This window comes from Stigmatopora argus, chromosome 2 (genome assembly GCF_051989625.1).
Source record: "Stigmatopora argus isolate UIUO_Sarg chromosome 2, RoL_Sarg_1.0, whole genome shotgun sequence".
In the NCBI taxonomy this organism is placed as follows: domain Eukaryota; kingdom Metazoa; phylum Chordata; class Actinopteri; order Syngnathiformes; family Syngnathidae; genus Stigmatopora; species Stigmatopora argus.
This window is the reverse complement of record NC_135388.1, coordinates 9,775,591-9,896,686: the sequence shown is the minus strand read 5'-3', so window position 1 is coordinate 9,896,686 and position 121,096 is coordinate 9,775,591. Positions and strand designations below refer to the sequence as shown.

The window sequence follows — 121,096 nt, the reverse complement described above, 5'->3', positions numbered from 1 at the left end:
CAAAAAAAATAGTGCTTTTTTTGTTGAGTTACGGGTCTGACTCAGTTGTTTGACCGAGATGTAAATACACTTTTAACAGGCAGGACGATACAATATTGGTTTATTAAAAAACATCATTTCAGATATGAGCTTTCCTTAGGTTCATATTTATTCTGCTTCTGTGCTCGCCGGCCATTAAACCATTATTTCTCAGTTCTTTATCGACAGGAGACTTCCTCTCTGTGTGCATACGGCTGGGTTTGTCTTTTTCATTTTCTCCTTTCGGCACAATCATAGCGGCGCGGCCCATAGCATTTGGATGCAAGATGAACTTTGATAAGACTTAATGAGAACACGCCATTGTGTGGGCAAAAAAATGGCCCGGGCTACACTCAAGAGTCTCCTCACCAGGAAATGGAGCGTAAAGAGACGTAGTGACCCACTGGACGAGGACGAAAAGGAGAGTAGGAGGAGGACAGGTGCGAAAAGGGGCAGACAATTTCATGTGAAATGAAAAGAGATAAGCAGAAGACATGGAAAAGAAGTAACAGTTTCTTCGGCAGCCGTACAATGCTGCATATATTTGAATAGAAAAATACATTCCCAAATTGGCAGCTTTATTTAGAACAGAATTTTGACAGACTGTTTGTCTTTGGAGTTCCTGTGTACACATCCAACTGAATTTGAAATTAAAAAAACAAATTACAGTGTCTCCCTGTTTCGAAAAAAAAGGGTCTGCAAGTGAGCGGTGGTAGAGCTGTGTCTAAAACAGTACAATCTAAAATGTAAGTGATATCATGAATTAGCTAATGCAACAGCTTTTGATCATCTGCACATGTAAAGTTGTCAAAGGGGCTTGCAGTGTCATGCCACACTGCCCGCGGCTACGCTAAAATTGGCAACAGTACTTTGATCCATTGGGGATGAAATGGCAGCTTCTCGAGTGAGAATGTGACAGAATGTCTAATCTCGCTGTGCACTTTTGTGTACAGCGCAGCTCTATAACCTTTGATCATGAACTGCCATCGACACCGCGACACGTCCAAACCGTCAGGTCTCGTTAGCAAGTAAGGCAATGTTTTTTCACACACACACCGCTCTAAAACTGCATTTTTATGCAATGTCTATGCAGATGATGAATTCCTCATTTACAGACTATTAAAAATGTTCCGTGATAGTAAAATAAATTATATTCTCCAAGACTCCAGATATATTCTATAGTTTAATATCAGTAAGAGGTGATGATTCTCCACTAAATGTTCTCCAGTTCCACCCTTTTACTTAGAAGTTTGCAACCAGCCTCTCAAAGGAGCTAAATACAGATGCAAAATCAGCCAATGAAACTCATCTCAGATTTGATTAATCACATTATGCTAAATTAATCAATTTGCATTTAATCTTCCCACAACTAAGTGACAATTTAACTCGCTCTGCAGTCACTATTTGAGTTTTGCACCTGTTTTACATGTGCAAATTTGTATTAAATCAGGCCCTTAGTGTATGGAAAAATGATGTAATGTCAGGAAGCATGAAAAGAATTAGAAATAAACATGGAGTTAAACATTAAAGTAGTGTACACAAGACAAATGGAATGTTTTCAAATGACAAGAGGGATAGAAGATATATGATAGATATAAGAGTGACGAAGGAGGGGGGCTGATGAGTAAATAAATAAAGAGAAACGTGTGTGCGTGTTTTTGTGGGGTGGAGAGGTGGTTTTCTCCAGGAAGTCACATATTAATTGAAAACGACAGTTTCAATTAAAAATGTAATCATTCTGTCCGCTTTCTAATTAAAAGCGAAGTGGTTGATGGTTTTGACTCATTAACTTCAAAGAGTGATGCAGCCTGACAGAGGTGGAAAGTAGGAGAGTGGCTAGTGGGGGGAGGCGTGTCATTCCAATGAAAGGAGAGGGACCTGGAGAGTGATGGCGAGTGAGTCAAGTGATTCTCGCCTGTCACAATTGCTTCCTGTAAAAGACATGAAGCTCTTCAAGATGATGAGTGCTCCAATGATAATTAAATAGCAATGTAGAAATAGGCTGTAACCTTGCACACAGCCAACACGTTGGTGACTCACTGCAACCTTCAAATATTGGGTCATGCCTCTTCAAGGGATAACGTATGACTAATACTGTATTAAGTCATTCAGTCGTATCATTTTTTTCTTCTCGCTGAATTCTGTATTTTTTGAGGACCGACCTGGGTTCAAACCCTCGACCCTAAAACTGTGAGGCAGACTTGCTAACCATTCTTCCACTAGGTTGCCGGTGTGTGTGTGTGTGTGTGTGTGTGTGTATGTATATATATATATATATATATATATATATATATATATATATATATATATATATATATATATATATATATATATATATATATATATATATGTATATATACATATATATATATATATACATATATATACACATATATAGGTATATATATACACACATATATACACCTATATAGGTATATATATATATATATATATATGTATATATATATATATATATATATGTATATATACGCAGAGTTGAATTCCTTTTATATTTTCAAGAGTATATTTTACATGCTTGTGAGGTGTAAGATTTGATGTGATACTAGCAGTGCTCAGCACTACCACCTTTTGAGATAAATCAGATTGCTCGTTCATTCAAAATGGTTCTTTTCAGTGCGCCAACACAGCTGAGTAACCCTGAGAAAGGTTGATGGCAAAAGATGAATGACTCTGCTTCTGAGTTTGCTCTCACTTTCTAATATGTCTAATTGGACCACATGCAAGAAAGGAAGTATTATGTCAAAACGTTACTTTCAATATGACTTGAATATGAGATTTAATCCTTCTAATTACTTTGTCAGAGGGTGTCAGCATGTTTTCCCCCCCAGAGAAAACGGCTATGCTCTCAGCCAAATCATTATTCCTTTGAACACAACATCACAAGTCTGAAAACAGTGTGTGGCTTCTGCATTTTTGGAATTGATCAAACCCAAGAGGACATTGGACTTAACATCAAGCCAATCATTTGAATAGCTAATCAGTACCACAGAGATGTAAAGTAAATGTCAGCATTTTCCACTATCAAGCTTCATTTTTCACCCTGTATTCAATCAGATTCTCAATATTTTTTGCCTCAACTTTAAGATTTGCAAAGGTTTCCAGCCAGCCTGTATCATGCAAAGTGCCCACAAGCTCGGTTTCACAGCATTTATTGTTGCTAGGTTACCAAAAAAGTGTTCCAACGCACCATAATCATGCTAAATCCTTCCATGGCTAGAATTAAATAAATGGGATGTCAGTCAGGGCTTCTACTATCAGTTTCTCAATCACCGCTCTTTTTAACAGCGCTGATATTGTAAATTTTGATTGGTCGCGTCAGAGGAATGACATTTTTCAGCCAGGCTGGATGTTAAAAAAATGGTTATTTATGAGAGTACTACTGCAGGAAAAAAGACCAGATGCACACTATGGATGTGTGTGGTGTGTGTGTGTGTGTGTGTGTTTTACTTTGTACAGAGCAGGTTGAATGCTGTCAAAGCCGAACTTCATAAGAATTGTGAAGAAGATAGATGCAGCCGGTGAAAACAAGTTTAGCAGAATCTGGGCAGCGACATAGTAGAGTGAATGGTAATTAAAGTCTGGTACGTGCATGTGTGCCAGTGTGAAGCTGTGTGCATCTTATCATTAGGCCAAAATGCACATCTGCTACCTAATGCTTGAAAAATGCCGGGGCATAAATTTCACCACCTGGGTTCCAGCACACTGATGAAGCACTTAACAATCACAAATGAGGCACCTTCAAACAAACTCCCATGTATGGATCAAGGGTAGTGAAACACACTTGCATTCTTAATTAATTAAGTAAACCAAAATTGATCTGGACCCACTGGTTGCTCCTGAAATATATTAATTCTTCATCACTTCATGACATGTTTATGCCACCCTAGAATCGATATAGTGGGGTTCTGGAAAATACTTAGTTGTGGTCGTGAAGTCTCCGGTATATTAATGCAATAAGTTCAATAAGTATTCAAACACCTCAACTGCTATTGCAAGTTCTCCCACTTGGCAGGGTGGCGCTATGATTGTGAGTGAGGAGGGAATGTGAATAAATGAATGAATATCTTTGAAAATTGTATTAGTCTTTTGTGGACACAATAATGTTAATATTATATAATTCATTGAGGTTTGGGGCAAAGTGTTCATTCTTGAGTATTAGCAAAAACAAAAATATGGATGCGACTTCAGCAGGCTAGTTTGAAGTTGGCTTGTTTGGTTGAAGGAATTGAGAACCAAAAAATTCCAAACTGTTGCTGTTGACTATGTCAGGTATGAATTTGACTAGTTCCAATACTTTTACATGTGCAAATAGGTACAATGGTAAACCATAAAGGTGCAGATCAGGACACCTCATCGAGCTCTCTGTCCAGTTCATTTTGCAACTCTTGTGAAAGAACATAATGAGGTTTTCACATAGAGCGGCTCTAGCAAGAGGAGCTCGGGTGGAAGCCGATTTGAAGCAGAGCGTGTGTGTCTGTGTTGGAGGGGGGTGAGTTCTGGTGGTAGACACAGACAGAGCAGGGGACGCAAAAGAGAAAAGGCACTCAATGATAATGTATGAGCTGTCTGCGATGCTCTGTGGAAAAGGAAGAAAGTGCAGTGGTCCATTTAAAAAGAAGATTATCATGTCAAGATACAGTAATACCTCAGTGAACACACAATTTCAATGGATGCAGGAACCGGTCTGCATGTCTGTCTGTATTGTGGGGGGCATTCGTGACTGAGTAGAAGAGAGGGATCCTTTACAGGAAGTTATGAAAGTCCCAATGTATTTAGTGTTACAGATTTTTGGTCATTATTTTGAACAATTATCTTTGCTAATTGGATGGGATGAAGTGAATGGATCTTTTTTCAATCACAAAATATGATCTCGTACAACCCGGGGGCTACTTTACATGTATTCCTCTGAACCCTGCTTTTTTTTCATAAACAGAAACATTTTTTTTCCAGGTTGTTTTGTTCAATACATGAATTCCACTTTCTGAAATGACTTAAACAAAATATGCAACTTTTTCCCCGATACACTAAGAACAGTATGCACACTTTATATGAAATGAATATGAACTAGTTCATCCAAATGAATGTTTCATTGTTTTCCAAGGTGTGTTTACTGAAAACCTTTTGCGTTGGGCTGAGTGCAAAAACTCATTGCAGCTTTCCTCCCTGTGTGAGTTCATCAGAAGAACATTGCCCATAGCCCTCATCCATTGCCGCGGTCAATTTGTCAGCTGGCTAAGCACAGCATGAGTTTCACTGGGCCTGGAGCCTAGTTTCAACATAAGTGTATACATAAATTAAGACCATTTTTCATGATTAAGGAAACACTTTCGCGTTAATTCAAGGGGGTTGCAGGATACTTGTGAAAAATTGAAGCAAATCGCAGAGAAGGGATTTTATTCGGGAGCTTGTTCTGATCCACATTTTATAATCTGATTGATTTATACGAAATGTACCTCTGCATTGCAGGGTTTATATTTTTCTTGGGACTATTATAAAAGGTGCTTGTTTGGACAAAACTTTCATTTCCTGAGTTGTCTCCGTCTTTAGACTCTCATTTGTGTGGGGATGCGTCAGACCACAAGGCAACATCAGGCTCGTTCTGCATCACTAACCTCTTTTCCTGCATTCTGTTGTCATTTCCCTGCACTTTTCACTTTGCTGTTTCACCTATAATGGATGTAATACCTGAGAGCAAAAGGTCCAGACGGAATTCAAAGCTTTAAACCTGTCTTAAAATAGCCAAATTGTGATTCCCGTTCAGGTGGGCGTGTGCCCTTACATTTAACCAGTAACGGCTCCCTCTGCATTGTTCAGGCCTGTGTGGCTATTCTAGCGTAGAGAAAACAATTCAACCTCAAGGTCGAGCGGTACACACATGCTAGAAGTATTTTTGTCACATGCAAGCTGTAAAAACAGAAACCTTTTTGGAATAACGTCAATTTAAATCCCTACTGTGTAGAGACTGTGAAGGTACGTCTACATGAGTGCCATTTTATTTTGGCATGTGAGCATCACTAAGCATAAACAGCAGGTAAAGCTGGTGAGATTAGTGACATTTTGTCCCAATGATGGCACCAGAGGAAAAGCCAGGGGATTTCTAAATGTCAGGACGATTTATTTCACAGATAACATTGTCATGCCATATCACTACAATGTATGACGTGTATTAAAAAATAAAGAGTTTACCTCTCACCACTGTCCACTGAGTAATGGAAATTAAAACAAGTCTCCTATACAGACTGTGCAATAGTGATTTCGTATGCAAATCGACTGATGACAAGGATGATTTATTTAACTTCATCTTTGTATTTTTGTGGTCTGCATGGGTATTCATCAAAATTGGACAAAAGAAATTGTAATACTAGAGCGCCTACCCACAGAGTTGCAGTAGTAAAGAAAGCAATCTGCACTGCGAGGGTTCCTTATACTATGCAAAATGGATACCGCATAAATGCTCTGTTGCTTTTCCTTGGCAAGCTGTGATATTTTATGGATTTGGATTCATTCAGGTCTACCTCTTAATTCCATTTTCGAATATTAAGTACTTATTTCAGTTAACGGGGACCAATTGGTTCCCATTGCATTTGTGACCTCTGGTGGTTGCGATAAAAGTAATTGTATCTATTGATATCAGATGTAATTTCTTCGACAATGGTTAAAATATATAAGTTGTTCCTCTGCCCAATATACAACATCACAAGGACTTTAATGAATTTGAAATGTATAGCATCTAAATAAAGCCAATCAGGCAGATTCTGGTAAATGATGGTACGATTGTAACAACCTAACCTTATACTAAATGCTCATTGCCTTGGTGGTTTGTTTATTCACCAATTCACAAGTTTGCGAGGACCCTTTATTTGAACAAATGCTTGTGTGGAGTTAGACATGCTTATGTCTGTTGCATGGTCCATGAAGAATTGTCAGGTATGTGTTATAACAAGAGTGGAATGTGCAAGCTCTTCCACCTCCTCATTTTATGTTTTTTTAATTTTTATTCTTTGTTTGTAACAGTAATCCCCTGCTACTGGAGGAAGATATACGTGGAGGTAGTTATGGCTATAGAAAGCTTTAAGCTTGCATTGCTGTTTTCTGGAGAGGCAGGTTCAAATGTTATTCTTAAACCATTTGACTTTTTTGCTCACACAGTTCATGGCCAAGTGATGAGCTACTACTCATTTCTGCTTGGAAACTACTGAGCCTTTCGAAAATGCTACTTTATATGCAATTATGACACTCATCAGTCTGCAATTAACATATTTAGCTGTGGATTTTTTTAAGCTTTCCAAGTTTTTTGGGGGGGCAGCTTTGTGGAAATTGTTACAGACACTGGATTAGTTAAAATGTGTCGTATTGTTTGGTTGGCCTAAAGACCTGCACCCGCTTTCTGGACTAATTGCCCACAGCTGGCATAAACAGTTTGGACAAACATCATGTTATATTAAGGTGGTAAGATAATTCTGTTTCCAAACATACAATATGAGGAGCATTCATTATTAATTCTTTCCTTATCCGAGCCACTTATCCTTACAAGGGTCGCGTGGGGTCTGGAGCCTATTTTTTAAAGTAAAGCAATTGTTGCATTTTAAACTCTATACTTGTGTCATGGCTTTTGTCAAAGCAGAACCAGGGAATGGATGGCAACAGAATGGCATAAAAACCCGGCGTCTAAAAGTGCTGCCGGCTGCAACAGAGACGGGATTTAAAGACATTTGTGTGTGTCTCGCGCTCTTCTCCGTTGACATCACAGGCGAGTTACACGCTGTCCCGCTGCTTTGATGTCACACTATTTACTGAGCTCATGCAGCTATCTGCCATGCTGCATAAGCTACAGTACACACCAGAGGTGGAACTGCTAACCAAATCAGTGTGGAGAGTACCAAACTGTGCTATGTGAACTGATCATAGAAATACGTATAGGGGCTATCTAAGTAAAATGTACCGTATTTATATTTCATCACACACAGTATATATGAGGGTATATGGCCATATCATATATAATGTTGAATTGAATTTTATCAATAGGAGATAAACTTTTCTTTTATTGTATCTTTTCAGCTTACTCAAGTATAGCAACATTTTGGCCACAATTTGACAATTGAGATTTCTATAGATGATGACAAAGAGAAAAATAATTCCGCTATTGATAATACAATAGAATTAGCTGCAAACTGTAACCTAGAATATGTCTCTGCCGTAAACCTAAGCTCTACAGTCAATAAGCGTGTCGCGATAATAATAAGTCAATAAATTGCACGGTAAATTAAAAAAAAGGTCGCTAATTTTCCTGGCTGCAATTTATCGCTGCTCGTGTAACGTGCACTTCACCCCTTGATTGGATATGGGACTCTTTAAAAAGTAAAATAAGTTGTCATGTGTAAAAAATGTATTTGCTTGTTTTCTCTAATCTAATTTTTAACTGTACAGGTTATTGCTGACATTTTGTTTTGAATAAGTTTTCACAAAATGTACACTGATCTGAGTTTTGGACAGCTATTTTAATAAAAGTGTGCTCACCTTCTATGATTGGTAAGTTGATCTTGTTTCGCATTTTGGAATTTTGATAGAGTGGGCCTGCCTACAAATTAAGTGAACGCAAATTAGCATTCCGAGGGGAAGTTTGCTAGAGAGGGGCTAACGACCTTCTGGTTGTGTTGTGGTGATTGACACCAAACTGTGCATGCAGTGCAAAATGGACTTTATAATTTACGCATGCCATCAGAGGCCAGCTGTAATGGACTCTGGCTCCCTAGTAGCCTGCACTGGATCAGCATTATTAAAAAATGGATGCATGGACTGTGTTGGAAGTTATAATATTGACAATAAAGTTTCTTTTTTTACCTTAACACAATCTGGTACTATGTAAATGTGCAATACAAGTAATAAAATATGGTTAAAAAACCTCTATCTATGCTGTCTTTCTATGCAATGTATTCGTTTCTCTACAGTTTGTGCTATATAGTTTTATATTGGGTGTCTGTGTGTGTGTCTGTGTGTGTGTGTCTGCGTATGTATGTGCGTGTGTGCATGTGTGGGGGTGTATAAGTAATTTGAATCTGCTAATGTATATTACAGGCCTAGGGCCAAGTGGACAGCATGTGTGTAAGTGGCTCAAGACCCATCAGTTCAATAAGGCAATACTAGTGACAGGGCTAAGTGCAGTGTGGAACAAGGTAATAATCATTTTGGAGTAGTCTCAGATTAAAGTTGGTATTAGCCTGTTCTAGGAAGTTAAATAAGCTAATTAAACATGAAAGCTCCACATGAGTGATTCAAGGCCTCTGGTGTCCTCTAGGCCAACTAAACAGAGCCAGTACATGTAGCAGTTATTCCACTGGTTTGGATTACAGATTGAATTTGTTCTATGACAATACTCTGCATGCAGATGCGTTAGATCAAATTGCTTGGAAATGATCAAAATACAAGATGTCTTTATAGAGGTCCAATTGATTTTGACTGGGAGGGATGGCAGCAGTTATTCAGATTGAATATCGATCACCACCAATGGCAGTCAATGAGGCAGACAGTGACCTAGGCTATACGCTTTCCCCGCTTCAATGGATTTAAAATGTATCTTCGTAAATGGCAGTAATTTGTTAATTCCTTTTATCTTAGTTTGACCGTTTCTTCTACTAGTCATTGTGTGAAAGCTGAATAACAAGCAATGTTCATTCATTTATGCATTTTCCTCGCTCCTTCCTTGTTCTTCTTTTTGGTTAGGACACTACTAAAATTGCTATTCCTCTGTTATTCATGGACAAATTGGAATTCAATTTGTTCGCTTATCCTTACAAGGGTCCCGGGTGCTGGAGCCTATCCCAAGATTAATTAATTGCAAATTTGTCCCCATCATTGCTTTTCTTAACCTGAATATTTCGTAAGTAGAAGCATTTGTAAGTAGAGGTAGCACTGTATGTAAAAGATTAATGATGGCAACAGCTGAACCATGAAATGAATGGACCCCATTTGCATTTTTGCTTATTTGAAAAATTGATTTGACCTTCCAAGTACTTTAAATGAAACATCAAACGCCCTCCACCAACAGACCACATCTGAACTTTTAGTTTATATAAATATATATATATATATATATATATATATATATATATATATATATATATATATATATATGTATATAAGATCCAAGCTACAAAATCCCCAAAACGTCCTTATACTTATGTACTTGCACAAATAGAACATGTTTTTTCACGTTTGTTATTCATTTTAATACATTAAATCATTTTCTTATCATGTTCTCTCTTTGTGTGTGTTCTCATCGGTTTTGTCCAAAATTGGGACGCAAAATACTGCTCTAATTACGAAAAAACAAGTTACAAAACAAGTTCTGCAACCAATTAAGTAGAGGTTCTACTGTCCATGTATGTATATGACTTCAGCAGAAGTTAATAGTGTTCTCATCCATGCTCCTGTTGCTTAAAAACAAGCCGTACAACCTCAGCACTCCAGCCAGTACTCCCTAATGGAGAAACCTAGTTTACCCCTGTCCACCCCTGCCAGAGTCAAACATTTGGTACATCCCAGTGGTGCCTCTGTGGCTGGCTTGATACTGACTCAGTAGTATCTCAGCAGTCAGTCAGCATCACAAGCAAGCGGTCCTCAGTGAGCATCCTTTACCTTAGTTTCCCGCTTGTTTCGCATCTCTGTTATGACCCTGTTCAGCCCGAGATGTGAGTATATCTTTATCCTTTTTGTGTCTTGCATGTCCTTTCCTGTGTTCCTGAATGTTTGCATGTATTGCTGTATCAGAGAGGAGGGGGGAGTGAGGGGGGTAGAGTAGATAGCTCTTATCTGAATCTCATTTTTTGTTTTCTGCCCCTAGTTTCATGCTCTAAAACCATTATACCTTTTTTTTTTTTTTTTTTTTAATCTCTCTTTGAATTGCTCATACTATACCTGGAGATTTAATTTGACTGGGATTTGACACTTCATCAGTTAAGATTTGGAGTTTGATGGTAAATATGAGGTGGTTCTGCAAGCCAACCTGTGTCTAACATTGGCAAGGTCAGCAGGCTTTCGGTGCTTAAAGGCTCATTGCAATGTTAATTACGTAGATTATGTACCAGAACTGCTCAAGGGAGGAATCAAAGCTTTTTGTTCGAAAAATCATCACAATAAAGAGTGAGTGAGTGGCAATTGCGAGCACATTTTTAGAGCACGACTACAACTTTTGCTTTGATTGAAAAACAGCGCTCTCCTCACAAAGCGAGTAACAAATAACGCAGGACGTCAGGTTAAGTCTTGAATCTTTAGGATGCATTCTTTTGTGTTTACAGTGCTTTTCTGACTAGGGTCTTTTTATTTGAAAGAATTATTTACAATAAACCCTAAAATCAAATTGAATTGATGTTATTACATTTCTAGTAAGGCAATTAGGATTTTTTTTATAAAAAGGTTTTTAACAGGTTAAAGGGAACATGTCTAGATAGTTTTTTAATAATTATATCTAATTGAATGCTTGGACACTCTAAATTGCCCCTAGGCATGAGTTTGAGAGTGAATGGTTGTTCGTCTTCTCGTGCCATGCGATTCGTGCCGTGCGTTTGATTGGCTGGCCACTGATTCAGGGTGTCCCCCACCTCTGGCCCGAAGTCAGCTGGAATAGGCTCCAGCACCCCCCGTGACCCTAGTGAGGATAAAGCGATTCAAAAAAAATAAATGAATGAATGAATGTATTTGAATGCATTAAAGTAGTAGTATAGTAGTGATAGTATCCATAGTGATTTGGAGTTTTAGCAAATTTACGGTAATTGTGATGCGGAGCTAAAGGTAAAAGTGATTTTTTTCATCTTTATTAAGTCGATTCCAAAGCTAATTTATGAGGCTGTTTATTTTGCTTTTTTGAGGGGGTACAAGCTGTAATGAATAGTAGAACTTTGTATACACAATGAATGTGTAAGTGGGACTACTAAACAATATTTGGGTCAGTCAGAACAAATGCTATTTCTATCCTCCTTTTATAAAAGAAGATAATTGGGAATTATGTAAATGATTAAATAAAAGCATTCTAACCAATGCATGAAACATGAAGCAAGGAAGATAATTATGATGGTAACATAAGTCTAATTTTTTTCATCTGATCATATTATTATTTAATCTCCCAAACATCAGTGACTTCAAAGTGCAAAAATTAATAAGCATGCAGCAGCATTTTTAGCTTTTCATGGATTAGTGCATATGTGATTGAGTGTGTAAGTTTTTTTTTACCATAAATTAAAAAAAAAGAAAAAACATTTAAATGTAAAGGGAAATCAAATGAAGGCTACTATTGAAAAAATTCCCTGACTAGATTTTTTGCTCAAGAATCAGTCCCAGTCACTCATAAATATAAGATATATATACAAAGTAGGGAACTAAATTAAGGGTTAGTTAACCAACCAGGACAGTGAAGGTATCTAAGGTAAAACAAATAAAAATAAAACTGCTTCTAAACTTGGTATCTAATGGTATTATTAAGAAATTGCTGTTTTAAAACCTTCATATGTACATTGCAGAAATAGACAATGTACTGATAGAAAACTAATGTTATGGCACAATTTCCACCCATTCATATTGACATATAATGAGCCATTATGAGAACATTTGTTATTTAAAGACAAGAGTAGAAAACACACATAATTGTGAATTGATACTACCATCGTAAACTGACTTAATTTTAGTGCGGTTCTAACAGCAAAAGCAACACTGCATTATCACCATGATTGATTAAAAAAAATGTTTATAGGCCTTGCAGAACAAGCAGTCTGGAGTTTATGGGTCTCAATTAAGTATGGAGAGAGACATGGAGTGTTGTTTTATCTAGAAAGACATAACTCAGGCAAAAACTAACATCTCAGCATGTTAACTCATAAACCAAATCTAATTACTAGATCTAATCTAATATTACCTAATTACCAAAGTGTCAACATTGCTCCAAATTGCTTGTGTGTCCTTATCAGAATAACGCCAACAAATCGTTCCAAAATAATGAAACTGACATCTTTTTATAAGTGGTTTAACATTGGAGTAAAAAATGTTTTACTTGTTCTCCCCATTGGCATATGTGATTTTGGGCTGTCCCACATACTGCTCTGTTAATGACTGTGTGCGTGTGTGTGATAATTTGTTTAAAGATAATAAATCATTGCCTACTTGATTTTATTGTTGGGTTATGTATATTCTAATTTCATCATCATATTTAGCAACATTTTATGTATATAAGTCCCTTAGACTGCTGTCTACCCACTCAATATGGGATAACCTATGACCAATTTTATACAAGTCTTTTTGTCAAAGGATGTTGAAACTGTGGGCTTGATGCGAAGTAAATATTTCCACTTATGATTAATAATTTAAATTATATCACTTGAGAAATGTAATGTTGCAGAGTCTAACGTTTCCACTCCATCTTCGTGAACAAGCAAGTGATATCACTTTTTTTTCATTCATTCATTTTATGTACCGCTTATCCTCACAAGGGTCGCCTATCCCAGCTGACTTCGTAGACCAGTCGGGGGGCACCTTAAATTGGTGGCCAGCCAATTGCAGGGCAGAAGGAGACGGACTACCATTCACACTCACACTCATAACTAGGGGCAATTTAGAGTGACTGATATAACAACTTTCAGAAATCGGAAATATAATTTTTTAAGCAGTGCTTACTCAGTCACCATGCTAAGAGGAATATGAGGTTTCTGTAACGAAAGCTTTGAACACAACATCATAAAAAGCTAGGAACAAGGTCTATCCTGCAGCAACCTCATAAATGCACTGTTCGCACATATTGTAATTGTCTCTTTGGATTAATTCGACACGCCGGCCCCGAGTTTACAGAGAGGGCAGCTCAGACGCGTGATTACCAATAAAGGGCACCAAAATGAAGCTGTTCAACATCAAAGGGAAGCCTTAACAAGTAGATGTGACAGTTCGTTTCTATTAGCTGAGGCTGTCTGCACCACACTTAGATCCTGACGAGACCTTAACGATTGTTAATTGAGTCAGATATAAATGTTCAAACAAAGTCGGAGTGTTGCGGTGGACACATTGCGATGTTGCGGTACAAACAAGACATTGTTCATGCCCAAAGTACACTAACAGACTGGATCAAACCCTAGTCTGAGGTGAGTTGTTGTTTTTATAAATACATACATCATGTTTGGTTTCTTGGGTTTCACTTTTTTACTTACTACTTTGACCTTGGTAGGTAGATTGGTGTTTTGCATTAGCAATGCCATACTTGTTGTTTATTTGCTGTTGACCTCTTTAAAGCAAGAGTCATCTCCATACACCTCTGACTCAGATGTCAGCAAAGCTTATTCTCCATAAAAGAAAAATCGAAGCCGCCCAGCAAGTCACCTGCTTAAAGCCTCATGTGGTACTAAATGTAAATGCTGCTGTGCTGGGTAAAGGCACAGACATGTGTTTTTGTACACACTTTTGCAAACCACACTTAATTAATTGTAGCTCGCAGCCATTTGAGTGTTGCACACTATGAGCGTATGTGCAGTTGGCCTAGTCACACTCCATTCAGCACCCATCGGTCCATGTCTTCCTCTCCTCTCATCATCCCGTTTTCTAAAGTCTTTTAGAAAATCCAGACAAAGCTAGAAACAGCAGAGAGCATCATGTGCCATGTGATGTCAACACTGGCTTTGTTGGCATGCTATCAACTGAAAAAGGCTCTTTGTTACTTAGATTATGTTATCGTTCTCAAAAGTGTATTTGTTAATGAAAAGGCAGACAATGATCAAAGATGGATTGCAATGATGTGAATGGCAGGAGGCGAAAACAAAAGATGAACAGCTGGCTCACGATTGCAGGCCTAATCAATGGTAAGTGGTATGAGGTGAATGTGAAGGACAACCCTTGACAGACTTAACAACCGCTTTTATCATTACCCTGTTAAATGATGGCTAAGAGTGTTGTTATTTACATCATTTAAAAAAAAACACCTATAATATTGATGGACATACTAGGAGACCCCTGATATTGTGACACACATCAGACAGTAATGTCTCTTTGGGTGTATGATATATATACACTGATTCCTATCTATCTTTACCAAATTTTAGGGTGCCTCACATTCATCGGAAAAAAACTCAGAAAACAATATTTCTTTGAAGAGAGAAAATCTTAGCACAAACCAAATAGTGGAATTTTGGCTTATTCCCTGAAGAGTCGCCATGGCAAAATCGCCCAATATTTTGACATTTGTATTCTGTACAATTTCCAACTACAATGTGCTATGTGATGTCTTTTTTAAGTGTGTCAGTATGAAGTTAATGGATTGTTCATGTTTGCAGACACGAACATGAGTGGAGACCTCAAGTCAAGTCGCTCCAGGGCAGCAAGTAAACGGGCTAGCAACACCACTTACGGGTGAGTGTCAACCATGCACGCATATACACTTGTACACTTACCGGTACAGATCTTTATCAGCAATTCAATGGCTGCACCACCTGCATTCCAATCAATGCAGTATTATTTCTTAATGTTTTATATCAGCTGAGTATGTAGTATCCTATTGATTTTAGCCAAAGGTGCTGTCCACACCATTGAGGGTTTTAATTTAGCTGCTGATGCTGTGAACCGTATGATAAAGCCTGATTACACATTATTGTTGCTCGTTGAATACAGTGAGAAAGAAGACAGGATAACTGTGCACACTGGCCAGTAAATAGAACAGCTTAGGCCGGTTTTGTGTACTGGTGAATGTGAGTCCGCATGCGTGTGTGTACAAGTCTGGCATCTCCAGTGGAAAGTCAATTTTGTTTTTCTGGAAATCCAAAGACTTGCAGGTAAAAACTCAAAGGAGGGTAAAAAACATGTCTACTTCTACTAAATAAATAAATAAATAAGATTGCAGCCCTATCAAGCTCATTTAGTTCAGCAGTATGGGAGTGTTCTGGTTACCTTGTGTATAACCCAGTTGAAAACCATGACCGTTGACAAAACTGACTTTTTGCTGTAAGTGCTTTAAAAAACTTACCCAAGTCATGTTTAACAAGCTAATGCACCTTCAAAGACCACATCCCCAAATTAATTTAAGTGGGGCACAAAAGAAAATACAGATATGGTCTGCCTTGACAAATGTAATAATCATAATAACAAATGTACTTTATGTAATAAAATAGGATGAACTTTTTTTCCTTTTCTTTTACATAGCCGCGCCTTGAAATACAAAAGACCCGTCCAAGTTTTTGAAGTATGAGCTGAAAGTGGGCTATTTTTTTGCGCTGACTTGGGAGTGCTGTATGCTGGAGGTGAACTCAATTAAACACAATTCAGTTAATAAGAAAATTCTGGCAAATTTTCAACCTATTTATAATTGCACTCAGTTCAAGTTTACTGTCATGTAAAACTAAATGAATGCAATTAATTAATGTAATTAATGAGCCCCAAGAGATTAAGAAGAAAAATGGTTCTGAACATCTATGCATTGAAATCCTTATTACCAAATTTCATCACTGTCCATCCAAAAGGTTTAGTAATTTTTAACTAATAATTAAGCCCCGAGACAAAATATCAAAAATCCATCTCCAAACATCAATGTGTATCCATCCCTCACACTTACAAAATGCAAAATACAATGCAAATGTTAGATTGTTTCAGATTTTGGAAGCTACACATTGAAACAGATGAATATGTACAGGCATATATTCTTCATCCTCTTCAAAAATATCTAATTTTTACCTTTTTAAAATTTGCTTTTCACCGAGTCAATCAGTTGCAGTAGAAGTCTATTCTTGTTTATATTCACAATTGTAGCATATTATACTGGTGATAACCATTGGAATACACTGCATTTACCATTTGTCTGTAGTAATATTCTCACATACCTCTTAACTTTATTCTTGACCTCCAGTGTTCACGAGCCAGGCACATATTCAAAATACATTGTAGGACATTCACCCCTGAGTCAAAGAAGATCAGAAAAAACAAACATTAAAGGGGAAATAATATTAGCCTATGTAAGAAATTGTTTGCCCGAAGCCTAATGAACAGATTTCATTAGCATTTCTGTGCTTCCACTGGACTGGGACTCAGCATATGTTTGCTATTTGGTACTCCCCACCCCCAAAAAAAACTAAAGACAGTTCGGCATCCCCGTCAGCACAATTCCATGCTGCTTTGATAGGCTGGCATCACCTATCAGCTCATCCACTGTAAATAATGCAGGGGGGACATGCTACACTATATCCCAAACATGTAATTTTGAGCCGTTAATCCAGCCAGGCTGCTACCTCATCTGTCACCCAGTCTCAGCCCATCCTTAACACCCCCAACCAACTCAATTTGCCCATTCCTGCATGTAGTTATTCAACGGTGCGCGGCCATGCATTAATGGGGTTAGTCACACGACACACACACAATGAACAGTCACAACCGAAACACACCTGAGGTCTAAGCCGTGATATAGCCCGAGTCTGATAATTTACTGAAATGCCACAGAGTTAAACCAAAACAGGTCAGCTTTCTGGATGTTTTAGCTTAACCGCAGTGCTTAGCAACCATTCCAATTGCATTCTTGTAGGCCCCTATATCACATTTTATGGGATATAAATATTTTAAGCAGTTCCAGAACTTAGAAGTCATCCAATTTCCAAGTCTTTTGAAATTCAAACTTTGATTTGTAAGCAAAGTTTTGAAGTATCTTAAAATATAATATAAACAAACTATACATGCTACCTTGAAAATGATCAAATTTAATTTCCAGATATATAGCCTGTGTTAATGGTGGCATCCACTTGGCCTCACTGAATGATGAAAATATTTTTAGTTTTTAGAAGAAAAAAAATCTGCTAAAAATTATTCCCAACATGAAAATTCTGTTGGGAAAGTGAAGAAGAGCTTTTCTATTTCAGTTAGGAAATTGCATCAAAAGTCACATAGAATTCTTTGGGACATCAAGAACTACAAAGTGTGCCGTCTTTCTGTTTCTGAACACATAGACATACAGGTAGATACCACAGCATGTGGCCTAGATTATCCTGTCAACAAACAGCACCTCACACTCTAGTACTGCAGCATCCTGTTGTGACTCCAAACTGCAAGCTAGTTAAAGATCACAATGATCACTTAACCTTTATTTTAATCATATCTTTTTATTTTCCCCAATTTTCCCCTCATTGCCACTTTTCCAAATGTCTCCCCACTGGCCATTTTCACTAGCCTAAGTGACAATATAAAATTTTTGTCTTTGTTTATTGTCCATGTGTCCTCACTGTCAGTCACTCAAACAGTGCACACACTCTCCATGGCACCCTCGGGTCACCAGGACCCAGCTGTGGAAGTAGTGATGAGCAGAGCCAATGTTTCACAGGCCAGATGCTGTTGCAGCCTCAGTGAGCTCCATTGCACCACTACAAAAAGCTAAGTCTAGTATTGTATAGGTAGGCTCAGCTGCCAGAAGTGTGTGTGTGCGTGTGTGCGTGTGTGTGTGTGTGTGTGTGTGTGTGTGTGTGTGTACGTCAAAGGCATCTCGCTGTACCTAAAGTATGTGAAGTACCTGAAAGTTAAAAGGAGAAAATGTACAACGTCTATTGTTTTCTCAGGTTTTGACCCCTGAGCTATTCGAAAGGCACTGTTAAAAACTAGCTTCATGTAGTGGAAACTGAGAAGTGCAACAAATTGTGAGCTGAATTTAAGCTTCTTGTGTGGGCCTTCATTCAGTCATTTTCCGTACTGCTTATCCTCACAAGGGTTGCTGGGAGTTGGAGCCTATCCCAGCCAACTATGGGCACCAGTTGGGGGGACAACCTGAATTGGTGGCCAGCCAATCGCAGGTCATAAGGAGACACAACCATTCACACACACACACACTGATGCCTAGGGACAATTTAGAGTGTTCCACCAGCTTAGGGAGAGAACATACAAACTCCACACAGGAAGGTCCGAACCTGGCATTGAGCCTTCGTTCTCTGAACTGTGAGGCTGTGAGGGCCATATTAAATAATACTATCACCATTTGTTGCAAACCAATAAAAACTGGGCAGTGGGCTGCAGTTGGCCAGCAGGCCGTAGTTTGCAGACCCCGGAGTTAAATATCTGTGTGCTGGGTATGCCTGGCTATAGGACCTAGGTGATATTTGTTTTGCATCCACACTTTAAGGATAATGAATGCCATTCCTCCTTTTACAATGAGGAAACACGTGGACCAGCATTCCACTGTATTTTTATTTAAATGATGGACAAGAACAGGAGAGGATTCTGCTGTTCAGAATTTGGCTTAGCTTATTGTTTTCTGGGTTATTTGAGACGTTTATGAAGGGCTGTAAATTAGGATGGAAAACATGCCGCAGGCCCATCTGCTGTAAAGTTTAGAGAGGTTAAGGAGGGGGCCCGGCGGCTGAGTGGTTAGCGCGTCGGCCTCACAGTGGGGGTCCTGGGTTCAAATCCAGGTCGGTCCACCTTTGTGGAGTTTGCATGTTCTCCCCGGGCCTGCGTGGGTTTTCTCCGGGTACTCCGGTTTCCTCCCACATTCCAAAGACATGCATGGTAAGCTGATTGGACACTCTAAATTGCCCCTAGGTATGAGTGTGAGCGTGAATGGCTGTTTGTCTCCTTGTACCCTGCGATTGGCTGGCCACCAATTCATGAGGATAAAGCGGTTCAGAAAATTAGATGAAATGAGAGTTTAAGGAGAGTAGGATGGGTGAATCATCGTGCATGTTCCCTATGAGAGGGTCACAAATCCCAGGCTAATATAATGGCAGACATTACGTACTGTTACTGTATAAAAAAGACATAAGATCATACAGCTTTAAAAGTAATAATTCTCCTCCTGCCTGATACAAAACAGGGAGTGAATGTGCAATGACACTTCATTCTAGTCTGGCAAAAAGTCTGTTTTTTAAGTCACAAGCTCCCAGCTATCACTTTGCGTCGCCATACTATATGAGAAGCCCTGTTTTAAGAGTTTATGTTAGCTTAACCCCATGTAGCTATATGGGCACCACTACTAAGAGAAAAAAAGGTGGCTCATAATAAAAATAAATGACAGTCATAGTTAAGTATGCGCACCAATTGTTTGAAGTGTAATATGTATCTCTTTGCAGCTCAAGAGTCACATTTCTTCTTTATTCCGCGTGTTCCGTGTAATGCTTGCCACTTATTTTGAATTTTGACAAATTACTTGTATTCAACACATCAAGTCGATGACTGGGCTGACTGACATCTATAAAATCGACAGAGATGGCAAACAGTACAAAGAGCGGCAATTGGGAAAATCAAAGAGGAAAGACTGATGTTAATCCGTTGGTCTGGACAACAATCAATCAATCTGCCGCCGCATATTTTGGTGACATTACTTTGATTGTCACACAACAGCTGAGACTGCCATGTGTTCTGACAGAACTAAAAAAGAATTCATATGAAAGGAGAGAGCTGAGCTTGAGTTTTCTGTTTTATGTTTTTAAATAGGAAAATGAAATGTGCTGTTGCTTGCAACAACAACAAAAACAATTTATATGCAAAATGATGTGATTGATTCTTTGAGCAAAAAGCACATTTGCATGATTACTAAGTGAAAAATGAACAAATAGGAGAAAAATATCATAAGCGTCCATCAACATCAATCACGCATTAGGTTGGATGTCCTGCTGTTTTGAACCGTTTGTTTGCATTTTAGTTAACAAGACAACTCGCTCCTCATTTCATATCCCTACAGAAGCAGCTACGCTTTTAGTTGTTTTCTGCATCTTGATCAAATTATGTTAAATGATGTGGATCAGACGTATTCCCAAAAGATATCAGCAAGAAATGAGGGAAACAATGAGAAGCACTGGTTATATTCTTAAAGATGATTCTAAAGATGATTTTTGTTCCGCAACATAAACGCCACGCATATTTCTCAAAATTTTAAAGGCATTAATGCATATTGCTTTCCAGAGATAATTAAATAAACACTTTAATCTGTTTTAAATATTTTTGTAATCTGTTCATTGGAAGTTAGATACATATACCGCAACTTGTAATAAGCTATCTCAATATAAATAGACTATTTAAGTAGCATAGAGTAAAATGCTTTTGTTGTTACTCGACAGTTTAGGGCAAAAATATAGAAATTGCTGAAACAATTCTGAATCCGAATGTAAAATATATGCATTATTTTAAAACCCTTTTTGCCTATTTATGACATATATATAACCTGAAAAACTCAACCAATGAGCAGATGCCAGAAGGATTTAAGCAATTACCTAGTTTAAAGAATGAGTGAAAGGAAAAGAAATGAGCTAGAATAAATTACCATTTTGTAAAAGATGGTTGTTCAAAAAATCCAAGTCTGTAAATCACTAAATCCTTTGAACTATGATGACGGAGAAAAAAAATAGTGTTTAAACAGTTTTTAAAATGTCACTCCTTGTAAGGACTATCATTGAATATCACATCCGTGCTCATTCTCAAAACAGGTAAAATGTAGCTAAGAAAATAGGCCCACCTCACACTCTTGAGATACTCGCATTTGATTGGTCGTAATATAACTGGAACTTCAAATTTCTTACAATGGCTGTTCTGCCTAATCCCAGGACATACTGGCTATTAGTAGCTAAAATGTTCACTACTATTGCATGTTGTACAATCATGACCCAAAACAGACTTTTTTTTAGACACATCGCACAAAGCAAAGCCCAGGAGAAACAATTTGTAGCAGACACATAAAAAATGGCAAAGGCCACCCCTGCGAATTAAAGTGAAATGTATTGCCCATTGTCCTTACTGTACAAAGAGTCTTGGGAGGTTTGTGTCATTGTGAGGGTGGAGGGATTTGGCTGAATAGTGCAGTACAAAATTGCTCTCCTTGGATAGGGTTTTGTCCCAGTTTTTATGGCCTTACCTATAGTACCAAGGCCAGTATATTTGTGCTTTCATTTTGAACATGCTGAATTCCATTTACCTAACTATGCAGTAGCTCATGTCCTGAATCAGGTTTGAAGCCCATCACATTTTCGACATCAGTGACAAAGTAAAAAAAAACAACAACAAATGACTCTTGGCTTTAAGTTTGCGCAGAATAAAATGTCTTCATATATAACTGCAAGTGCATATTGCGCTCAATCTGTTGGGGAAAATAGTGTGCTGCTGCGCTCACATGCAGTCAATCACAAGCTCGTTTGTCTGAAAAAAAGTTTCCATTAAGATAACAAGCACGATTCTGAGAGAAAACATCGACCAAGTGAAGACCAACTTGATGAGGTAAGACATTATTATGCGTCAAAATGCCAAAGAGGCACTGCAAGCCTCACAAATAACACCAATTATAATTAGCCAATGCAACAGTAGTCAAACCTTTTACACAAGTAACACCGAAAAGAATCCTTTGCTCTCCAATTGCCACCATCAGAACCAAGATTTTTTCTTTATATACTGATGCACAGGAGAATCAAGTGTTCAATTATATTAACAGTCAAGGTACATGCATTTACATCGCCCTTGTTCATGTCTCAACGGGCTTTACCGATTTATTTATTTTTTGCCTCAAGGAATTTAGATAAAGTTCCCAAGAAAGGGCTAAGAAAACCAAAAACGTGTTATTAAAAATCATATCCAAATTAAATGTTCTACAACAAACAGTTCTTCAAAGGAAACAAATTATTCAATAATGTTGTTGCATGAGTTACGGAAGACGAATGAATGAACGAACGAAAGATCCTTAGGTGGTGATTTCCTTTTCTTTTTTTCTGCATAACACACCAAGAAAATCATATCACTGGCATCAATGGTGTAATGAATCCACATTATACAAACCTTACTTTTGCACTTTAAAAGTACAATATATTTGCTCAGGATTTAATGCATCTCTCACTCCTACATACTTGTTTTGAAGTAGCTTTGAACAACCATGGCAATTCAGGTCTCTACAGCGAACAGATGCCTGTGGGCTTCTCAGGCACCCTCTTTAAGAGGATGACAAGAAGCATTTCATATTTTCTTTGCTTGCGAAGAGGGAAAAAATAACAACAAATGAGCTGTCAAACCAAAGCCAACTCTACACTTTCTTTAAATTTCAGCATTCAACTCCTCCCCGTCTTTTTAGTTGCCATCCCTCTCCGCACAAACACTATGACATTCTGCCCGTGGTCCTTTCCCGGCTAGAGACAACGTGTGGGCTGTAGTGAAGGTAAAGGTCAGCTCAGTCACAGGTGGATGTTCTGCTGCAGAAAAGGTCAACGGGGCAGAGGGAAATATAGGTAGAGGTGTGCATCTGCTGTTTATACTGAGCCGCAAAGATGGCAACAGTGAGGGAGCTCATAGAAGATGAAGAAGCCATTGATATGACGTAGAAGTGATGTGCGGCAGAAATAAGGTCAAAACTCAGTTTGGAGCTTAGCGAAGGTGATATGGAGGGGAAGCTATTCCACCTGGAGAAACGTAACATTTTCTGATTTGTCATAGCCTTATTGTTGCCAATGCATTCATTTTATGAAGTAACAAAGTGTGTCATACGATGCCACAACATGCAAACAACCTTTAAATCCAGACATGATTTTTATGCTAATTAAACAAGTGTTACAGTAAGAAGGTCACATACCCAGTTGCGCCTTGAGACACGAGTGACTGAATTTAAGTTTATTGCGGATTCGGGTCACTACCCAGCCATTTATTTTACTTTGATGAGTGAACATAAATTTGAGATACAAGAGTTGTGCATTGCAAATTACTTAATCACCACTACTTTAAAAAAAAGAGGCTTCATTGCCATTCAGCTTACATTTTGTCAAATTGAATATTAAAAATATGGAAATTTACAGTTTTATATATATATATATATATATATATATATATATATATATATATATATATATATATAATGAACTAGTATAAAACAGTGTTGTCATTTGTAAATGTCTTCAAGCAAATAATAGGCAATGCAAAACTTTATAAATAGGCTAATTAATAGCATGATGTCATGTCACATTATGGTGATATAACCCTGTAAGCAACATGGTATTTGAACGTAAACAGGCACACAAACAACATACAGTAATCCCTCGAGTATCGCGGTTAATGTAAACCAGACATGGCCAGGGTCACCCCTATTATAACTACCTTTTTTCTCCTTCAGTGCTGAGTCCTAGTAGCATGAGTGGCTTTCGCTTACGAGTTTCAGCGTGGCTTTTCACATTTTTATGAACAAAAAAATAATAATTTTTAAATAATTAATAACAGAAAAAAAACCAAAGAAGTGAATTCACCATAAGTGAGGTAACGATAATCGAGAGAAGTCTGTAAATATATTCTTTGTGGAAAAATGATTCATATTAACACCATTTAGTGCAAAAGACATTTTTGATTGTGTATCTTCATCTGTATTTATAGCCCACAGGTGAATTCATTACATTCTATTCTTTCTTTAGATTCCATTTAAATGTCATTACAGCATTCTTTTATAAAGCCCAACATCATGTGCCATTGTTCTTATTAAACTCTAATGCTTCCAAAGTTAAAGCTGTCAAAGTTTTAACTCTGCAGATGTTTTAAAATTTTTTTAAATATTAATTGCTTCTTTGTTAGCCTACTATAATTTAAATGCATCTCTATCTAGTTTGATGATGACGGATGATTTTGAAATATGAGTGTTTTGGAATTATGAGCACCACTGTAAATTCATAATCCCACCTATTTTTCGTTTGAAAAAAACTATACCGTCAATAAACTTGAATTACCGTAATTACTCGAATATAACACGCATATTTTTGCTATATAATTAATTCCAATAGTTGGGGGTGCGTGTTATAATCAATAACTAATTTTTTTTTTTTTTTTTTTTTTTTTGTCTTGTTACATGGCCCTTAGCCTGGTGCTTTTTCTTGCCAAATACATTGAATTGAAATTGAATTGAATAAAATAAATTACAAATTTTCGATCGAAAAAAGCATTGTCAAACTCACTTTGACGCACGGATTTTACGTCATCACGGAGAGCCGACGCACGGATTTTACGTCATCTCGTGAAGCCGACGCACGGATTTTACGTCATCTCGTAAAGCCGAGACCACCACTGCCCCCCTCTAGCCTCGTACCCGTCTCAGTTCACCCTCTCTCAGTTCAGTGTTATAATCAATAACTAAAATAAATCACAAATTTTCGATCGAAAAAAGCATTGTCAAACTCACTTTGACGCACGGATTTTACGTCATCTCGTAAAGCCAATCGGATGATGTGTTGTGGGAGGAAGAGGAAGTGGATGAAGGAAGCGTGGACGTTGATAGGATTCTCAACGAAGAGATGTATGAGAGGACAGACAAAGAGAGAGAGGAACTCTTCATTTGAAGGATTCTAATGAATAAATTTGTTTGAACAAAACAATCGTGAAACGAAGAAAAAAAGGTAAGATTTCTGATTTTCGTCAGCGGGAAATTTTAGGTGCGCACTATATTCGAGTACTGCGTTTTTCCAGATTTTTTTGGCCCAAAATTACCTGCGTGTTATTTTCGAGTGCGCGTTATATTCGAGTAATTACGGTAACCTTATATTATAAGGTATTTCTGCATCCATTCAGATGAGCTAGCAACACTATCCTACCGGCTTATCACTAGACTCCTTTTCCTTCTAATGAAGTCATCTCTTTCCCAACTGATTAGCCCACAAGGGAGGCAAAAAAGACAAGAGAATCAGGTGTTAGAAAGTGTAAGGGCGGCAGCATAAATAAAAGAGCGGTGTCAGGCGTAAAAGATAGATGGAGTGCAGTGCAGAGGGCAAGTGTGAAACAATTGAAAGGAGTAGATATGGGAGGAAAAAATGAAGTGAGCAATACAAATAACAGTCATGGAAATTGAGGGGTGAGAAAAGCAAAAGGGGGGGGGCAAGTGAGCAGTACACAGCGTGTCATCAGCACCCCTGGCGGGAACAATCCATCTCAAATTGATCTTCCAGCTTGGCCCAGCAGGGCATTCCGAATCAATCTTAAATTGATCTCTGTGCCAGAGGTCGGGAAAACTAGCAGTGGAGCTTATCAGAAATATAGTGGTGCTGGGAGGATCTGACAGGGAAACTTATCACACCGCACAACAGGAAATGGGCTCAGAGCCCCCGGGGTAGCAAGAGGGTGAGCCTGCACCCTATACGCACATGCACCCGCAAACACATGCACAAAGATTGATTGTACCCAACGAAAATGTACATGAACCCCCGTGTTCAGTACCACAGAGATGCAGCGCTGTGCACACATTCATCAACACTCATTACGCCGACGCTCATTTAAAAAAAAGAGTGAGAGTGAGAGAGAGACGTTTACCAGACCTAAAGACATGTCCATTTCCCCTATATTGCCATTAGAGCCCTCAGGCGTTTAATGACTTCTAACACATCCAATGTGTCCTCGCTAAGTCTGTGTGTGGGACTTAAGAAAAGACAATCAATACTTTGCATTTAAATGGTGAGTCAGCTTTGGGGAACGCTGTTTCTTCAGGCTTAATAAAAAGTAAACGACATAAGCCACAGTTCAAAAGTGCTTTCAAACAAAACAATATCAGAAAGAATACCCGTTAAGAACTCAACGCATACACATTACATTTCAGGCTTGCATCAACAGTGATATAATTCTTTTCGTTCTCAAATTATTCAAGTTACATTCTTCAGGTTCTTTAGAAATGTTTAGGATTTGATCTTTCTAAATTGAAGTCAAAATGCCAGCTTTCCTATTTACTTTGCCACTTTTCAGTTATTGCAGCCAGCAGCATGTGTGAATAGAGGACAGCTGAATCAGGGCATGCAGAAAAATAATTTATTTTGATGGCAGAATGCAGAAGTGAATGTTTGAAGGTGTCTAGAATGCTAAGGGAGGCTTTTTCATGGCCCAGAATGGCAAAAGCGCTGTCATCATTGAAGGAGGTTAACAAAAGGGAGTGTGTGACTATCGAAGTGAGTTTCGGGTTTTGGTGAATTAATATTCATGTCACACTAAAAAGGCAATCTTTTCACAAAAGCGGTAAATATCACAATAACAAACATGTTGTATGCATATCCCTTGTGACAAATCCAAGCACAATTGCATTATTCTCGTGATTAGTCCAAACCAGTTTTAATTTTGGGTTTGCTATGTTTGTTAGTTTTGTTTTGTTTACTGTACTGCTTTTCCCATCGCATTTGCCTCCCTCTTTATGACGAATCTCTTAAACCTTCCTTTTACACTATTTACATTTGTCTATATTTCAAGTCTCAGTCTGTCAATATTTCTTCTCATTATCTACCTTCCAGTATGGAGTCCCTTAGGGTTCTAGCAGGTGCAGAAGCAAATAATTTTATCATATCACATATTTGCCCTTCTAGATTCTGCCAGATTCTGGATGGTTGTTGAGTGAGGAAGCTAATATTAGCTGAGATTAATGAATGTTTTTCGGTTGTTTCAAAAAGGCAGCTCATCAGTTGCCCAATCATATCTCAAATGGTGCCTAATGGTCTCATTTTATACTGTTGGATATAGTTTCGTTATCAGCGAAGAAAATGCCTGGTTAGGAAACCTGTCGCATAGTTCTGAGGTTTAAGGTGGCTTCTTATGTGTCCTGTTAGAGTTTCTGACCTTTTCAGGATGTATTCCGTGATATTAATAAGGATAAGCACTATGGAAAATGTAAGGGGATGCAGGATCCTCACATTTCCTACGTTGCTGACAGTGTTCCATGATGTTTTAGCAAAACATTTTAGCCTGGTGTCATAACGTTGTTTGGTACTTCACACTGCCAAATATAAATTTACACTTTATCATTCTCCAATAATGTTACGACACCAGCGGATTTGATCAAAGCTGCAACATCAGCTAAAATAGCGCAACAGATTAATTACTCAGGTCAGCTGCCAGTAACCTTCTAACTTTGTGCTACCAGTTGGTTTTGACAGGAAGCCATCGCCTGATGATAGCAACATCACCTTAGCCGTCCGCTATTTGCTTGCAGTTAATGTGTGACAGGCGGGAAAGGGGTTGCTGGGAGCCCTGTGGATGTCACATGTCACATCCCTGCTGTCTAATCCAGCTAATTAGCCCTAAATATCCCCAAACCTAAAATTTTCCAATTACTGCTCCCTGTGAGACCTTCAGTATCTTTTCTTTGATGAATGACAGAGAACTGCATCAAAAACATGCATATGTTAAGCATCCTCCATTTTACAGATTTACCATATGGCAAAAAGAATATAAATTTATGTCTCGATCAGATTATAAAATTAGTTTTAGTTACAAATGAATCAACCAATTTGGAGAGGGCTCCTATATCAATGATCTCTTACCTAACAACCGGGGATGTTTTTGTGGCATAAAGGGCAAAGAATCCCACAGACACATGCCAAAATCTCAAAGTCTTCACAGTGGAGTGAAAGGTGTTTTGTTGCAAAGGAGGCCACACTTCCATTCTGTATGCTTTTTCTTCTTGCATGTGTCTTGGCAATTTGCCTCAACACTTTAGTGTATATAGTGAGGAAATAGTTGTGCGCAATGGAGCGAATGTAGCAGGTATGTGATAGACAGACAATCTGGCCCTGCAGACACCATAAAGCCATTTTTATTGATTTGTTAAGTTTCCCTGAGAATTCAAGAGATCTCTCATCTCATCTCATCTCATTTTCTGAACCGCTTTATCCGCATTAAGGTCAGAGAGGGGGGGGGGGGGGGGGTGCTGTAGCCTATCCCAGCTGACTCCGGGCCAGAGGCGGGGACACCCTGAATCGGTGGCCAGCCAATCGTAAGGCACAAGGAGACTGACTACCATGCACACTCACATCCATACTTAGGGGCAATTTAGAGTGTCCAATCAGCCTACTATGTATTTTTTGGAATGTGGGAGGAAACCAGAGTACCCAGAGGAAACCCACACAGGCCGGGGGAGAACATGCAAACTCCACACAGGTGGACCGACCTGGATTTAAACCAAGGACCCTCAGAGCTGCGAGGCGGATTTGCCAACCACTCGCTCCACCAGGCCGCCCTTCGAGAGATCGTAATACTATACAAATCTCGCTTTCAAAACTGTCTGTCTGAATTAAAAGGGATCACATTCAGTAATTATTTGGTAATGAGTGACTGTGACAAATCTCAGCTTTTGAAAAACCTTTTACTCAGACAATGGTAGACGTCCAATATTTTTTTACTGGAAGTGGCCCAGAACCTGAAGCCCTAACATTGTACATAGATGCTAGCTCTTTGTTGTATTTATTTATTTATTGGAAACAACTGATCATGTCAAGTATATTGACATTATGAGCCCAACACACAGATTTATTCAAAATAACTTAAGTTCCTGATCTAACCCTGACGTTAAATGACATCGTCACATTCATGCAGCCTGAATCCCCTGATGAAGTTACTACCTCCTTTCTTAACAATGAGCATTTCTGACAGGACTGAGTCAAGAAGGCCTTGATTCACTCCTGTCATTTAGTAGCTCTTTATTGATGCCCTTGTACTTGACTTTGTTGTGCTTTTACATTAAGTGTCCTGGAAGATCTTTGCATAGAGATAGACAGCCAGATACGACCTTTGAGCCTTGTAAATTCCAAAACCAGGCCTCTTCCCACATGCTCCACATTTTAAAAATGCCGTTTCAAATAGCCTTTAAGTCGCTCGCTTGGTAGTCTCAACAGGGCTGACTGTCAAATGTCCAATTACTGTAGTATGTTTGTTTTTTCATCAGCATGGTTCATCATTAGCATCTAAATGAAGTAACGTCTCTGGCATTGTTGCCAATTCAGCTGCCTGGCCTACTGTGTGAGGTTTAACGTTATACAAGATTGGTAGCGTAAAATGACTCCAATGTCTTTTCCAATTATCTTAACATAATATTTGAACTCCTGAAGCGCAGTGTAGCGTCTTCTTGCCTTTTAATTTAATACTTGTGTGTGTTTTTATGATGCAAGGCTTCTCCTATACTCAGACCAGACTGGATCTAGTCACACTCAATATTCGCTTGGCAGTGGTCTTTTCCACATGTGCAGAAGGAGCAGTTTATATAAAGGATTTTTGCTTTGTAATCACTGCAAACACCTGTCAGATTTGAAAGGTGGATTATGTTAATCTTTTGTTTGGACAATCCATAGCCATTAACAGTCTCCTCTCTCAATGCCATTTGTTATCTTCCATTTTGCAACAATACTTTGTTTCCTGTCAATGAACTAGTAAGTAGCTCTAGAATTTTGGAAACTTGGTGCCTTAAAGCTGCAAATTAGGAACTAGTGCATGTCCTTATGTTATATCTTTTTGGGGAAGTGGAATATACACTCGTACGATTAATTTGTGCCAAGGATTTGAGTGTTCCGGATTTTGATAAAAACACAGGTACACTCATGTTTTCCAGCACAGACATTCTCTAACTATAAGACCAGTGATGCAGGAATTATACCAGGCTGTGCCACGCCTAAGCTTCACCATACTGATGCTGGATGTATCAGTGGAGAATGGCAACGCCCCAACAGCTGTGGGAGAATCTGACTCACCCAGCCCATTGTGCTCATCATCCTTATGTTCCTATGGAAGCCCTTTTCCATCCACCAGTAATTTCTCATTTGAGCGTGTCAATGTGTGAATAGGCTCAATTAAAAATCACCACATCAAAAGATAAAAGACAAATAAGAGCCCCTAACGTTTTGAAAGAATATGTAGCAAGTGCCAGCACTAGTCAAAACACAGAATTTTCATTAATGCTATGTGGAATACACGTTATACAGAATAAATAATCAATCTGAAATGGCAGCCAGGTTAAATGACCCTCAGAAAATGACAGAAATTATAACATTACTTCAACACTGTCAAGTGGTACTTGAGGACATTTGGCACTGGTTGCTAAACTACCAAGCACATAATAGCCTGGTAACATTTCTGTCGGTTTGATTTAGCGCTGGGAAATTCTTAGTTGAATCCCAAAGTACCCGTAGCAAAACTCTGAAATAAAACATCATACATTAAAGTAATTCTTAGGCTGGATGATTTTGTGGACTTTGCCAAACTTTTCTAAATCTGAGCTTCTTTGGTGCTTCACTGGTGATGGGTGATTTCAATCAATCAAGCAAACTAATCAAACCCCTTTTGGGTTCACGCCATCATCATAATATCGGGTCGATGCGCAGCTCCTGCACAAATTTAGATTTAAGAAAGAAAAACATGATGTGGCCTTTACTGCCCTTTACATGAATACAAAGGTAGGTAACAGTGAGCTATAGACTTCTTGCTTAAATGGCACATTCATCCTTTCTCACTCTGTCAACTCTACTATTATCCACCTGCCAATGGAGTGTGGCTTTACCATCAAGTGAACACACCCACTGGCATCAAAGGAGACAAGCCAGATACAGTGTGTTGTGTGGTGGGCAACGAGAGGAGCAATCACTCTCAAGCCCGCCACTTTTTATTGAGTCTCCCCGCACTCTGATGTATCGTGTGTTGTCTGACGCGTTCGTTCTGTCGCTCCATCTTTCCTCGCTCAACCTTTCAATGCCTTTTTGACACACTCCATCAGAGTAAAGTTCCCCGGCTCCTCTTTTACGATAACACGGGGGTCGCAATCAAACCTAATGTGCTGTCCGACATTGAATGCAACATAAACTAAAAACAGGAGAAATGATTACAATCGGAAGTGCAGTGCTTATCTCAAGATGGATGAATGGCTTGCAGCCCGTAATCCAAGTTTGATGCATTTATGAGCTCCTCTCGTTGACTTCAATGGCCTTGCAGTGGTAAATCACCACATGGACCTCTTACAGCACAACCACACGACGCATTGTGGTGAGCTGAACAAAAATTGAACATTGAGGAGAAGATTACATGCTGCTGTTATACAGTATTGATTACAGTCAATGATTAAAGGAGCAGCAAAGGTGATTGCCGTCTTTAAAAATAGACCCTTGGGAAATAATAAGCATGTATCTTGGAAAAAAAATTGATTTGAAATAAAAGTGTTTAGTTTTACCACCATTTCCACAGAAAGAATTGGACTCTTAACGCTCGGCAGCACTGTATTTACAAGTCTATAATACATTTTCTGGGTAACTGAAAATGGAGTGCGATACATTATGATTTTTTTAACATGGTCATCACTGCAAATGTAAACGGGAGTGAGTAAACAAATTTTAAAATGTATTTAGACCATTTTAAATTGTGATCTGATTTTAAAGTTATGTTTGAATTAAAAGCACTGGGACTTCAATAAAAAGTCAGATGTGGGATTGCTTATCATTTGATTAAAGCTACTGGTTCACTAATTTAAGCCAGCTTGCTTGGACTGAGAAATAAACTAGTTTTCCGTGTGTAAAATGTCATATTTTCAAAAATGGTTATTCACAGCAAACTAGCAACGTCTAGAACATTTGTGCTCTCTACGGTCGAGTAGTTTCCCCATTTGGCTTTTGGTCATGCTTTAGTGCCCAACACATTTACCAAGGCAATGAAACAATTGTTTTTGACTTCTTTTTTTTTAAAGGAAACTGTTGGAATTCAGTTAAAGCAAGCATAAACTCCTTGGGTGATTGTGACAGTTCACAATTGCCAGTTGCATCTTGGATTGACTAAAATTGGTCTCAACATTGACCCAACAACTGCTGCCGATTAAAGTTGCTTTCAAATTGACCATATTGTTAAAAAGTAGGATGTTTAATGTGGATATACAGTTGTCTATTTTGTGTGCATTGATAGCTATTATATATGCAGAGTCCACAATCATGATAATTTTCGTCTAATTGTAAGTCACTTTGATTCATTTTGGTAATTGTTGATCACATATGGAAATGCAGTGCATCAACAGTTTAAACTATTTTCACAGATTTACTTGCTGTGTTTTAGTTGTAAAGACACACATGTACCACACACAAGTCTGTGTGCACATGCACACACTGGAGCAGATGATTTATAGCCAGCCTTGTCTAATGGATTGCTTTGGCACTTGAGAAATTATGAAAAGAAATTAATTAGCCTTTAGTGACCCTGCCTCCATCTCTTTTTGTCTGTTCCTCTCTCTCTCACACCACACACACACCCACTCAAACAAACACCCGTTAACCCAAACACCAAAGTGCTCACTTCAGAGGTAATTACACTCTAAATAGGCTAACTGCAAAGAATTTGTCTTCATTGAATTCCACCAAAATACTTGTTAGTTGTCATGTCGTTATTTTAACCCAATGACATGTCTTATCGACCTCAAATTAATGATGAATCCTCTTTTTTTTAATATTCAGGCTTTCACAACTAATTATGTCATATACTGTAAGTAAGCCAATCATTTGTGTCATCAGTCGAATTTGCTTAATTTTACACAATTATTCAGGGCGACATTGCAGAGTACTAATTGTTCATATTTCTACATTATTTGGTATTAATCTTAGTGCAAGACACTAGATTTCTACATGCTTAAATAAGCAGTGGACTTCATAAACCATTCAATAACTTTAATTTAGCTTTCTAGTTAAAGTATTATTGTGAGGGCTAAATAAATATTTAAATTGCTATACTTAATACCCAATGAAAGAAATTAATTATTGCTGCAAATATGAATGTAAACAAGCATATGGAAAAATATGATATAAATGTCAAGCTGGAGAAGTAGCTTCCTCCGACTCAGAGAGTGTGAATACTTGTTATTTTCTATTTTACCTGTCTGGATTTATTTATTCTGCAAAGTGGTAATGACTTTAGTTTGTTTGTACATTGTGTGTGATTAGCCAAAACACATCTAAAGATTTTAACAAAACGCTGTACAAGTCTAGGATGGGCTAAACGCTCGCTCTGTTTATTATTGATTCAGACATTACTATTTTATTTTTCCCCCTTCTGAGGGTGTGTTACAGTCCTAACATTTTCTAGATATTACATCTCAAATATTATCCATCTGTATCTTAGAACCAAACTCTTTTTTTTTCTTTTATCCTCACAGTTAGGCTGGAAGGCGACTAATCAAGAGCTGCTAATGTTCTATGTTCTATGGCGAGCCAAATTTAGTTGGAAGAAAACTGGTGTGTAGACTGCCATCTCAGACAACGTGCTCTCAAACAGCATGACATGGTCTTTATGTTGGCAAGTGCACAGCTTCGCCACAAGCACTCATTCTGAATTATTTTGTGGCTGCCTCTCTCCAGAGCATAGGAAGCCATCTGCTGTGAGACAGACAAATGCCACTGTGAGTGGAGAACATAATTAAAGTGCAATTTCCAAATGCACATGAGCGCAACTAGGATGTTACTACTAACGTAAAAGCTCAAGTGTAATTGTGATGGCATGCCCTTCTTATTCTAACATTAAAATTGACATCTTGCTTGTCTTCCACCGAGAGTCCGTTCTCCCTAAGCCTCCCACAAGCAGATGGCAAAAACTGGGAGTGTATTACTTTCCCAAAATATGTTGAGGCATTCTAGAAAAATAACACAATTTTACCAATTTACTTTTGTAGCATGTGTTGCCATTTTGATGAGTGGCAATGGGATCCTCCGGAATGTGTCAGATGTCGAGACTATTAAAATGTTATTTACATCCATTCAATATGTACTGTTTCTCCCTGTCATAGTCAAGGGAAAATAATAACCCATCTGAGAGCATTCACCAAATGTTTCTTATTTTATGAGTGCAAATCTGTTTTCTCTCATGAATATTTCTAACATGTATGGCATATTTATTTAAATGAATTAAATAAAGTTAAGACTGGCGGGGTACTATTCTTACATCAGCTCATCCTGTCAGCTATATTTCCTAACAAAATCAGACAGATTTGGTTAATATTTAGTAATGACAACATGATCAATATTTGTATGACTAGCTGGCTAATCCATGTAACTCAGTTGACTCACAAAAACTGTCCCCGCCTCGGTCAAATTGGAGGCTGATCTTCTATTTCCATCATATATGTAGTGTTACATTGCATACTGTTGCTATCATGTTCAATTGCGTATTTAAAGGGACAGAAAATACCAATTATGAATGAACTTCATCTCAAATATGGGTTCTCTAAGTAAAAAAAAACATAACTACAAATATGAAAACATTTTTAGTACTGTAATATACACTACTATATACTGTACTACACTTCTGCTGTTCTATTATGAAGTCGTTTTTCAACACATACTTAAGGAAACACATTTTGGGCCATGCAAAGGTAACAAACAAATGTAGGCATATGCAATAAACAATTTGGAGCTCATTCAATTTAGGGTTGTGGAAGATGATCTGAATTTCAATTTCGTGTTGGAATAAATCCGAAAAAAGCATTGAGAATGGATTAAGGAATGGAACCGATGAGTAATAGAGAATGATGGTGGGTATGTACAAGAAGAAAGCACCTTGGTTGAATGAAAGGACAAAGAGTCAGCGAGGTAGCGACATGAGGGATTATTAGCAGCGATGTGCAGGCATTAGGGACGAATGCTGAGGTCTGACACGTCACAATGTAATCTCACTCAGGCTTAGTGTCACTTTTCTCTCTGCCTCGTAGCTTCCCTCATCACGCATGGAGGTGATGCGTGCGTTCAGAGCGACAGTATATATGGATTTTTCACCTTGGATGCTGCAGCAGAACAAATCCACTGCATTTTTTTTCTCTCGGCTGGAGATCATGAACACTATAATCTTTCCAGATGAAGTGATTGTAACTGCAGCAAGTTGACATACTGGAACCATAGTGTGCAGTTTTGACAAATATTTTACTAACCCTTCCCTCTCTTCTCCTATTTTTTTCATCTTGCAGCAATGAGCTGGACTTGGAAGACAGCTATGAGGATTACTATGACAGGTACTGCCAAAAAAAACAAAAAAAACAGGACACACTCCTGACTATTTATGGAAAACAAGTGTGTGTTGAAGTGGGTTAAGAATATGCTTTCCTTATTTATGCAACTTTTGTTGACACTGCTTTAATGAACACCCTACAATTCAGGTAAAAACAAAAACTCAACCTGTATATGCAGAGTAAGTAAGCTCATTAGCCATGATTGAAAGATGCCATATCTGTAAGCAATGTATGTCGTTTTAGGGGAATAGTTTCTAAATGATTCCGAAGACTCAAAAACGGTCACCGAAAGATTTGCATTTTCTAGTTGTGGCTTAGCAGAAGAAAAATAAATAAAGTTGCCCATTTTTGTACCTCATTGAACATGTGCACAATATTCTCGTTGTGACTTTGACTACCTACTTATATTAAACCCTATAACCTGATTGAACTTCTGTTTACTGCCTATTGGTAGAGTTTGTTCATTTTTACCACATTACAGCGTAACATTTTGTAGTGTCGCATTCAGTTTGAAAGACTGCAGCTCAGAGTGACTTTGTATTATTGGTCCAGGACTGAAATTGCTCAGAGACCTTCACATATCCCCTAGGCTTACACGCACAAACACACACATTGATGCTCTGTTGCTTTGTGTATTAACTGTCATACTTTCTCGATGCTGTTTTCCTTGCTCTGCATTTTTCTGCCTTTGCTCAGGGGGGCAACACTTGCCACTGATTTTCAATTTGTTTTAACACAGTGCATGATTACCCCATACTGCTAGCTGGCATAAGTGACAGCTGTGTGTGTGTGTGTGTGTTTTGTTTTGAGCATCTACTGTGTATGCACATTTTACATGCAAGCGCTGCAGGAACTGCACTGCCTTTGTGTTTGTGCACTTGCCTTTCCCATTAGGTCACATCAGAGTGTATGCTACAGATTGAGGTAATTTATTGCACACTATCACCTTGTATCAACATAAAGGAAAAGTTCCGACAAAAAAGATAAATGCTCAAATTGACAAAGCAGCTTTCCATGGCGTCTAATCCATGCAGACAAAAACACATACACAAACACACACTTTTCTGTAATCCTCTTTCATCTTCTGCGCTTCCATTTTCTGGGATGACACTTCAGAGCCAGCATAACAACACATTGTCTGTGTGCCCCCTGCAAACTGCTCAGAGGGACTTTAAACTCCCATGAGCCATTCGGTCCCTATGTCTCCCCACACGGACAATACTCTAAAGCTTCTAATCTCACACATTTTTGTCAGCCTAATACACTTCATCCTGATGTGACACAGTGAAGTGTGTCCGTGTGCGCGCCCCGTTGATGAGCACAGTTTGTTAGAGCTCTCGGCTCAGCAGAGAGGCTTCAGAGGACATCAGAGTGGAAAACCTAAGAAAACACTTCTCCAAGCTGTGACTGACTGACTGGCTAACAGCTCAATCAGCAAACCTGCATTAAGTGCTCAGTATCGACAGCTTGCGTCGCTCTTGTTGTTGGCTTTGCTCAAACTGCTGGCATCACGCAATTCCATTCTTATCACATAATTTACTTGGAAACGTCTTGGGAAACAGTCTTGATCATGAATTTATGAAACGGCTATTTTAAAAATTTTGAGAAGGACCTTTTTTATGTTTCCAGTGCATGGTCCAAAAAAAAAATCCATGTGAAGTGCCCCAAAGAGATTCCTCTCAAAATCTTTATAAGGAATTACAGAGAACATTGTGACTCGTCATCAGACGGCTGACCTCACAAATGCGGTTTAATGAAAAAAAAAGTTCTATTGCGTGTAAATACCAGAAATAAAGAACGTTTTCAGGCTTATTAACATGATTCAAAAGCAGTGACTGTGAATATAACGTACTATCTCGGTATTCACTGCATTGCAACAGCAAGCAGCTGTAAAATTCAAAAGCATTCTGAACTTATTTTTCTGTATGAATGGACAAATATTGTAACACATACTCAAACATATTGACAAAAGTATTATCAGATGACCAGGCAATGTAAGATCAAGCATCGTCATGTTACAATTTTCATTATTTTTTTCCTGTAAGTGTAACGGTGATCTTATCTTACTAAGATTTGTTGAGTTCGTACAATTGTTTTTTTTTTCATTAGCTTTTATTTTGCAGTCAGTTCTTACCGTTTCACATCTTTTGGAATATTTTGCAGCCAAAGTTCATGATTCAATGCTGAAAACAAAGTTCAAACATTAAATGGCATGTATTTGTAGTGAATTTAATTATATATAGGTTGAACCTTATTTGCAAATTATTATATTCTGCTTCTACTTATGTTAAACTGAACTCCTCAACTTCATGGGAAACAGATTTTAGTTTTCTTTTTTTATGTTCATTTAATTTTGTGTCTTTTTCCCTCCCAGGGTATACGACTACCAGCGTGTTCCAGCCTCCCTATCTCCCCTGCCATTAATTGGACCGAGTCTGCCTAAAAGATCCCGCTCTTCTTCCTACTCTTCCAAACACAGATGCAGTCGAGACAGAAGCCGCTCTAAAGGCTCCAGAACCCACTCCACTAGTTCCGCCACTGCTAAGTGTGAGTAGCATCAATGTGTTCCAGATCAGAGAGGACAAACAAAACAATATCGAGTACTATAGCTATACCATTTTACATATACGCACATAATCATTTAGGGTGTTTCAAAAGTCACAGAACCTTCATTTCAATTTCATTTCGGGAATCATTTGGACAGACAAAAGGAATTTAGCTAAAGTTTTGTCATTATCTTCACATAATACTAGAGCAAAATGAATTAACTTTTAAAAAGGACATGTTTGAGTGGTTCAGGTGTTTATGTATAGAGGTGATTCACAAATTGGTACTCCCTCTAACCCTGCAGTGGACATGGAGGAGTTGCAGGTGATTAAAAAGGAGCTGACTATGATAAAGACACAGATCGATGGGCTTCTTGACAGTCTTGACAGGATGGACACACACACGAGCAACCACAAAGGTGAGGTGCTCACCCGGAAAGACTGAGATGGCAAAAGGGCGCATGAGGTGTCAAACAATGCATCGTCTATTTTCTCGTCGCCAAACATTGTATATGGCTGACGCCAGTGAAACGCTGGATTCGTGATTCCTGCTCAATTTGTCCAAGAGTCAAACGTGTGATCAAAATCATTCAAGGCTCTGTATTGTTGAGTGACTAGGAGATGGGAGTGGTGTTTTTCCCTGACCAATCCATTATTTTTTCCTTTACTAAGGAATTTTGAAATGTTGAACAAGGTCGATATCAATCGGAGTGGGGAGTTGGGGACTAATGGCAGTTTAATAACATGCCGAACAAACAGTATTGTTGGAAGTAGTGTGACAGATGATGCCTACAAAATTGAATAATGCAAAATTGGAGCTACACGATAGGTAAGAGCGATTGCTGCCTCCTTGTGGTCATCTGAATACATTCAAGTCACAAGTACAACCCGCGATCAAAAGTTGTGAGACTCTCATCCTACTGAGTATGAAGGTGTCTCAAAAATGTTTGGCCAGGTGTGTGGGAATTTTGTCTCGTAGTGGACGCGAACGGGAGTCTGAGATGGTGTGGGGACAACTGCAATAATATGTTTCACAGTATTCCCCCGTTTTTCGCGGTGTACCGCAAAAAACGCGAAAAACAGGGGAATGCAGTAATGAACGAATGTTTATCACGCACCTCATCTACTGCATGTAATAAGCTTAGATAGGCTCCAGCACCCCTGTGACTCTTGTGAGGATAAGGGATGAATGAATGAATCAATGTTCTCCAAGGTTGTGGACTCATGATGTATTTGGATGAGGGTCTTTGCTTCAGTAAAAAAAAAAAAAAAGAAGGAACGCTTGGAGTTTATTTTATTCATACGTTCATAATTATGGTGTAAACAAATGATAAGCTGATAAACTACAATTTACAATCAAAAGTGTGAGCTTACTAATTGGCAAATTTAAGCTATTACTGCAACTTTGACTTTAAAACTACAAGCTGTTACTAGTGATAGCAAGACAGGCATTTTTATTATATTAGCAATTCTCCCTGTTCTTAGATATTGAATTACAGCTATCTATACAAACGTTATAAAATCTGAATCTTGATCTTGATTAGGTAATGTTTATTTTAAAATGTAAGCAGCCTAGATATATAATATCGCATTTGACATTTCCTTTTACTGCTGTGAATTTATATCTCGAAAACATAGTTTAAAAGCAGACTACACTGCAAATTGTTTGGGTCGGCGCGAGAGAACAACAGCAATCAACTTTAATTTACAATCTGTCATTCTTCCTGTCTCCTGGTGCAACTACAATAAACAAACAAGACAGAAAGCCGAACACAAAAAAGCAGTAACTCGTTCAGACTACTACATCCGATCCATCTAAATTTCTGTTTTAACTGTTCTTTTGCAGGCTCCCCTTTGAGGGAGGGTAGTCCAGCTTGCTCGCTGTACAGCAGCAGTCCAGACCACTCCCTCTCTTCCCTCTCACCACCCTGCTCCCGCCATCGAATCTACAGGGAGACCTCTGTGCCGAGAGGGCCTAACGATGACTATCACATGGTAAATGAAAACAATTCCAATGAGACACACTGTCTTTTTTTGTTTATTGATATCATTCAACACCTTCAATTTAATAGGTTCATAAGCCATTTTGTTTTCACTAAACTAATGGATATTAAGTTATGCTATGCCACCTATTCAGTACATCAGTTTTTCTAATATTCAGGTTTTTAGGCTTATTAAGTTAATGACTGATATTTAATAACAACAATTTACTTCTCTCAGTGTGACTGTGATTAGATGTATGTCTCATTATTTGCCTCGTGATCAAAGAGTAAATATAGAAAATAGATGAATGGATGAAAACCTGTCAAATTCTATTATGTACTGACTAGAAGAGAATTCAGGAAAAAAATGCAGAATTTTGGTACCACTGCGGAATCAATTTGCAGAGAAATACTGAGTCGTTCTGAGCTTTGCTTTCATTACGTCTGCTCTTGTTTTATGTGACAGATGAACAATCACAGCTCAGACCTTGAAGAGGAGATATGAGGCCTGAACAAGACAGCAGAGAAGACAAGGATGAAGTGACAAATGTCGTGGAAGAGAACTTCAAACGATCAAGCCAATTTCTCTATTTCAAACTCCACCGGGAGTACACATATCAAACAATATTTGACAGGTAGCTGCAGCTGTATCTGAATTATAGTGCAAAAAAAGAAAAGCAACACAAAGTAAAATATAAACCAAGTACTCATCTGTGCAAAAAAGAAAATGTTCAGGGGATGGAATGGGCAGGAAGGAGTTCAATCTTATTAATTCCAGAGCAGTTGAGAAGAGCAGCTGGAGTCAGAATTCTGCATCTGTATGCATTCCTATTGTGTTGTACCAGTGTATTTGCATGAACACAATGGCTCCAGCAATAATCCAAATACAGTTTTGCAGTGTTAATCCAAATGAAGAATTGGAATCCCAGGTGCGATCATAATAGAATCTGGTACTTATTTCTGATTATTACAATCATTGAATCCTTCTTCTGGAGTTGCAAATGTCAGACGAGATGGTACATGGTCATTTACGTATGTATTTCCAAAAGGACAAGAATGTTTCAGCGGCCACGTGGATTTTACTTGAGCACGGACAAGAGAAAACGGTTTAAAATGATCCCTAGTTTAGACTTTCATAGTCCATTAAAACAGAATGAAAAATCTTAAATAAGCACATGCTATTAAAACAATGTGTGTACCTCACATAAAGTAAACCTTAGTATTTTCAGATTGCAGTCTGAATGTACTGTTTACATCGAAACTACTTTGTTGTCACTGAACTCACGCTCCATACATTTACGGTGTCAGAGCTTACTGAATGAGTACATTATAGAAAATAGACAGGCATCTACTTAATGAAGAGGGAAATTATCTTATGCTATATGTATTGGTATGCCATTTTGGAGTTATTTTGGTACTTTTAAAGAATTAGAATGATACAAATCTGACGCAAATCTCTTCCACTCTGACTTTGGCACAGAGCTGTGTCAAAGTGTTGTGAGCCAGGTCAATGTGTAATATTGTGCATTAATGTAAACTTAATTGTAAGTGTTCATATGTGTAGCTTTACTTTTGCTTTATTTTGTACAAAAAAATCTGGGTAAAAAAACAATGATGTTATTATGGATCATATCGTGGTATATGTTTTTGTTGCCATTCTTGAGCCAAGTGGAAAATACTCATTCTCATTAGTAAAGGTATTTTCATATTGACTACACATGTCCTGGGAGAGTGTTTTTAATTTATTAAAGTGAAAAGTTTATGGAATGAATTGCAATGGTGTCTTGAGATATGAGTTTAATTTGATTCGTATGCATGCTCATAACTCCTCTTATCCAAATGAATGGAAATGCAAAAAACATTTTTGTAAGTAGATTTAAAAAAGAACTCAATTACTGTTAATATAGTTGAGAAAAAGTTCCGAGCAATCATGTAGACAGAAAATAACATTTTACAGACATCTATCATCTGAGAAAAAAAATGTCTATAAATCTATTCAAAGAGGACACAATCAATAATTAAATATTACACGAGGGTTTCAGTTAACCCCATCACTAACTAAAGAAAATAATGCGGCAATAAAACCAAGAATCTTGAAGATATTTGTATGATAACCGTTTGTCCTCCGTGATGACAAAATAATGATGTGAAAACGGTGAGAAGAAAGAAATGTTCCTGACTTGTACTCTTGTTGTTGACTTGTATCCTGGAAGCGATGCACACTAGTGTACTCCTAGTAGTTTTAGACATTACTCTGGGTAAAAGTAAATAAATAAATAAATAAGACAGAGAGACACAGAGATTAGAAGATTTTCTTCTGTAAAGCATTTTTTCACATTAAATAGAGGATAGTCAATGCATATTAAACTACATAATGGCAGCACATCTGCAAACAAGTACACAAGTCAATCATTTCAGTAGGAATATGGTTAACAATCACCATTGTGTAATCTTTATAATGAAACTAAAGGCAATTCCTCTCTTTCGGAAGAATATGTTGTATGTGGTACCCTGCTCTGGGCTGGCCACTAATTCAGGGTGTCCCTCGATTGTATAAAGAATTAAGAGTCTAGGACAGTGGTTGTTAACCTGGGTTCGATCGAACCCTAGGGGTTCGGTGAGTTGGTCTCAGGGGTTCGGTCGGTGAAGCCTCTGCCACGGAGGTCAAGACACATCGACTCATCATGTCTATTCACATTAACATGCCCCACTTGACCATTATTGGCTGCAGATGATCATGTGACATTGCTTGGCCAAACAGTGACGCGAGGAATTTACTATATGTATCTTGAATTTGAAAAAATCATATTTTCTTTCACACTAAAGTAGGGTTCAGTGAATGCGCATATGAAACTGGTGGGGTTTGGTGAATGCACATATGAAACTGGGGGGTTTCAGTAGCTCCAACAAGGTTAAGAACCACTGGTCTAGGATAACATCATTGTCCTCATCTCTGCATAGTATAAGACACAGGACCGCCCACTGTGACAGCTTCCCTCAAAGTATAAAGTGCTCCAAGCAAAGATGGGGAGGAGCTTAGTTCTTGCACAACCAGTTTGCTCCTGACAAAAAGAATTTAGTGTTGTTTTCAACAATCCACGAGTACAAGAAGGCTGTATGAGCAATACTTGGCCTGAAAATAAGGTAAGCATTGTCTGTCATTTTTAACACTTTTCAAAGTTCTTACAGTACTTATTTCAAAAATGTGCTGCCTAACATTCTCTATGAAAAGCCTAAACTACTACAGCAGTAGATCAGAGCAATGACGAGCCCTCTGACTACACATGTGCTGAACACTGCCAAGGGTATCCCTGGTGCCAATATAGCCATCAGCCTACATCGACTGGATCGTGCATCTGAGACTTGGCTGTTGATTAATGCTGGGTAATATATCCATCCATTTGTTAAATGTCTAATGCTCTGTAGTGTTGCAGATGGGCTGGTGCTTGCATGTAAAATTGAAAAAAAATAAAGTCTAATGATATCGAGTAAAAAAGAAATTAAAATTCGGGACTTCAAATTTTTTTCGCCCAATAGAAAAGTCAAAGGGTCATCTTAACCATGTGTAAAATACATAATTTTGAAATATTGTCTCCACAGGCACACAAATGCTGATGGCCGTTTCCCAGCACTTATCACACAACAGGAGTTTCTGCGTGGGGTGTATAAATTGCGATTTGAAACTGCTCAGTACTGGGAAAAGACTGGGGAGACTTCCTTTTATCCATATGCAGAGGTGAGACTTTGTTCCAAATATTTCTCTCTTTACTTTTCCATTCTGACACTTTTTATTGATGATAGAGATTCTATTCACTTGTTGTCGTAGTTTTGCCACATTTCCGCTGCAGTTGACTTGTATTGTTTAACACATTTGCTGATCTGTGTTTTGTTTCAGATTGTCTTCACTGTAAGCGACCCAGAGCAAAAGTACCACATACCTCTGCTTATTAGTCCTTTCTCATATAGTACATACAGAGGTAATTAAAGATCAACTGTGTAGTGGCATTTAGGGACTGGCACTCTTTCTTGGAAAACATCCTTGTCCAGGATAATGGGTCAAAATAGTCTTTTAGAGATTTCTACAATAAAGCTGTTTTTGACTTAAGTGTTATTTATTATTACTTGTGTTTAACAGCAGTTTTTAAACTGTGATAATAATGTGTGCTTTGATTTACAATTGAATTGTTAGTGATTGAAAACGTAAATTAAAATAGGATCAACAAAAGACCTTACATTGTCACTTCATTTTATTTAATCCTGCTGTCTTGAATTTTTTTTATCGATTTCTTGCATTTTTAAAAATATTCTTCTATTGTATTTATTGTCTCTTTGAATAGCTCCTACATTTTATACAGGCTGAAGGAATGTCAAGGTGCCACTCAGGTTGTTGCTGTTGTTGTTTTTCTTGTGGACACAAACTATATATTGGTCTGCAATAAATAATTGAGGCCAATAAATAAACAGCTGCTTGAGTGGGGCTGTTAAAAAATATTTTAAATATCAGTTCTGCATGACTACGGTCAAGTGTTGTACTCATGAACATTTTGTCAGATACCAAGACTGGGCTGAGATCAGAACTTACCTGGACCAAGACAAGTCCAAGATTAAGGCAAGCCGAGAGAGTGATCCAACCAGGACCAGGACCATGAAAATCTGTTTAAGTTTACATTTTTAACATTGCAGACATTTGCACGCGTAATGGAAGATTAGAAACACAAGAATTGAAAGGTATTTGTTGTTTTACCTGCTGTTTCTCTTTATCACACTTGATGAAGGTGAAGATTAGCAGATTGGTGCTGCTCTTGACAAGAAATCTTTAGTCTAGTACAGTCCAAGAATAAGACAAGGCTTTATAGAGGAGACCAAAAAGTTGAACATTTGTACCCTAAACTATACCTTAATGTTGCTCTTTGGGTAATAGATTTACTTACTTAAAAAGTTGTATCTGACTGCTCTACCCATTATCATGCTCTTCGATGGAGTTCATCTGGAAAAAAAAAGAGGGATTTGTTGAGTTCTCTTTGCTCCTCTTTTAAAAATGTGTTATTCACAATTACTTCTTTGTTGTTCTTTCTATTTTGTGGTTCGTACGAATGAATGAGTTCCCCACGATGATGAGTGAGTGTCGCTCTGTGTTCGATAGCTTTAGCCTGCCTGCCTGTGTTTGCTAGCTTCTGGGTTTAGTTTGAATACACTCCCCTGAGCTACAAAGGGCCTTAGCTGCCATGCAATTTTAGCCTTCTTAAATACAATTTCTCATCACCTTAATCCATAATCGCAATAGCAATGGCGGACGACGAGTTAGAAGCAATCAGACAGCAACGAATGGCTGAACTCCGGGCAAAGCACGGGGTAAGGACAAATAGTGAATGTTTTGGAAGCATGTTTGCTAGCACTCAGCGACCCAAAAAAGGAGATGCTAACCAGCATGTGTGAGTAAGACTGTTGTTGATAGTGTATACTTGTTTTTAATCGGTCACGTTGTCAATGTGTTTCGCTAAAACGTGTCACGTCTAATGTGCGTGAACGTTAATATGCTAAGGTTTAGCAGTAATTACGGAATCATTGGAAAGTTACTGTCTAGGTTTCTGCTTTCATGACAGTCACACCCACACATCACGTAGTCATATGATATACTGACAGAGGATATTACTATTGTGCATTTTACCAGATAAATTCATTGTGCCTCAACTTGACGCAAAGTAAAACATATAATACATGAATTGAACATACCTATACTGTGTGGAGTTTGCATGTTTTCCACGGGCTTGCGTGGGTTTTCTCCGGGTACTCCGGTTTCCTCCCACTTCCCAAAAACATGCAGAGTAGGCTGGTTGAACAATCTAAATTGCCCCTAGGTATAAGTGTGAGCGTGAATGGTTGTTCGTCTCCTTGTGCCCTGCAATTGGTGCCCGTAGTTATCTGGGATAGGCTCCAGCACCCTCCGTGACCCTTGTGAGGATAAGCAGTTCAGAAAATGAATGAATGTTTGACTGCATTTCTGCGTTCTAATCTGAACCTAATTAATAACTATGTTGCTCTAGGATTCCTCCAAGAGTCAGCAAGGAGAGGAGGCCAAACAAAGGTAAAATCCTCAAGATGCATATTCTATCCATTTAATAACACCTGCAAATGATGAAAAACTAACATGACGTACTGAAGAGGAAAAAAATCAAGTGTAATGTTATTTTTAAACAATTGTTTTGATTTGGGTAGCTGCTTGAACAAACCTGACAAAAGTGGGGAATTAAATAAAATTGTGTCATTCATGTAATTCTCATATTTTTGTGTATGCTAGTTTATCACTGCTAAATTATCCTCAGAGTTAAGATGTTATTTTTTGTTATTAGGAAATAGTAATTTCTGGAAAGGTAATATTCTTTTTAACATTTTAAAATGGAATTATTGTTTCAATAGTTAACTAATTGAGTGTTGTTTTTCCCACACAGAGAGGCTGATATGAGGAATTCCATTCTGTCCCAAATTCTAGACCAGTCGGCTCGAGCCAGATGTAAGTCATACTATCAATCAATTAATAGCTCTTTAAAAATCGCACTCTGTGGCATCAATTAAGAGACAGACACCTTAGGGAAATGTTCAATATCAGCAAAGAGGCTATACAAAATGACCTTAAAATAAAATCTAAGATCCCTCATTTTAACACATGAAGCATGTAATTATTTCAAACTGTATGATCACAGTAGCTTTTAAACATATTTTGCCAGGACTGTTTTTGCTATTGTCTGATTGTGCAAACATCCACCAATTACAAATTAATGGCTTTAATGTGTGCATGTGTGTGTATTTTTTGCCTAGCCCTGAAATATCAAAGATATTGAGTATGTATACAGTTTAGACAATACACACTCATAAAAAAAAATAATAGAACAATTTAAGAGAGTTGAGATGTTTGTATTATTCCTTCTACAGTGAACAGTCTTGCTTTAGTGAAGCCGGAGAAGGCTGGTCTGGTTGAGAATTATCTCATTCAAATGGCTCAGTGTGGATCCTTAGCAGGAAAGGTACACAAATTATCTTTTATCTGTTATTACTATATTTATTGCAATTGTTTTGTTAATGTCAGGCATAAACCTTTTTTTTAAATTAAACTCACATAAATATTTTTGGGTGAATTATTTAACAATCCTTGGTATTTCAAATATTTTGAAAAATGCAATGATACAATGTTTGATATTTATGAAACCCAAAAATAAAATATTTATTAATATTATTTCTTTTGATCAGGCTTTTTTCCCCTTTTTTGTTATTTTTAATTTCATTTAAACCTGTTTTATTTATTTATTTTTGGAGAGTTATTTTTACACTGAACAGAATATACTGTATGTTTTTGGGTGGGGACCTTTTTTCAGAATGGGTCAACCTAGTGCTATAACCACTGTGTTGCCCCACACCCCTTTTGCTAGATTTCCGATTCAGGTTTGGTCGAGATCCTAGAAAAAGTGAGAAAGCAAACAGAGAAAACAACAACAGTCAAAGTCTGTTCCTCATATCCTTCATAGATTACTCTCAATAACTAGGTCGTTACTTATCTAAACGCTTTTCTTTTCTTCAGTTCAACAGGCGGATGGTGATGGACTCAGATGAAGAAGAGGATTAGCACCTGAGCAAGAAAAACTAAATACAGGAAATGTAGGGGATATATTTCACTGGCAACATTTGACCAGTGTGCTGTTGCCAGCGTTCCGGAATGCCACACTTGTTTCTGCGTGCCTCTGGAGAAGAAACACCTGAAGGGAAGCATGATGAGATGGAATTCATAAATTGGTTAAAGTGACAGTGTCCAATATGTATACCTGCAGTTTCATTTGAAATGTATCCTACCATCATTGAATTACTGACAACACAAGGTTTTTTTTTCATATTCACTCAAGAAGCTGGGCAAGGGAAAGATGGGGTGGAGTAGTTGATACATTATGTTACTCATTGTTCTCCATTCTGTGCCAGCACCATTTGGATGTTGCACTTGAACATCTTTTTGCATAAATACTACACTGTAAATGTTTACAAATAATAAATTAAAAAAATGGCCTTGAGTTTGGATGTCTTTCTGCTAAAAAATGTCTTATTCCTACATCATTATATAACAATTCAGTTCACTGGTTATATTTAAATTTCGGTGAATATAGCTACCATTGGTTACAATTTCCATCTGAAAATATATAAAGGTCAGTGCAGACGTTCAAATTTCTGGAGTAGAATGCTCAAAGCTAAGTTAAAATTGGATCTGGTCACTGATAAAATAACTTGTAATCTACATTTAAAAAACATTCTGATATATGAGGATAATAGAGTAAATATAAATTGATATTTTTGCATTTCTATTTGGGGTGGTCTGATGGTCCTACGCACCAGTGTGGTCAGATAACCTCTCATTGGCTACTATAAATGTTGCACAAAAAGTCACCAATCTGATTGGTTAATGCTTTCACCATGTGTTCAACACTAGCCAATCATGAACCTGACAGTCCTGACAGTAATGCTAACAAACATAGCTGCCTGATCGCAAGATCTTATTCTGCGAATTTCGAACGAATATTTCAAGCATTGATTCCCAAAAATAGTAAAATGCCAGAGGACAGCATGGAGAAGACATACACCTGCACCGCTCCTGTGAATATAGCGGTCATTAAATACTGTAAGTATTATTTTGCCTCAGTAGTTGCATTTCTATGAAACCTTCACAACAGGTTAAGTGCTTATATTGAATTGAATACCTTTTGTTGTCATTATATCGCAGTATAATGAATCAAAAATAAAATCTAAGTTTTTTGCATTTTTTTTCAATTGTATTTACAGGGGGAAAGAGAGACGAAGACTTAATACTACCTATTAACTCATCATTGAGTGTCACACTTCATCAAGATCAGGTATTAGGGATAGGGTATTATAACATACAATGTATGTTATAATACTATTATAACATACAATGTATGTTATAATACTATTATAACATACATTGTGACATATGTCTTTTATCCCTCCCTATATTTAAATGACCGAAGATGTCCTTACAGTTCTTAATAAATTTATTAAAAAGACCATCCACAATAAAATGTATATAGACAATTTCAATTTTATTTAGATTCTGTGTTTCACTATTTGGACATAAAAAAGACAGATTTTACTTACTAGCTCGCTGAACTAGTCTGAGATGTTACAAATCAATAGACCTTTGATCACAGGATAATTGGCATTGCTGTTACTTCTGAGCAGTTGTGAGATTAACCTTAATTAAATGGTGGTCAAATGTTTTTTATTTCTCTGTTCAGCTAAAAACAACCACAACAGTGGCCACCAGTAAATATTTCCAAGAAGATCGGCTTTGGCTCAACGGGAAGGAGGAGGATATCAACCATCCAAGACTGCAGTCCTGTCTGAAAGAAAGTAAGACTTTTAAATGGTTTAACCTTGTAATAAAAAGGCAGCAAAGCAAATGAAGCATTCTCATTTCTCCATCTCTCATGTCCATAGTTCGACGTCTTGCTAGGAAAAGGCGGAATGATGAAGACCCTGGTTTGAATTCAACTTGTTTGACACACAAAGTTCACATCTGTTCTATCAACAATTTCCCCACTGCTGCTGGACTTGCATCCTCTGCAGCAGGATTTGCTTGTTTGGGTGAGCTCTTGTGTTGCATTAAATGTAAATATTATTTGAAATCTCTTACACGCTGCTTCTTCATAGTATACACACTTGCCCAGGCGTTCGGTGTGGAGGGGGAATTGTCTGCAGTGGCTCGCCAAGGCTCTGGTAGTGCATGCAGAAGTATGTATGGAGGATTTGTCCAGTGGCTTATTGGGCATCAGTGTGACGGCAAGGATAGTCTTGCTCAGCAGGTGGAGCCAGAGACCCATTGGCCTGAGATGAGAATACTTGTGCTCGTGGTATGTTTGGCATCTTGAATTTTTGTGTATGAAGTTGAACCAGGAAGTTGCTTTAAACAATACAAGTTATGAAAGTTGATTTTATTTGACTAATTTCTTTTTCCCAGGCAAGCGCCGAGCGGAAACACGTGGGCAGCACCTCTGGAATGCAAACTAGTGTACAAACAAGCAGTCTCCTAAAGGTCTGGTTAACATCACACCCTTTTTCCTATACTGAAACTTGTTTCTTAACCGAGCAGGAAATGATCTAGTTAGATACAGTACTCATAGTTAACAATGTAAACAACCATCTCATGAATTTCACCAATCTTGACAAACTGTGTTCCAATTTAAAAGATTAGTAAATTTGCCATATATTTTACAGATACAACACTGTGTTTTCATGCAAAATTGAACGACTCCAACAAAAAACAAATTTGTGTTTTGTAGCATCGGGCTGAGTCGGTTGTCCCAGGTCGCATGGTTGAAATGATTAAAGCAGTGCGCCGGAAAGATTTTCCGGCATTTGCTGAACTCACCATGAAGGACAGTAACCAGTTTCATGCCACCTGCCTGGACACATACCCTCCCATTTTCTACTTAAACAGTGTATCTCATCAAGTCATCAAGCTGGTTCACCGATACAACCATCACTATGGCGAAACAAGGGTGAGGAACACTATGGTCATATTTGCTCCAGAAAAATGTTCTATTTCAAACAAAAAAACGAATTAGGCTTAAACACAGTGCAGTATTATATCCTTTATTAGAGCATTTGGTAAAACTGAAATAGGATCCAATAAAAATAACATAAATCAAATGTGATTTGAATAGTCTACTTGTCTTCCTTAACGCTGCTGGACATGATGTAACAGGGATGGAAAATTGTGACGTGCTTTTCAAATTATTTGGGGAAGATGAACATATTTACATGTTATCTAATAGAGTGTGTTTTCTTGCAGGTAGCCTACACGTTTGATGCAGGACCCAATGCTGTCATATTCACTTTAGAGCAGCACATTCCTGATTTTGTTCAAGCAGTCCGACATTTCTTCCCTCCAGAAACTAATGGTGGCGAGTGAGTGAAAAATGTAACATTTTTATCGCCTAATTCAATTATTTTGCTTTTATAGCCCTATGTGACTTGCTTTGAACCCCATTCATTTGTGTCCTCAAATGTAACTTCCTTTTGTTTAGGTTTATCAAAGGTCTTCCAGTTCCTCATGCAGATCTTTCTGAGGGGTTGAGATCGGCTATTGGTTTGGAGCCCATGCCTAAAGGAATTAGCTACATTATCAGCACTAAGGTACCTATATATATGCATTTACACAAACACGTTGTCTCATCCATGTCAAGAGTTCCATAGTTATTCTGGGTAATAATTTCTAACCAAACATGAAACCAGAAACAACCAAGTCTTTTAAGAAGACATGAACATTTATATTTTAGACTCTATCTTTCAAAGTATCATTTATTTTCTTGTTTCAAAGGCTGGCCCAGGTCCTAGAGTTGTCAAGGATCCCACGCATCATCTGCTTGGCCCTGATGGACTACCGAAGAACACTGTTATCATTCACCAGAAACGGACACTGGAGTAAAACATAATAGTAGTTACGAAATATCTCCATTTATAGGATTGATGTCAGCTGACCATTTTTAGTCGTGCCTTCCTTTAGCAGTCAGATTATTTAACATTTTAAAAATTATGTGAAATTCTCCGTTTACATAAATTTGCATCTTTATTTTGAGTACATAATGATAATGAAGATCATATTACGATATCCTAACTAAAGATTATTTTACACTGAAAATGAATGCTGGACAAATGTGATCCTCACACTTTGTTTTCTTTTGCACAGACACTGTTGTATAGCTTAACAGGTTTAGTTGCCCCAAAGTCATACACACTATTTTATTAGTATTTTAAAGTCGAAGATAGTTCGAAATTGGACTATGCCCTGGTTGAAATGTGTCATCTGTAGATTTTTTTTTTCATTGCAATAATGTTTAGAAGCTAAATCATCATGCGAACGATATATCTTGGAAAGTGTCATAATGTGACGTTACAACGTGCCTTATTATGCAAATACCTGCTCTCTTCAGTCTTCTTTCAGACCCTTCTATCTTTAGGAGTACTGCACACTGAAAAAAGCCATCTGGAATTTGCCAGTTGGTGGTTCCAAAATGTGCAGCATACAGCATATAAATAAAACATTTTTTTAAATCAATAGATTTACATTTGCTGAGCTTGGTGCTTGCTACCTGTAAAAAAAAGCCATTATCTATGTATTTTGAAGAAGCCTATCAATTAATTATTAGTTATTTGTGGTTTTGGTTGATTTAATTATCACTTGGTAGAAATTTATCAGTAGAATATGCAGGTTATGATCTTAAGTTATCATTCTGGGACTGGAAGTGGTGTAAAGGGGCGGGGCCCAGGTATTTGGCTTTTTGTCACACTGCCTTGCACGAGAGATATCACTTCTTCCTGGAGAGCGCACCGAGGAAGGACATCATGGGGAAGATTGAGTGGGCTATGTGGGCCAATGAGCAGGCTCTGGCTGCTGGACTCAGTAAGAGAAAATACTTTTACATCAAATTTGATGTTTTTAATTTGTATTGTTTTTTAAGGATAATATATGAGCTGCCACATTTTCTAAGTCAATATCATTCTGTTTCTCATGCAAGTGTTAGATACAAAGTGCTGAATGTTTTTATTTTGAGTCTATGATAGTCCAGTATTTGTTAGGTTTTTGAAGTTACTGAATGGCCTCGAATTTAATAAGCATCTTGTTTCCTTGTTACAGTTCTTCTTACTGGAGGCATTGTGGGGGTGGCAGGGCTCTTCAGAGGGTGGCAGTTTGCTGCCTATGCCATGTATCCTTTACAATTTCAAAAAGACATTTACCTTGAAGCAATTTAACCTGTGTTTTCTCTTTTGGTAAAATTTCAACTTAAGACACAGGAATGTTGCCATCACCATCATCTGTGATGCTCTTGCTGTTTGTGTAACCTTTGCATAGCTTTTTTTGTTCCCATAATATAATTAAACTATTCTTTTTTAAAGGCTGACAATTTAAAATAAGACAAAAACTAAATTCTACGCTATTGATGAAATGTGATATGGGAAAAAAAATGATGACAACCACTTTCTTCCCAAATTCTCATTATCAGGTGAATACAGTATCATTTGAGTCAGTCTTGGTAGGGTGCTTAAGTCTTGTTATTGTACATCTCGGCAAAATTGTCTGAAAGTAAGCCTTGACAGTATGGTGCAGTGCCGCCGGTGTGTTTGTGTGCCTCCTGGAGTACCCGAGAAGCAGAAGAGCAAAAGGCACCGGTGTGGAACGCAAGTATGTAATGCCGTCATTTGAGTCTAGCTTCAAATTTTCAATGTCAAAGTGATTAGTCAGTGCTCATTCTCTCCTAATTATCTATTCTAAGGGGACAGTACTGTTTCACCGTGTGTGTGAGAGCTTTTGGGCCTCTGACAAGGAACTACTACGTCAGAGCCTTTTTACATGCTGCGTGAGTTCAAAATGGGAGCTGCTGTCATATGCTCAACAACATTCCTTCCAATCAAATACTTCTCTATTGTGTTCTTGCACTGACTAAATGATGATGTATGTATGTTTCCCAGGCTCTGTGTTCCTGCTGGATTTATGCTCGCTACTGTCTTAGGATGTGTCTGCCTTGCTATCGCCAGCCTCATCTATCTTTCGGTAAGTTAGAAATCGCCTTCTTCTTGTTACTTTTTATTCAGCCAGTGCAGGAAATTGCTGAAAACAGTTACAAGGAAGTGATTGTTTCATGACTGGTACTCTTGAGCCATAGCTCGACAGTGGATTTCAGCATACCTGAAATCTGAGAAAGAGGTGTGGCTAAATCATTTGGTACTTGTGTCGTGTGCCAGCAAATTTCTCAACATTTCCTGGTGCCGTTGCGTTTTAAAAATAACCCAATGGAAGTGTTCTATAACATTCATAAATATGGAATGTATCTATGTGATGTGATGATTGACTGTAGACACGGTGGACTTTTTTTTTCGTTTACCTATTTTTACATTCTTAAGGCGGCCATCCATGGAGAACATTGGGAACCCATTGTTCCAAGGGTGCAAGTCAGGAGGCCAGCTCCAAGCATAAAGAATCCCCCACAGAATCCCCCGCCAAGACCTCCACCAGAGATGCGGCGGAAAAATATTGACGATTTGGAAGGTGCCTCTTATGATAACCCGATGGCTGTTTTTGATGAGAAGTAACCCAACTGGTTTCCCATTCTCAATGATGTGGTTGTGCTTAAATGCCAACAGTGATGCAAGGATCTGTGTGACTTTTGGAAAACCATTTTTAAAACGGCTACGCGAATGTCATTTTATTTGTGTATGTGAGGGGGCGTGGAGGGTGGTCTTAGTCACATTGCATACTTTGAGGCTGCTAAATTGAATCACATACAACAACTGCCAGCGACTTTGATATATTTTCTTGTTATTTTTACTTTTCTCTTCCTACTGTCTTATCGACCAGGTCATCCATTGTAATGCCACTGCACAAATGCAGTGTAATGCCCAAATGTTAGTTTGGCAATTCCTCCTGTATAACAGTTAAACACAGAAAAAAATACTTTAAGCTTCTTCACTTGATGTAAATAAATCGTTTTTTGTCACTGTTGCAGTTTAACGCCTTACTTCCCATATGAAAGAGGAATTTATTTGCAGTTTCCTCTTTTGCAAACCCCCTGAATTTCATCAAAATAGAAATCCCTCTTTCATGTGTTCTTTTCACACATCTGTGACATTACAAGGGACATTGATGGTGAATAAAATGTAAAATGAAAACTCTATTCTGTCAGCATAGGTTGCTGGACAAGTTAATTTCCCTAATGTTGCATCATCCCATTAGGTTGCTTTTTTGTTGTTGTCACATTTAGTGTCTGTGGAAATAAGAGAGAGCTGCCAAGCCTATTCTTGCACTTCCTCATTTCAGGTCTGCTCACCTTTTGTTCAAATGCCAGGCCTTTTCATTAAAAAAAGTGTTCAGAAAAAAAAGAAAAAACATTACCCCATACTATCATGACACACATTCTGAACAATTGACTAGATTTTTAATCTTTTCATCAGAGCAAAGTGCAAATAGGTTAAAGACAACAGTTCCAAAAGCATGAACACCCTTTTATCATTTGGATGCAGCTGAGATTAAATTTAAAACTCATTTTTAATGGAATGCAACCCGGCGGCTTGAGTGGTTAGCACATCGGCCTCACAGCTCTTGGGTCCTGGGTTCAAATCCAGGTTGGTCCACCTGTGTGCAGTTTGCATGTTTCCCCCTGGGCCTGCGTAGGTTTTCTCTGGGTACTCGGGTTTCCTCACACATTCCAAAGACATGCATGGTAGGCTGATTGGACACTAAATTTCCCCTAGGTGTGAGTGTGAGCGTGAATGGCTGTTTTTCTCCTTGTACCCTGCGATGGGCTGGCCACCAATTCAGGGTGTCCCCCGCCTCTGGCCCAAAGTCAGCTGGGATAGGCTCCAGCACCCCCCGCAACCCTAGTGAGAATAAAGCGGTTCAGAAAATGAATGAATGAATACATTTTTAATTGTAGTTGGGATGACTTTCCTCTATTTTAGATGCCAAATACATTCCAGATTTTCCAGTTTGATTTTCCTGTCATTTTGATCATGATGCTACCATCGTGTATCTAACAAAATGAATGACATGAAGATGAAGGGGTGCTGGAGCCTATCCCAGCCAACTACGGGCACTCTGAATTTGTGGCCAGCCAATTGCAAGGCACAGGAAAACGAACACACTTATATCTAAGTTATATCTTTGGGCTGTGGGAGAGAACCAGAGTACCCGGAGAAACCCCATGCAAGCCCAGGGAGAACACGCAAACTCCACATATCGGGGACCCACCTGGGATCGAAAACTCGAAATTTGAAACTGATATTTTCGGCATTTTTGTGCTGACAGCGAATTTCCCCCTTTCCTCCTGTTGGAAGCAGTAGAGAACGAATAAGCGCCTGGCGCTACCAAATAAGGAACCCCGAAGGAGAAAGTCCAAAGATATGGCTGACGGTTTGGTTTATTTTGCTTGCGTGCACACGTATACCAGACTTTAGTCGCCAGTATTTTTGTATCCGTGCGCAGGGGAACCGTGTAAAATGTCCACCCGGGCTTTACGGAGGTTAAAGGGCAAACAGCGGGGTCAAGAAGCGGTTGTCGTCGAGGAGCTAACTTGGCCAGATAACCCCGTTGAGCTTGCTGAAAGCGGGGAAGAGCAGCTGGACGCGGCCCCTGTCGACCCAGCGTCACGTCCGAATGGCAGTCACCGAAAGTCAAAGAAAAACAACGACCGTAAAGACATATGTGCCATTTTGGACATGGTATAAATACATTGTTGCTCATCTACCAGTTTTTCTGTGATTGTATAGTAATCTGTTAGCAGTGGGTAGCTAGTGGTTGTAAGCCATAACACATTAATTTTGAGGTTATGAAACGCCTTCTGTGAACATGTCACCAAATCATTTTTTATTATCTTCAATGACTAGACTGGCTGTGACTACTGGAATCATTTTTAACCTGTGTTTATAATAGACTCGGCCACTAACGACACCAGCACCAGCAAGACCAGTACTAAAACTTTTGCTAATGGACATGCAGGTTAAAAAAAACAGTATATATGCTGCATTTTGTAAAAGGGGGAATATGAGGTGTGCCAGAAAAGCTCCTGCTTAGAAAAACATTGTCGTGTTGGCGCAACCTGTGGCTGTGGCTGCCATAAAGATGGTCAAAATGTCAGAGTAGATCTGAATCCAGGAAGAATACTTTCAGAAGTGAAAAGGTTTGTGGAAAATCAGTGACATTTTTTTAGTCCGCGAACTGTCAAACACTACTTTAAGGACATCTTATGATGTAAAAGTTGTAGTTAGTATTTGTCAAATTTACAGATAAACACATTTAAATATGATTATGATTGGTTAAATAGTTTCTGATAGTCATGTCATATTGTGTGCTAATATTCTTTTTTTGTGAAATGCGCTTACTCTATTTTTTTATTAGATAAGTGATGCAGAAAAAGTCTCTGCCGATGAAGACTCAGAACAACCCGATGAAAACAAACAAAGTGACAAGGTAAACATTGACAATACGAATGAAGTAATTAGTGAAATGGTAAATTGGAATTTAAACATAGATTATACTCATGTACATTGTTTGTTATTTTCAGCCTTTGGATATCGGTAAGAAAAAGAAAAGGAAAAAGAAGACAAAGGTTAAATCCCAAAACACACAGGTAAAAATCACTGAAAAGGTTTTTCCTCAAACCTCACATAAAAAAACACTTGGTTTTCTCTCCAATCCCAGGAAACAAAAGCATCCGATGACAATATTGATTTATTGCTGGAAAATATAGAGCAGTCCAATGGTTTGACTTTGCAAAACGACTGTAGTGGCTGTGACAGAAGATCCGTCCTACATGTGGAACACAGGTGAGGAAAAAAGCATTACAAAGATAGACTATGCTTATTTACAAATTAGAGCACAGTGAGTCCTCAAGTTACAACCTTGATCCGTTCCTGAGGTGCAGTGTAACCTGAATTTCGTTTTAGGTCGACACTTCAAAATAAAATGTAAAATACACTTAGTACGCTGTGTGTATAGTGCTATACAGAAAGCACCCTGCATTATTATTTTACCTTGTAATTCATTATCCATGACTCAAATGTATATAATTGACAAGAAATATCAGTTAACCTAAGCCAGGGGTGCTCCAACATAACGTGATATACATTTTATTTCCAGGGCCTTGAAAAAGCAGTAATCGTGCTTAGCCTAACGATGGCGCTGTTTGACTGCGCAAGTGCCATATGCTGGCCTAAGTCTTTATATTTATTTATGTGGCCCACTAAGTGAAGTCCACAGCAAAATATAATTTCTCCATCAAGAAGTCAAGCAGCATGGTTTGTGACTGTGCACTGCATGTCGCTTTTCAAACAATGCCACAGAAGACGAGAAAGAGCAGCATTCAAAGTGTTGATAACTTTGCAACTGTGATATTCTTCATTACAAATGCTTGAAAATTATATACGTATTTTGCTATTTCCTCTGTTAATTGTTTTTTAATGCATTTTTTCTTGTGTGTGTGCTATCATCAGGAATTTGAACCCTGAGACGGAGCTAAAGAAATACTTTGGCACTCGAGCAGTTTTGGGGGATCAAAGGTAAAGGAATTGGTGTGAATTTTGTGAACAGAAAGATTGTAGCATTTTTGTCAATCATGTAATAACTTGGCATCCCTAACCAGACCGCGACAACGCAATAGACAGTATCATCGCACCACCTGGATGACCACCCCTAAGGAAAGCTGGCCTCGCTTCAGCCGCCCAGGTCAGACTTGCTTTTCACTCACTTAAAAATAAAGTTGCTAATACAATGGCTTCAAAAATAAAACTGTGTATTTGACACTGCTTAACTTGCGTTGTGTTATTTTGACTGTAACTAATAAAGAATGAGAATGGCGCAAATAAGCTTCCAATACCCTTGTCTGTAATAAGGTATAAAACATTTCATACATCTTTCGTTTTTTGCTCTCGACAGGAATCTCAATGACTTTACTTGAGTCAAAAGATGGCATTCAGTACTTCACCTTTGAGCATAGCCGTGACTACCAGCAAGTCCAATTCAAGTTCCTGGATGCTGTCGAGTCTTTGGACCCAAACAACATTGTGGTAAACGTGCAATCACACTGCTGTGAATAATAGTGAAGTGAAGTGAATGACCATGCCAGCTCTCTTAATGCAAATGGATTGAACATCTATACCTGTCAATGTCAGCCAATGAGTACTAAATATCATTTGTCCATTTCTCCTCTCAGGCTCTTATGCAACTGAATCCCTACCACATTGATTCTTTGCTACAGCTTTCCGATGTCTGCCGGGTACAAGAGGATCAGGAGATGGCCAGGGACCTTATCGGTTAGGGTGTTTAACTCAAAAACAAAAAAATGGTGTCTTTCGATGCATTCTTATCTTAATATAGTCCCCTAATATTCTGCCGTTTCCCCCCCAGAAAGAGCGCTATACAGCTTTGAGTGTGCGTTTCACCCCGTATTTAGTCTGACCTCTGGCACCTGCAGACTGGATTATCTCAGACCAGAAAATAGGTTGGTCGGACATCTACATTATTTTACCGTTCATCACTTTCACGTTGTCTTTGTCTTTATTTTAAATTCTTTTTGAAAAATTGTTGACTTGATACTATTTCAAAGTAGACATGTTTAGTTATATGCAAATTTGCTTTCAGGGCATTTTATTTGACTGTTTTCAAGCACATGATGTTCTTGGAAAAGAGAGGATGCCCCCGGACAGCTTTGGAGTACTGCAAATTGATCCTGAGGTGGGAGAAGACCACCACAAATATTTAAACAAAAACACAAAAATATTGGGTCATTTCAAATCCTTATTAAATGGTACTGTTTGTGTAGCGTGTCAAAGTGGCGGCCCAGGGGCCAAATCTGGCCCGCCGCATCATTTTGTGTGGCCCGGGAAAGTAAATCATGAGTGCCGACTTTCTGTTTTAGGATCAAATTAAAATGAAGAGTATAGATGTATATTCAATTTCCTAATTTTCCCCCTTTTAAATCAATAATTGTATTTTTTTAATCAATTATTTCTGTGTTTTTAGTTCAAAATCATTTTGTAAAATCTAAAAATATATTAACAAAAAGCTAAAATAAACATTGTTTTAGATCTATAAAAAAACCGAATATTCAGGGCTTTTAATCCAGTTCTTTTAATCCATTTATTAAAAAAAATCTAACTATATCTAAAATGGTCCGGCCCGCATGAAATCAAGTTGACGTTAATGTGGGCCGCGAACCAACCCGAGTTTGACACCCTTGGTCTCGAGTCAAGACTAACTTCTTGAAATGAAAATACAAACAACTTATTGAATGTCTGAAATGGGTTTGTCTATTTAATTTTGTGCCGTGAATTGTCGCGCATTCCGTTCAAAATGTTTTATAACGCTAAAGACAGTTGGCGGTGTGTTTTGTGAAATAACTGCTATTTTATGCCAGCATTAGTTATTTGCATGAAGTTAAACACAACTAAATCCATGATTGACAGTCACTTGAAATACTGCAAATTGCGCAGTCTGTGTTCAGCAAGGGCAAAGCACCAAATTAACACAAATAATTTGTAAACTTACTTGACTACATCGATAGACATGGAAACACACCACTATGACATCAATTTTTTCTTGTTGCTATGCAGTGTAACTTCATTGAAATAAGTTTGATTTCTGATTTCTTCCCACCCCCACTTATACACAGCTTGGACCCAGACTCTGACCCGCTTTGCATGTTGCTGCTGATGGACTTCCTGATGCTTCGTTCCAGACAGTACGACTCTCTTCTTCAGCTTTATGAGGACTGGGAGGTAGAGAATATCTTACATTTCACGTAGTCCTTTGGTATATACTAGTCTCACTCATTCATTGCAAGAAATGAATTATTTGTGTCTCAGGAGCACAGAAACCTGTCCCAGCTGCCCAACTTTGCATTCTCCACTGCGCTCTGCCATTTCCATCTCAGTCAGCAGGAAGAGCTCAGTCCTGAAGAAACTGATCAGGCAAAAGACAAAGCTGACCGAATGCTACAGGACGCTCTCATCATGTTTCCTGGAGGTCAGAATTAGTCACACTAACATTAGTGTGTGGGAAATATATATTTCTGTTTGCCTGCAGGTCTTTATTTTTAACTTGCCTATTACTAAACCACAAATCTCAGAATGTTCAGTATATATCATTTTCTAAAGCCCAAATTGGATCATTCAAATCAATACACGGTCCATGTTTCTGCCTGTAATAGTTATAAGATATTAAAACATGATGAGATAGTAGCGCATAATTAAATACCAATAATAAGAGTCATGAGATACTAGGTCATATTCACAAAATACTATCTCTTCTTTATAGATGTTATCTTTTATTTAGCACGTAGGTCAACCACTAATAAAGTGTGTGGTAGTTACGCTCCACGGTAATCTGAAAGGGACTTTTTTGAAAGTTCTATGAGCCACAATGGGGTTTGCAAATATGAATTTCTTCTCATTTTGCAAAAGAAGCTCCAATATTTTTTTCCATGCTACAAAAACAAATGGGCAATGAAGTCGTGATGTTATGAGAGAGGATAGAAATTCACCCTTAAAAGATGTAATAAGCGTTGTGAACGGGAATGTGTTTCCACAGTCTTGATGCCTTTATTGGATCTATGCTCTGTGCAGCCAGATGCCACAGTAACCTCACATGCATTCTTTGGCCCAAGCAGTCAGATTGGGTAAAATTCACTTGTCTGTCCAATCTTCTCACCTTTACCAACACTTATTCCCAGCCCTCGACCCTTTTTGAAACGAACATTTGGTCTCTTTAGACAGCTGCCAGCTTTGGCTGAATTGACTGCTCTGTATATTGGGAGGATGCACAGCCTTTGGAGAGAAGCAGCAGTAATGTTATGGTTGGAAGAGAGTGTGAAGGAGGTGCTGTGTCGAATTGATGCAAATGACCCACTGGTGGAGGAGTGCCGGAACAAGTAAGGTCAAAGCAGGGTTGCTCAAGTGACGGAAGCCTATCTTCATGACAAGCGGAAGTAATGTGTAACGCTTTTAGGAATTACACATTGAATCGTTGGAATTTCTGCTTTGTGATCCATGCATAAGTGACACAGTGACACAACAAATACGGATAATTAACAATAAGAGAGTAGAAATTTGAGGTCATACAATTATATCGTCCCATTTTAACAATTACCCAACTCATCATTTAATAATGTGCATGTATCTTCTGCTAATCAGATTCAACGTTGTATTTAATGCATTAACATAACAACATGCTACTCATTGGCTACCATTGATGGCGATGGACATCCAAGCCTTTTTGACTACAAGTGCCTGCAGCGAATCGTAGTCAATAGTAGTGAATGACTCACTGTTGATTTTACACTCTACAGTGCTAATCTAAGTAATTTAAGGAAATGCACCTCACTATTTTAGGCCCTACATTTTCCTGTCCAACTCTATTGTAGGAGAAAGCAGAGATATCAGAGTGCTCCATTAAACATCCATCGCCACGTTCTGCTTTCTGAAATCAAAGAAGCCACATCCAGTCTGCCTCTGGTAAGCTTTAAAGCCTTTTATTGAACTCAAATCTGCAACAATCACATTGAGAAGGCTAGCATTGAGTGTTCATGTTTTCCTGCCATTGACGTCGGTGGACGATAAAATCCAACATTACGGAGGGGCTGACAGTGTTTGGACGATTGGTCCCCTATCATCCAAAATGGATCAGATGTCTATTGCCGTCAATGGCAGCCAATGAGTTAAAACTTAAAATTTCAAAATTTTGTGGATCAAAATAATTTACATGTCTGACTTTAATTGTCTTAATGTTTTTTTTTCTTTTAAATTTTATTATTTTTAGATTTGTATGTCTCTAAGCAATAATTTGAATATTGTAAGGTAATTTATTTATTATTTATCCCACACTCTCAGGAGGTGACCACTCAGCCTGTGATGGGATTTGACCCTCTCCCGCCAGTGGAATCTGTGATCTCCTACACTAGACCAGCAAGGTAGAATTTTCTTTGTTTCTTTTTATTTTGTTTGAGAAGTTGTCGGGTTTTTTTCTTCAAATGTCAATTTTTAAGGCTATATATATAATATATAATTATGATTTGTTTAATGTATACCTATTGTGAAATAAATGGCTGAGTAGTGACTTTCGGTTTTTTTTTAGCTGTGTTTTGTAAATAAAAAATGTGTTTACAATTAATTTGGTTTGCAGAACAGCAAGTTGTTCAGTTTATGGTTATATTTTGTTTCTCTGTAGGCAGCCTGTTGGAGCTTCTAATGAGAGCACATTGTCGCTGTTTTTCCGCTCCTTGTTGCCGAACTTCAACTTGCAGGTAAATTGATGATAGGAATGTGTCAGTTTTTGCAAGGTGAAACCTAGCTACTTGAGTACATGTTCAATAAGGAAGGCAAGATCACCCAAAAAGAAAAAAAATCAGCATTTTAGTAGTCCGTTAAATTAATTTTGGATGCTGCATGATACTTCTTGGAAACCCTTGTCATTTAATTATGGTTCTTGTTTAGTTGTTTTTTTTCCCCATTCTTAATGGAATTTCTTTTACTTGTGAAATAAACTTAGCCAAATTAATGCACTAATGTAGTAAGTTAGTGGCACCATTTTTTTCTGTGTATATTAAGAATAACACATCCTCACTACACTCATAAGTCTCATGAGAAATGGATAAAAAAAACAATGAATGCAGGCATCTGACAAATAATTTCATACTGAAGGCTCAAACATTAAGAACTATGTTTTAATTTTAATACACAAGTGCCTGAGGTTTTTCATCTAAACAGTCATCTCAAATGGATTGATATGTGTAATGCATTTATGGGAAGGAAGAGAACATTGAATCGAGAAAATCTCATTACAACTGTAAGCTTTTGTCCTGTGCACAACATACTATAAAAAAACGACATGCTCTGTTATGAGAACAAAAAGACAATTGCAGTTGCTTTCCGCCCTATATAAAACTCATTAAGGTCACTGTTATAGCAGTCACAGACAGAAATGTCACATTGTTGGTGATTCTGTTTTAATGTCTTTCTTTCGATATAAAGGGTGGCCCAAGACTGGACGAGGGCGATTTGGAGGTGGCTCGTGCTGGACAAGAGCTGAACCAGGAAGTGAATCGACTTATGGTTGCAATGAGGGACATGCTGGCAAACATCAGGTTTCAAGAGCCACCACGAGAGGACCATCCTTTCAGAGATGAAGAAGAATGGGACTGAGCGGGACATACAGTATTTGAGACTTATTGACAAATACATGAGTAACAAAATGGCTACATTAAATTGCTATCAATAGAGCGCCAACAAATTGAGGTTTCTGTCAGTTATTTTAGTTTGAAACTTTAATTATCATTTTAGAATCAACCTCGCTCTCGCTTTTGCTTCAATTTTCTTTTCATGGTTATTCTATTAAATAAGAATTTGGGTCACAATCTAGTCTGGAAAGACATTTTTAACATGCATAACTTAAGTGGACGAGAGACTGTGCACAGTTAAAAGAATAAGACTGAAGAATACGGCCCAATTGACCACTGTGCTTTAGATTTGTTTTATCACCATTCAACATCAATTCTTTCTGCTTCAACCACTGTCATACAACAGAAGACTTATCTGACAGTTTCCAGTCATATGATCCATTATGCCAGTAAATCTTGTACAATGGCGGGAAAAATCTAATCACTTCTTTACTCTGCATTGGTTTTGTTATCCCTGGCAAATATACGACTGAAGGAAAGCAGGAGAATACTCACCTCTTATTCTTTAAGTGAAGTTTTTAGGCCTGTTCTCTTCCTTTCTGCCCACCACCCCCAATTATTTACATATTTAGAAAACAAAATCAGACTGGGGAAAAATGGCCACTAAAAAGCTGCCTAAAATGACCAATTGAATAGCAAATGTGTGCAATTATGATGCAGAAATTCTTGTCTTGCGCATAGTAACACTATTTTTTGCCACATTTTGTAGACCGCAAAATAGGCAATTCTATATAGTCCAGGAATTCCCTCTGTCTCCTCTGATGCTAAACTAGCCTGATGCAAATCACGAATCTGCTCCCGTGGTTTATATCTTGTCAAATGGAGACTGACATGGCCCTACTGTTCTGTAAAACATCTTGAGCCAACTTTATAATAACTACCTACATGATTCGACTTAAGGGCAATTCACTCGAATTCTGGCCTCTTCATAAACTTGATTAAAAGATCAGCTTCCAATGTATTATCTGTCTCAAGGCAAAGTTCGTATGGTAAAGAAGAGATACAGGATGCAAGACTATAAATGACATCAATGTTCTCCGCTCATCTGGAGCTATGGCTGGAGGCTTTGAGGACTGTTAATGTGATCTATATGCACTTTAGAAAGCTCTTGATAAGCAGTCATCAAAAGCAGCTGAGTGGGAAGGTTTTAGCACTAACGTCGCCAATGCTACCGTACAGCTTTATTGCAATCAATCCCTACTAATATCACAATTGCTATTGAATTAATCGCAACTGGACTATTCTGGTGGTCATGGAAGACTTCAACTCTCAATCAAGGAGATATCATTACTCCATCCTGCAAGGCATGTAGTAGTTAGTACAGCATTAGTCTTGGTTATTGGAACATTCGTTCTCTGCCACCCTCCCACTACAAATGGATTGGACGCCCACTTATGATAAACTAATTTCAATTCGCAACAAAACGATGTTATCGGGAAATTATGAAAAGTAATGGTGCGCAATGTGTACTCGTCAAAATCTATTTTCCAAGTATGCCGCCAGCTACCCCCTTCAAATGGAATTGACGTCCACTAGTGATAAACTCATTTAAATTCCCAGAAGAAAGATGCTTACACACAACTTAGATGTCTATCATCATGTGGAGACGTGTAGCAGACGATCCATGTTTAATGGCAGCATTCTTGTATTGAACAACGGGTTGTTGGAAACTAAATCTCGAAGATGTTCTGTGGCGTTAGTTTTCGTAGTACTCTGCGATACCAATGACATCCTTTTGGTTTTGTATGGGTACTGATATCAGTATTGTCTGTATCGGTGCAACACTAGTATATGTCAATATATACAAGACCATTTCTAAACATGTCATTGTGCTTATGACACAATTTAGAGTGCTCAACCAGCCTACAAGCATGTTTTGGGGATGTGGAAGGAAACCAGAGAACCCGAAGAAAAGCTCAGGGAAAACACGCAAACTCCACACAGTGAGGACCCACCTGCGATCGAACCCTCAACCCCAGAACTGTGAGGCCGACACTAAACACTCACCCACCGGGTTGCGCGTCAATGATTGTTGCTTACAATTTATATAGGCTGCAAAAACTTTCAAAACAAGCTATGAGCAAGTAGGTAATTTGTTATGAGCATGCTCTCGGAACCAATTAAAGGTGTATCTCATGGCACTGCTACTAGAGTTTTATTCTCAGCTAGGAGTCCAAAATGTAATTATTGCTTATCTACTACCCTTAAGTGTGTTCTGACACCGTCAATATTTTCCTTCTTCATCACCACTGCGGGGCCTGCTACTTACGTTGTTATACAAGGAGGAGCCAGTCGAGCCTGACATTTCTTCTCTCTCCAAGTACAGTACTCTTATCACAACACTCACATAACATCCATCCTGTAAAGAAGCTCTCTTGTTAGACGGGACAGGGGCCTTCAGCATGCCCAAGGCAAAAAACATGATTTGGGAAAAGAACATGTTCTGGATGTTGCTGTTTGTCTGCTTGCAACCATAAACAAGCCGAGGAGACGCAGTTTTCACCCAGATTGTGGTACGTTTATCTGCCTTTTATTTTCATACAATAGTGTAATGACTGTACATTCCTGTCTTAGGTAGATTTCAACATTTTTGCTTCCATGTTTGAAGAAAAAAAAAACCTTTTTTGTTCAATATTATTGCATTAACAAATTTATTATTTTGGTACTAACCCCTTATTGTTGTTTCACCATCCATCAAATTTGACTTTATAGGTGCTACTTTTGTAATTTAAACAGCCAACTCTTCCAAACATTTTAATTCTTGTTGTAGGCTAAATATTACACATTTTGTGCTGTAATTTGGGAGTCAAAGTTTCATTCAAAATATGCCAATATTTGTGACCATTTAAAACAAGGCAACACCCTATTTTAGTGTTATTTACGATAGATAGTCTGTCATGTGATTTTTTTTTCACCATCAAGTTTGCCTTTTTAGCTATCGCTTCATCTAGAAGATTTTCTCTTGCACCCAATTAGTTTGTACCTTGCAGGTGAGAGGGTTTTATTGTAGTTCTGAAACATGTTAACGTTATGTTTACACATGGTTAATTAGCCTATTGTGGTCCATTTTAGTATTGTTAGTTTGACATATGTTTGTTCTTGGTTTCTGATCAAATATTAAAAAAAACGCCCTCCCAAAAATGCGACTTATATTTCAGTGCGATATTTAGTCCAAAGAATGCGGTAATTATTAACGTTTCTAGCATTACTACAGTCATGGTAATGTTACGGCCCTATAGGATTTTATAGTGATAACATCACTGTCATCCGAAAAAAAAACACCAGAGACAATATGTGTAAATATTGATATTTATCTGGAGTGTTTGAAGGCTTGCACATCAGTTAATAACTTATAATGTGACTCCATTTATAATTATAAATTACATACAAACTCCTGTTAAATGGGAGTCACACCTGCCAACCTTTACGTACTCTTCATTTAATTCACACCTGTAGTCTAGTTTGGTGTATTTGCAATTGTTCTTTATTTCCGCTGTAAAAAGATGAAGAAAAACAACCAACCTAAGCAAGGATTTTGCGGTTCTACTTGGGCCTCATCAGACAATAACAGCTTTTTAAGTCAAATCTTTACCTTCCCAGAATATTTTGAGCAATTTGACTCTTAATATGTTTTTTTCCACTGTTACAATATTGACTTTAAGGGCTCTATATTCAGTGATTTACACAACACGTGCATGCACATTTGAAAGCGGGCGGTTTACATTGAGCACAGGAATTTAATTTGCTGCAAATCAAAGTGACTTCTCTCATTCCCTACAAATTTGCCACATTCACATGTCACATCACCATTGTTACTGCGCTTGGTTTGGCTTAGATGATGTTATCTGTTGGTCATGTCCGTGGCCATCCTTTGTACTTACTATCCATCCCTACCTCCCTTCATTCGTACTGCGTGTTGGCCCGTGGAATGTTTGGGATTAAAAAGCGCTATCATCTAATGAAAATGGGTTCAACACATTGACTCGTGATGATTAATGGCTGTTGTCATTATTTAGGAATTTAAAATCTTGAGACATCCACGCACTATCGATTAATCCTGACAGTCACTGTGTAATTAGATAAAGATTTCAATGATTATATTTATAATGGCTTTGCCAGCCAAAAGTAGACGGTCGCCAATTTCATGTTAATTCAATTTAACACAAAATATCATCAGTCTGATTTCATGAAGGATAAATAGCCATGGAATTATTATTGTTGACAGACAAATTCTAAGGACTTGGATTTTTTTTTCTGACCTCCATAAAACAAATCGCAAGCAATAATATTTTTTTTCCTGTTGTATCTTTTCCTTTCTTTGACGACGACTGTTTCCAACTTCAGGACCGATGGAGTTTTCCAACAGTTCCCAGTTCTTCATGCACCACGACTACTCGAGCGACTACCTGCAAGACAATGAGACCAACTCTAGCTTCAGCGAACCCAACTCGGTGGGTTGCTTCCAGCTGCGCATCCCGCAGGAGCTCTTCCTGTCACTGGGCCTCATCAGCCTGGTGGAGAACATCCTGGTCATCGTGGCCATCATCAAGAACCGCAACCTTCACTCGCCCATGTACTACTTCATCTGCTGCCTGGCCGCATCCGACATGCTGGTGAGCGTCAGCAACGTGGTGGAGACCATCGTCATGCTCCTGCACGACCACGGCCTGATGGACGTGCAACCGGGCATGCTGCGCCACCTGGACAACATCATCGACGTGATGATCTGCAGCTCGGTGGTGTCGTCGCTGTCCTTCCTCAGCACCATCGCGGCCGACCGCTACGTCACCATCTTCTACGCCTTGCGCTACCACAGCATCATGACCACGCAGCGCGCCGTGGGCATCATCGTGGCCGTGTGGCTGGCCAGCATCACATCCAGCATCTTCTTCATCGTCTATCACACGGACAACGCCGTCATCGTCTGCCTGGTCACCTTCTTCTGCTCCAGCCTGCTCTTCAACGCCGTCCTCTACCTGCACATGTTCCTGCTGGCGCACATCCACTCGCGCAGCATCGCCGTCAACTTTCGCAACAAGCGGCGCCCGTCCACCAGCAGGAAGGGCGCCATCACACTCACCATTCTGCTGGGCGTCTTCATCGTGTGCTGGGGACCCTTCTTCCTGCACCTGATTCTCATCCTCACCTGCCCCACCAGCCCCTTCTGCAACTGCTTTTTCCGGAACTTTAACCTCTTCCTCATCCTCATCATCTGCAACTCGCTCATAGACCCTCTCATCTACGCCTACAGGAGCCAGGAGCTGCGCAAAACTCTACAAGAGCTCCTCTTGTGCAGCTTCTTCTTCGGTGCGTGATGCCGAATTTGAAAGACGGGAAGACCTACCACCTCCCAGCCAACTGGTTGGATTCTGTTCGGAACAGGAAATCCTGATCTGGCTTGAGTAGCGGGGTCTACTATGCACTTATGCTCCCCAAATAAAATGCTGACTGGATATGTTTTAACACAACAATGCAGCACAAAATCTGTACTTAGATTGTATTTTGATCTTTAACTCACAAAACACAGGTTTCTGGACAACAAGTTGACAATATTTTCTGTATTTTATTTTTTTATTCTTATCAGGATGGCCGACTTGAACTCGCTGTGAATTCATCAAAGAATTCCTCAATTTATACAGTAAGGAATTCAAGTGATAGCCATTCTCATACTACTCTGTAATTTTTTACTACTTGACTGTTTGTTTATAGACCTACTATTTTTAAGCCAGAGTTAACAATTCTGGCAACCACTTAGCCCCACTTCCCATTGCCATACCTTTAATATGAAATACTGGCTTTTATTTACATTTTTCTACAGTTTCACACTTAAAAAAATATTAAATTTTGTTTTCTTTCAATTCATTAAACAAAATTGTTTCCCCAGGGATGCTTTTTATAAAGGTGTTTTCCAATCCCCTAAATTATGCTCCAATTCCCATTATTATACCCTAATTTGATACTACTATGACAAATAAATGGTTAAAGTAAAAAAAAAAAAACTTAAATTTAATCATACAAGCACTTATTGGGGAAATAAATAAGGTACTTCATTAGAAGCTCTTTTCACACTGTGCTATTTGTCCGCCACAAAAATAGCATTTGCTCAATTAGGGCTTCTTTTTGTCTCAACCAAATGCAATTTTGTGGAAAACTACCGGCATCAACTATTTTTAAACTCAACATTTCTTATAGTTATTGGCCTTTCAATTTGTGTTTGTTTCAGCAGAAGCTCAACTGTGTTTATTTAGTGATGCCCATGAAAAGCAATCTGATACACCCGTTTAGCCAAATGCACGTCTTTGTGACAAGTCACTTGGACGCACATGTTCAGGCAATGAGACTGATGGCACATGACTCGCAACTTTCATCTTTTATTGAATGGAAACTCCTCCATTCCACGTTGGTCACACAATGATTCCTACTACCCTAAAACAACAAAACATTGAACTGGGTTGAATTGAATTTGTTTGAGGAACATCATTATCAACAGTCATGTGCACATTTTTGACATTGATCACATTCATTCCTTTATCAATGGTCGAGGGGGTGCTGGAGCCTATCCCAGCAAACTCTGGGCAGTGGGCAAGGGTTGCCAGCCAATCGTAGGGCACATACAGATAATTCATTCGCACTTGGGGACAATTTGGAGTGTTCAACCAGCCTAGCATGCACGTTTTGGGGATGTAGGAGGAAACCAGAGTACCTGAAGAAAAACCATGCAAGCACGGGCAGAAGTTCAGAGCCCATCAGGGATTGAAACTTTGAAAAAAAACGGATTTATTTTGTTTGGTAATGAGAAAGCAAAGCATGGAGAGTCTCTGTTTCTGTAATGTAAGTTGAGTCAACCACTGGAACTTAATATCCGCGCAAATCTTCACAATCTCAACTTTATTTTGGTGCATGACGCATCCCTTAACTTTGTGTTGTTATGATGATTTACTTATACCTACCTCCAGATGATGCTTATTTGCTAGTCTGAAAGGCTTCACTTTCACGTATAGTAATTAATGTTTGGATTTAAAGATTTTATTTTAAGTTGACAAGTATTGTTCTAAATGTGCTATATGTTTTTCAATTCTTGAGTTCATTTGAGTTGAATTTAATGCAAGGAGGCTCGGAAAACGATATACATTTTTAAAAAATGTATAAATTGTCTGCATGATCAAATACAAGTACAATATTGATTTTTTTTCATTAATACTTAAATTTACACATGCAAATGATACATATCGTCAACCTTATTTTCTAGTTTCATTTTTTTTACACAGACACTTCTCTGAAAAAAGGCATGAAGAACTTAGCATACATTGGTCAAGAGATCAATTTATATTCAACATCTGTGTGCATGAACTCTGCTGAAATATGTCTTTATCGACTGTTTCATTGCTTCCATGTTAATACATACACTTCTCTGTCATGTGCCGAATTTAAGAGACTTTCATTTCTGCTTTACAGGGTCTTTAATGCACTCCTACGACTACTGGAAAGAAAGACGCAAGTGTATTTGCTGCTGAATACTTAGTTGCGTGCTGTTCAGCCACTATTTGTCTGTAGTGTTTTGTGAATATGTGTCAAGTACATAATTGTATTTATTTAAGATTACTATAATGTAGAGCCAACGCTATGTGAAAGCTGTGGTTATAATTAAGGACTTCAGTCAGTGTGTACATCTCATATGCCAAGCCAAACGTTTACATTGACTTTGTATGGATCAAATGTAATCCTGTTCTGAATGTAATCATTTGTATATTGTCACTTGGTCTCAAATAAAGAGACCACGTCATAAATTTCCTGTGTGTAAATTTCAGTCATTTGTCTAAAAAAAGGGTCCAACACAAGAGCAATTAGCTAATTAGTACATTTTTTGGAGGATCTTTAATTTAATATGAATTAAACCATCAAGCTATGCCTGGCAGCTGACCAGTTTAGGCTGTGGTCTGCCTTTCGCTCGAAATCAGCTAGGCTCCAGCACCCTTGAAAACTAATGAATGCATACATAAACAATTAAGAAGATGAGTGTGATGATAAGCTAAATTGAAAATTAATACATGAATGAAATCTTGTGTATAACTTTTTTTTATGCAATCTCTTATGATGACTTTTCATTGCACAACTTCAAATATTTCATTTGATTCGATACAAATCTGATCTACCGGTACATCTAAAATGACAAAGAAACCTATCCATTTTCATTTTTCAATATAAATTTACTATATTGTTCATTGTAATAGAACTCCAATCTCTTGAACTAACTGTTACTAAATCAACTTTGGACAAAACAGTTAATGTTGTTGCTATCTTCAAGAGCTTGTCGTAAACTAACTTCTTGGCTGCCACTGGTGGCGACAGACGTCCAAAACATTTGAATTTGTCACCACCAAGGGCTCTGAAACACGATATTTCCCTGCCAGGGCCCCCAGTTCAAAAATCACAGTCAGTAGATAGATGGGGGCACTTCTTGGCAAGGACAGCTTACGATCACACATTGACGTCTGGATCAAGAGGCTCTTGTTCCATCCATTTTGCCAGCAGCATTTCCTTAGAAAGGTTTGATTTTCTTCAAACCACGACCACCCTTTCACCCGAAGCAACGTGCCTCTTTTAACTCAAAGTACAATCGTGCTTTCAAGAAGCACTTCCACTTCGATCATGTGCTATGTGCCTTAAGCTTTTGTCTTGTTCTATTTTCATAGCAACTAACACAGCACTGTATATAGTCTTCATTTGCAGCCAGTGGTGATGCCCCAGGTGGAACTCAATGACTCCCAGACGTCAGTGGGCATCTCAGGATAAATTGAGCTGGAAACAGACCACGCTTAAAGACTTGCATACACTTTTCCTAACTGGCTGTCAGTATCGGCGACAGATGTCCATTTCAAAGCAAGCATTTTATTAGAAACGTGAAAAGAAAAATCCCCAAAACATAATAAGTGTCATCTGAGTATTTTTCAGGGCAGCCAAACCATGAAATAAACTGTGACTGTAAAAACAGTATTTGGGTGATGTTAATGCTGTAGGGCACGATGGCCAATTTATTATTATTATTTTTTGGTCCGCCTTTTGCCTGATGAGATTAAGCTCCAACAACCCTTTCGAGGATGGGCGGTATGGAAGATGAATGAATGAAAAAACGTCTGATCTTTTCGTGTTGTAGTTCACATTACACACAAAATAAAATGCATCTGCGGAGTGACGCGAAAAACAATGACGACCAAAGTGCGTAGGCAAAAAAAAATACAAGATACTATTTATAGGTATGGTTATGAAAATCTGAATTTACCTGTATTGTGAACTTTGCCTTATAAAGTCATTTGTCGACACATACTTGTTTTTCCATGTACAGGATAGATACACTGATCTAGTACATTATGTAGTATATTTGATTCATGAATTGTTGTCATTCATGACAGTAAAAGGCTTTTACTACTTATATGCTTGGAGCATTGACCTTTTCTCAAAAATATTACATACAGTTTGTACCTTAGATAATGGAACACACCCTCTTTTCTCATCAGATAGAGGCACCATTGATGTATGACACAAGTGAAGCGTTTCAAATTCTTTTTTTTTACAGAACCCATGATCAAATGCCGTGCCAGTTTTCAATACATGCTTTGAAAGGAAGGGAATTTCCATCGGATTAAATAAAAAAAATTGAAGCATTACTCCAATAAAATATTTGTTATAAATTATAATCTGACTAATACATTCAAATTTAAACCAGAGATGAACAATCAATGACATTATTGCAGTTTTATACAGTTCGACTAATAGCTCAGCCACTGATTTAAAGCTAACTTTATTTGTAAGTAACAAAAGAAAAAGCACATAGATTTGAAATTGAATCTTTTTGTAGTAATTTGACCTAGAGGAGCAGTACTGTGTTGTTCTTTTAGTCGCACAGAGCAGCTCTGTTGACTGCCAAGAAAATTATTCACAGTTTAACTATACAAATAATAACCTCACACAAGATCATGGTGATCCGTGACACAAAACAAAACAGTTATTTGTGTCCATCATCTTGGGTTAAAACTCCCCGGGGGGTTACGCAAATACCATGTAAAACAAAAGGCTATTTTAAAGCTAAGGAATAAAAAACGTGTGAGGAACAAATTAAAAAAACAGGTCCCCAGGCATGCCCTTGCCTTTTACCCAGCTGACATTAAGAAAGCCTGCACCCTGGATTGGTCATCAGTTGGACAAACTGACTGACTTGACAGTTCATCAAGAACATGCAAATGGGGCTAAAATTCCAAGGTTGAATCTCAGAACTGTGTCACAGACACACCAATACTTCATATCTAAAATATGCATTTCCCCGCGAGATACAATCATGCAAATCGATATAACAGCAGTGCAGAAGTCAAGCACAAGTGTATAAATTCAACTGTCAGGCTAATGCAACAGTTAAGAGGCACATATATTTTCTTTAATAGCCCATAACAACTGTGAGATCCTCTTAAGCAAGGGTATGCTATTGCATTATTTCCCATATTAAAACATGGTTTAGTCGATTAAGCCGTGGCACAGTGTGGTCGATGCTTGATTAAACTAGGTTTCTTTGCCTGGGGGACATTTGATGAAGAGAAGGGCCATGCTCTATCTACTGTCAGCAGTTGAACGCATGCTTTGGACCCAAAAACAGCATTTTGAAAGTCTCAGGCAACTTGAGACAGAGACTCTTTTCACTATGCGCCGTCATTGATGGGGGACAAAATGTCCTTTCATACAAACCAAGTGAAAAATCAAATACAAAGTTTTAACATTACTAATATAATCACACCGTCAACAGCTGGGAATCAAACCCATGCTGCCCTCACACAAGTCAGCCGAAAGAACAACTGCACCATTGGGTACCCAGTGATAGAGATCAAATGAAATCAAATTGAATTAGGAAGATTGCATTGAATAATCATGTTTTGGTGGCTAAACGTCCAATCCATTTCGATTGGGAGGGATGGCAGAGATCATTGATCAGACACAATGTCAATGCAATTTTGAAAATATTATCATCCCATTAACTCCATGTTCTACAATGTGGTAATGTCGCTCAATGTCCCCACTGTTCCCAGTTTCTATAAATTATAATTCGATTATTTTATCTATTGAGAGCTACTGTCGCGGAAGAAAAATGTATCAGTGGTCCAAATAAAGGAAACTGGCTGTTGGAAGGCAAAGTTTTTTTTCAAACTAAAACACCAACTACTACACTGAAGTGAAAAATGGTGCAAGAGATAGACATATTATCATATTGATTCAAAATTTAAATGTTGAATGTGTATTATAAGTATTTTCTTCCTCTCTTCTGTCTGTGATCACAAAGTAATTTTGTAATTAGTTAAGCTCTGAAAATATCCACCGGAAGTGTAGCTTGTTTTGCATGTCAATTTCATGAACTTCGTCGGGTTGTTGGTGATGAAGCCACAATAGACACAAGAAGAACTACTCATTAATTATCTCATGCGTTAACATATAACATAATTAGGAAGCGCCGACTCAATGACAAGTAAGACAAAAGCTATCTTAACTAACGATAGGCCACTGCGATCTTTTTACTGACCTAATAATGAAGCACCCAAACATGACTGTTAGCTATGTAGCCTTTCGTTTTTCTTGTTGACATGCGCCGCAAATTTCAATTCATTTCAACCAGTATTTCACCATGCATGCTAAAATTCAAATTCTTTGATTATGCAGCTGTACATTCTTTCTGTATATATAATTAGATTCAAAGCAAGAGCATTAGCAACTTAGTTAAGATAACGCAGAGTTTTGAGTGATATTGTCTTTTTTTGGTCATTTGTTGACCCAAACTGCAATGCCTTGTACTGCCATTGCTTTTGAACATTAAATTTTTAGGCTCCTTCTTCCCTTTCACATTCCAGAGGGTTAGCCAAATTTATATATAAATATATATATATTTTTTTCCATCATCACATTTCTAATGCACAACATGACACTCATGCTGTCCATGGTCTTCTGTTCTGTCTTTCTCAGATGTAGCCGATGAAATGGAGTATGATGAGAGAATGGCACAATTTCGCCAAACCCGCCTCAATCCCTTCGATCGTGGAGAGGAAGAGGAAGAGGATGGTCCTCAAAGGGGAAGGACACCCCTACAGCAGGGTAATATCTATCACCACTTGCTGTTCTCAGTTTGGGACCGCAATGTCATAGGCCTGGGCGATGTTACCCGATTATCGAATCTCACACATCACACACAAAAAAAAATTACGCCACCATCTCCTACTTTTTCTCTGGACACAGTAATAACAAAAGACAGGCAGCTCAAAGCAAGGTTAAACTTTCATAGACACATTCGCTGGCTCTGACGATGGTATCCTTTTTGACTTGCAGGGCTGGCATTATACATCAATGGCAAAATATGAGCATTTCGGGGGTAAAAAATTAAGGGTGGGATATAATAAAATTCAATTTGTGATCTCTGCGTTGTCTGCACGTAATAGATCGAGTTAATTGTTCACATCCTCCAAAGTTCCAGCAAAAAAAAACTTCAGGTGGAAACTTTAGGGGATCCTTGGTTCACTAACAATTCAATTTCACTTCAAATATTTTCATATTGCAAGTCATATTATACTTCCTATTTACAAAAAAACTGAAGCCAATGGTGGACATTATATGATGAGTGATTTCGTAACAGTTTTCAACCAAGCAAGTGTGAAAGGCACAAAGAGATGACAGTTTAAAGTCCAGAGACAGTTTGATGAGCGGTGTTTTTAATGACACGCCGCTAGAGTTTGTCACGCATTGTGCTTTTTTTGTTTAAGAATAGTAGCGAGGTGAGGCAGTGCGTGACGAATTTAATTGTGGGAAGTATGAAAGTAACATTTTCTATTTTGTTCTCCTTTGCAGAAACCAAGAAGGAGCTGTTTTCTGGGTGTCTAATCCAAAATTCAGACAGAACTATGGATCTTGGACTAGCTGAGGACCACTTTTCAAGACCAGTGGTAAGTAGTGGGTCTAGTTCAGGTTATTAGTTGGAGACAGTTGGAGAGGAATAATTCCTCTCCAGAAGTCTACTCCCAATTATTTAAGCAGACGTTTTTTTTGCAGAATCTACAGTTTTTTATGGTCAGCTCAGATAGCCCATCACATGACAAGCAGTTGACGTAGACTTACCTTTTAAAACGGCTTACATTTTTTAAAGGGTTATTATATGAGGTTTTCTAGCTCTGTGAGCTCATATGACTCTATTTGGATCGGAGGCAAAAATTCTGGAATTTATACAAAGGGCACGTTGTGGTTTTGCCATTTCAAACAGGACGCTAGTTTACGTCTTTTGGGTTTGTATTGTTCCCAGCGTATTAGTGACTCATCTTCAATCTGTTCTTTGGATACAGGGCTCATTTGTTGCCTCCGACATAGAGCAATTGAAATTGGCCATTGAGGAGTGCAAGAAGCTGATCCTGGAGCTGCCTGAACACTCTGAAAGACAGAAGGACACAGTTGTGAAACTAATCCACCTTAGGCTCAAACTGCAGGAGTTGAAGGTCTGTTCTTTCAATATCAAACATTTACATGATGAACTCTGATTGCCGTAGATTGTATACCTTTATGTATCTATTTATTTATTAGATGTCCTATTCATATTTTGCTAGAAATGCTTGGCTGTGCCACAGGGGAGTTTCAAAAATCAACTTTGGCGTAATTTATCATATTTAAAAATGCAGCTAGACAGAAAAGGGTTTGGGATGTGTGATAGGATGGTTAAACATAGAGAATAGGGACAGCGAAAAATGATTCAATACATATGTTATCTAACTATCAGCACTGTTACAAAGTAGTATCTTCATTTACCAAGAGGAGTTTGTGGGTTCTTAGGGATACACCAGTGAATCCAATAGGACGAGAAGAGGGAAGACAGGAACGACTAGGGTATGACAGGTTAGGAAGAGTGCACGGGCACTATTATTGATAATCCATATCAAAACCACTTTGAAAATGTGTGTTAATCCCAGATGTAGTATACATTGACATTCAATTCAATCACAAATCATACTTAAGACCCAAAAAGCTTGGGAAAAAAATGCAATGAAATGTGTGGGTTTGTTTGTTGTGACATGCTACAGTATAAACATTTAGAAAATGATCTATTTTATTAATATTTTCTTTTTGGGTGGACATTTCTCTATTTTGTATAACAAGAGTTTGTCAGCAACTTTTGCAGGATTTTACTAACACCAATGCCATTGCATTTGAGAAATCTACACATTTTCATTTTTAATGTGGCTGTTCAAACAATATTTTTCTTGGCCCTTTGTCTCAAAGGATCCCGATGAGGATGAGCCTAATTTACGAATGGTTCTAGAGCACCGATTTTCAAAGGAAAAGAGCAAGAGTGTCAAACAAACTTGTGACAAATGTAGCACTATCATCTGGGGACTCATTCAGACATGGTACACTTGCACAGGTGAGGCATAGTCAACTCATTTGCTATCATTGACGGCGACAGACGTCCAATCTGTTTTGGAGTGCTTCTAGTCAAAATGAATCGGACCTCTTGTCATCGTCAATGGCGTCTGCCTAATGAGTTAAAAGGGCTAGTGTCACTGCATGCATGCACTTGCTTTCTATTTCAGGTTGCTATTACCGATGCCATAGTAAATGCATGAACCTTATCACAAAGCCCTGTGTGAGGTCAAAGGTCAGCCATCAGTCCGAGTACGAGCTCAACATCTGCCCCGAGATTGGCCTGGACCGCCAAGACTACCGCTGTGCTGAATGTCGCTCACCTATTTCACTGAGTGAGTAGGCGTGTGCATGAAAACAATTCACAGATATGATACAAAGTGATATCAAACCACTACTTTTGGCTCTCTTTCATATTTTAGGACATTTTGGTCAGCGTCATAACATGTTGAAATTTAAGTTGTTTTTTTTCTCCACTCCGCTATGAAAACAGCAAGTTTCTTTTATTTGGTTTGTTTTTCTCTTGAAACAGTCAACTAAGGAAGTTTAATGCATTTATTGGACTTCTGATAGGGGGTGTGCCAAGTGAGGCCAGACAGTGTGACTACACTGGCCAGTATTTCTGCAGCACGTGTCACTGGAATGACACGGCCATCATCCCGGCAAGAGTCATCCACAACTGGGAGTTTGAAGCACGCAAGGTACACACCTGCACTTACTTTGCATTTCTTATCCAATCCACATAAGAGAGATTATATCATGAGGTTAGTTCTTCCGGGTAGAGAACGATTACGATCCAAATCGAGAGCATTTCTTTTTGTGTGACCAAAAGTAGGTCAAGTAGTTGTAACTTGGGATTTTGAATTCAATTACACAACCTTATCTGGTTGCCAAATTGGAGAGGTTATTCTCGAGTCAACAGATGGGTAAAATAAAGACGCACATGATGTTTTTTGGGGCGGTCAGGTGGTCCGGGTCAACAGATGGGTAAAATAAAGACGCACATGATGTGTTTTGGGGCGGCCAGGTGGTCCAAGTGATTAGTTCTGCGATCAAAGGTTTGAACCCAGGTCCAGACTTTCCTGTGTGTGTGGAGTTTGCGTGTTCTCCCGGGCTTGCGTGAGTTTTCTCCGGGTATTCCAGATTCCTCCCACATCCTCAAAAAACAATTCAGATTCCAAGTCTGACTCAGTTACTCCTTTAGGTTTGTCGATCCTCACTGCGTTACCTGGCACTGATGGTACCACGGCCTGTGCTGAAGCTGAAGGAAATCAACCCTCTGCTCTTTAACTTTGTGGAGGAACTGGTGGAGATCAGAGTGAGTGCGCATGTCTTTTATTCGAGAACTTTCAGATTTGATAAAAAAGATGTATGGCTGGCTCTCTTTCATATTTTAGGACATTTTGGTCAGCGTCATTACATGTTGAAATTTAGTTTTTTTTTCCTCTACAATAGTCATCTATTCAGACGTAATAATGCTGTGTAGAAATATTCATGATATTGTTGTTCTTTTAAGACTAATGACTTGTGTTAGTTTCTTTTCAGTCATTGACCCAGAACTAATTTTGTGTGTACAGAAACTTCGTCAAGATATTCTACTGATGAAACCGTATTTTATTACCTGCAAGGAGGCAATGGAAGCTCGACTTCTACTGCAGGTGGGCACCCCATCCAGTATCACGTCCAATACAGCAGCTCCATCTAGTGGTCATGGTCAACCATGGATCTAACTTTACAATTTGTGGCGAGAAGGCAGTGGCATCCCGGGGTTGCTGTGTGTACTGCAACCTTCATGCGCTAACCTAAATTTGGGGTTTCGGTTCTAGCTTCAGGACCGCCAGCATTTTGTGGAAAATGACGACATGTACTCGCTGCAAGATTTGATTGACATCTACAGTGGACGACTCAGCTGTTCTCTCACAGAAGTACACACTACATTTGCGAAACACATCAAGCTGGATTGCGACGTGAGTGCACAAAAAAAATGCTCGATCTATTTCCTACCTTAGGCTAATTTTTATTTAACAAAAATACAGTATTCCCCTGTTTTTCTCGTTTTTTTGCGGTACACAGCAAAACATGGGGGAATACTGTGAAAAATATTTCCCCAGTATTCCCCCATTTTTCGCAGTGTACCGCGAAAACGCAAAAAACGCGAAAAATGAAAACCGCAAAAAAACGAGGGAATACTGTAGTAGGCACGCCTAAAAACTCTTAATACAAAGCAGTTCCAAATTGTTTGGTCACATTTCTGTCGTACATGTATGTTCCTGCAGCGTTGCCAGGCCAAAGGGTTCGTGTGTGAGTTGTGTAAGGAGGGAGACATCCTCTTTCCTTTTGACAGTCACACCTCAGTTTGCCATGACTGCTCAGCTGTCTTTCACAGGTATGTCGAATGTTCTATCCAGGAAATTCTGCAGCTGATCACTTGGCCAATGCAGAATTAAGCATCAAATGGAATTTATGTATTTATCAAGTGGACATTGAATGAAATATCCCCAAAATATGATTTCAGATTAACATAGTACTTTTTTTGGGGGTGGTATAAGGATGCTAGGCCTGAGGTTATTGAGCCCGGATTCTATTATTTCTGTAACACCATCAATAAATTCAATCCATAAAGGCTCTTTTTTTTCTATGTAGGGATTGTTATTATGACAACTCAACAACGTGTCCACGTTGTGCCCGGATGACTGAGCGTAGACAGGACGAAGACACAAAAGATGCCTGAAGGACCATGTGAAGGAAGTGGAGTTCATGTTCATCCCTCTGGATTTTTGCTTTACACTGATTGGCGACAAAGAGGAGCAACAAATATTCTGTCATCTCCAGGTTTATTGTCTTTCTAATCTTGCATGTTACATGCAGGAGTTAGGAGACTTGCTTGTATTTTAAGTAGAGATGGCTACAATGGAAATCTGAAATGAAAAGAAGAAGATGCTACATATCAACTGCTGGTTCATCTGTTAAACATGAAGTAAGTGTACACAGTTTTGATATTTAGAGTTACAGGGTTTTCTGTCCATTTCTCAGTTTGTAATTTGTGTTTTAATCCATATATAGAAGGGTTAAATAACAAATGGGCCTGTTGTTGTGAGGATATAAGCTCCTTTGCATTTCATTCCAAATGGTGGACTAATTCTAGAGATGTTTGAAACCCAGTAGATGTGAACACTGTCTGATATAACCATGTTACAAGAAGCTGTTAACCAAACATCGTAATATACTTTTTTTTTTAAATCACATATGAAGCACATTTTATCCAAAATATGCTCAGAGGACACTTTTGTCAATGTGCAAATGTTGACCTAAAATATTTGTTTTCAAATAATTACTCTTTGCTGTGTTATTTTTCAGCATGATGCACTGTTTATTCCCCCGAAACAAAGGCCATTGGTGGTGTAACTGTTGTTTATATATATAAAAATATATACTTTAAAAAATCATGTTGAGTGATGCATGAAAAATATACTGTATAGTAAGGAAGGTATCTATACCTAACAGGGTGACCATTATTATCATACCTGACATTCTTTTGTAATGTTCTAATTTAAAGTATGCACATTGGTTCAATAAATGTTGGGGGAAAGTATACTTATATATTTCGGCTCACTGTTAAATCCCACAAGTACATTTGCGTTCATGCAAGTGGATTGTACGTCTATGGTTTGATGCTATGTAAATAATTTGCTTTTTTAATGGGGGAATTTTAACCTTCAAGTGAGATTAGATGCTGGATTTGTAGAAATTATGGGAAATGGTCTCCGGGGGCTAGTGTCCTTCAAACAGTGGACTGTGTGAACTTTTGACAGTTCACACAGTCAAGAGTGGAATGTTTGGGTTTGTGGGGGGGCCGACCCCGACCTCAGTAGTCTCGCATTTTGTTGTGTAACTTCATCTCGCGGGAGTTAGTGGACGTGCGCAAATGAGGCTGCACACGCACTGCAGTGTACTAGAAGGCGAGGACAAGATGTTTTGACAGTGTCCATCGAAGCCTGGACAAAGGAGCCAGACCATGGGGCTTCTTGTTGTCACTGCCGGTCACTTTCGGAACCGGGTCCGGGCGTGGAGTCGAGATTTCACGTCCGTTCCAGCAACTTTTGGCTGTGATGGTGTGCTGACGCTGGTATGTTGTTTGTTTATTTACACTGAGTGGGAACTTCCTTTGTTTGTTTGTACTTGGTGATGCTCGCTAAATTGGCATCAGTTAGTTACTTGTAAGCTATGTATTTCAAAGTTGCATGTCTCAGTCAATTATTAGGTGTTGATCAAAATTAACTTTACTTTTTAGATTTTTGCAGCAAAGGGGGCGTGGCAATTTGGTGTCATCTCAATACTACATTGAGGCAAGCGGATGTTAATAACATTCGGATGTATAGGAGAATTCATAAAATAATGATTTAAAAAAAAAACTAATTTTACTTAATAAAATTAATTTTCAAACGTCTTTATGTCCCTCTAAAATGTTTTCTACTTGCTTCGAAATTATGGAAAATACAAACCCAATAAACTAATGATTGTGGACCACTACATTAAATTGTTCATTTTGTTGATTAAACTCGGTGTAAATCCCGTCACACTGTTTTAAGTGTACATTACTGACAGTATGTATGAGAACCACAGATTCACCCGTTCCACTTTTTTTCAGATAAAGTACTATCCAATAATCCAGATTGATGTCTCGTCACACCCCTATCTTTTTTTGGGCGTAAATCAGATTGATATAGATATAGAGAGACAGACAGCCCCATGGATAATACTAAACAAGCCCATCATGTTGTGTACAGATCGCCTTAATTAATCCGCTTCCATTAGACAGCGATAGAACTCCATTCCATTTGAAATGTATTTATTACAGAAGGCGTCATTGATCCAGAGGAAATCTGCTGGACTTCATCAAAACAGATTGCCTTTTGTTCGTTTACTCAACTCTGGCAAACCACCTAGAGGTGCTTCCCAGTTAACAAAATGCCAAAAAAAATGTTGTCAATAAGGACTTGCTTATTTTGTTTTTCATGTGTAATTATTACAGGGTTTGAGAAGTTCTTCCCAAAGAGCGGAGGGACCGCCGGTGCCAATAAACCAGCAGAGGGTAAGGAGGTTTCAAGTGAATTGGTGAATGGTTTGTGATTTTTATTCATTTGTGTGTGATCCTTTTTTATAACATTTATGGGACTAGATGTAAAAAGCAAAACGCAGGAACCGTTTCGGGGCCACCAGCGGCAGCTGAAAAACAAAAGCGATGAACGACAAAGAGGAGGGAAAAAGGAGGAAGAATCCGATTGGTGGACACGTTTTCAGGTGCTGATGAAAATTTGAAACCTCAATGATGTATATCACAAAGTAAAGCACCAGTTGAATTCTTGCATATAGCCAATTATTCTCATGTGTTTGTTTACGATAGGATCATTTTCCGCTGGATGAAAAAGCATTGCAAAACATTGCAATTGGTGTGGCAGGCATGGCCTCTGCATTTTTCTACTTTTACTTCCGGGAAACCGGCATTCAGATCTTCTGGAAGGACTTTGTACATCACTACTTGAAGAAAGGCTTAGTAAGACATTCATAATGTTGATGTTTTCCTCTTGTTGTTACGGCTTCAAACTGTTAGTACTTACTCCACACCTCTTTTCCTATGGCGTCTACACAGGTTGATCACCTGGAAGTTGTCAATAAGCAATACGTCAAAGTAATTCCTGCCCGTGGTGTGAACACCACATATGTGGTATGTTGAAGTAATACTGATTGTGTCATTTCTAAAAAAAACATTTCTTGCCTGTCTTGTTCAGCTGTTTTGACATAAAGTACATTGGATCAGAATTTCCTTAAATGCTGAAACAGTTTTAATTTACCACAAGGGACTTTGGATTGCTTCATATGCGGTTGGTTATATTGTGTTGTTTATTTTAAAAAAGGAACTGGACAGAAGAGGGTTTAAGGAGGGAGAGAAAGAAATAACAGGTGAAGCAGTAATCCAAAAACATGATTGAATATAGACAGTTTGCTTTCTAGTTAAGAGTAACATTGCAAACTCTTCATTTGCAAAGGGTAGACCAAGGGGAGAGGATTTCAACAAAAAGACAGGCCAGATTAGGGTATGGCAGGGCAGGAGGATTGTGGCAGCTTGAATTTTTCCATTTTGTACTAAATTAATATAGTTTTCTTACATTATTTCAGAATTATTTGTGGTTCAACATTGGCAGTGTGAACTCATTTGAACACAACCTGCAAGCAGCTCAACAGGAATTGGGTTTGGAGTCCACGTGCGGAGTCCCTGTCCTCTACACCAGTGAGAGTGAAGGGTAAAATTTAATCCCATGATTCTCAACTGTCATAGTGGATATGCTTCCATGAGCCTGTTATCTGGGCGTTCCATAGGAACCTCTTACTACATACCATTTTCCCAACCTTACTTCTGGTCGGCGTCCTGCTGCTGGGAACTCGGCCGAGGCCGACAGCGGGATTCCGTGGGGGTAGAGGAAGAACAGGCCTCTTTCGCTTGGGCCAATCCAAAGCCAAGATCATCAAAGGCGACGTCGACGTTCGCTTCAAGGATGTCGCAGGCTGCGAGGAAGCCAAACTGGAAATCTTAGAGTTTGTCAACTTCTTGAAGAACCCCCGGCAGTACGAGGAGCTCGGAGCCAAGATCCCTAAAGTAGGCTTATTATTTGAATGTTAAAGTTTAGCTTGTGTTCTCAGGAATGTGAGATGTGTTATCATGATGTTCTGCTGTAGGGTGCCATATTGACAGGCCCGCCTGGAACAGGGAAGACCTTGCTCGCTAAAGCCACTGCGGGAGAGGCTAATGTTCCTTTCATCACTGTCAGTGGCTCCGAGTTCCAGGAAATGTTTGTTGGCGTCGGCGCTGCAAGGGTTTGTGGTCATTTTATGTCCTCATGCTTTAGTTTTCAACATACTGGGCCTTATTCACTATTACAATGTAGTACATTGCATGTGTACTAGTATTTGCGCCTCGACGTCCATTTTTCAATGTCTTGCCCCATTTGCTCACAGTCGAATATTTGGCATGGTCCATAACACTACTATTTACAAAAAAAACAACAACACTATACCCGACACCTTTTTCAACAACTACAATTATTGTGTATACTAGATGTTGAAAAATGGGTGAGTTTTCCTTTTGATTTTCAAACCCCTTAAATCCATTTCAACTGGGAGGAAAAGCAGGTAACGATATTGTTTCAGTGCAGTTGATTAAGGAAGGATATGCGCCATTATAGTAAATGTCACAGCAAACATTATGACCCCATTTAAACAGAGGTGATCCCGTGTGCCTCTTGCAGTTTGCTGTGGAACATACAAAACATTCTATTTTCGGCCATACACGTCATGACTAATTAAATTGACTTGTTGTTGTGATGAATCAACAAAACGTCTCTTTGTTCCGTCCCATTTTAGATCCGTGACATGTTTGCGACAGCAAGAAAAAATGCCCCCTGTATCCTCTTCATTGATGAGATTGATGCACTCGGGAGAAAGCGGGGAGGAGGAAACTTGGGGAACCACAGCGAACAAGAAAACACACTCAACCAATTACTAGTTGAAATGGACGGTAGTAGCCATTATGCCATTCTTGACCTTTGGAGTCATCTCCCAAACTTTGTGCTGAACAAAATTATGAATTATTTTAGGCTTCAAGAGCAGCACCGATGTAGTTGTTTTGGCTGCTACCAATCGAGCCGATATTTTGGATCCGGCTCTGATGAGACCAGGCCGCTTCGATCGACATATATACGTTGGTACATTATGCACTTCTAATTTTGTTTCTATTCCAAGCCTCACTGTGTAACATTGACTATTTGAAATTCAGCACTTAATTTAATCTAAAATAATTTGATGGCTATTAAATTTGCCTGCTCTGTTCTGCACGTCTGCTTTTCATGTTCATGTGCACGGTCCTTTTATCCTTGCACTGTGCCTGTGTTTGATCTTTTTCTTTGCATCTTTAAATCTGATTTACACATGCATTTTGCTCAGTGGTGGGTGGCTATCAATTAGATAAGGATTGTTGTATTTTTGCTTTAGGTTCACCAGATATGAAAGGCAGAGCTTCAATCTTTAAGGTGCACCTGAGACCTTTAAAGTTGGACCCAAGTGTACAATTTGAGTCTTTAGCCAGAGACTTAGCTGCACTAACTCCAGGTTTAAATGGTAAGGGGTTATGTGAACACATTGTCTCACTCCATTTATAAATATATAGAAATAGAAAAGATTTAATCATTATTATGATTGCTTTTGTCTGTCGCAGGAGCTGATATTGCTAATATTAGCAATGAGGCTGCTCTGATAGCAGCACGCCATCTAGAGCAGTTTATCAGCACTAAGCACTTTGAACAGGCGGTAGATAGGGTCATTGGAGGTGAGTCAGAATTTTTCTCATTCGCTGCCGTTGACGGCGTTGGACGTCCAATCCATTTTGACTGGGAGAGGACAGCAGCGAATGATCCATGTCAGCGCTCTAAGTCAAAATGGATCGGACGTCTATCGGCCTCAATGGTTGCTAATGAGTTAATTGCATTTTTCTTGGGGCTGTCAGGTTTGGAGAAAAAATCTCAGGTTTTGCAGCTTCCAGAACGAACCACCGTGGCGTACCATGAAGCTGGGCATGCTGTTACTGGCTGGTTTCTAGAACATGCAGACCCTCTGTTGAAAGTAAATCACTTGTTGTCTTTATTTTGACACTTTTATTTTGTGATCATCTTCTCCTCTCTGTCAGTTATCTATTGTCCCTAGAGGAAAGGGCCTGGGTTACACTCAACATTTGCCAAAGGAGCAGCACCTCTTCACCCAAGAGCAGCTCTTTGACAGAATGTGCACGATGCTTGGAGGCCGAGTGGCCGAACAGGTTTTCTTTCATCGGATCACCACGAGGGCGCACGATGACCTCCGTAAGGTTACGCAGTCAGCTTATGCGCAGGTGATGTCGAACGATAAAAGCGCTGATTATTACCAACTAAGCGGTCATTAAGAATAAATGCTTTTAGATCTTTCCGCACCTGGTCATCAGGCTGTTTAACCTCATTCCTCAGGTGGTGCAGTTTGGAATGAGCGAGGCGGTGGGTCAGGTGTCTTTTGAGCTCCCGCAGCAAGGTCTTCTCGAGAAACCCTTCAGCGAGCCCACAGCCCAGCTCATCGACCAGGAAGTCCGTCTCCTCGTGGACTCCGCCTTTCAGCGAACGCTCCGGCTCATTAATGACAAACAGGCAATGGTGGACAAGGTGAGGATCATTTTTTTTCACTATCAAGGACCAGTGATGGCTTGAGTAGACATAGATTTAACTCCGGTCAGAGTACAGGGGTGAAAAGATACAGTGACTCGAGTCAATATATCTATTGGTTCATCAATGATCCAATCAAATGAATCCAAACGTGGAACACTGTTCAGCATCGTCATCTTTTAGGACATGCCATTTTGTAACCGATGTTGTTAATGGTGTTGGGGGACCCCTGACCGAGACCACTATTAATTGAATATTTAACTGGATTGATTAATAATATGGCCTACGTCACAGGTGGCAAAACGTCTACTGGAAAGAGAGATTCTTGTGAAATCCGACATGGTGGAGCTGCTGGGGCCGCGTCCCTTTCAAGAAAAATCCTCTTATGAGGAGTTTTTGGAAGAATTCGAGGAACCGGCCGGGGACACCTCCCTGCCCAAAGGCCTAAGGAACTGGAACAAAGTCACATGGGGCCAAAAACACTCACAGAATGAACAAAACAAATCAACTGCTTATTTGATGCAAGGAAGATAACCATGTGGATTTTTTGGTAAGGACTATGCTGATCATGTGTGTGTCATTTAATTATTTTTAATGAAGTCACAAAAATCTCAAGTGATTTTCAGATGACTTTAATTTCTCAAGTGCACGAAATAAGCCATTACCATAAACAGTATTAGGTCTTATTTGTGGGTTATTTAATGGCTTCATTTTATTTGAAATAATCATAACTCCTGCCTTTGATGGCAATAGACATCCAACCAATTTTGGGCATTACTTGCAAACAAAATAGATATACCTTGGAAGTATAACACTTATTTTTATAGTATTTTACAACTATTTTGCTTTAAGAAAATGATCAGTAGCACATTTTTATTTTACATAATTAGGGCCTGGTTTCCTAAAATCCCCAAATATAAGGTGCTGAATTTTCTGTTCACTTTCACAGATAGGGCCTGCACATATACTCCTTCTGTTATATTCTCACTAACTCGCTCAAATAGTTCACTAGAATCACACTACCTCACAATAAAGTATCCACCTACAGTATAACAAGTACTACATTTTTAAACCTGACTACTATGTACGTAGCGAATTGTTTATAATTTTTTTTTTTACAAATCTGCTGTAAAATAGGTTTCCTGTTGTTTTAAATTGAGTCTGTTCACTGTAAAGAGCATCACAGCTGTGCTCTATAAAAACACTTGGGGTCAAGAGTATTAACATGTTTGACCTCGTTGACTGCATCCAGTCAGCTTTAAGTTTGACAGAAAACATTTTAGCGTTGCAAAACATCCTCACAATGAGAAAGCATACAACAAAGCACAAGTTTCCAAAATGTTTAATTTATCCTCCCGCGGTCACTCACATCATTCGGGATGGTGATCAGTCCAGTCATAGATGAGCTAAATTGATTGAAAACTTGTCAATAACTAGACTGTCACATCTGTTCGTTGTTGCATATAACAAGCGTTGGCACTTGATTGTGTGTTTGGCATTCATGCATATTCACATTAAAATTTTCGTTCTTCCATCGTTTGGACTTGGAAGAGGGCGAACATGATTTCCTAACCCGCCCCCAAAAGGATGCTAGCAATCTATCATTTAGGCAATTGTCATAACAGCACACCACACCCTTGTCCTGCCTTGGCTCATGTTCTGGCATTTAGTAGGTTCTCTTACTACCCTGTCTGACACTCCAAAACAAAGCATTAATCTTCAGCGTGAAACAAGATAGGAGAAGGAAGGACCGCGTGACTGTGCATCTACTGTGTGTCCAGAGTTCAATGTGAACTTATTTGTTCCTCAGCACGGCCCGTGGTCCGGGTGGTACCGTATGCTCTATCTCTTGCTGGCCGTCCGCTCTGAGCTTCCTTCTGAGAGAGTTGCGCGCGCCGCCTCAAGGTTGCTTTGGCCTCTCCAGCTTCATTAAGGGCTCTGCGGTGGTGTCCGAGTCGCTGTGATGCTTTCTCTCTCGGGGGAGCTCCACCTTGCTGCAGCGTGTCCACGAGGGGGAGCGCATGTAGCCTCCTTTCACGAGCACGGCGTGCTGGGAACCTAGCACAAATGCATGCACTGATGGGTCATCAGAATTGAAAGCTGATTTCACTAACGTCCTTTCATCACTAAGACACCAACATCAATGGCCCCTCCTCTAAATTCACCGCTCACCCCATTGTTCTCTACAGGGTTTAGGTCGTGTACATTACGTAGATCACAAGTAACATTAAAAATAACAGAATACTAAAGCTAAACTTCTCAATAGCCATTTCCTTAAGGAGAGACACAACACTTAGTTTAAATGTTCTTAATGTGAAAGACCAGGATTGCACTTCTTGAAAACACTGTATCTTATTTACTTCATCATTTTTTTGAATTATCAATCAAGATTTTTATTCTGCTGGGTAGGACATGATAAAGATGTTTCCGTGCTACAACAGTGTAATGAAATTGCACAAGTATGGCCTGTGAAACCATTCTGAAAGGCTAACTGACAACAATCAATAACAATATGTCTTTTAAATGAAAACGTCCCAAGACTTTGTTACGGATCTTGTATTGGATCACACTATTGATCCACTAAAGAAATAGTGCTAACATAAACAACGGCATCGTAAAAAGGTCACAGTCAACGGCGATACGTTCCCCTTTTTCACCACTTGGCGGCAATGTGCAACTTCTGAGAAACGAGCACATTCATCGTGCAAAATTCTCAGCATGTCTGCCCATTGGAGTATTTTTCATGGCTCTCCTAAGTGCACAGAATTCCCACTGCCGCTTCATAAATTTCCCCAGAGCCGCGGCAATATCCTTTCACATTGGACACATGCCGGCTAAGGGAAAGGTTGATGGATGCCTATTGACTGAGGATTAATGGCTTCTCCACAGGATGTTAATTAGAGGGACATTGACCTGCAAGGCACAGGCTACTGAACCACAAACACTCTCCATCACATGGTTGTTGTTGTTGTTGTTAGGTCAGCAATGACAAAAAATGCATTCAATACCTCGAAGTACCCACAACCAACTATATAGCCCATCTACTCAATCATTTCCATTTTTGTGCCTAGTAATTTTGGTTTCTTGCGTGTAATTGCGCATTCATACAAAGCTTTGTCATTTTGCATTCAGAAAATATGGCAAACTCTGTTACAGTAAAATAGCTCTTTCAGTTGTTTTTGTCCCCCCAAGTACCGGCTTGTGGCCATCGGGGAAAACATAAATTATTTAAGGACACGCTTTTAAAATGAACTGCCTCACCCATCCACCTCTCTCTCCTTCATTAACATATCTCCCTCTAACGTCACCTGGCCTGCAGCAAAAAGTCTGAATTGTTCCATTTTAGTCTACGCTGAAATGTAAATTGGTACTAAACTGAGAGAAGCAGGAGAACAGAGTGGCTGGGTCATTTTCAATAAACAAAACCGAATATTTGGCTTTAATTTTTCTTCTTCTGATCCACAGTTAGAAATATTGTCTAACAATATAACTGTGGTTTACACGCAGGAGGAGACGAGAAGTTTGCACACCCCTGCTCAAATGCTAGTGTCGGCAGATTTAAAAAACAAACAAACGCAAAACACTACGAAGCTGACCGGAAAATTAACAAAGCAAATGTTGTGAATGTGCTTTTCACGCCTAAAAGCAATCTTCAGACTCCATTTCTCAGCCAATGACCAACTCTGACATTAAAGCAGAAGCACTATCAATGATGTTGATTAAACTTGTCGATAGTTGATTATTTATTTATTTTTTAATCATGATTAACAATTGTACCTCTTCATTTTGTCTAATGACACTTGGGTTGGATCATTATAAAAAGCCTGCTGGGTTTCAGGAGCCATAGTGAGTTCACCATCTGCATGCAGGATCATGCAGGATTCAGATCATGAATAAAACATGGGGAGCATTTTTTTCCTTTTTTTCCAAAATGTGGACGGCGCCTTCACACACCCGTTGCCTATGAAACACACGCAGGATACACTCTAGTGCCCTAGTCTTTCCCACCTGGGAGTATTTCAGTGTCACTAATGGCTGAAATAAAGCCATTTTGTTTCATAGTCTTAATAAATATTCAAGAGAAGCAAATACTCTGACTAGAGTCAAAGTGCCCTTGAGCTGGTCACCAGTGTTTAGTCAGCCTTTAAAATATTCTAAAAATGTCATCAGGTCGTGTCGTAAGGAATGTGCAATCGTGTCAGAATAACAAATATGGTCAACTTTTTTTCTTATTATGTTATAGTACTTTTAATGCTATTTTGTCCATTCTTTTGTGGCATGTCCTTTAAAAGGAAACTTCAGACAAATTTATTCTAGAGCGTAAAATATATTTAATGAAATATATAGTTTTAACACATCCAGGAATAACTCCACCTTTGACCTATTTTCCAATGTAATGGTTTGGGTTTTTAATGCTGGAACCATTTTTTTTTAACATCACAAAAACTGGCACTTGGTTATGCACATTGTTTTATACCTTCGGTCCTGTGGGACTCCATTTTTCTCCTTGGCACTACCACTGACAGTGATTTATTGCGTAGGGCTAATTAACTCATTGACTCTCACCGATGGTAATAGACGTCCAATCCATTTGGACTCCCAGTCAAAAGTGATTGGACTTCTATTACCATTAGTGGCACCGGACGTGTGACCCACCTGGCGGGCACTCATTGTGGTTCTCCTCATCAGAGTCAACAAAGACTTCGGCCAACTCCTGGTCCGACATGTCTGTGAGCTCGGTCAGATCGAGGAGGTCGAAGTGGACTTCCAAAGAGGAGACGCTGCTCAGAGGTTCTACAGGTGACAAACAAAACAGTTACCGGCATATTTTAAAATGAAAAGACACTCAAGAATCTGATTTAGAGAAAATTCTGGGGAAGAAATGTAGATCACAGACAAGAACAAAGCTTTCAAACTTAAGACCCCCAGTGTGTCAGCTATTATTCATTTGGAGACATTGTAAGCTTTTTCTTCTTGTCAGCCTTCTGATTTCATAACCAGATATCATTATTTTGTGTTTGTATGGGTTCGCTTCACGGTCGTGACGGCCCTTTGAGGGACATCCCAGCTAAAATGTGGCCTGTCATTTGACCTCACCTGGAAGCCAAAATAAGTGACCTGAACAGACCGAGTGTGTTTTAATCCACGTGTCCCAGAACTGATTTCAGTGTGAGTCGAGTGCTGATTAGCAGAGCTAGAGTGCAAAATGTCTGGAGGACATACATAGCGAGGCAGATGGAAGTCAGTCTGTGTTTCCATGTGACTCGGTCTGCTTGCCAAGTCTGGATTAAAAAGGCTGCGTGGGTGTTAAAAGAAGCTCCTACGACAAGGTGTTATCCTTCCCATTTCCACGCTATTTGTGGCTGCAGTAAAATACTAGAATGAAGAGTGTGGAATTTTAAAAACAGAAAGGGGTAGGGAGGGTTTCCCTTTCATTAGTCTTTTCAGTCTGCGTCAAGATGGACGAGGAGTTGTCTCCCGGGGAGTCCAATTATGACATTCTCGTCTATAGCCTGATAAAATAGAATGGCAGCGTTGAGCTTTGATCAGTCTGCAGCTTCTCAGCCTTGACATCAGAATGAGGAATGATGGGAACAATAAGGAAATGGGGGTGTAAAAAAAGGAATACAGATGGGGTTGAAAGGGTTGCAATGTTGGAGAAACAAAATTGGTGAAGTGAAGAAATGAGGATTTGACAGAGGAACGATGGATGAATTTTCCATCTGTCACTTCTTTTTGGGCAATGCTTTTTTCTATTCATTTATATATATAAAAATCCCTCCCATCTTTCTCTCCCACGCCTATTCTCCATAAATAATTGATCACAAAGCTTTCTCTTCCAGACAGAAAAATTGCTTCTTTTTGTATCATGTGTGTGTGTGTGTGCGTGCGTGCGTGTGTGTGTGTGCATGTGTGTGTGTGTGTGTGTGATCATTGACATGTATCCCCCACAAAGGGATGATGCATAAAGCTTTAGTAGCCTGCAGCCAAATGGGTGTGACCCTATGGTATACATTCGACTCACATTTCTACTATTGTCAGCCTGTCTTCATTTCAGCATTTCATTTTCGTGATTTGAATGTGTTTGAAATTAAGGCCCTTTCAATTAAAAAAAAATACTTCAAAAAGATGACTTCCAAACTAAATGTTAAACAAAGAGAATTACAAGTCATGTATTTAAAATAACCACATGATTCTTTGGACAGAGATAAGATACTACTAGCTAATATCACAAAGCCTGCCGTGGGTATTTTTACGTGTTTGATAACAAATTTTTATTAATTAAAACTAGGCGGCTGAATTGTGCTACATAGTAACCATATTTTAGTTGACATTTTCAAGGTCAAAGGTTAATTTGTTTGAAAGGAGTACCAGAGAAACATTTTATTTTGTTGTTAACAAGAAATCATTTTGATGTTGTATTGTTCATCATTTCAAGTGTTTTGTCAAAAATGTAGTTATGTTAGAGGAGTGCTTTTGAGTTTTTAATAGTGCCATTGTCAAATTTCTGAAGTGGAAAAACTAGATTAAAATCTGAATTATTTTAAAGAGGGTTTTGTTTGAAGGCATCACTTAGCTCTTTTGTGATTGGATAATAAGTGAAAAGAGGAAGAGGCAAATCTACAGATTTCGCATCATTTTTGCATCCTAAAAAATGGTAAAGAAGAATATCAGTGTTTATTTTCTCACCAGTAAACAACAGTTAGTGTGCTGGTGGAAACATATTTTCTGATTCTAGTTTTCTATGTAAGGAAGCATGCAAGATTTATTTTAATGGCTTTGTGTCTAATCTCTAATGGCTAGTCTACCATTTTTGGTTAGCGGCTACAATGCTCCTGGTAAAATAAGTCAATGCTATAGTTGACTTTATCATTAAATAAAGTGGCGTCCAGGCACACACGGCGAATTGTGCTGGCAGGACAGCCATTAGCCTCTGGATGAGCTGCCCCTCTGAAAAACTCTTTAGTTAGTGGAGCAGATAAAAGCTGCCTTGTCAAATGCAGCCCCAGTATTCAGCGCCGTGTTGCACTGATGTACAATGAGGCTTTTCAGCATTCTAGCTTCTTCAAGAATAGACGAGCAGAATATCTAAAAACTCCCTAATCATCGGTAGATAGGACTGGGAAAGATCTTTTGATAAAAGGGCTGAGATAACTTCTGCACTGACTGGACACTTTGTAGAATTCCATTCAGTTGGAGTGAACATCATCAGAACAATCAGACTTGCCTGCTGGAGTTTATTAAAGCTTTCATTCTCCTGAGCTTCTTAAAAGCATCTCTCCCCCCACTCACGTCTCTTCTCCGAGATGTGCAGCAGGCTCGCGGTGTGTCCCGTCCAGCCGCCCTCCTCCTCCTCATCCTGGCCCGCAGCGTGCTGCTGGAACGCCTCCTGGGAGAGGTTGCCTGAACCAGAGGGCTTTAGCAGCTTCTGGATGTCTTTACTGGGCTCTAATGGAGCACAATCACAGAGTGCAGGAGCAGGTTAGCATTATGTGAGTGCAAGCCCGAATGCACTTGGATGTAAATGCTCATGTATAGTCTTTGTGGAGTACATGTGTCAGTAGAAGAAAAAAAACCCATTAAAAACACACATTGACTTCCAATCCATTTTAACTGCGATTTAAAATGCGTTGAACGTCTATGGCCACGTGACCGGACGTTTCGTCGAAAGACGTTTGGTCCCCGGACGTTTGGTCCCCAGACGTTTTGTTGATCGTACGTTTGGTCCCCGGACGTTTGGTCGACCGGACGTTTGGTCAACCCGAGGTTTGGTAGAACGGATGTTTGGTAGAACAGACGTTTGGTAGAACGGATGTTTGGTCGCCGGGTTCGCTCGCTGTCAAATTATGACAGAGTTTACTGTTGATATTTTGATATTAGATATTTAGATATTAAACCCACTCTCTCTCTCTTATGATTATAATTTTGAGAGCTGGTTTCAACAGTAACAACCCGGCGACCAAATGTCCGTTCTACCAAACGTCCAGGGACCAAACGTCCGGGGACCAAACGTCTTTCGACGAAACATCCGAGTACCCTATGGCCGTCAATGGCAGTCATTGAGATATTATAACTGGGCTTTGAAGCACGAGCCTGTATTACGTCTGCTGAATGGTAGTGTCAGATGGGGACTACCATTATTTTTTTTTCCCTCCTTCTGATTAAAAATGTGAAGACCTGAAGAGGACATGATGAATTCTTAGCGTTGGTGGTAATTACTTCTCGATTTCCCCAGAGAGCTCCAACAATCTTGTGACCTTGGCAATGGGAGGAAAATGTTTGGTGGAGATGTTTAGAGCGCAAATTGGGATCGTAGGATATCAAATGAAAATGCAAATGGCTTTTTACATTGCCTGTAAATGCCACGCCACCTGCTGATTCTGCTTCTCGAGTGCGAGAAAACAACATCACAGCTTCTTAGCTGTCATGTCTGCTGTACAAGCAATTTTTGGATGGCGATTCAGACTTTCAGATGAGTAAATGAGAAAGCGAAGTACAATGATGTCCTGTATGCTTGCCAAAAGTCAAGCCAAATTTCTCTGCACCGTAAATCAATATATGTTTATTACACTCGTTGATAGCCATTAATATATGATTTTAAAGCCTTCATCTTTTTCAACACTACACTGCTGGGAAATCCCATACGTGCACCTGAGCTATCTAAGAAGTTCACATGATATAAGTTTCATTCTACTGAATGCTTTTCGCCACGAGTCAAAGCAAATCACACAGGTTCAGACAAAACTGCATAATGTAAATAGATTCATAGGATGCACATATTGGCTATTGCAGGTGTGCCTTGACAAATGATTTCAAGCTTTACAATGATTGTGAGGCTCCACTGCTTTCACAATGGAACTATTTGTGACCCTTTCCCCGACGGATCTTTTTTTTTCACTCTTATCGAATTTAATCTACATAAATGAATATCCCTTCATCATCAAGTACCAACATGAATGTAATGATAAGCAGAAGGAAACCTTGGCCGGCTGAATACAAGGATATGCTGACCAAACGGCTCAAAGGCTTGTTTCATGCAAATATATTCCAAAGTCAAAGAGAATTCTGACACTTTGATAAAACTCAGGATTTGAAGCCAACTATAGAGCCAAAACTCACTTTTTCACTACCTGATGCATATGGCAATATTATATACTATGCACTCCACTATTGAATTTGTGAGTCTTGTGGCAAAAAAATGAGGATCAGGTAAATCATTTTCTAATCTTTTCCATTATGGTGTTGCACAAGTATGCACACCCTCTTAGAAAAAGAACAAAAGTAGTTTTTTTCCGAATTAAATGATTACATCTAAACTTGTGTTAAATGGGACTCAGACACACTTACCAACTCCCACCATTAAAATAGTTTATGATTAACTCCAGATAAATTTAAACTGCTTTAGTAGTTTTATTGTGACTTTGTTTCCTTATCCTTTTTCTTTTTAGCAAAGTGCTTCATTCTGATGCCGACTGCTGTGTTGAGTAGAACTAAAATTCAACCTTGGTCCCCTGAAACAAAGGTTTTGAAATATTTGATTCCAAAGGTATGTTTGGCACAAACATGACACTGCTTATTTGCAAAAGAAACCCACACCAACAGTCAAGCATGGATGTAGGAGCAAATGAAGAAGTTTTTTTTTTTTGTAGAATGTGTGGGCTTAGACAAGATGGAAGGCAGTATGAACAGGTAAAAATAGCAGCTAGCACAAAAATTTTCTAGTTTCTGTGAGGTGGTAAAAATGTCAGGAGGACCTGTCTCGATTAGAATATACAAACTTTATTTGGGGTTAATTCTAACACCAAAGGTTGGAATGTTAGTGCTGACTCCCATTTAACACTAAGAAAAATGCCTTGAAATGAATTATGACAACATTCTGGCCATGAAAAAAAAAATCCCTTTGATTTATCACCTCTGCCAGGATAAGCGATACGGAAAATGAATTATATGAACGATTCATCACTACGACCACCATAGTCTGGCTTTAGCACGAAAGTTAGGCGACCCCATTTTCCTGTCAACAATGCAATGCAGCACAGGGTTATTGTGTGAGGCTTCCCCACAAGCGGCTTCTCTGGACGCCCTTCACACAATGCTTCCACTATTGTAACGCAATTTGTCTCTCATCAGTACACTTTCTGCATGGCTGACCTACAGTATGGTGTGTTTGCATAAAAGAGGCCCTCTTCTTCAGCGATGAGTTTGCAACTTGAGAGTGAAACCTTCACAGCGCAGAAACACAATGACCACGGTATTTCTTGCCCGACACGTGAACTAACTCTTGAAAAAGGAGCATCAAGTGCACGCTGGAGGATGCGCATCAGCAGGTTGGATGTTCCAAATGGACAAGAGAATCCGCAAATCATTGTACATTTTTAATTTTTTTTAAAAAGATGGTGAATAGGGCTCCTACCTGGGCTGGGAGCCCCTCCCTGTGCCTCCATGCGGCTTAGCCAAGAGTGTCCTGTTGTTCACCTCACCAGCATCCGACAGTGGAGGAGAGATGAGCAGGGGGGGAAGATGGGAGAGGCAAGTGTGTGTGTGTATGTGAGTACAAGTGAGAAAGGGAGAAGAGGGTGGGTGCTGAAAAGCTCTGTTCCCAAAGACCGTTCCCTTTTTCTGTCCTTTGCTGTCACAGATATCCCAAACAGGTGTGGCTTGCTCGCTCGGTCCACCTGCCAAGACGGTCCATCAAAGCCACAGACAAAAGGTCCGCCGCAGAGGGGCAAAGTGGAGTTCTGGGAACAGCCACATCACAGCAAATTCCTCAACTCACAGGTTTAGTGAGCGCAGCATTGTGAGGCTTTGCTTGACATGTATAGAATCCACTGAGATTCAAAGCCAGAGAAGGGAGAGGGAGGGGGAGGGAGGGTGTAGCTTGGCTCTCTGCCCAGAGCCCAGACGGGGGAGAGAAAGGCTAGGGGTGTCAAAGGGGCTCTCCCGTGGATGGCCATGAATGAGAATGTGATGCAAGTGCACATGATAGCTGCCAAAATAGCTTCAAAATGCAGATCTGCAAGTTTTTTCTTGACATAGATAACTCTTTATAGGGCATTCTTTTTACTCATTGGTTTCCATTGACGTTTTGGCCATAGAGCCAGGCATAGTATGTGTCTACCATTATTTACTGTTAGATCTGACAAGTGCAACAGAATGTAGGCTATATACGTATAAGCTTCTTGTGCGGACCATGTTCAATATTTGCATCATTTGCTGCAGGCTATTAAAAGTGAACAGTCTTGCTATCAGGGGTTAGATAAGCAATATCCATTGTTTTCTTAAAGTACTTATTTGGTCCAATAAAATGAAGATGGAAAATATGCCATTGGCATTTGAAATGTTAAGTAGGCGCCTAATGCCACACCTTTAACTAAACAAATCATGACCTGAAGGAGTTTCCTTGGTGAGGACTCCATCTTGTGGACAAATGGTGAGCTTGCAGGTTATTGTTTGCAACGTTGGTAAACGTTTTTGCACCGAATAAGCCCAGATTCTTATTACATTTTAGTTCGAATGTAAAAAAAAAACTTAAGTAAAGAGGGAAATTGTTAATATAATATTAAATCGAGTGTTATTTTCCTATTACCCTTGTGACTGCGCCTATTTTTAATTAAGTTTGGTCCTCCTGCTTTGCCGTACAAAGCATAAACATGCTCAAGCAGCTGTCCCTGTCCTTTTGCTTTAATTGCAGATCTCACGTTAAGTTCTCACTTTAAAAGATAGACTCAATACGAATTGTTTATGTTACATGAAATCATGGAGCCTGTCATTAAAATCAATCCAGGTAGGTTGGACACGAAAATGAATTCGACGCCATCGGTTGCTGGAATTTGTTAGCTCAATGCTCCCGTTATCTCAGCAGGAGCAACAAAATGGGACATCCGTCAAAAGATTTGGGACTACATCGAAGACAACGATCTGGCGAATTTTCCGAGGCCCGTTCACAATAGAATCCCCAATTTTAAGGCAAGTCCAAGGGAAAAACGTGTTACAGGCCTTTTGGTGTTCTTTTTTATTTATTTATTTATATTTTCTTGTCGAGACAACATGAAATGCATTGTTGCCCAATTTCTCTGTACGCTATTCCCTTAAAGGGCAAGTGACTGTTTTTACGGGGAAAAATAATTTAACCCCATTAAAAACTACGTGGACAACATTTTTTTAAAATACTATACAATTGCTTTACAAAAGTGGCCTAGATAACTCCAAATGTGCCACATACTATATTTAGATGTCAGTTTTCCAGGTTTCAATTTTAATAATTAATCATCCCAGTCAGTTTGTCCTTCCATGGTTCGCGGGGGGTGCTGGAGCCTATTCTTGCCAACTTTGGGCATGAAGTGGTTGACACCCTGAATAGGTTGCCAGCCAATCAGAGGGCACAATGAGACAAACAACCATTCACCCTCACATTCATATCAAAGGACAATTTGTGTGTTTAGCCCACAATGTGTGTATGTTTTTATATATGTGTATATATATGTATATATATTTATATATGTGTATATATATGAGTATGTATATGTATATGTATATATATATATATATATGAGTATGTATATGTATATGTATATATATATATATATATATATATATATATATATATATATATGTGTATGTATGTGTGTGTGTGTGTATATGTATGTATGTTCATTAAAACTACATTTTAATGAATAAAAAAGGTATTTTTTTATTATAGCCCCAAAAATCTTTCTCAAGAGGACAAAAAGTTTACTAATTGTATTTTACTGATGACATGCTTCCATCAGCTCAACACAGCTTAACTTTGCTATGCTACACTATTCTTTGCATTTCCTGGCCAGGGTGCCGTTGAAGCGTGTAACAGGCTGACAGCCCTGCAGGAATTCAAGTCCAGTCAAACCATCAAAATAAATCCAGACAGACCTCAGCAGCATGCTCGCTTTGTCACACTGGAAGTAAGTTGCTGATTTCTAAACATAAACACTCCTTGTTTTCTTTCCCAACCAGGGGGCTTTCACTGCTTGCCCCAAGTTGTCTGAACTGGAAGTGTTTACCCAGACTGCTGAGGTGAAGGTGGACCCCGATAAACCTCTTGAGGGGGCTCGACTAGCAGTGCTCCAGGTGGACGCTCGCACCAAGAAGCAGAAATTAATATCTGTCATTTTTGTTGGGTTTATGACAGATTTGTTCACATAAAGGATACAAATAATCAGCTAATTTCAATGCCAGCAAAAAAAAAGTACTATGAATGTCCTTGTTACAATTTAGTGTGTGAAATGTTCTTGATGTTCATTGAAAGTGACATGTCATTATTATTATTTTTTAATTATTGGTTATTATATACATATTTGCAGGCACATAAAACCTTGTTGGTCCCAACTCCTCGTCTTCGTTCCGGCCTTTTTAACAAGATAGTTCCCCCAGCGGGAGCCAACAAAGAAAAGCTGCGCATTTGCTCTTCTTCTCAGGTTTGAGCCTTATCACAAAAGGTTTCCTCATTGCAGCATCGCGCCAAAGTTGAAATTTCTCACTCGCAGGGTGTGAAAGAGTTCAGTGTGCCAATTGGCCTGGAGGACAAAGTCAAGGTGGACCTTGTGGTTGTTGGCTCGGTGGCTGTGTCAGAGAAAGGTGGGGAACTATGTTTTTATTTTGGTGTTTTGTATTTAAAGAGTGAAAGAAGCAAGCATAAACCTCCAAAAGTATAAAGCATTAATCAAGTAATTCAAATTTTGTTCCAAATTAATATTTAGATTTAGTTTTGACAGCCTCCGTTGGCTGACCCAAGATTATATGGACTGTTGGAGTATTTTTTTCTGTGATTCCCATTCTGCAAAAACAATCTAACGTGTCGGAATTTCCCAGGTTTCCGCATTGGAAAAGGAGAGGGCTTTGCTGACTTGGAGTATGCAATGATGGCCTCAATGGGAGCGGTGGATGAGTCCACAGTGGTGGTGACTGTAGTGCATGATTGTCAGGTTAGTTTCTTTGCTATTTTTGGGAAATTCTATAGAAATTTCTCAGTTGAGCTCTTAGAGCTATTCCAAATGATTTTACTATTTAAATTTATATTCTGGGGTGGCACGGGGAATGGCGTGGTTATCACGTCTGCCTCACAGTTTTAAGATCAAGGTTTCAATCCCAGGGCTCCACCCTTACTATGTGCAGTTTACATTTTTCTCTCTGTGAAAACAGCTATTTTGTCCACTTTCTGGAAATGATAGCTTTTGTAGGTCTCTTTTTCCCACTATTACATGTCATAAGAATGAAATGCAGTTGTTGTTGTTGTTTTTTTTAAACCAAATTCTTTTGTACTTTCTCTTTTGATCTTTAGGTGGTGGACATTCCCGAAGAACTTATGGAGGCACACGACCTGACAGTGGACTACATACTCACACCAAGCAGAGTTATTAAGACAAACTGCCTTCTTCCAAAACCGCAAGGAATCATCTGGACTAAGGTAAGGGGAACTTTGTCCCAAACCACAGTTGCACCGCTAATTTATTCACGTTCCCGTTTAGTATGGTAACCAAGTTAAACTGAAATAAGCGAAAACATCTTAATCACAAGTTGTGCCAAGAATGAATAGAACCTCTACCAGAGATTAAATAGGGTGATTTTTTTCTTATGATTTAATTGAGTTGTCCACATCAATCTTGACAAATGACTGAGGGCCACTTGAATTTTTGATTTTTTTTTACATTGGTCTCACGTGAGACACGATCGCCACGTTTGTCTTGTGCGCAAAACCTCTGTCCTCTTCAACCGCTGACCTCACTGGCAGGAAGGCCATGTGTGAAAATCAAAGCGGAGTCTGCGTGGGCTCCACAGAGGCAGGGGTTTGTGTATAGGGTTGAGGGAGTTGTCGGGTCAAACAGGCCACTGTAAAAACAATGGCCTCATATATTCTCGGGTCCGCATCAAAGGCAAACAAGCGGACACTCTAAGATGCAACAAATCAAGCCAGCGGTCTTATTTTTAACTGCTCAGGAAGTGAAATGTCCGGCTTCTATAAGAGGAAGGGATTGTTATTATGACACAGGCTTGAGCCCTATGAAATGGCACACATTAAATGATCATTTTCTCTACTTTTGTTATTTGCTGATGTGCTGCTTTGGATCAAACTATTCGCTTCTCAAACTAATGTTGTGAGGGCTCCCTCTAGTGGCACGTGACAGAATGAGTAGTGTTCAGTTGATGTTTGTTTTTCATTAACAGCCATTTGAGTCCAATCCATTTGACTATGGGCTTTACTGCATGCATGTATGTCAATGGCCCTGAAACATGATCATTCAGCCCTCAGAGTTTAAATGAATTTGGTAGCAGGCAATGAGTCACTTGCACTTTTAGACCGCCATGGTCTTTCAGCATGACTGAGTTTGCCCAGTTTTGTGCCCTCAGCTTTACCCCGAAAAGCTGGAGAAGATCCCCGTCCTGAAGAAACTCCTGGCCCTGGAGGAGCAGGCAGGGAAGGACGTCACCCTTGGGGAGGCGCCGCCTTCGTCCGAGCCTCTATCGCCAAGCGGTCCCCCCAAAAATCCCAGCCGACGCAGGCCGAGGCAGAAAGCGGCCCGTCAGGATGTCCGGGAAGAACCCAAGGAGGAGAAGGGTGCGGAAGCAGAACAGAGAGCCAGACAGCGTCCTGCTCGAGTAAGGAAGGAAAGTAGAGGAAGTGAGGGTGAGGGTGCCGAGTGGAGGAGAAGAAAGGGACAAAATGGAAAAAGTGCAAAGGAGAAGAGTTCAGAGGAGACTGGGAGGGAAGTTGTGAACCCCAGTAAGATCCCGCTCAGTGTCACCACAGTATATCTGGGCGGCATCCCCACCGGGTTACGCGTCAGCGAGCTGAAGATTTCCCTCCGGGAGAGAGATGCGGCGCCGCTGCGGCTCACCTGGCAGGGAGCTCAGCACCGCGCCTTCTTGGACTACAGCGACCCCCAGGCTGCCGAGAAAGCGCTGGAGGCGCTCCAGGGGCTCAACCTGAATGGGCACAGTGTGCAGGCCGAGCTGGCAAAGAACCAGCGCCGCAGCAAGAGACTCGGCCCTTCCAATCGCAAACCCGAACCTGCCCCCGCACCGGCTCCGACATCCGACAACACGGAAGTCGCCGAGTCCAAGGGTGAAGACCAAAAGCAGACGGAGCAATAAAATCTGAAGAATAACTCCACTAACCTTGAAATGCCTTATAACATTTTGGTTTGGTGACTGTAGAAGCGCAATTTTCTATTAAGAATTGTTGAAATAAAATGTGGAACAATAGTGCATGAAAAAGTGTGGATTCTCCTATTTTATCAGTCATTAGCGTGTCTGTATTTGGCGAATATTCTTCGCATGTTTTCAAAAACGTACACTCGCTGAACTGGATTTTCCTTTCAGTGAACTGTCAACTGGGCCTCGCAGGGACAACTAGCGCCATCGTGTGGCTACATTTGAAAAAACTTCGTTTTCTTAATGTATTCTAAAATTTTACCTTACATTCATTCATTCGTGGGGGTGCTGGAGTCTATCCCAGCTAACTACGGGCACCAGGCTAGGGATACCTGGAATCGGTGGCCAGCCAATTGCAGGGCACAAGGAGACAGACAACCAATCATAGCTAGGGGCAATTCAGAATGTTCAACCAGCCTACCCTGCATGTTTTGAGATGTCCCCGGAGAAAACCCACGCAAGCCCGAGAAGACCATGCAAACTCTACACAGTACGGGCCAACCTGGGATCAAACCCTCGAGCCTGGAACTGCGAGACTGACCTGCTAACCATTTCCTTAGGGAATATTATTGGTTTGAGTTAAGACTAGGAAAGAAGTATCATATATTGTGATACATTATTATTATTTGACATGTATAATTTACAATAAAATATCCGAGTTATTCTTATCTCTCAAATTTGCAGCTCCTTATGTATTTTAATTATTATACTATCTCCTTTTAATATTGGATTTTACAGATTCCCTCAAAGGCCGTCGTTTGTGTCATTAACATTTATTGAACATGGTACAATATCATATTTCTCTATTGTAATTAACCTGAGCTCATGCAATATTCAATTAGGCCAACATTTTCCAAAGTGACCTAATAGTATTGCTATTTTGAAGAATTTGTGGCAGATGGCTTCAGGTGAGTTATTTTATCTTTTAAACAACACCACGAAGGCACTTTCCTGTTTTGGCACACACTTGAGCAACTTGCTGTTTGTGTACAAAATGTTCTCAGTTCAACAAGCCATGTCAGTCAGTCTCCATCCAGCCAGGCAACCAGCCAGCGGGAGCCTTCTTCGGCCTTTTTGTGGAGCTGGCATGCCGGTCAGGGGAGCAGCTGTGGTTAGTCATCTCGCCCCCTTTTCCTTGCCACACCTAAATCAATGTCATCAGTTCAATTGGGAGATTCCATTGCTGCTCTGCCATATGTTCTCTGTGAGTCTACACATGTATGGTGCTAAAATGCATTGCATTTTACTCGAGTGCAAAGCAAAGAAAGCACGATAACATATTCTATTCATCTTCTGTCCATGTTGGCTGACACCTGACATTTTCTTTGCTCATTCACCGGCAGTATGGACATCCATGGCATTTTAACTGGAATGATAAGGGAGTAAACGTGTTTCATTGCCATTGACGGCAACGGACGTCCAATCCAATTTGCCTAGCGATCGTTTTCCCAGTCGAAAGGGATTGGATATTATCGCCAATAGGTTGAACGTTTTTCCCCCCACTTTAAATGCTTCAATTCTCTTTATATATATAAAAACAAATATGCCAAAAGACGTTTCTTTTAGAGTCAACTCTTTTTTGTCCCATCATTCTGTACACCTGCTTATAAATAGAATGAGATATGTGAGATAATGCAATAATATCGAAATTTGTTTTCATTTTTGCTAAACATATTAGAAATTTTACACTGTATGCAACGTCAAAAACTATTGAAAACTTGTTTTAATCGAAATCTTTCAGAGATTGTCCTTTTTTTTTTTACATTTGAACAATCATAGTATTTGTATTTCACTATTTAAAGCTTCTACACAATTCAATTCAACACGACATAATTTGTTTTTGGAATTTGGAACTATTTCTTATTCTTTCTTTTCAACTTTCTCAATAATTGTAGTTCATGCTCCAATGCTTTTTTTTTTTTTAAATATAAACGTGTTTTCAAACGTATTCCTCACGTTCAAAAGGCGTTTAACACTAATTTAATTCATATATATGCTAGATAAAGAAAACATTTATTCATATTGTGTGAAAATGATATCAGATCGGTTCCATGTTTAAATGTATCCATTTTGAGAATTTATGTGTCAACAGCTCAACAAATATTTTATTTCTTTCAGATTTTAATAAAGATGACCCTCGCTAAATTCTCCAACAATATAGAACAGTATACAGTGCTGGCATTAATAAATGGCCTACTTATCCTAACGACAGACAGAAACGGTGCTTATAATATATCCTCATTTTCATTTTAAAACAAACAATAAGCGTTCTGACAAATATTGCCAATAAAGTATTTTTACGTCCTTGGCCAATTCGCCTGAAATTACAAATACGCAGGCCTTCAGAATAAATAAAAAAAAGTTGCGCTTATAGGCTATTCAAAAAGTGCCTTAATTATATTTATACAGCCTAAATGGACACCTAAAAATACAATGTCCACAATTCATGTCGCCAAAAGTCCAAAAAAGTGTATAATATGCCAAAAAAACGACAACACAAAAAATAGTGTGCTTTTTTTTTTTTGCTTTTTACAAGGATGACTTAGGAAAAAAATGACGAAAAGTGAGAAATTGTAGTCATCCGTGCTGCAGAACTTGGTACCAAAGGTCAGCAGACTCTCCCCTTCGCTGCTCCGTGATGACGACACGTAAAAGTTTGTATTATTATATATTATTATTATGATCACCAACCACTACAGACGCTCGCTCGGAAGAGGGGAGGGGAAAAAAAGTAGTCCGGCTTGTGTTTTGGAGAGAGGCCTTTCTTCGTACCCCCCTCAGTGGTTTTCTTTTCCTTTTCCTGCTCCTTCTCCTCAGCGGAATCGAACCTTCACATGACGCACGGTTTGATGTCCTGGTAGGAGACCTGCTGGTGGTGGTAGTAGGCGCTGCTGCTCGGTGAGTGCATGGCCGACGACGTCATGGCGTTGAAGGAGAAGACGAACTCCTTCCGGTCGCACATACTCGGGGACTGCGAATGGTACCGGGGGATGCCTAAAAAGAATTAAAAAAACCACGTTTATGCTCGGATAAATTTTTTTCATTTGCATTAAACCCAGGAATACACAAAATATACTATCAAGAATTGCCAGCCATTGACGGCGATAGACATTGGATTAGTTTTAATTTGGAGGGCAGGCAAATTAATCGTGTTTTCATTGCTACTGACCGACGAAAGAGTGTGTTTCAATTATTCAAATGAGGCAGCTAAAGAATTAAAAAATAGCATACACAAATCCTAAAAACAATAATTTGAATTTACGCATGTTTTTGGGGGTAATGTGAGGCGTATTCCCAATGAAAAATGCTCTTTATGAATTCAGTTAGAGTTTATGAGTTTCCAAAATAACCTTCATTTTGACTTCAGGTCTCACAGATTGAAATGTTCTCCTCGTATTTTTTTCCACGCGTTTTTGCTCCACTGAAATGCCCAAACCCACCCATCCTCTCCCCCCGAGGCCCTCGCTTGGCATAAGGTCAGTCCAGCGCTCCATCGCGGCCCAAAACTAATAATTACGCGGCTGCTCTTTGTTTTCATTTTTCCACTCCATCTGCTTCGCGTGTTATTGTTCTCACCGCGGTATTATTCGAAACCGGGGGTGTGTGGGGTGTGTGGGGTGTGTGGGGTGTGTGTGTGGGGCTCACCTTGTAAATCCGTGGCCGTGTGGCCGTTCTGGTGCAGGTAAGATTGCTCCAAGGAGTGCGTGGGTAGGCTGGGTTGCAGCGTGTTGGCCCCCGGGTTACACGGCGAGAGGGGCTGCTGTTTGATGTAAGAAACTCCGTTGTTGAGCGAGGCCGAGGCCGGAGCCGGAGCCCACGCCGACGCCGGGCTAGAGTAGACCGGGTGCGGCTCCATCACGCCGCCGCTGGTGAGCAGAGGCGAGGCGGAGCTGTCGTGGTGGGGATACCCCCCCTCGGCGGCGGAGCCAGCGCAGCTGCCCATGTACGGGTGGCCTCCGCCGTTGGCCGACAAGTGCGTCATGGAGTGGCCGGACAGAGCCATGGCGTCCATGTGTCCGTTCATCATTCCTATGCCGCTGTCCAGGGACAAGCCGTTGGGCGGACACGAGAGGCCGATGCCTCCGCCACCGCCGATGCATCCCCCGCCGCCGCCGCCGCCGATGCCTCCGCCGCCGCCGCCACCGATGCCGCCGCCGATGCCGCCCCCTTGGAAGTTATACGACTCTGGGATGTGGTTGAAGCCCAAGCCGTTCATCATGCTGTACATGGGCTTGAGCGCCTGGCACTTGCGGCGGAAGCCTCGCGGTCGCCTCCTGAAGGAACCCTCCTCGAACATGAACTCGCTGGCCGGGTCGATGGTCCAGTAGTGGCCCTTACCGGGGCGTCCCAGGCCCTTGGGTAGCTTGATGAAGCACTCGTTGAGGGACAAATTGTGGCGCACCGAGTTCTTCCAGCCCTGGTACGAGCCCCGGAAGAAGGGGAAGCGGCTCTGCAGGAACTGGTAGATCTCGCTGAGGGTCAGCCGCTTGGTGGGCGAGCTCTGGATGGCCATGACGATGAGGGCGATGTAGGAGTAAGGGGGCTTCTCCGGTCGGCGGATCCCCGCGTTGCTCTTCTTGGCTTTGGCCGTGGACGACGAGGACGACGATGACGAGGACGACGGGTCCATCACAGCGGTCTTGTCCGGAGCAGACATGGGGCTGCTCTGGGCAGGAGTCTGCGCTGGGGGCTGCTGGACCTCTGCCGTCATGAGTTAGGTTTCGATGTATTCCAGCTTCCTCACCTTCGAGAGCGGATCACAGGCATAAAGGGAAGTTTTTTTTTAGGACGGCTGTCTTCTCCGGGTTTTTAGGACGGCTTGTTTCTCCGGGAGCACTTTGTCGTTCCTCAGCTTTTCCGCAGTGGGATCACCAGTAGAACAGGAGCCGATGTCCACTTGACTTGCTGTGTGTTGTCCTGCTGACTTTTTTTACTTATCTGTTGCCATCACGAGTTGGAAGCTGCATGTCTTGGCCGGCCGAAAAAGGCTGGGGGGTCCCGCCCAGTTCCCCCTCCTACTCCAATGGTGGGCTGGAAGCACGCACATCTGGGTGCACTCACTCACTCACGCACTTTTTTTTTTTAACTTTCCTTTCGTTCTGAAATGTCCCCGTATCGTCAATATTTAATCACTTCTGTACTTTAATTAGACGAACATTAATTTCAACGCTTTCGTGAATTTCTACATTAATATTGGCTCTCACCCTTTCTTTTTAAAATGTTGATCTCAATTCAAGACTATTATAGTAATGCAATTAACCCTGATTAGGTAAGTGACTGTTTTTGTTATTAAAAAAAACAAAGATATCATACCGTGCAAATATATTTTAAAATTTGGCTTGATCTCATAATAGGTAATAATTTTTATATGAATTGGATGTCTATCGTTGTCATTTATAGGCAACAAGTTAAACAATGATAATTATGGGAAATAAATATATATATATATATATATATATATATATATATATATATATATATATATATATATATATTTATATATATATATATATATATATATATATATATATATATATATATATATATATATATATTTCCCATAATTATCATTGTATGTATATAAAGTTTAAACTGGAAAAACGGTTGTGAATTCTCATCTTTTAATGCTTTTAATGTCATTGACGGCAGTAGACGTCCAATCCCTTTTGCCTTTTCAACATCATTGCCAACCCTCTCAGTTAAAATGGAGTGGACGTCTCGTGCCCTCATTGACAGCTAATAAATAAAATTAGTTTATCGAGCTTGGCTCAATTTTTCATGTTAATGCACAGCCAATCTATATTTTTTTGTTCTTTTTAAAACATAATCTCTATTTAATGCCCACCCTCCACATTTCTGTAAACAGGCGAGTGGGCAGGATGTTTACACAGCAAAATGTAAACATGTTCACTTCTTAAAATAAGGGGGAAAAAATCTACAAAAAGCCCAGTTCGATCATCTTAATAGTCATTGTGATGTGCCCCGCTCATAGAAGACACGGCCTGTTTTGCATTCAGCAGAATATTGTTTGTAAAAGTCATAATATTTACGCAGAAAGGAGTCACCCAGGGAGTGAAGTGGGCGCTCTGCCGTGCTCTGAGCGCACAAGTGCGGCCGCGAGACCACGGATGGACGGACTTAGCTTCCAGACAAGTTCAAGTAAGTTACATTTGCATCACTTTAAACTGCTTTTCACTGTCCTTTGCCAAATGGTCATTCTCATTTGATCTGTTAAAAAGTTGGAATTCTTCACTGACATTTTTTTTGCAGCAGTGCATGCAAATCACACTGAAAGCTGATCAGTTTATAAGCTCAAACTGTTGACAGTAGCTTGCTTATTGTTCCCCGGAGAGCTCCATAACTGCAGTGCAACCTTTCCACCTCACACCGAGCTCAAATTTCCCTCTCCCAATACTTAAAATCACCCCCCCCCCAACTCATCTTTGTGTTTTGTTTCCATTTCAAAGAATGGTGCCTTTTTGCTTACATTCGGCAGCAGTCAAGTGGCATTTTGATCCAAAATTATTGTCATATTGGAAGGTGACATAGGTGCTTAATGAGAAGTGGACATGGATAAGTGAAGGTTCATATTATTCCAACCGACAAGTACGGTGACATTGCTTAAAAATTCATAAAAGGTGGGGGGTGGGATACTCATTTTATCAGCAAATGGACCACCCATGGAGTCCGCCCCACTGACTTAATTCCACCGTATCCTCTCAATGGAATCCCAAAATACAATAGCAAATTGATGCTATAGCTACTTTAAGGACTGCTGCCAAATAATTGCGATAAAAATAGTATGATTACCTTTGCAAATCTGTAAATGTATGATCAGCTGTCACAAACGTCGCTTTCATATGAATACATTTATTGCACTCTTGGTTTATTCGATGTTAGCAGCGTAAAGGAAATGCTTGTGAAATGGTGTCGCCGGCAGATTGTGTTCTTTTTTTCTCCCATTCTTCCATGACGTCCCAAGCAGCGTGAAATATTGGACAGCTCTGCATAGCCAGGAAAGCAGGGCCACTTAGGTGGAGGTAGACCGCAGAGTGCACAGTCCTGACAGGCCTTCCGGACAGTCATCTATACCTTATTTGCTACAATGAACCCAATATAGAACCCACTCCCAAAATACTTAATGTGTTTTCTTCTGTGCTCATTAAGTGCCCAAGAAACACACTCCGACACTGTCGCTTTATAAAAGGCCTTTAATTCAAATTTTTTGATTGGTCTTAAATTTGCAGGAGTCCTTTGCTCCTATAAATAGAAATGTTCATTTTCCTTAGTCAGTTGATAAACACAAACACTAAAAATACTTTAATGCTTTAGTTACAACAAAATCAAATAGGTTTTAAAAACAGTTCAGCAAAGTGTCAAGGATAATATGGAAAAAGTGACATGGAAGAAATATTTAATATAATAAACAAAAAATGAAAATATACTCTTGTTTGTAGTCTGAGAACACGTTGTAGAAGGAGGCAACTTGAAAGCATAACGTCAACTATTTTAGAAAGATATTAATAAGAATAACATTAGAAAAGTGGGTATATTAAATATTTGACAGTGACTGTACCTTTACAAAAAATATTGTTCAGTCATACGTGAAAAAGCCCTTGCAGCATTTTAAACTTGATGTAACAGAAATGTGAATTTTGGGGGCGTATGAGACAAAAATCCAACCAAGCTCGGATGCCAAATGTACATTTTGTGTTGTTTCAATATAAGGGACATTTTTTTCCATTCTAGAAATTCCAAATCCCAACATGGTAAAGTGAAACAAACCAAAAACATTCCCCATTTTCAAAGGATGAAGAATTTTGGAAGACATTTTTGAATGCGGGGGCTCATTTCTCAATGTATTTTGGACGAGCCAATGTCGCCTGCAGTTCATTGTCGCTTTAATTGAAAGCAGTGTGATGTGGAGCCCTCATCACTTTCCCTGCGCTGTAGGTGGCCATGTATATTTTCCTTTAAGTGCTGTTTATGTGAACGAGAAAGGACGGGCTGTCTCGCAGACCGCTGATTGCGCGCTTTTTGGGTCTCTTTGTGAACGCCAAGTGTGTTTGATGGCCTCTAACCATGCAGTTGTTGTACTATAAAGACTGAGCTTTGCACGCTTGCTCTTTCTTTTCATGGCCACAGCTAACAAAAAAAGTATACGCTTCTTATTCAGAGGACGTTAAGCACTGTAAGAGGCCATGAAACCAAAAACAGTTCAAGGTCATAACTTCAGATATACTGTATCTACTATTAGATCCATAATTCAATACTGTGGGGATAAAACACAACCACAAAAAGAACATCACAAGTGTTATTGTAGTTCTTTATGTCACGTTTTATGATGTTTGGGTAACATTTTAAAAACTATTTTATTACAGTTTAATTAATCCATGCAATTGGCAATATTCTATGAGCAATTTTGTGATTTGCACCAGACAATCAGATGACGTGTGAGATAAGTTACTTGATCATATTCTGTAAATGCACTTCATTGCATAGTGTATCGTTTTCAAATTCTTCAATTATTAATATTACCTTTCCCTAAAAAATAATGAACTCCAATTGTTTGAGCCATACATATTATCAGTTTTTTTGTCATTTTGCACTGTATATTCTTATTAGTGTTGGTATTGCACTGCTTTTGCACTTATAGGACACACACAATTCACACTATTTATTGTTCAAAGTTTTATTTAATTGCAACATGCTTTTTAAGATATTGCTGCACATTCCACAATCCATCATATTTAAATGACATCAAATTAACCAATAAGGTTAAGTGTTCTAAACTGAAAAAAAATGGTGTTTTTTTATTTTTTATTTCTCACAAAACAAAATTAACACAATGCAAAAACAATCAACACATCAATTCAGGTTTGAAAAAGAACAAGCATGCTAGATTTTAAATAGAAGAGCTTCCAAAACATGTTTAAAAAAACAAGCTTAAAATAAATGTATCAACATCAATTACAGCGTCAAATTACTTTTCTATTTGGATACAAGGGCAAATATGTTTGACTTAATCCATGTCAAATTAGTCCACAACAAAAAGAATCAAATTGATTATTTATTCTGTGTCCTCACGCTTCTATGTTATTTGACATTGAAAGACAGAATGTAGGATTTGGTGCAGCAGAAATGTTCAGTGTCCAAATGAGGTTCAAATTTTCAACAATAATAAGCTCTTAGATCATTGCAAAATTGGGCATCTCTTTTTCTATGCAAATTGATGTTAAAACCAAAATATTTATTTAACTCTTATAATACAAAAATAGGATAATTTATGTTCACACAAAGTTAACCTGACTAAAGGCGTTTATGAATTTAAAAAATCAGTTAACTTTGTAGGTAACTCAATGAATTGTATCGTTTTATACTGATATTTGTGTTCTGTATGCTTTTCAGACCAACACACTGTTCTATAGTGCTTTTAAACTTGTGAAAATATTAAAAAACGAACGCTTCTGTTAATAAAATGTAACAAAATAGAGAATACCAGACCTACAAATTATGTGTATCTTTTTTAATCTCTAACCATGATGGTGTTTTTATCCTTGTTTGTGTTTGTATATGTATATTGTAGTATATGATTATCTGATCTTTTTAAGAGAGTGAGAGAAAGATGTTTTGGTGAATTAGTTTTGTTTTGTATCGTACTATAGTAATTTATTCTTAACATCCGCTTCAAATCTGTTTTTAAATATTTGATGTATTAAACCAAATGTATTACATTCTGTACATGTCAGGAGAATTAACAATTCTCAACCCAAATTCGAAATTTCCATCCTCTACTGTGACTTTGATATATTCTTGTCACTATAGCATATAATACAAACTAGACTCTAAATAACACACATTGATTTGATGAATAAATTGTTCTTTGTCGAGGATGTGAGCCTAGTTGATGGTCTATAAATAAGATTACAATTTTCAAAGTCAGGTGACCCAATAAATCCTGTAAGGTTTTATTATTGTAACTCTTTAATGCACTTTCCCACACTCATTTTCAGCATTCAAAGCTAGTCTTCATGGTATAAATCAAATGTACGTCTATCGCCATAAATGGCATGCAATGAGTTTCTATAAAATACCGATACTGTGAAAAAACAAATTTAGAGTGTTTTAATTGAATTAACTTTGTTTTTATTAACACTGTATTTGATACTAGTAGAAATGAGGAAAAATACACTATTCATCCATTCATTTTCCATACTGCTTATCCTCACAAGAGTCTCGGGGGAGCTGGATCTCTGTGAGCAGTAGACGAGAGAAACCCTGAATTGGTTGCCAGCCAATTGCAGAAAAATATAATATTGATTATCAAATGAAAAAAAAACTATAATAATTGTAATATTAAAAAAAATAAAAACAATGACAGTCACCTGCTCTATAAAAGGTTAAATATCTTAAGTGCCAACTTATGGATAGCTGTCCACTGTCCCTGAAAAGGTTAATTTAACCATTGGAAAAAAAGAAAGAAAAATTATGCCTTTGCATCATGTCTCCTCTGCTTGCTTTTCTTCCAGGCAATATCTTCTCCTGTCCCACACCACGCATGGGAGCCAGTTAATGGCACTCCACCCTGCGGCTATGCACACCTCCCATGCAGCCAAACCCGGCACAATGCTTCTGATGAGCCGTCAATAATAGAAGATGAGACATAAACCACAGCGGCGAGGGCCCGAGCAGATGTTTCATAGCCGCCAATGCAGGTCAGTTGACCGCCATACCACCCCGATGGCGGTGGGCTCCTAAGCATGCGTTTACAAAATCTTCAGCGTTAACTTACTTGTTTTTTTTTTCTATTTCTTAAGCCGTTTTTTTCCTGTGGTAAGCTGATTCGGAAAAAGCAATCAAGAATTGCCAAACAGTCCCCTACAATTGGAGTTATCATCTCGGCAACCTGAGTTGGGTATTTTCAATCCGGCCGCCAATTCAAGCCACTTAATAATAAAGCAGGAATGAAACAAACACGGAGGAGGGGGGCCGCTCTAGCTTCCTGTCGTGCCGTTTGTACCACGGGGAGCTTTGGTAGCGTCTAACTTGATACTTTAGCCCCTTTGAAATGAGGGTACGTCTTCGCTGTCTGTGGGAAGGCAGCGGTCAGAATCAGTCAGGAATGTTTTGGGACGGTAACTGGATTCGGAGGGTAATGCCCGGCTCTCCACAGTGGAGCACGAGGGTGGGAAAAAGGCCGAAAGCATTTCCTGAGTGGAGGGGGGTCCCAGCGAAGCATCACAGGCGTGGGCATTGTGTGACAGCCACCCTGCCAGGTCTAGGCCTTCCATCCCACATGAAGAGAGTTGAGGACGGAAAGAAGGCAGAGAGAGGCTGCAATTAAAACATGTGGCAGCTTTGTGTCCAATGAAAACCTGTCAATGGGAGAAAGATCAAGAACATGATGTAAAATGGAGTGACACACTAAAAAAACCCTCACTAATTTCATTTTCACAGCACCAGAAGTCATTATAGGGGCATGCCAATAGTTTTGGCCTCCTCGTCAAAGTGTGAGGCGACATAACCTTTGAATTGGAAGAAATCATGGAAAGAGAATTAATACAGTTCATTTTCTTTCCTGATACCCTTTTTTATATTTAATTCCATTTGGCAGTGGTGTCTGCTTTGCCTTGTGAGCAAATATTTTACACACAAGTCGTACCTGGTTGCAAATTGAACCAACATAGACTAAAAGCAGCAGAAGTTAAATATTCTTTAAAAAATTGGGTTAAAGCTGTTTTTTTTTGCTACTGCCAATTGAAATTTACCATTAAACTAAACATACAACCAAGTTAATTTCACGCAAATGTCTTCTTGCTTAATGCTAACACAATAAAAACACCAGAGTTTCAACACATGTACACATGCAGTACAATATAACAGTACCCACAAGCTATTGTTTTTATATATATCAAAAACTAGCAATGTCCTTTACTTGGAAGCATTTCATGGTTTATGTCTGTTGTTCTTACTGCCTCCTGGTGGTCAAGACGTGCACACCAGGAGGATAGCACAATGTCCAATGAATGGGAGCAAAAAATGTACCTAAAATGATTCAATTCTGTGTTTTAAATTTCCGACCATATTAAAAGTTGTTAGTCCAAGCACCATTGTATCTGTCAAACATGGAAAACTGCATTTATTTGTATGCTAATGTGTGCAGTTGTGTAAATGTTGGGCTCATCCTGGGAATAATCTTTGTCCCAATGATGTAGTTGTTAGAGTACTTTTATTTCCACCTGCTACTGGCCTATTTCCTGCTTTATAACAATAGCGCTGGGGAAGCGGTGGAGTGCCAAGTGATTGATGTTGCGCTGTATTTGGCCCATTTTTCACATTTGGGCCCTGGCAGGAAGTGTCAATCCCTCACGTACTGCTACGCCAGCCTGCGGCAACGTTAGCCCGAAGAGACTTAATTTAGAAATCCATTTTTATGTTATTTTTCTGTAATTCGCGATGTCATTCTTCTCCAAAGACAAGCTGGCAGCTGCACATAAACACACTTTCCATGGCTTATAAATCAGTTTAAGAATGAAAGAAACTAATTCTCGCCACGCGATTGAACTTAGCCACATCCTGTCCTGCTTGCATCCGAGCCTCGCACTTTTAACACGTCTTTCCTCCATTATGAAACGTGAACAGCAATGCATCACATTGGCATTCTTTCCGTGCTGCACGGCAAAAGAAGCTAATCTGTCACTTGGATTTCAGCTCTTCTTTCTTTCTCCATTTCTAACTGTGTTTCTTTTTCTGCTTCCTCTAGACTGGAGTGGGCAGGCCTGTGGCTTTGGCCAAAGGAAGCTGTGAATTCTGGGGAGAATGGAAGATGTCTTCCACGGAGACACGCTAGACCCGCCCACGCTCGCTCATTACCCCTAAATGACCCCTGACCCATCCGTGTGTTTATATCAGAGCATGGAAATACGAAATAGTGATGAGTCACTCCGGCCGTGTGTTTACACTCTGGAGTCACGCAAGGAAGGAAATCAGCCACGGTCTGCTACAAGTGGCGAGCTAGAAGAGAGAATAGCTGCGGCCCCCTAAGCGCCGTGAAGGTGTGCCTCGTCCAGAACTGGATTTTACAGGATTTTCTTCTCCTGATCTCTACCAAACCGCTGTAAACTCTATTAAAATGGCAAATTAAGCAGGCAAAATGAATGGGCTTGTTTTCTTCTTAAGGATACCGCGAGGCAAAATCTTTTTCCTATTTCCTAGAAATACAAGTTACCAGGACATACAATTGTTGGAGATTAAAAATGTTAAGTGGACAATGTGTTATTTCTGTTTGTTTTTGCATCATCTTGCAAGAAAATATTGGAGGTGTCACTGTATATAGTAAAAGAAAACTAAATTCAAAATATTACTGCTGCTCCAGTTTAGCTTCAAACGAATAATATTGGTTCAATCATTCAATGGTCAATAGTTATTTGAATATGTGTCATTATTAAATATGCAAAATAGTAATAATGGACATTGCATTTTGTTTTTTAATATAATAAGTTTGCTTTTCTATTAAGATTGATTTCACTAATAAAAACATTGTTTTTCATTATATTATTTCTTTGCTTATTTTTAAAATATATATTTTTTTAATTTTACGTTCATCATCTCGCACGTGTTGATGATTTTTTTTGTATCTGTGATGTCCGGGTTGGTGGAAGTGGGCGTGGTCGCACCTGAAAGCTATTCGGGACCGAATAATTAGTTGTAGGATGTATTACTTTCAGCTCAAGATTAATACGTCGATCTGGTAAAATTAGTCCCTAAAATAAGTAGATCCAGAATAGCTTGGCTCTCCCGTTATGAAGACTTTGTCATCAGATGCATTGTGAGTATTTTATGTATATATTTTCGCTGTGCTCAGATGAAATGTTTGTCAAACAATAGACTGCTACTCGCAATTAGCGTTATAGTGGACTAACATTCGGGTTGGCGTTTTGCATGCTTCTTGTACAATATGGATGTTTATTTTAGCATGAAGACTAAAGGTTAACTTGTGTTGTGCAGCAGACCAGGATGGATTCTATGTTAGGAAACGGCTGAGGTTACAAAGTCATCTCGTGTTGATATTGACAACGTGTTGTCGCTGCTGCCATTAGTTGCGTCATCATCCCCTTCTACCATCGAACTCAGGATTTGTGAGTACCATTTCAACAAGTTGTACGTTCGTTTTGTATATAAAAACTTGCATTGCCCATGTCCCAAATACACCCAAACAACGTAACTTTTATGAAATATACTGTAAAATTTAAAGTGTCACTGTCATCATTTCCCCTCTTTTTCCTTTTCCTAAAGCTAATATTGTTTCAATTATAATGAGTGACTTTTATTATTGAATTGAATGCTTTTATTGTCATGATACAAGTATGATGAGATTAAAGCTTCACCACGAGCTGTACAAATAACAACAAACAGACAAATAAATAAGAAATAAATAATGAATAAATAATCAATAAATATGTTCAAAGGTTTTCATGACATTTAAGATAATTCATCATTTTTCATCCAAGTTGGAGACATCATTTGTTTTAATGTCTGAGGAATATTATTTTGTTGTATCCTCTCTTGACCAAAGAGATTGATTGGGTTTAAATGCCCTCTAATCACTAGTCAAATGTATCTGTTTTATTTGGAAATTCACTGAATTGGACGTCTGGCGCCGACATTGGCAGCCAACCAGCTTGAAATGGACTAAACCATTTCCTTTGATTTTACTGGGGAAAGATGATTTAAGTGACTTTTTGTTGTTGTTGTTGTTGTTGCAAGTATAGTTATGGTACCAGTTAAACTAATCTAAGCACAAATATGTTTCTTACTGTTATGTATTTGTTATGGAAACCTCAAACTCAACAAGCTCTAAAGACACATTGTGCTTTTAATTCTCCATATTTCAATTTCATCTGCGTAGAATTAACCCATTTTAATGCCACCTTGTTTCCTGGTAGAATTAGTGGGGCACTCACCTAGTTGCATAATCACTTTGTACAAAATTACAATATTGATGCTGTTCAATGAAAATATCACACTCCTAAAGTAACGTTACTTTAAATTAAGAAAAATGTTTTTTTTTCTTTCCCCCCCCCCCCCCTGCAAAGAGAGACTCAGTGCCAAATCTCCACTCTATCTTTTAAAAATATTTCTCACTCATGAATTCATAGAAATAGTCCCTCCTGGCCAATCTACTGAGTGACCAGTTGATTATAACTCTGCTATCAAGATAGGTCTGTACTGCACTTATCCTCTATAAATAAACATAACTAACACCTCATTGCTTTCCACGTACATAGTCACGCGCACACAAACACAAGCCACCTCAATAAGAACCAACGTTTTTGAGTTGGCCAAAATTCTCCTGACTTGTAACTCTTGTCAGAGGATTTGATTGATAGTTGTGCTTATCACCTATGATTAAGTAATCAGGCTTGCCACAGGAGATGGCCTCAAGCTTCTTGATTCCATTTCAGTGCAAATTAAAGGTCTTTTTCTTCATGTTTATTCTTGTGATTGGAAAAAAAAAAGTTGTATCTGAGCATTTTATAGGAGTCTCCTGATTACTCCAGACATTTGGTGGGATGCGTCCTCATATGCTATGAAGGACATTCAAAAGTCATGATGCAAAACTACATTCGGATTTTAAACATCCTGCATTTTAATACAGACGAGTTTACATTGTCGTAAAAATCGTGCAAAACCACTGCGATCAGCAAAGGTTTTGTGCTTGCTTTATTAATGTGTACGGGATGAGTAAACACAGTCACGAACAGGCTGTTGAGTGTGTCGTGAATGTCGACAGGAAGTATTGAGGCAAGGGGTTTGCTGGCCATTAGTCGATGGATGTTTGCTGGATCATTGGATGTGTTTTTGGGTTCATTGGCTACTGTAAAAAGAGCAAATAATGTGATGCGGTCAGTTTACAGTAAGATTAATTTTTATTTCCCCCCCTAATTTAAATTGATGTATTTTGCCTCAAAATACTGGTGCATGAATACTATATCAATATGATTTTGGGGGGAGATTTTTAGTAATAGCCCTTTTTTGTTTAAAGACATACAATAGTATGTCTAACTTGACAGTGTTAATATTGCTGTTCATACATACAAAGTGGCTTTGAAAAATACCATTAGCGCTATGGCATATGCTGTAATACTGGAGCTATGTTACTAGTGTGGTCCTCAATTGTCTTTGTGGTAGCATATGCACTTGTTCCAATAAACATGAAATAGCCCAAAAAGCAAAAGGATTTTGACAAAAGTTTGACATTTCCCTTAATTTAATAATGCACATGGATTCAGGCAGTCACATGACCACACAGTATTCATTCAAATGTCAACATTTCAATCAACAAAGACTTCTGTAGGAACTTGAAAAACCTATAATCCCGGAGGTGGTTTCGGCCTGCACAAGCAATATTTAATTTTTTGAGTTTAATAAATTCAGTAGGACTTTCACTGCATGTCAAATTGCAGAATTCCCATATGTTAATGTTCCCTCGTCCTCTTTGTAGAAAGGCTTGTGTGTATTCAAGCAGTAAGCATAGTAAATATTTGTTTTTTAACAGGAAATATCTGAATTTGCACATTCCTATTTATTTGTACATACACATTTCCGTCTCTTATGTTAATTTTACTAATTAGTCACTCACTAAATGAGTAATTTAACCACTGACTTTCTTTTGAGGTAAATTGTTTTTATTTGATAACTTTTTATATTTGAAAAGCTGTTATTATTGGAAGACTTGAATATAATTTCTGAATATTACATATAATTTATATAATAAATAATTATTGAATTGTTATATTTTCTTAAAAATCCTCAGCTAAATGTCAGTGTGCAAATAAATGTAAATAATTCAATTTACAGCATGATTTTGCTGCTACTGAGCTAAAATGAAAAAATGTCGAAGAAGCAACTTCTTGTTTCTTGTGTATAGTTATGGACTCTGTCGTGGGGAAAGACGGACAGATGGTCAGACCGACAGCCACATGGTTTCGTTTGACTTCTACTAATTCCAGGGAATCAATCCTAAATGACACCTACGGAATATGCAGAGCGGATTTTCCTCTGATGTAGATTGTGGTGGTTTGCAGATGAAAGACAGTCAAATAAATAAAGCTGTGGCAGGCAGGCAGGCAGGCAGAGTTCCTCTGTCCACGCAGCCCAACCATAATGGGAGACATACTGACACCCTAAGCCGGAATCCTACTCCTCC

The 121,096-nt window shown here is 39.0% G+C and overlaps 12 protein-coding genes and 2 long non-coding RNA genes across 24 annotated transcripts; 11 read left to right on the top strand and 3 right to left on the bottom strand.

The window, feature by feature from the left end:
- Positions 1 to 10,601: 10,601 nt before the first annotated feature.
- LOC144068970 (heterogeneous nuclear ribonucleoprotein C-like) lies at positions 10,602 to 42,023 on the top strand. Its single transcript, XM_077593974.1, has 7 exons — positions 10,602 to 10,727; positions 15,339 to 15,414; positions 35,687 to 35,731; positions 38,103 to 38,275; positions 38,580 to 38,693; positions 40,121 to 40,269; positions 40,723 to 42,023. The coding sequence occupies exons 1-7, from the start codon at positions 10,706 to 10,708 to the stop codon at positions 40,759 to 40,761; spliced, it is 618 nt and encodes a 205-aa protein (XP_077450100.1). The 5' UTR covers positions 10,602 to 10,705; the 3' UTR covers positions 40,762 to 42,023.
- Positions 33,917 to 45,281, bottom strand: LOC144068985 (uncharacterized). The gene is made up of 4 exons (XR_013298351.1): positions 45,188 to 45,281; positions 45,001 to 45,077; positions 42,437 to 42,510; positions 33,917 to 34,106 (listed from the first exon to the last, which is right to left on the bottom strand). It is a non-coding gene; the product is annotated as an uncharacterized LOC144068985 (long non-coding RNA).
- On the top strand, positions 43,291 to 44,484 carry uraha (urate (5-hydroxyiso-) hydrolase a). 2 transcript variants are annotated; one of them, XM_077590595.1, is made up of 4 exons: positions 43,291 to 43,400; positions 43,489 to 43,640; positions 43,857 to 43,992; positions 44,152 to 44,484. In XM_077590595.1, the coding sequence occupies exons 2-4, from the start codon at positions 43,519 to 43,521 to the stop codon at positions 44,239 to 44,241; spliced, it is 348 nt and encodes a 115-aa protein (XP_077446721.1). In that variant the 5' UTR covers positions 43,291 to 43,400; positions 43,489 to 43,518; the 3' UTR covers positions 44,242 to 44,484. The 2 variants fall into 2 exon arrangements, with proteins under 2 accessions (XP_077446721.1, XP_077446730.1); XM_077590604.1 differs by lacking the exon at positions 43,291 to 43,400 and having other exon boundaries at positions 43,430 to 43,640.
- A 115-nt stretch (positions 45,282 to 45,396) lies between the features above and the next one.
- Positions 45,397 to 48,310, top strand: pdcd5 (programmed cell death 5). Its single transcript, XM_077593985.1, has 6 exons — positions 45,397 to 45,608; positions 46,301 to 46,341; positions 46,706 to 46,767; positions 47,187 to 47,278; positions 47,681 to 47,752; positions 47,830 to 48,310. Exons 1-6 carry the CDS (start codon positions 45,543 to 45,545, stop codon positions 47,872 to 47,874), a joined length of 378 nt encoding a protein of 125 aa, XP_077450111.1. The 5' UTR covers positions 45,397 to 45,542; the 3' UTR covers positions 47,875 to 48,310.
- A 418-nt stretch (positions 48,311 to 48,728) lies between these two features.
- On the top strand, positions 48,729 to 52,372 carry mvda (mevalonate (diphospho) decarboxylase a). Its single transcript, XM_077594010.1, has 10 exons — positions 48,729 to 48,912; positions 49,074 to 49,144; positions 49,547 to 49,661; positions 49,749 to 49,895; positions 49,962 to 50,161; positions 50,269 to 50,343; positions 50,591 to 50,809; positions 51,103 to 51,218; positions 51,338 to 51,446; positions 51,631 to 52,372. Exons 1-10 carry the CDS (start codon positions 48,843 to 48,845, stop codon positions 51,736 to 51,738), a joined length of 1,230 nt encoding a protein of 409 aa, XP_077450136.1. The 5' UTR covers positions 48,729 to 48,842; the 3' UTR covers positions 51,739 to 52,372.
- A 211-nt stretch (positions 52,373 to 52,583) lies between these two features.
- cyba (cytochrome b-245, alpha polypeptide) lies at positions 52,584 to 54,805 on the top strand. The gene is made up of 6 exons (XM_077594022.1): positions 52,584 to 52,713; positions 52,948 to 53,017; positions 53,419 to 53,493; positions 53,585 to 53,668; positions 53,781 to 53,862; positions 54,213 to 54,805. Exons 1-6 carry the CDS (start codon positions 52,656 to 52,658, stop codon positions 54,399 to 54,401), a joined length of 558 nt encoding a protein of 185 aa, XP_077450148.1. The 5' UTR covers positions 52,584 to 52,655; the 3' UTR covers positions 54,402 to 54,805.
- Positions 54,806 to 56,163: 1,358 nt separating this feature from the next.
- On the top strand, positions 56,164 to 64,086 carry tcf25 (TCF25 ribosome quality control complex subunit). The gene is made up of 18 exons (XM_077590807.1): positions 56,164 to 56,525; positions 57,202 to 57,273; positions 57,368 to 57,433; positions 57,505 to 57,629; positions 58,296 to 58,361; positions 58,445 to 58,527; positions 58,738 to 58,868; positions 59,015 to 59,114; positions 59,209 to 59,302; positions 59,443 to 59,535; positions 60,473 to 60,578; positions 60,666 to 60,825; positions 61,390 to 61,477; positions 61,571 to 61,729; positions 62,222 to 62,312; positions 62,688 to 62,767; positions 63,025 to 63,100; positions 63,828 to 64,086. The coding sequence occupies exons 1-18, from the start codon at positions 56,304 to 56,306 to the stop codon at positions 63,996 to 63,998; spliced, it is 1,983 nt and encodes a 660-aa protein (XP_077446933.1). The 5' UTR covers positions 56,164 to 56,303; the 3' UTR covers positions 63,999 to 64,086.
- A 1,950-nt stretch (positions 64,087 to 66,036) lies between these two features.
- On the top strand, positions 66,037 to 69,348 carry mc1r (melanocortin 1 receptor). Its single transcript, XM_077590819.1, has 2 exons — positions 66,037 to 66,546; positions 68,378 to 69,348. Exon 2 carries the CDS (start codon positions 68,383 to 68,385, stop codon positions 69,346 to 69,348), a length of 966 nt encoding a protein of 321 aa, XP_077446945.1. The 5' UTR covers positions 66,037 to 66,546; positions 68,378 to 68,382.
- Positions 69,349 to 75,392: 6,044 nt separating this feature from the next.
- def8 (differentially expressed in FDCP 8 homolog) lies at positions 75,393 to 82,057 on the top strand. The gene is made up of 12 exons (XM_077623250.1): positions 75,393 to 75,539; positions 76,031 to 76,159; positions 76,907 to 77,001; positions 77,395 to 77,544; positions 78,323 to 78,464; positions 78,634 to 78,798; positions 79,037 to 79,164; positions 79,668 to 79,781; positions 80,041 to 80,121; positions 80,290 to 80,430; positions 80,740 to 80,849; positions 81,107 to 82,057. The coding sequence occupies exons 1-12, from the start codon at positions 75,533 to 75,535 to the stop codon at positions 81,192 to 81,194; spliced, it is 1,350 nt and encodes a 449-aa protein (XP_077479376.1). The 5' UTR covers positions 75,393 to 75,532; the 3' UTR covers positions 81,195 to 82,057.
- Positions 82,058 to 82,217: 160 nt separating this feature from the next.
- Positions 82,218 to 91,607, top strand: LOC144091113 (mitochondrial inner membrane m-AAA protease component AFG3L1-like). Its single transcript, XM_077623167.1, has 17 exons — positions 82,218 to 82,589; positions 83,322 to 83,412; positions 83,496 to 83,555; positions 83,643 to 83,764; positions 83,868 to 84,017; positions 84,114 to 84,188; positions 84,641 to 84,765; positions 84,842 to 85,118; positions 85,199 to 85,336; positions 85,883 to 86,036; positions 86,116 to 86,223; positions 86,510 to 86,635; positions 86,733 to 86,843; positions 87,021 to 87,136; positions 87,201 to 87,401; positions 87,514 to 87,702; positions 87,997 to 91,607. The coding sequence occupies exons 1-17, from the start codon at positions 82,479 to 82,481 to the stop codon at positions 88,234 to 88,236; spliced, it is 2,394 nt and encodes a 797-aa protein (XP_077479293.1). The 5' UTR covers positions 82,218 to 82,478; the 3' UTR covers positions 88,237 to 91,607.
- On the bottom strand, positions 89,029 to 98,529 carry dbndd1 (dysbindin domain containing 1). Its single transcript, XM_077623261.1, has 4 exons — positions 98,117 to 98,529; positions 94,996 to 95,151; positions 92,359 to 92,496; positions 89,029 to 89,760 (listed from the first exon to the last, which is right to left on the bottom strand). The coding sequence occupies exons 1-4, from the start codon at positions 98,145 to 98,147 to the stop codon at positions 89,603 to 89,605; spliced, it is 483 nt and encodes a 160-aa protein (XP_077479387.1). The 5' UTR covers positions 98,148 to 98,529; the 3' UTR covers positions 89,029 to 89,602.
- Positions 97,795 to 103,950, top strand: mthfsd (methenyltetrahydrofolate synthetase domain containing). Of its 8 annotated transcripts, none has more exons than XM_077623197.1 (10): positions 97,795 to 98,030; positions 98,097 to 98,250; positions 98,342 to 98,481; positions 99,566 to 99,669; positions 100,693 to 100,806; positions 101,040 to 101,153; positions 101,223 to 101,313; positions 101,548 to 101,660; positions 102,017 to 102,142; positions 103,084 to 103,950. In XM_077623197.1, the coding sequence occupies exons 2-10, from the start codon at positions 98,207 to 98,209 to the stop codon at positions 103,825 to 103,827; spliced, it is 1,590 nt and encodes a 529-aa protein (XP_077479323.1). In that variant the 5' UTR covers positions 97,795 to 98,030; positions 98,097 to 98,206; the 3' UTR covers positions 103,828 to 103,950. The 8 variants fall into 8 exon arrangements, with proteins under 8 accessions (XP_077479323.1, XP_077479306.1, XP_077479332.1 ...); XM_077623180.1 differs by lacking the exon at positions 100,693 to 100,806 and adding an exon at positions 100,527 to 100,640 and having other exon boundaries at positions 97,838 to 98,030; XM_077623206.1 differs by lacking the exon at positions 100,693 to 100,806 and adding an exon at positions 100,527 to 100,640 and having other exon boundaries at positions 97,843 to 98,030; positions 98,097 to 98,232.
- A 770-nt stretch (positions 103,951 to 104,720) lies between these two features.
- On the bottom strand, positions 104,721 to 108,808 carry foxf1 (forkhead box F1). The gene is made up of 2 exons (XM_077589296.1): positions 107,533 to 108,808; positions 104,721 to 106,881 (listed from the first exon to the last, which is right to left on the bottom strand). The coding sequence occupies exons 1-2, from the start codon at positions 108,596 to 108,598 to the stop codon at positions 106,718 to 106,720; spliced, it is 1,230 nt and encodes a 409-aa protein (XP_077445422.1). The 5' UTR covers positions 108,599 to 108,808; the 3' UTR covers positions 104,721 to 106,717.
- On the top strand, positions 106,427 to 117,252 carry LOC144066060 (uncharacterized). Of its 3 annotated transcripts, none has more exons than XR_013297385.1 (4): positions 106,427 to 106,785; positions 109,942 to 110,046; positions 114,417 to 114,602; positions 116,651 to 117,252. It is a non-coding gene; the product is annotated as an uncharacterized LOC144066060 (long non-coding RNA). The 3 variants fall into 3 exon arrangements; XR_013297387.1 differs by lacking the exon at positions 106,427 to 106,785 and adding an exon at positions 107,341 to 107,363; XR_013297386.1 differs by lacking the exon at positions 106,427 to 106,785 and adding an exon at positions 108,973 to 109,156.
- Positions 117,253 to 121,096: the final 3,844 nt, after the last annotated feature.

Coding starts and splice junctions, on each gene's coding strand:
- pdcd5 (XM_077593985.1), top strand. CDS start 45,543: ATGGCGGACGACGAGTTAGAAGCAATCAGACAGCAACGAATGGCTGAA. Junction 46,342..46,705: donor GGAGAGGAGGCCAAACAAAG/GTAAAATCCTCA, acceptor TTTCCCACACAG/AGAGGCTGATATGAGGAATT. Junction 46,768..47,186: donor CCAGTCGGCTCGAGCCAGAT/GTAAGTCATACT, acceptor TTCCTTCTACAG/TGAACAGTCTTGCTTTAGTG.
- mc1r (XM_077590819.1), top strand. CDS start 68,383: ATGGAGTTTTCCAACAGTTCCCAGTTCTTCATGCACCACGACTACTCG.
- dbndd1 (XM_077623261.1), bottom strand. CDS start 98,147: ATGGAGGCACAGGGAGGGGCTCCCAGCCCAG. Junction 92,497..94,995: donor GCACATCTCGGAGAAGAGAC/GTGAGTGGGGGG, acceptor TGTCACCTGTAG/AACCTCTGAGCAGCGTCTCC. Junction 89,761..92,358: donor CCACAATGAGTGCCCGCCAG/GTGGGTCACACG, acceptor CATTTGTGCTAG/GTTCCCAGCACGCCGTGCTC.
- tcf25 (XM_077590807.1), top strand. CDS start 56,304: ATGTCCACCCGGGCTTTACGGAGGTTAAAGGGCAAACAGCGGGGTCAA. Junction 58,869..59,014: donor TGGACCCAAACAACATTGTG/GTAAACGTGCAA, acceptor TTCTCCTCTCAG/GCTCTTATGCAACTGAATCC. Junction 61,730..62,221: donor GTGGAGGAGTGCCGGAACAA/GTAAGGTCAAAG, acceptor ACTCTATTGTAG/GAGAAAGCAGAGATATCAGA.
- foxf1 (XM_077589296.1), bottom strand. CDS start 108,598: ATGACGGCAGAGGTCCAGCAGCCCCCAGCGCAGACTCCTGCCCAGAGC. Junction 106,882..107,532: donor CACGGCCACGGATTTACAAG/GTGAGCCCCACA, acceptor AATTCTTTTTAG/GCATCCCCCGGTACCATTCG.
- mvda (XM_077594010.1), top strand. CDS start 48,843: ATGCCAGAGGACAGCATGGAGAAGACATACACCTGCACCGCTCCTGTG. Junction 50,810..51,102: donor ATCACTATGGCGAAACAAGG/GTGAGGAACACT, acceptor GTTTTCTTGCAG/GTAGCCTACACGTTTGATGC. Junction 51,219..51,337: donor CCAGAAACTAATGGTGGCGA/GTGAGTGAAAAA, acceptor CCTTTTGTTTAG/GTTTATCAAAGGTCTTCCAG.
- def8 (XM_077623250.1), top strand. Junction 77,002..77,394: donor ACCACTTTTCAAGACCAGTG/GTAAGTAGTGGG, acceptor CTTTGGATACAG/GGCTCATTTGTTGCCTCCGA. Junction 80,122..80,289: donor AAGCTCGACTTCTACTGCAG/GTGGGCACCCCA, acceptor TTTCGGTTCTAG/CTTCAGGACCGCCAGCATTT.
- LOC144068970 (XM_077593974.1), top strand. CDS start 10,706: ATGACCCTGTTCAGCCCGAGAT. Junction 35,732..38,102: donor TATGAGGATTACTATGACAG/GTACTGCCAAAA, acceptor TTTCCCTCCCAG/GGTATACGACTACCAGCGTG. Junction 40,270..40,722: donor CTAACGATGACTATCACATG/GTAAATGAAAAC, acceptor TTTATGTGACAG/ATGAACAATCACAGCTCAGA.
- LOC144091113 (XM_077623167.1), top strand. CDS start 82,479: ATGGGGCTTCTTGTTGTCACTGCCGGTCACTTTCGGAACCGGGTCCGG. Junction 86,636..86,732: donor ACTAACTCCAGGTTTAAATG/GTAAGGGGTTAT, acceptor TGTCTGTCGCAG/GAGCTGATATTGCTAATATT. Junction 86,844..87,020: donor GGTAGATAGGGTCATTGGAG/GTGAGTCAGAAT, acceptor TGGGGCTGTCAG/GTTTGGAGAAAAAATCTCAG.
- uraha (XM_077590595.1), top strand. CDS start 43,519: ATGACGAGCCCTCTGACTACACATGTGCTGAACACTGCCAAGGGTATC. Junction 43,641..43,856: donor TGGCTGTTGATTAATGCTGG/GTAATATATCCA, acceptor TTGTCTCCACAG/GCACACAAATGCTGATGGCC. Junction 43,993..44,151: donor CCTTTTATCCATATGCAGAG/GTGAGACTTTGT, acceptor GTTTTGTTTCAG/ATTGTCTTCACTGTAAGCGA.
- mthfsd (XM_077623197.1), top strand. CDS start 98,207: ATGAGCAGGGGGGGAAGATGGGAGAGGCAAGTGTGTGTGTGTAT. Junction 101,314..101,547: donor GGTGGCTGTGTCAGAGAAAG/GTGGGGAACTAT, acceptor GGAATTTCCCAG/GTTTCCGCATTGGAAAAGGA. Junction 101,661..102,016: donor CTGTAGTGCATGATTGTCAG/GTTAGTTTCTTT, acceptor TTTGATCTTTAG/GTGGTGGACATTCCCGAAGA.
- cyba (XM_077594022.1), top strand. CDS start 52,656: ATGGGGAAGATTGAGTGGGCTATGTGGGCCAATGAGCAGGCTCTGGCT. Junction 52,714..52,947: donor GGCTCTGGCTGCTGGACTCA/GTAAGAGAAAAT, acceptor TCCTTGTTACAG/TTCTTCTTACTGGAGGCATT. Junction 53,494..53,584: donor GGCACCGGTGTGGAACGCAA/GTATGTAATGCC, acceptor ATCTATTCTAAG/GGGACAGTACTGTTTCACCG.